The sequence below is a fragment of the Mercenaria mercenaria genome, chromosome 2 (genome assembly GCF_021730395.1).
Source record: "Mercenaria mercenaria strain notata chromosome 2, MADL_Memer_1, whole genome shotgun sequence".
Taxonomy (NCBI): Eukaryota; Metazoa; Mollusca; class Bivalvia; order Venerida; family Veneridae; genus Mercenaria; species Mercenaria mercenaria.
Window position 1 is genome coordinate 29558308 of NC_069362.1, and position 144179 is coordinate 29702486.

The 144179-nt window shown below is 33.3% G+C and overlaps 1 protein-coding gene across 1 annotated transcript; it reads right to left on the reverse strand.

Moving 5' to 3' along the window:
- Window positions 1-39745: 39745 nt before the first annotated feature.
- LOC123563609 (RYamide receptor-like) lies at window positions 39746-103602 on the reverse strand. The gene is made up of 3 exons (XM_045356492.2): window positions 102133-103602; window positions 43697-43909; window positions 39746-41621 (listed from the first exon to the last, which is right to left on the reverse strand). Exons 1-3 carry the CDS (start codon window positions 102931-102933, stop codon window positions 41235-41237), a joined length of 1401 nt encoding a protein of 466 aa, XP_045212427.2. The 5' UTR covers window positions 102934-103602; the 3' UTR covers window positions 39746-41234.
- Window positions 103603-144179: the final 40577 nt, after the last annotated feature.

Here is a 144179-nt window from a genome sequence, read left to right on the forward strand (position 1 = left end):
AATTAACACAAATACAGAAACTGAAAAGGCTAATAATTCAAAATATAAAACCAAAGTCCCAATTAAAACTTCCCAGACAGATCCTTTAACTGGCACGAAATATATAAGAATGTGTTTGTTATCTGTCAAGATAACATTCTACAAAATTTTCATTACAACTTTTTGCACAGAAATATTGCAACAAACAAGTTTCTTTTTAACTGCAGGTTAAATGAGTCCAGCCTCTGCGACTTTTGTGATATGGAAATTGAGAATCAAGAACATATGTTTTGGAGTTGCCAAAAAAAAACACAAACTTTTTGAAACGAATTGTTTCAATGGCTTATTGAAGTTGGTATAGATGTTACTCAAGATAAACTTATATCATTTTTTTCATTCAAGAAATAAAATATATTTTCTTTGTTTCCAATACTATCTGTTCCCAAACAACATATATAATTGCATAACGAAGAAAACCATACCAAACATATTTATCTTTAAACAAAAACTGTCCAACAGATTAAAAATCGAAAAGTATAGGGCTTTTCAAAACTCTTCTCTTGATAGTTTCAACAATGATTGGAGAAATTTAATACCAGTGTTGAATATGTAATATGTACAAACGATGTTTACTACCAAAGCCGGTACCTTTTTTCTTTACATGTTTCCTTTTTATACTCTTCTTGTTATTGCCCCCCTTTTTTCTAGCTATTATAGTGCATTCAAAATTATAATATTGTATAAATATCTGTATATGATGTATTGATGTATTTACGAAATAAACGGGCCTTAAACGTGGTTAAAAAAAACAAAACAAAACAAAAAAAAAAAAAAAAAAAAAAAAAAAACAACAATAAAACAATTAAACTATTATTATAGTAATACCAGCATGCAAGATGCCATTCATTATCTATGCTTATGTATCACGTTACTTTTAAATCAAATATACAAATTATTCTGACAGGGAATCTGGGGAGTTTGTTCACTTTGTTTTAAAAATGTTAACAATAACGCTGTTATACTGTATCGATTTTAGTCAGTATTTACATGTTTTCATTAAAATGTGATGCTTAAACATATTTTCAGCAACTTTGACTTCACTTCCGTTCTACGTATAAACAAAACTTTTTAAACTTGTTTGTAAGAAGTAAAGAGTTAATTTTGGGTTTAGCGCTGTTTTTTAAACAGAATATCAGATATGTAACGGTGGGCATTTACAATAACTAGCGTTCCTGGATTCTGTACTAGTTTTTCAGATCTCCACATGAATTAGATGTGAAGGACAAATGAATTCAGACACAGCGTATTTCATAAAACAAGCATCGACCGAAACTTATTTCGTAAGATAGGCTTCTACTTCCCAGATTTTATTTAGGCCTATACTTGTGTATTCTATGATGAAATATGAAACTCATGAACCTTGAATTTCAACACTATGAAAATTTACAGCTCTTAACGACTGGCAATCTTTCAAATCAAAACTATTGAAACGCGAGGATATTTACATTTATTAAATATCTGCATATGTTAAATAGTTTCATGCTAAGAGCAGAAAATACCCCTTGTCCGCTTTAGAAATAGTCTGTTTGATCAAACGTAAGCCACTAATTACCAGGTCATGGAAATCAGAAAATGTGAGATATTTCGGTATCTAGGTCGTTATGTCAGAGTTGGTCTGTCTAGAAAACCGGTGTTTTCTGTATACTCTTCAAAGTTCCTTTTATAATATACTCGTCACGTTTTGAGCATCTGATATTTCACTAGCCTTGAACTCATGTGCAAATCATGTTATGTAGAAGGCTGTCTACAATTGAAATTGAAACATAACTACATTCAATTTAAAACAAAGCCAACAGAATATCAACAACACCCTTTTTAGAATGTAAGGGCAAAACAATATGGATTTCCTTTTGGAAACGTGTTCATGACTTCAATATAATTTTGTTATATTTTAAGTTGTGTGCTCTTTTATCTACATCCGTACTGGCGTCTGAAGCCCTGTAGAGTGTTTGGTTCTTAGATAATGCAGATTTGTCTTATCTACGTTTGTTTATTGGTGTAACTTACAAATAAAAGTACCCATTCATATGCAATTTATTTTATCTGAATGTTAAATTCGGGTCGTACTTGCAAAACGTATCATTCTATTTGTAGGTTTAGTGCTCTGAATGGAGTTCATTCTATGCGTCTGTTGCATAGAAATATTGTAAAACTTTAAAAGTAAACTGAAATTGGTATCTATCAATATGTTAAGTTCCTCTCAAAATATTTAGACAATTTACCGTCTTTTTTTTCCTTCCAAATGAAGCGTGAAATACCGGAGGCAAAATCGCAGACGTAACAGGTTTTAAATGAAGTCACGACAATTATAAAAGTCATTTTTATATCGTTTAAATTTTTCATTCTCGTTCAAAATATTAATGTGTATATTGTACCAAAAAAAAACAATGATATTGCACAAAACTGACACACACAAGAATGATAAATTGAATCTCTACGTTGACAGAAGGACGTGAGAAACACCAACACGCGATAATTTTTAAAAAAAATCTTTTAACGCCTGCTCCCAGTCTCACGACTAGAAATGTCTACACCTTTACTTAACACATTATACATAATGATTAGATTTACATTTCACGTTTGGATCTTTAAGCAGACAAAATAACCTGAATCGATAGGGGCAAGACTTTATATTACTTCTGTAACCAATCAGCAATGTTCTTTTTCTGGGATTGTTTATTAAGCAACATCTTCTGTATTGTATATTGATGTATAGGTACTTTAAAATGGGAACGATTTTTCGCTCTATAAAAGGTCATACAGTCTTAAAATTATTGATGACATGCAGTAGACATACCATGCAAGTCGATATGCTACAGTCGGCTATCAAAGCAGAGGTATGTTGGTATGAATGTTTTGAACGTACTATAAATGAATAGTGAATCCACTATTTTGACTGGTCAGAAATATTTTTACAACTTCCCATGTACAACTACAGCAAACATACTTACTAAGTAGCAAGTACAACAACATGCTGATTAAGGCTACAGTCAGGACTTATTTGACTGAAATTGCAATCAAATAATACTTTTATCGTTAACTAAAAACTGCTGTTTTTCAATCAAACTGCAAAACTTAAAATAAAACAAAACTTTTCTTCACTTAGAGTAAAGCATCAATGTCATTTCCAAAGAAACCAGAAGAAGAAAGTAAAGACTACATTGTGAGAAGAAATACTTTTTAACTTAAGGCTAAGAAATATTCAGAGATCGTAAACTGATAACAATTCAGTAACCTCCGGTTGCAAACGGTTAAAGTCGCTAACTTCAAATGCTTTGCCTCTCGCCTTGCCTGGAATGTATAATTCGTCACACGTCAGAAATTCTACCCAGGTATCCACCATTGCCTAAATTATGACTCCGAGGGACACTTGGATCTTCCTCTATCATCAAAATCTGGACACGTCTGATATGTATCTAACCTTAACAAATACAAAGAATTATTAAGATGGTCACATTTGAAAAGCATCGCAACGGTATGTTTTTGACATTGAAGTAGAAACAAATATGAAAATTTCTAGGCCACATATCTTCACAATTATTATAATTTGAGCCGTGTCATGGGAAAACCAATATAGTGGGTTTGCGACCAGCATGGATCCAGACCAGCCTGCGCATCCGCGCAGTCTGGCCAGGATCCATGCTGTTCACTTTCAAAGCCTATTGGAATTGAAGAAACTGTTAGCGAACAGCATGGATCCTGACCAGACTGTGCGGATGCGCAGGCTGGTTTGGATCCATGCTGGTCGCAAACCCACTATGTTGGTGTCCTCATGGCGCGGCTCATTTTACTTATGGAGTATATTTTGTAAGCATTGAAATCTGGGTCCTTACAGGAAATGCAGTTACAATTACAAAGGACCATAATTATGACTTTGATGAATATGATCTATTTTTCGGCGACGCCGTCTTAATTGGTTTTCGTTACCTATGCCACGTGACTTCAGTTTGCAAATCAAACTACTTGATAACGCATTATAGATAATTTATCAAAATGGAAGATTTATGCAACACTCTGCCTGATAGGACGAGAGTGTCAATTTCTTTCACTCTGTTGATTGTGCTACGCTGAGTGAAATGTAGACAAAGCGTTTATCCTAAACGACGCTGTTCACAGTTTTAAAGCTAACTTTGGCTCAGTTTATTTAGCAAGAATATTGATATATCTCAAAATGATAAGTAAGTTTAATAAATATGATAAAAACCTGTTCAAATACCAACATATATCAAATTAAAGGAAGAGCTGAATACGGTCTGCGTATCACATGAATAAGGGTGTGATAAGAGTCTTTTATGTAGAGAAGTGCTTTTTAAAAGATTTTCCTTGTTACAATTGTCGTCTGTATATGAAAAGGTTTCTTACTTTGTGACTAATTCAGATTGCATATTAAAATGAGTACTTGTTTGCTTTGATATATTTGTTATAAATAATTTAACTGATTTATTATATATGAATATTTTTCTTTAGTATGGTATGCAAATATTGAACTCAGTTGAAATCTGTTTTATTATATATATGCTATATAATGAATCTCATTACTCTGAAATGAAGGTACGCTGCATACAGTTTATCTATGTGATATGACTACGGTTAAACTTTGCTTATGAAACAGAAATATTGAAATAATTACAATTGTATGCTTTGCTTGACCTTGTGTGACGTCATTGTCCAAAGATTCATGAATAGCGAATATGCAGATCAGTTGGCCTGTTTTAGAAATAAATAAAAATAATAAATAAAAAAATCCTTTAATTGATTTTTTCTCATGTATTCTAATCAAACTTGATTTGTAGCATCTTTATTAGGCCCGCAGCCAACTTTGTTCAGCTGGGACATTTAACCCCTTTTAGGGGCTGCTAGAGCTAAAACTAGAAATGCCTTTATACGGCGTCTCATGAACAGCTTGGTGGATCTTTGTCATACTTGGTCTGGAGCATCATTATAAGGTCCTCTTCCAAATGTATTTATTTAGGAACTTGGGCCCTATTAGGGACCACTATAGCTAAAATTAGATATGCCTTTCTTCGCATTAACCACTAAAATGTAATGGATTTTTATCAAACTCGATGTGTAACAATATCGTAAGGTCTCCTGCTATTTTGTTACAAATGGGGATAGGGACCAATTTAGCTAAAAATATAAACACGTTTAATGACCTCTTCTCATGAACCGCTTCATGAATCTTCATCAAACTACTGCTGTAATTATTCGTCTAAGGATAAACGAAACAAAAATGCAACCCTACGAAACCTTTGCGAAAAATTAAAAGAGAACCATTTAAATTGTTAAAGTGCGGTGTTTAGTTTTGCAATTTGAAAAATGTTAGATGAAAGACGAATGTTAGATGAAAAATTCATAAACTTCTTTCCTTATCGCCGACCATCACCTTATACTACAATTTGGAAACAAATATAGAAACTACAAGCTATTTGATGGTAAAAGAAACATTATTTTCATCCACTCACTTACGTTACGAGCATACTACTCCTTTTAAGTATCGCTCATGTTTCACGTATTCTCAGATAACGACGCTTATGCATGGTTTGATTTCTAAGGAATACGGTAATATAAATCATAGATTTGTGTAATGAATTAAGAACCTGTGTCTGCAATGCACAATCGTCTCGAATATTGTGTTATTGATATATGTATTTTCCATGTATAGAAATGATTAGTATGTGCTATCGAAATATTCTCTAAACATAACTGAAAAATAATGTTAAAATGCCGTCATATGTCTAACAAAGAGAACAAAACGAACAAACTTTATGTCTAGTTGAAAATTATTTTACAAGAAGATAACCAAATCTAAAACATAGCGTGCTGTCTAATTACACAAAGTTCTTAACTTAGGTAGCATGATTAAACGCCCAGTAAAATAAACGGTATACTGTTGATGGTTAATCTACTAAATTCTGTCTTCTTTGTATCTAGAAAACAAAAAACAGCAGTATATATGCAATGAAATATTTATTTGATTTTGTGATAATTGGATACTGCCATTTCGCACTTAAGTGATATATATGTCAACGACCCTGAGTTGAATTTTCAAGGTAAAATTTGTGTGTTTGGTCGTTTTTGCGTTAAATATTATTCACTGAAATGTGTTTAAAACGCAACTGTAGCTAGATTTTCAATAAAGCATTTAATTCATCAGAAGCAACAAGTTCATTAAAGGACTATTGAAATTAGGGTATACAGAAAACATGCGAAAAAATCCATGACAATATAAATACAACAACAATGTCAAATTTAGCCCTGTCGGACATGACACCAACTCCTATAAATCAAAAAGACGCACTATAATATCTCGTATATTCTACATCAGCGGCAAGGAAAAGCTTTTGACCTCAGAATACTGATAAGGGTTGGATTTTGTACCTTGGTCGATTACTCTTGCAGCGCTCTTGTGAGATTCTATACCGTGACTGGAGGCGCATCATCAGTCCATTACATCGATGTTGTTCTGACTGGTGGTGCATGGCAAATTGGCCAAACATTGTCCTGTTTAAAAGCGGCTCCACTTCAAAGATGGTGTCTAAAAAAAGGCACGACCATAAGATGCAGCACATCATCAACGTGTTAATGTAAATCATTTCAGTCTCGAAATGAACACTTTCGACGCTCATTTAGTAACTCATTGGTGAATTGAACCAATCCCGTCTCAGTGACGGGCATGCGGCTACTGGAGTAGTACCTGGCTGTGATGTTTCCAACGCAACTGGCAAGCTGTTCCAGGGGTTTGACGTTATATAAGGCGTTTTGGAGTTGTGGCGTTACCCTTGCTTTCACTAGTCGTGGACGATAACGAATCTCACCAGCTGCTAGCTAGCATTGACGAAGTATTACTTGAAAAGCCCTTTGTACGGCGCAATATGACAATCTAGCTACCAGCGATGACGCGACGCTCATTTTCAGAGACACATGTCATTAACAGAAGATATCTTGCATCTTATATGTACTGTGCTTATTATCATTCAATGATCAATTTAATGTCTATTTAATGAAAAAGGTTATAAAAAAATCCCCGGAATTGTGTGCACGGGGAAATCATGCAATTTCATTTAAAGCCCGAAATGACACTAATGTTCGATACTGATTTCGGTATGTATTTAGTGAAACAACGAAAGTAAGTGAATGTTTTAATTAAAAGTTATAACCTTTAGCCTGCTGGTGGCAAGTGGTTTTGCCTTTGCATGATCATGGTCTGCACTGTTTGCTATTCAGTCAGTAAATTTTCAGTGAACACCCCTTTGAATAAAAAGCGGTACTGCCCAAATTGAATGATGGACCAGTCCATTTTAGAAAATTAGCAGGGTAATGGTTAAATAAGTTTCTAAGAGATGGTTTATTAAAATATGATAATGATGCGTTTTTCTGAAGCGGCTAAAATGAGTTTGCATGCCTTCATAATGCTGAAGCCTGGATCTATATCTTTCCGGAGGACATGAAAAATAAATTAAAATAAATTAAAGTAAATATATCAAAATACTAATATGCATGGTACTGTCTCATATATTTCATTGCTAATGCCATACGAGGACGTATAGATATAAACATAGGGTAGGTCTGACGGTACATGCTATGAAACAGTAACTTGAGGGTTGAAAAAAATGCAACATAAAACTGTTCATCCATAAAATTGCAGAAACTGCAACACGTTTGGTTCAAATAAAGTTTCCTATAACTAACATATTGTAATATTTAATTATTAACACATCCGAGTATTCTAATATTATCACAGCAGACTTTGACTGGCATGTTCTTTTTCTTACAATTTAAAACGCATTTTTAAAACGGTATTGAAAAGCATCTAACAGAAAAGTGTAAGGTATGATGCCTAACTTCTGCTAGACTGTCTTTGCAAATTTTGGACCTTCAACTTTTTAAAGTGGAAGCCATAGTAAATGCAAGACATTTAAGAATTTTAAACTTAATGAAATGCCAGCCCCATCTTTGTAACTGATGTATGAGTATTAAATATACTTTTTATTTATTTTGTATCAAGAGTGTGAAAATATTATGTAAATTACAGTTGCTAATATAATTGACTTATCTATACTGCTTCGCAGCTTTAAAACATATGGAAAATTAATTTCTGAGTTGAGATATCTTTAAAAATATAGTTTTGTTTTGTATGTGAAAACAATTAAACGTGAATTGTGTAATTAAGACTTCTTTGGCTCTATCCTATCAGACTAATTTTAATATTTGTTTCAAAATATGTTCTGTAGGTAATATTGTAAACAGATGTTAAATAGTTCATTGTTTCGCTAGTGTAAAAGAAAGACACATTTGCTTTTTAAAGTTCCAATAGCAATTTCAGAAAAATAATCGTTTATTCTATAATCAATAAATTTCCAAGTATCGTCATTTATCGTCAAATTTGTTGGTATTAAAAGTAGAGTGAAAACAAATGCACAGTTTAGACTTATTGTGTATTAAACTGTTAATGCGGTTTAACAATTTGGAACGGTCTTATATTATTACTTCTCTGCAATACAAAACAGTATGTAGAACATCTTGCTGGCGTTAAATTAAGAATAACTGTGAACATCTAGGCTGCATCTTTGTAGTATTGCTTCTTTGTATTGTATGCTTCCAAAAGGTCTCTACAGATTCTATTAACTTTCTTTAAAAGAGTCGTGTGACGGCTGTAAAATGTCTCCCTGTACTTGGATTTACTGTTGTTATATTTTCTGTTGTTACACTCAATTCTACTGTAATATAATTCCGCTTAAGCCGGTGCCAGGGGGCGTGAGGGATGTTGCACCTTCCATTACCTCTCATGAACAGACTCAATTAAACCGGGTCTGCTATTATTTTGTTTGTTGCAAATTGTATGCTTCAAAACGTTCTCTATAGATTTTATTAACTTTCGCAACAGCAATAATTAAAAGTCCCATATGGCGGCTGTAAAAAGTCTCCCCGAACTTGGATTTACTGTTGTTGTATTTTCTGGTCCTTTTGGATCATGGAATACACCCATTCTTACTTTACTGTAAAAGAATATCACTTAAGCCGGTGCTAGCGGGCGTGAAACGTGTTGCACTTTCCATAACTTCTCATGAACAGACCCAATCAAACCAAGTCTGCTCTTATTTCACTTGCTTGCCTTCTATGGTTCCAAAGGATCTCTACAGATTTTAGTGTGAGTATATATAAGATCATGAGCATTGAAAATTGATTATCAGTTTTGATTTATTGAAATTACATATACTTAACTACAAAATGGACTCCTGCTGTCACATACTGACAAAGTAAATACAAAAGGGTATATTTAAAGCTGGATATGTGAATAGCTTTGATAATTATATCTTGAAGAGAGTCTGAAATGGAATCTGTAATAAAGAAAATCTGTGATGTGATTAAATAAAGTGTACAAAACAAGATCCTCTTGGAGCATTGAATGCAACAGAGCAGAATGATCCGTTCATGAAAGGAAATGGAAAGTGCAACATTCCCTCACATGCCCCATAGCAACGGCTTATGCGGACCTCTTTTGCACGTACTGAATGAACTCCATGATGCAAAAGGACCAGAAAATATAACAACACTAAATCAAGGTAATATTCAACATCTTCAACGTCTTATTTCAATGTAGAGGAGGTATTTTACGGACGCTGTAACATCCAATAGGGAATGCAGGTACAAAGATGACATATTGTGATCCCATTGAACTGTAGACATCGTGAGTTACAAGGAAAATAATTGTAATTTATGAGGTTTTAACAGTCATTTAAAACAGCATTAGGAATGCCCTTAAATAAACAAAATGTATTGAAGAGTTATTATTATTATTATACCAGATTTATATAGCGCCCTTTTCATGATCAATTTCACGTTCAAAGGCGCTTGACATAGTTCAAATGCAGCCACACAGGGTGCATAATTCATCCTCTACTAGTACAGACCATAGGAACAGAGTGAGACAAAGCCACGAAAGAGAGATCAGAAATCAGATACAGGCTTGTCCGGCTAACTTAGTCTAGCTCGTTGCGAATAGACAGCCTGGTTCTTTAACGTGCCCAGTGTATAGCACTGATACACGCAAGGATTGCCTGGGTTCCTGACCAGTACACCTCTAGTTGGGTGGAAACACTGAAATGCGTTTCTGAAAATTCCCAAGTAGCTGCCGGGGATCGAACCCCCGACCTCAGGATTGGAAGGCCAGTGTGCAAACCACACTGAGTTATGTTTCTGTGGTGGTTTAACAGGTTGCAACTGTTTGTCATTTTTTCTCAAAATACTACATTGCATGCTCAATATATGTCATTCTTACTTATGTATCATAAATACAGTAAATACGGTGCATTTCAATAAGAACCTCTGCTTTGGTCACATTTTAACAAACGTTTTACTGTAAGTTTTGACTCGTCTTGTGTATTTGTACAGCCAAAAAATGTGAAAACACCACAGGCTGCCCAACACGACAAAATTGAAAATGTTGCATGCTCTTTTGAACTCTTTTCTCTGTTCTTCTATTTATAAAGGTAATAATTGATTAAGTTTTACAAATTTATCAGATTCTTCTTTAATAAACACGAATTCCACTCATTATATAGAGAAGACAGTTAAATTAGGATTTCATTTTAGAAATCAATTGCATCTTTCGTCAGAAACAGCTCGATGAGCAGATTAAAGTCGTGTCTCTTGTATAACTGAATCGATATTGCGTAGGCAGAAAAAAGCTTTTTATAGGTAATTTAAACGAACTGTAGACCACCTTTAAGGACCACCGATATTTCCTTTAAACAATTTTATAACCATTATAATTATGTTGTATTTCTACCTGGCATATATTGTAGCTGACTTTAAGTGTCTATGGTAACCACTCTATGTTCATGCTGCGCATGACAAAGCTGATTCTTTTACAATGAATGATATATGGCAGATATGTTTGTTTTCAAGTTAAATAGTATAGGACTATACGCTAAAAGCATTCGAAATAATTTCAAAATAAGGCAATATGCAAAATATATTAATGTAATAAACCATATATGCCATTCGTGTTTTTCATTTTATACTGTTCATGAAAATTCAGACTCTTTCAAATGGTGACAATAAGAACAATACGCTCATTTTTCGCAGAGCCGAATTCTTTTCGAAACGAATGGAAAACATTACCATTACATCATGAACCACTAGCGCCATGGGTGGCATGAAACTCCCAGTTTCCGATTTCCGATTGTTTTGATATATTGCCATCGCTATATATTCTGGCGCCTAAATCGTATGTGAAACAATATATCGGTATTGTCTATTCGTGAATGCAACGGTTGAATGTAACAAACTTGTATTTATACCAAATAGAATGTACACAAGTCGAACTGTTGTCATAGTTATTTTACATTTTGACTTTATCATCATAGGGCAATAGTTTACTCTTCAAATAAACTCTTCAAATGATACCAAAGTCACTGACAAACGCCAACAAGCATTTCAATAACTGACATATGAAAAATAAATGTAATAAAAATATGCATAATATTTCATAAGAATATGTATAATATATCTTTGTGATCCTTTTTGAAATAAGTTATATTGTCATAAAAATGTCAGAAATTTGCACCTAGACTGAATGGATATTTTATGAACACGGAGAACCTTAGAAGCATAGGCTTAAGTACATGAACACTATGACCCGCAAGGACAATAAAAAGGACTCTGAATATCATGCAAGTATAGGGAGAATTTTAACGGCCGCCGCATTGTCCTTAGAGACTGCAGTTGTCGTATGTATAAGACAGCTCAAATAAACTAAATAAGCACGTGCATGGAGAATGAATAATAATTTTAATCATATTATTTAAAATATTTAAGATGTTAAAATAGCCAGAGGTAAGAATAAACTTGCGCCAGATAAATATACAAAAAGCGCAATATTGTGGTGTATCTGAACTATTCGTTTATCGGGCACTATCCATATTTATGCCCTCTTTCGAAGAAGGGATGGGGTGGGGGTGGGGTTGTTGTATATTGTTTTGCTGATGTCGATATGTCAGTCTGTCTGCCGGTCTGTCTGTCGGTTGGTGGTCCGTAGACCAATCGGTTTCCAGACAATAACTTAAAAACCAGCAGATGGCCTCTTTTGGTAATATTTATATTGAGATTAGTAGGTCAAAGGTCAAGATCTCAATGACCCGAAACAGTTAAATCGTTTCCGGACGATAACTTAAAAACGCTTAGGCATAGGATCACTAAAATCAGTAAAGAAATTGTCCATGGCCAGCAGATGACCCCTATTTATTTTGAAATCAGTAAATTCAAGGTCAGGGTCAAAGTGATCCGGATCAGTTAAACCGTTTCCAGACGATAACTTGAGAACGTTTAAGATCATGAAAACTGACAGGAGGGTTACCTATAACCAGCAAATGACCCCTATTGATTTTGAGATCAATAGGTCAAAGGTCAAGCTCACAGTGACCCGGAACAGTTAAGCCAATTCCGGAGAACGCTTACGCCAAGGATCATGAAAGTTAATTGGGAGGTTGGTCATGATCAGCAGATGACCCCTATCAATTCTGAGATCAGTACGTCAAAGGTCAGGGTAACAGTCATCCGAAACAGATAAACTGTTTATGGGTGATAACTTGAGAACGCTTGGGCCTAGGATCAGGAAACTAAATGGGGAGGTTGATCATGACCAGCAGATGACCCCTATTGATCTTGAGATCAGTAGGTCAAAGGCAAGGTCACATTGACCTAGAACATTAGAACTTTTTTGTCAAGTAACTAGCAAATGCTTTTGTCTAAGATCATTTTTGATACGAAGGTCACCTATTACCGGTAAATGACCCATTATTATTGATTTGAGGTCAGCACGTCAAACACAATGTATCAAGGGGGTATTTCCTTCTTCATATAAAGCTGATAAATAATGTATATATATTTTCGTTTTCTTTTTATTGCTTGAAAATAAACAACGTTCGGTTTAAAATTATGTAGAAAGTTAAAAAAAACGTTGCGATTGAAATATTTCTAATCCTAAACCAATAAACAAACTGATAAAGTTTCAAACAATTAACAACAGAAATGAAGCGGAGAAACTTTCTATCCACAATCATGGTTTTGTAATTGTTTATTCAATTAATATGTTTGTTTATTTATTTAGGGAATAAACAGTTCTTCTGAATAGCAGTGTGTGAGAAACAATAACACGCAATTAATCTTAATATTTATCTTTTTACCACTGCCAGGCAATCTTTAACTTTTGAATCGTGTCTGTTCTTGTTTTAAAAGATAGTCAAGAAGGTAAGTGTTTTATGTGATATTAAGTGTGCTTTCATTTTAGCACATAATTCATATGTAAAAACAGAAAGTTAAAAAATGACATCTTATTTGAAAAAGCGGTTACGTAGTTATGTATGATGTTATTATACCTCGCAGTAATATTTTTCAAGTGCGAACGCTAGAAACGGAATAGACAATTGCAGTTATGATACTGCTATAGCAAAAGCGTATCATTATGTCATGTTTCCCTTCCCTTTTATCCCTCTGTACATTGAACTTAAAGATAGGAAATAAGCACACTCTACGATGTGATAATTACTTGTACCAAGTAGATGTGAGATGTCCGAAAAAATGCAATATTCAAATACTTTTATGATATTGACCCTGAATAACGCTTGACGAAGTCTATGCACAGCTTAGCACAATGCTGTGATGCTTATACCAAATTTAAATATTTACTGCAACTTAACTGTAGTTCGTTATTGTTCCATATGTTCTGCAAACGGTTGATCAGCTGCAACAAAAGACAGTTTAATGTTTAAAATTTGCCATTGACGGATGGTTTATGTCTACCATAAACCTTTCTTAACAGTAAATACTTTAATAAGTTAAAAATAGAAATAGTTATGAAATAACAAATGATACGCTTCGAAGATAATTTTGACAAAATTGTTTAAGCTGCTTCATATTTTATTCATAGCAAGAAGCAGATGGCGATGTAAATATTTCCTGATAGTTTATTCGACATCTAAAGTAAGCATATGTTTTAGAGTTAAGAAGATACGCTTTCAATCAAACCGAGTCTGCTGTTATTCTGCTTAGTTGCATTTTTTGCTTCTAAAGGATCTTTTTACAGATTTCATGAGATTAATATGCAATCTCACACATCACGTCAAATGTTGCATTAAGTGAAACGTCATAATATTAGCAAGATTATTGTTTTGTAAATTATATCTGAAGAAACAACAATGATAGAAGGGTGGATATAACTGCAATTTAGTCCAGTTAATTTCTGGAATATGTCAGATATGATTCCGAGTCGATACAGATATAATGTTTCTCGCCGCTCTTGCAAGTTATATGATTTAAATGCAAGAAAGAGACCAATACGCAATAACTACATTGGTTTCCTTTAATCCGTATGTATACATTCATCCTTACAAACGATAATTTCAGATTTATTCTAACAATTAACTTATGTCATTTGTATTTCTGAATAACGAACGAGAATAAAAGAGAGCATAGGCAAACGTGTGTGCATATATGTGGCATTTCCATAACCTTTCAACATTTCATTGTACCATTCCCGACTACATCTTTTCTCTGCCACTACCTCTTTTAATATTTTGCATATAACTAAAATGTTTTTGTTGTTGGATGTTGGAATCAATCCGTAAGCTATGTTTTCCCCAAAAAAATTCTATTTGTTGCGGGCCCACTTTCCGGCAGTGTTAATCATGCTCTGCGTCTCTGGGAAATCTACCCTTACCATTACAGTTTGACGAAACAGATCCATATCATATCGCGAAATGAAGAAATTTGTTTAGGGAAACATTTTTGAATGTTTTAATACTTCTCTAAAGAAATTTAATAAAGACATTTACTTTAGCTTTGCTACTGTATTAAACATTGAACTAGAAATTTCAGAAAAGATCATTTTGTCCTATATTTAGACAACATGTATAGTTATGTTTTTGGGCCTCCTTGGCCGAGTGGGTAAGGCCGCTGACTTTTAAATCACTAACTCCTAACCTGTGTGGATACGAAACATCATTTGTGATGTAGAATTCTTCGTGTGAGAAAACCATCCAGCTGGCTTACGTAAAGTCGTAAAGGTACCAGCCTATGCCTGAAATATTGTCTTGAGAGACCCCTTGTGGTGTTCCACCACCAGCTAAAGCTTGCAAAGTCGCCGTTTAACCTGAAATGTGTAGGTGTGACTTTTAACCGAACAAAGAACAAAAAGAAATATATATTAATTTGAATTTTTCGGCTGGCAAATTACCTCAACATTTTAAACACAGATCCGGTCCTTGTAGTATTCAGATGGTAAGGTTTAATGAGTATCTGTTTAAAATAAGTTAAAACTAATCAAAACTTAAAAACGCATGCGTAATCCTGATGTCAGATACCTTGGTTTATCGGTTACATTGTTTTCATTAGAAATATTCTAAACACAAACCAAACCTTCATGTAAATTCACTTAATCATATCTGAGTATTTTGTTTGATCACTGTGTTTAGTGGTCAGTCAGGCGTGTGTACCGAGTTGTATTATAATAATAGGCATTCAACGGTCCGAACAGGTAAAGGCAACACGAAAACTTTTAATTAAAAGTTTCTCATTGATCTGGTACATTGTCATTAAGAACAACATTAACATGTATTTCTCTTTGCAGTATGGTGATTTTTGTTACCATGGATTTCAATTTTCTAGTAGCACGCACGATTGTATGGGTATGCAAGAGGGAGACATGGACAAATTGCCATAAACTTTAATCTGCAGTGTGCTAGAGAATAGTGGTTCTGGACTATTTCATTTGATTAGATTTCTCTCACGTCTGCCTTCTTTTGCTTTATGTTAATGACAGAACAGCCATGACATACAAATGTGGCTTTTTTGTGAACCATTAGTCATGTGTGATTTAGTTGTGATCAAGTTTTGTTTGATACATTGAATAGTTGGTTCAAAAACAAATATCTGTTAATGGTGTTTCTTGTTGCTAAGCAGAGTAAGATATTAAATATTTTATGTTTGGCCATAATGAAATGAAAGAGAAAACATAAAGAACAGTATATAAACATGCAAACAGATAAAAGAAAATACGAAAACTCAAAAATATTGCCCGACTTGATAACACACTTATTTCTAGACACTCGGGTGATTTGTTGTATAAATCTATTTATTAAAAACATACCAAAACATTTCTCAGATATGTAGGTTGCTCTACGTGTCATGTCACAGTACTGTTCTTCTTCCGAACATGTAACCTGAAGTAAGATGTAATAGTAGTTGCATTAGGTAATATGAAGAGAAAGGAAATAAATCAAATAAAAACGAAAACTAAAAGGGAAAGTATTAATGTCAATTTACACTTACAAGTGCCAATGGCAAGAACGTGAGATACGTTTCAGTAATTTTATTCAGCTCCTACAAAATCTGCAATTTCTTTAAGTTATCTGATAACAGCCAACCTTTTCAAAAATTCAATATCAAATTCTGTGTCTTTCTGAAAACTTACTATATCTAATCTGTTGAGTATTTCTTGGAAGTGCTAGCGTTAAGGGCAATTAACTGCACTCCTTTATAGCACGTTAGTGCAACAGTCGATCATCCTGTCGTTCTTCAATCCTCGAGTGGTGCAACGTGCTCTGAAACAATGTAAAATTAGATTATATGCCTTAACTATCATTAGTTACCGCAGTTCTCATCAGTTTTTTTGTACAGCGGATACCAAAGTTAGGTTAATTAACCAGACTTTTAGAAACAGATAATGATTCTATATATAGATTCTACGTTTTTACTTTAAATGTTTACAGTGCTTCTAATCTCTTTAATTTAAATAAACATTTTTTTTAACGTAAGAAAGACTGTTTTACTGCATTTCAGAACATCAGCCGTAATGATATTCCACATTTTGAACTTATCAAGATTATTATGCATTTTCATTAAGAGTGACATATATATATATAGGGCAAACACGCAGACCTCTTACAACGGAAAATAAAATTGCAAATGGTACTTTGAAAATCCACTGACATAATTAATTAATGTTCTCTACTATTTTGTAGTGGATATGGTAATGGACGTAAAAATGATAGTGTTCAACGTTTACTTCTTACTTGTCAGTATTCAATACATAGAATACTCTGACTACTATTTTTAAGATAGACTTGGGTTTTTAGCTCACCAGAGCCAAAGGCTCAGGGTAAGCTATTAGGATGGGTCACCGTCCGCGTCCGTTGTCCCGTCCTGTCCGTAAACTTTTACTTCAAAACGACATCTCCTCATAAACTGCTAGGCAAATTTCATCCAAACTTCACAGGAATGTTCCTTGGTAAAGCTCTACAAAAATTTTCAAAGAATGAATTCCATGCAGAACTCTGGTTGCCATGGCAACCGAAAGGAAAAACTTTAAAAATCTTCTTTTCAAAAACCAGAAGCCCTAGAGCTTAGATATTTGGTGTTAAGCATTGCCTGGTGGACCTCTACCAATTTTATACAAATCATGACCCCGGGGTCAAAATTAACCCCGCCCCAGGGGTCACTTGATTTTACATAAGAAAATCTTAAAAAATCATCTTCTCAAAAACCAGAAGCCCTAGAGCTTAGATATTTGACAAGTAGCATTGCATAGTGAACCTCTACTAAAGTTGTTCAAATCATGACCCCGGAGTCAAAATTGACCCCGCCCCAGGGGTCACTTGATTTTACATAAGAAAATCTTCAAAAATTTCTTCTCAAAAAACCAGAAGGCCTAGAGCTTAGATATTTGCACAGTAGCATTGCTAGTGAACCTCTACAAAATTGTTCAAATCATGACCCCGGAGTCAAAATTGACCCCGCCCCAGGGGTCACTTGATTTTACATAGAAAATCTTCAAATTTTTCTAAAAATAAACCAGAAGGCCTAGATCTTAGATATTTACGTGTAGCATTGCCTAGTGGACTCTACAAAATTTATTCAAATCATGACCCTCGGGGTCAATTGACCCCGCCCAGGGGTACTTGATTTAATAGAAAAATTTTAAAAAATTTTCTATAAAAAAACCAGAAGGCCTAGAGCTAAGATATTTGACATGTAGCATTGCCTGGGGACCCTACAAAATTTGTTCAAATCATGATCCCGGGATCAAAATTGACCCCGCTCCATGGGGTCACTTGATTTTACATGGAAAAATCTTTAAAAATGTTCTAAAAATAAACCAGAAGGCCTAGATCTTAGATATTTGACCTGTAGCATTGCCTAGTAGATTTCTAAAAATTTGTTCAAATCATGACCTCCAGGGCCAGATTAACCCCGCCCCATGGGGTTACTTGATTGTACATAGAAAAATCTTCAAAATTTTCTAAAAATAAACCAGAAGGCCTAGAGCTTAGATATTTGACATGTAGCATTGCCTAGTAGACCTCTACAAAAGTTGTTCAAATCTTGACCCCCAGGGTCAAATTGACCTGGCCCCAGGGTTTACTTGATTGTACATAGGGAAATCTTCATAAATTTTCTAAAGATAAACCAGAAGGTCTAGATCTTAGATATTTGATATGTAATATTTCCTAGTAGACTTCTACAAACTTTGTTCAAATCATGACCCCCGGGGTAAAATTGGCCCTGCCCAAGGGGTTACTTGATTGTACATCAGAAAATCTTCCAAAAAATTTCTAAAAATCATCAGTTTGACATTTGAAACATGTAGCTCATATTATTCTGGTGAGCGATCCAGGGTCATCATGACCCTCTTGTTCGATTAAACCGTCTGTTTCCTTTCTTGTATTTTTGACCTAACTGAATATCACAGCAGTCGTGGTATTTGAGAGCCCTTTTGAACATGCTTACAAGCTGAAACTTAACAATTTATTGTTAACCTGCTTTTTTTCTGCGTGATAGATTATAAATTGGTGGATTTTCAAGGCGGATAAAATAGAGAAAACTATTGTCCACTATTATACTCAATGATAATGAATGTTTTGAATTCACCACAGCAGTAAACAATGAAAATGTTTGTATGGTGCACTCAATTGCAAAATAAACAATGATTCCATTTACTGAAAAGTTCTGTGCAGATAATTCTAATATTTTTGAAAGAGATCAAATAAACAAATGGTGCATCAGGTGCTTCTGGCTCTTAGCAACGTGTACCGAAACACATTCTTCATTTTATGTTTAATTTAAAGATGTGTGAAATATTTCTACTCTGGTAAAAGTTTATGGAAAATAGCGAAGTATTATCCGATATTTTAACTATAACATAAATATTTATAGCTGTTATAGTATGGTTACATTTGCTTGTCATAATGGGTCGAGTTGTGTCGAAATCTTCCAGGCTTAAACGTAGTTAAAACAGTGTTTTTGTAGTGTGAGGACTACGCGAGCATCGTATATTACCTTTATAGATACCCAAAGGCTACCATAGGTACCAGATAGTGACCAATACCTATACATTTACTTCCATTTATGGTAATTGATAAACAATAATTTATTTAACTCGAAACGTTACGTATCTTAATATTTCACTTTAATAAGTCAAATACTGAGAAATTATTCTGAAATTTGAGTCAGTATGTCAAACTTTCAAGTTAACATACAAAGCGCATGATGTACTATTACTCATCTAATGTAAAACCAACATTTACTAATATACATTCGAAAGAAAGAAATGCACTTGGACGTAACAAATGTAATTAATAACTGCTTACCGTTAACTGTGCATGAAATTGAGGCTAATCAATTCGCAATGTTTAGGCTATATATTATTTCTGGAATGTAGCTGTATTGTCATATAAAGCTTAGCATATGACATTGAAATTTGAACAGTCGGATCCTGGACGCTCTTGCTGTAATATTATGTCATATATTATCCTTGAAACAAACAAATCCGTATGATTTACCTTAAAGACTGTGGTTTTAGAAATACCTAATTGCATTCGAAGGTTGCAACATATTGCTACGTCGATTGCTTTTTACATCGACGCAATATTGATAACTGATCTAAAGGTTAAACAAACAGATACTTGAACAGTAAATTATTTTCTAACAGACTTATCTAAATTAAAACTTGATTGCCCCTTTACTTATAATAGCGTTTTCTTAGATATGGTACTTTGATGAAATAGATGCTGTACTTGAAGATGCAAATTTCAAATTATTTCACAAGGAAACGGTTATTTTGATACCTTTATCTATGAGGAGAATTTCTCCATAATACTTCAATTACTATTAATCAAAACAGTAATAAGATCGCAGGAAAAGAAATATAGGCGGCGATAATGCGTTTTACGGACCCGGGTTGCCAATTCGTTTAACATTTTATATTGTGTACTTTAAAAAAAAGTAAATAGGACCGCAGATAAGGAAAAGATAATGGAGCAGTATAAGTAAATCAGGCGTATAATTGTAAAAGGCAATGGGTAACCGGAGAGTCTATACATTATTGCGTCAGCGTCATATTGCAACTACAATATGGCCGGTGAGATGGTGTTGAAACTATAATGCGGTATATTTCACATTAGATTTTCATGGCATTATTGATGAAAATAGCAATTAAATTGATTCGTTCCTTTCTAAGCAGAAGTCGGTACGAATTGGAAGACAAACCAAGACGATAATGAATTATAAGGATATAATGAAAAGGCCTTAAACGAAAACCAAGATTTTATTTATACATACATTACCTGAAACGGAGGAGCATTATGTTTATTACTAACATGTATAGTAAGAATATCTCCGTGAACTGTCAGAACACTTCTCCTGAAGCTGAAGGTGCATCGACCTTATTGTGCTGAGATAAATAGACAAACCTTTTGTGGCAATTAAAGTTGTTTACACGTCAACATTACAGTCACAAATATGTAGAAACGACTTCCACTTTGAGAGAATTAAAAACAAGATTATTATGTACAGAAGCATTGTCAAAAATTGTATAAGCAACAATAAACTCACTGCATGTTTATACATGAAAATTGTATTTTGAATTCTTTATTGTCTTGATGTAATTTATTGAACACTGAAGTATGTCTTACTTAATGCTCTTGGTGTATGTCGTACACTGTATTTGTATCTTTTCTGTAGTTACTTCGGCTTGGGTTTACTGTTATCGTACACTGATTCAACTTTCCTATACATTATTCAGTTATTATCTGCAGATTGCCGGAATAATTAGATTATATCTGCTAATGTGCCATGTACATGCGATGGCATCGGAATCTCAATCGACATTGGTGCATACGCAATATCATTCTTCCATATATAAACTACTATGTATTTTGCTATCGCCTTAATATCGTGTTTACTGCAGTTGTATTAACCTTTCAAACTATGAACGACTCTACATATATATATTTTCTGCTTTTACAATTTGCTAGAACATTTGGCTGTTATTTTATTACCTCTTAGACTTACCATCGCAGTAAAACAATTAAGATATTCAGGCGCATACATAATCTGATAATTGTATCGAAATGCTTATTGCATCACCGTGTACGCTATCTACAACATTAAATGAAGTAATTATGTATGACTCTTATAAAAACGCCCACTAATCATGTTAATTTGTTCATATTTCATCTGGAACACTGAGCAGCCTTATACAATACTCACAATTTAATGAGACCAAACGTATATGATAATACAATTATGCATATGCAAGGGATATCAAACATTTTGATTTAAATGAACTATAGCGACAATATTGACTGTTGGACTGAGGTGAGAACATTTTAATCATCACTTTTCAAATATGGAATAAAATCTAAAGCTTAGACACGAAAGCTATCAAAAATAGTTATTTTTTCAATAAAGGTAATTCGCCTATATTACACATGTATGGAGGGGGCGCATATAATACGATCAGTGACTTTTTTTTACATTATTACAGTGGAAAAAGAAATTCAAATAAAGTGCACCTTTATTGAGACGCTATGTTAAACTGTAAGTGGCTTGTTTGTTATTTAGTTTCCGTTGTGGCTAATATTGCACTGCTGTAGTATAATAACTATACCTTGAATTGCATGTTTTGTCAACTATATTAGAAATCATCACAATTTACCCGAAAATCTCGTGAAGTCAATAATGTACCAGTATATTAATTAAAGCTCATATCCGCCGACTCAAATAACTTGAGTCGTTGTTAACGGACACTGGCATAATAGTTCACTTCTCGATATAATGACAGGGCTTTTAAAAATTGACAAAATATCTTATAAATGCAGTTGCCTCAAAACATTAGTAATAAGAGAACATATATAAAACTATTCAGAAATTTAAGAAATAAAAGTTTTAGTATGCAATGAATTTAATACGACCGATTTATAACAATCAAAATAACAAAATAGATAAATTTATACTTTTTATGCCAAACATTCGTCTAAACTGTTTAGAAGAAGAATAGTTAAATTTGTTGCAGAAATGGTGAGAGTAACGTAAATATTGATACACAAATTCATAAAACAGGTGAAGTGCAGTGCGAACTGAAATCTATATCAACAATTTGTTAATATAGCATATACCTTGTTTCCAATAGCCAATCTGTTTTTTGTTACGTACACTGCAGTGACTGTAAAATTCTTTCTTTATCCCCGTGATAGTGCTGTGGAGTCCACTACACTTCGAGGAATTAACTTTCCGTATGCTACTTCGAAAAATATACAAGGGTCATTCTATAAGCAATGCACTGCTCAGCTAGTCTAAGCAATCATATTTCATTCAATGTTGTAGGTCATACAGATCAACTGTAAAGCAAAATGGCGTTAATACACAAAAGCGTCGGACGCCATTTCCTTACCATGAAAAACATAATGTATCTGATATTCACGCGTTGAAGGATATTCCAATATTGTTTGAAACATACAAATGGTCTCTATATAATATTTATTATCAAAGTTCAAGGAAAGAAGAAACGTGTCAAGGCAATGGCTGTAATCAATGCAATTTATAGTCACGAGATCTGAGAAGGTTTTAATTTTGTCGCAAGGGACGCATGTGGTTAGGTTATTTGACTATTGTTAGATTAATACGGCAGACAAAATTAAAATCATGGAAAGGACTATTTTAGGAAGACTGAAACTTGTTAAATACTTTGTTTCCGTTGAAGTTATTATAACAATTGCTTCTCAACGCTGAAACGTATATGCTCAAACAAATCTAGTAACATCAGCAAACTAGTATGAACATGACGACCTTGACTTTTCAGATTACAATAGAACAATATTGTGGTACGTCATCTTTGCACCTCAAGTCTTATAAATCTGCAAATTATACATGTATCGGGTTTTACATTGCTTATAGCTTTTCAGTAATGAAAAAAGCTATTTGAATATCATCACAGGACCTATCACATACATTACAGACAATACTAGGTCCGTCCCGATGTGTTTAAAGACATATTGGACAGTTTTCTATATGTATATAGGCATAAATTTCCTACGGACAGAATTTCTTCAAACTTTGTGTATTGACTGAGAATCAAGTTTAAAATGGAAATATTATTAAAAATCATAGGTACCCGGGCTTGATCTTGAATTATCTGCCCTTGAAAATAGATTTTTCAGTATTTTCCGACTTTCAAGGGCAGATAATTCTTGACCAAGGCTGGGCACCTATGATTTGTTTTATTTCATATTAATTTTCTGTTTTTGATTTGATTTTCTGTCAGAAAACACAGTTTAAAAAAGAAATTCTGTCCGTAGGAATATTTTCCCCATGTCAATATAGACACTGTAGCAAATGTCCTTAACTATGAACATGACAAAATAATACCGCAAAGTCATGGACTTTCCAATGGACTAAATTTCTTTAAACTTTGAATACTGACTGCAAATTAAATAAGTCTGAAACAGAAATATAAATTAAAATGCACACTTTCTTTGCCTTGATACGGAATTATCTGCCCTTGTAAGTTGGTTATTTTAGTAATCAAGCCCGGGTACCTATGATTTTACATGTATCAGTTTTGACGTCAGATGCAACATAATGCATTTATTTTCTTTTATCATATTCGTTGCCTAGTAACACTAGTAATAAAAGACCGAAACATAAAACTGATCAGAAGTTTAAGGAATAAAATATTTTGTGTGCAATGAATCCAGTTTACTTTATCTGCATTCATCTAAATTATAGTAACAATAACGGAGTATTGATAAAGGAAATACATACAAGAGCAAACACGATTCTACATGAGACAAAAAATACAATAGATTTGGTAGGTCAAGAAGAGAGAGTTAATTCATCTAAAAATTGCAATATGTGAAATATTCCTCAAGCGTTGGTATAAATACATTTTTATTAGAGCAATACGGTCCTCAATGACTGGTATGGTGTTTATGAATGCACAGTCAATTATTTGCAAAAGAATGACAACTTTATACGCACATATTAGTATGCATTCTGTCATATATATACAAATGAATGCTGAGAAATTTAGTTTTATAATATTACCAATATCATTTACATTCTAGCGAAGTTATTTGATATTTTCTGGGAAGCAATAGTGTTTTGTATGCATTCCTGTTCGTATGAATATTGAAATTCATAAAACACGGTATTCAATCTATAATCAGATCCTCAGAATTGTTTTCTATTTCATTTCTCAACTATTCCTTTGTAATCCATTCTCAAAAAAAAAAAAAAAAAAAAAAAAAATGAAATCACTCTTGAAAATAATGCAACTCTCTGTTTACGCCTTTATCCTTACCTCAAGTAATACTTCGATGCTTTCGACTATATGGAGCACTGAGATAAAAATAAAACAGTAACGATTTCATTTCATATTCATTATGATTTATCTACGGTACATTGATATATATATTCCTATTCACAATGAACGAAACATTTAATCGCAATACATTGTAAATGTATATGACATTCTTTGGTATAAAACAAACTGTCATTTGTTTTGAGCTAGACACCCGTTCGGTTGAAATATACACACTGTCGCTGCCAACCAAATTATTTGTCATATTTTTAACACTGTCAGGTTTAACAAATAAGGATATATCAAATATCAAATCCTATGAATGTTTTAATCTCGGCTAAGATTCGAATAAAATCTTCGCCGGATAGCCATGGACACGGTATTCACGACAACACTCTTCTCAGTCCTTCAACTATTGCATAATTATACAAATCTACTAAACCCCAAGAGTACCACGAGTCTAGTTCAACTAGATGCAAATCAGGCAAACTAGGTGACCGCTGCTTGAAGAAGGATATTGAATGAGAAATAATAACAATATCAGACTGTGTATGTAATTTTATACTTCTTTTGGGAAATTGGTATAATGTAAGCTAAATTTATTTAAATGGAAAAAAACAAACAAATACAATTCTATTTATTCAATGCATATTGGGTTAAACATACGATGCTTGATGTTTATAACCAAAGAATAGTAATGTATAGAATAGATATAGTAATTAAAAAAAGAAAACTACATAGACACTCTCTTTTTCCAATTATTTTAATATTTGTGGTAATATTACTATAGCTATGTGCATGTATGTTGGGACTTTTCTTTATGTTGATAATGAACATTAGTCTCTAATACATGCATGAAAAGAGTAAGTTTCTTATTTACCCCACTAGTTTCGATAAAGCGGCAAATTAAGTTATTTTACTTTCTGAAGCAAACCACAAGTGAAACTCACAATACTATTCACAGTATTCAACATCCGAAGTTATTTTTTTTCCAGAGCGGGAAACAAACACTAAACCCTCGCGCATGCGCCAGATTTCCGATAGCGTCCGTCAGGTTTTATTATGTTTGTACCGTCTGCTGTTTTATTGAATCGGGGATCTTCGGTAATGTTCGATATATCACGGATATCAACAAAGGTTTCCGAGTTAATTCATCCTTATGTTTGTCTGTGCAGTCTTTATAAAACACATTCATGTATGTTCAATCGTCTTGTTTGTCTTACGTATATGAATGAGAGATAGAATGAGAGAGAGAGAAATACATTGGTCTGTTCTTTTTAAACTCATTTTTACCGTCGATTTCCTTCGGCCATCAGAATGGTCTTTGTACTCTTGCGAGTAAGTGAGAGAAAGTAGAGAAAAACAATTCAAATCATTTTGAATTATTTATTTACTTGACAATGAATTAATTCACCAGACGCAGTGGTAAGGAAAATTTGAAATATTGTTAATATTGTATCACAACGGGTAAATTATTATTTGTGAAATTTTGGTATTGTTTTATCTTATCATGATTGCTAATATCATTATCTTTATTTTATCATGACTGCTAATATCAATGTTTTTATGTTTTAGGCTTTTTAAATTACAGAAAAATAAAGAGTAACGAACTTACGATGGGATTGCTAATTTGTTAGCCCTATGACAGACGTATTGGACCAATATAACATCACATACCGATTTTATAACAAACAAATACCGCTGCCAGCTATAACTTCAAAAATGTAGTAGTTAGAAATGATGATGTAGCTTTGTAACCAGTGTGTACAGCTATGATGATTACGCTTGATGTACTCGGTGACTCTTGGGAATCTATTGTTTCTTTGTACTCTGGTATAAATGGTACCTCGGGATTTTAATAAATCATTTGTATATTCTAAAATAATATGACAGATTAATGAATCACTACGCTTAAATGTGAAAGTGTACACAGATACATTCAAAGACGTGAGTGAAATTATGTTTCTGCATCCTCTTTCTTCTATATTTATATCTTCATATAGAAAAAATAGAAAACGTATATGGAAGATTTGAAGTTGTGTCGTCGCAATATTTTAAAACCTAGAATCCTACTATTTCGTTTTACCGCACAGTAAAAAATTTCATCCTCAACCATAAGGTATAAATCCAATTAACTCGTCATACTGGCTTATCACTATTCACAGTTGTCAAATAGTGAACCAAACCGAGCAATCGAATTTCATTGTCCTAGCATTGTAAAGGTAAGCACACATCTGTCCAACCTAGCCTAATCATGTATATATACATATAAATTCATAAAAAAGTCAACGGTACGGGTGGAAATATTAAAACACGTTTTAGCCAAATCCTTTTGAATTTGTATATTTGATTTATTCCTCAACCGGTTTCAAAAATTATCATCAGGAAAAAGAGTTATCACAAACTTAAAATATTTTATTTTAAAATATTTCGGAACATTAAAGGTTTAAATCCTGCTACACAACGTCACATTATTTTATATTGATTGTTCCGCCTCATACGGTAAAGCACCCTTAGGTCACGCCATTCCGAGGCTATAATTGATTTCGGTATATAGGTCATAATGCCACACTGAATTCTCTCTTATTAGCCCGTATTCTCCCTTTTTACATTATATTGCAGCATCGTTTAGTTAATTCATCAGTGTCCATCCCGTTATCAGAATCAGACATGTTTCTGACTTCGGCTTAAATAATATTATGCTGAAAACTACTTACAATAAATTTTATACTTGTAGGTTTAAGAGCAATATCAAATTTAAATTAAAACCAAGCAAAGTGCATGTCAAAACAGCCTTAAAGTATTTCATTTAAAGACTTTATTTCTTATACATTTTATTAGCTGTCTGTGGACTAAAAGCCTCCTGAAGTTGGAAGTTTTGTAGATCGAATTATGGTTTCTAACCCATTGGTTCTTCTAACATTATGCGGGATTTATTGCTCATTTACATTTCTCCCGTTTGTAAGTAAGAAATTACAATTTGGCATAACAAGTAATAAAAATACCTTATATGTATGCAACATTTCTGTTTGATTTGATTAAAGATTAGCTTGGGAACGATATCCTAATGCAGCTTGTTTGAATATTTAATTAAGGAGAATGAACGATAATTGTATCAGCGGCATGGAAAACAACTGAGACTTTGCGACACATGGATCCAGACAGCTGCATCCGGCGTCGGATCCAGCTGTGTCGCTAACGTATTCTTTAATTGCAATAGGCTTTGAAAGCGAACAACATGGATCCTGACCAGACTGCGCGGATGCGCAGGCTGGTCTGGATCCATGCTGGTCGCAAACGCACTACGTTGGTTTTCTCATGGCACGGCTCATATATTGAATTCGTTCTCATAAATTGTACCTTTCGTTGCAAATACGAATATGAACGTGCATTGTTGTAAGGTTTAGAATTTAAAGGGCACATATTCAAAATTATATAAAGAAATCTTAAACACATTAACAGCAAAAAGATGAAACTTAATCTAAACATTGACTTTATTTCTCATCCCTTTCCGAATTTGTAATAATGACTTTATCAGCAAATGTAAAAATATTTCACAAAACTGCCACGCACATACTGGATAAAATAAATCTCTATGTTTGAAATAGAACGTTCGAAAAACTAGCATGTGATTATACCAACTTTCATCAGTATAGAACTTCAAGTTAATAATTTCTAGATGCTTCGACTACCATCTGGCCTTTTAGACCAAGAAAATGGGATATACTCGAAAACAACCTGCTACAGGTTTGGCGGATGAAACTGTAGTGTTTCCAGAAGAGATTAGGGTGCACGATATAATTTCATTTCCTTCTTGATTTAATACAAACGATTACATACACAGACACTAATTTCAATTCTTTAGTGTATTACAGTGGTTAGAACATATATATAGCCAGGTAGTATAACATGTCTATGACCAATTTTCTGAAAATATTGAGACACTAGTTATACACTCCGGCTGTTATACATCTTTCGCTGCGCCCTCGTGAAATTATTACATCCGAAGTATAACCTCTTATAATGTATAAATAGTGTTAAAACACGATTTTGCTGTAAGTTATTTCTAAAATAATTTCTAAAATGTAATGTTATTCCAATATACGAAAGAAAGATATTGTTGAACTAACCATTTTGCCTCAAATATATATACATGTAAACCGAAGAAGCATACTGTGGGCTGTGGAATTAACAGTACATTAAATGTTTCTTTATGTAACTAATATTTATTACAGATGTTTGATATCACGCACGTTCCTAGCTTATAAATCTGTTTTAAAACAAGATGCATGCACTTCATGGTTGATTAAACCAATTCCAATATGAAATGGCTAATAGGGCGTAAATCACTTTTAAAGTAATAAGAAAATAAACGATGCAAATAATTTGTTTGATTTTCAGCGTTTTGTTGAAAATTCTCCTGAGTGCATGCAAAAAAGTGAGACAAACAACGATTTAAAATCTGACTTTAAACCAAAACTCAATCGAAGTATAACTAATGGATGCTTTATGTGGTGTACATTTGCAATTATTACTTCAAAGTGTCAGACAATACTGACGTGTAATTATTCCGTTTGTATTGTTTTGCTGTTTCTTTGGTGAGTGTTTATTATAATGTCAGTGTAAACGTACGTAACACAATGTAATAAAATTACGGTAAGGTAACGAAGATCATAAAAACCACATAAAATTCGTGGAATGCAAATCTAATGGAATTAAGGGAAAACAGTAAGGCTTTGCGAATATGATGACTGGAATGTTTCTTCCAGCTAAATTCTTTTGGCGTATTTTCATTTCATTGCAAATTTTTAAGCTTCCGTCAAAAGTTATAACACAGAACTAGCATTTAGCATCAATGTTATGTATTTACAGGAACGGTATTATGCTGTTCTGTTTTCTGCAGTATATGCGTCAATAACATGAACGTGTACTCTTGATTAATATTTGTGATTAAGGCCACAAGTCAGTCTGAAACAAAGGACCATTAAACAGTAGATTAAATCATGTACATGTATGTAAATGTACTTATACCCGTTATCTTATTACAGAGCACAGTTTTGTAAAACGTCAGCAAATAAACATAAACATAATATGGTTAATGTCTTCCATAATTTACCGATAAAAAAAATTGTAGGTCGAGCCGAAATTTTTATAAAGAAACCAGCTCTTCTTCATTCAGAATGAAGTAACTATTATGATCGCGACTGAACAAAGAAGTAGATACTACGTCAAGAGATAAAATTATAAAATAATTAGAAACGCAAATCAGAAAAATCTCGCATAGTCCTGCTCACTGTTATGGGCCAATTTGGTGTAATTGGTATTGCTGCTTTGTGATACAAAACAGTATATGAAACATCTGGCTGACATTAAATTAAGAGATAACGTGAAAAATTTCAAGCTACGTATCCTCATAATCCAATGATGATTGAGTTTATTTCTATAAGCATTGCAAATTGGTTCCTTATGTGGTATTTAGTTTTTGTAACTGACCAATATACGTCTTCAAGAAATAAAAGGACAGCTCTAAGGAAATCTTTGGAAGCATGGGATACAGCCAAGCAAAACTAGCTTTGACTTGTTAGAAACGAAATAATATATCCAAAACGGTGATTTTTCATTGAATAAAATCATTGTTTGGAGTTTAGATGGGAAGGAATTATATCACGAAGGCGCAGTCCGAGTAATATAATAATACGCATCTAAACGACAAACAATGATTTCATTCATGAGCAGATAACTGTTTGCGATATATTATTTCGTTTCTAATACGTTATCAAGGATTAACATGTACCTCCTTGACGATATCCATCAAATATCTGCCTGATTTCCGTTGATTTCTTTTCCAATGCGTCACTATGCCGTTATGACGTAATAATTGTGACGTCAGAAAAATGAATTATTGAATATTCTTACATGACTCGATTTGATTTCCAGTTAAACAAAGAAGGAAGTCAAGCTCTGTATATTCTGCGATAAACAACAGTTGACGCGCGGACCGGTAAGAGAGCATTATGGCGTCAGCATGTAAGAATGAAAACAATCAAGTCCTTCTTGTGATTTATCGTCTAATCTACCCCGGTTTATCGTTTAGATGCTTCAGTACTTAACCACTCGGGCTAATGCCCTCGTGGTTCTATTCCTACGCATCTGAACTCTGAACCGTGGTTAATTATACGATAAACCACTCGAAGGCCTTGATTATTTGTTAAATAACACCAGTTATCAGCCTTCTTTTTTTTAATAGGAAAACAAGTCGGTCGTGTTAGGATAGGTCTTTTAAAGTGGATTGTCTTAGATTTTATTTTCTTGTTCATTCTAAATACATCTCGGAAACGTACATAAAATACAAACTTGATACAACTGGGAAGATGGAAGAATAATTGTGTAAATGTAAGAGTATTTATAAGTAAGCATATACAAAATGAAAATGTTGTCGGTTACGACCTTTAATGTATAAAGGTATTAAGTCAAGTATACCTCTGGCTATTCATTTTTAATGTCAGTCTCACAGACATTTTATTGATTTCATTTGTCACCGTAAAATACAAAAAAAAGTCATGCAAATGTTAGAGTTGGTTTATTCAAAACAATGTTTTACTATAGAGGAAATTATCACCGTAAAGCAATTGAAAGGCTGCAAAATTGAAAACCTGCAAACAATAATTGCTCTATAAACACACACGAAAAAAAACCCTAGCATCTGCATTAGATATTGCAAGAAGATAAATAACCATGACAATGGCGTGCAGTCTTATTATGGAAAGCTCTTTCTTTACTCTGTAAGCATGATTAAATACCAAGTAGAAAGTCATTGAACGTATTGTTTAAACCCTGAAAATAAGACACCACTACATTTCGTCGTCAGCGTATGTAAAAAAAATGTATTTTCTTTCAAAAATATGCAAATAATAGAATATTTACATTTCACATTTAGGTAATAACTTGAATGTAAGTGTTTAGGTTACAATGAATATGGGTCACAGGTATGATAGTTGTTGATGTCTATATGTTTAGTTTTTCCATTTCACCAATGAGAAAGGGCATAGGGCATGAATATCGTGTAGTTAATGCATATATGTTTAAACGCATATTATGCATCAATAAAATGTCCAGTTTTTTTCCAATTCCGTCGCTAAATAAAGCAATTATGCATTCATTGGTAATAAAAACACTATTGATTTCATCAAAAAGTGTAACCCTATGCTTTTTGAAACGCCGTTCTTATAGTACAAAGTAGGTGATAATCGTGATTTCTGCCCGCCTCGACGGGACGATATTACGATAGGAATTTTATATGAAAATCTACGAAAACGTACGAAAATCTCGCTTGTGGAGAAAAGAAACTTGATTAGAAGTTTCCTGCCAATGATTTCTCTTTAAAAAACAAAACATTTACATCTTTATTTTTCGTATATAAGTAAAAGGAATCGAAGTGGTCTACATTTTTCTCATTAAAGGGTTTGAAAAAAAGTCTAACGTTTCGTTAATATGGACATTTATTATCTGTTGCTAGTCAATCCTTCACACCGACTTCTGAATAAAAGTGTTATTTAAGAAAAATAGCTAGTGGTGACTTACGGAGTCTTTTCATCTCATATATATTTGTTTTAGCAGTGCGAACAGATACTCGCATACTTGTTTTCAAAAAGGTCTTTTGATTAATAAAAGGCATGTGATATGACCAAAATCTTTGCAATTTTCCTGAAAAGTTGTTTGTTATTCAATCAGGTTAACTGCATTAACGTATCGATATGATTTCTCCTGGCAGCACCAATAATTGTACTTTAATTTAGCATCGCCTACTGCGGAATAAATAAACCCGCCCGCTAAGCTTAACTGGGAGAGCGCAGACCTACGGATCGCGGTGTCGTGAATTCGATCTCCTCTGATTCATGTGGAGAAGTTGGCAGGTACTTACGGAGAACAGGTTTGTACTGTTACAGAATCCAGGAATACTGGTAAGGTTAATTGCCTGCCGTTATATAACTGAATACTATTGAAAGACGGCGTTAAACTCAAAACAAACAAGCAAACAAACAACATAACATTACATATTAACATATACATGTTTTTGGAATAACAATCGTGCAGACCAATTTTTTAAAAGAAATAATACAATATAAATATATATATTTTTTATTGGGCGTGGGGGAGTAAATTTACAGTCGGGTACTCTAGTGTTTATTATATGTATGTGTACGTTAAACATTTAACACATTATCGTATAGTTTAAAGAGCAACATTAATTAAGTCCCAGAACTAAACAAAGAAGACAGTAATATTAAATTTTGTAAATGAATTGGTATATTTACCCAAAACGTATTACCAAGTATTTGCAATATATTCGCCATACCAAAATATCAACAGAAACTGAATGTGATTCTGAATCACGATAAAGGTGTACTGGCAAATATCTTATACTAGAACGTAAACAATGGACGGTCTTGGTTGCAAAACATTATTTCAAATAAGGAATTCAAATAATAATTATTATAGAATAACATGTAGGTTCGGTATTTCACAGTAATATTTTCCAAGTGTTTGTAAACGGAATGTATAAAAAACGTATATGTAAAAGGTCTCTCAGACTGTACATTTATTTAAAGCTTTTTCGTTTTATTTTCACAGTATACTGATGGCTTTTTTTTGTGCCAAAACAAATAAAACAAAGATTTATTTTCCGTTATGAAAATCAAATATGAAATGTCTTTCCTCTTAAGTTTCAAATCCCACAGGAGAGAAGATATATCATAACACAGAAATCAAATAATCAGACTACACTTCGTATTTTGATTGAATGCCTTTATCTTCTATACCACACTATTAACTTATAGCATAGACAGAAACAATATTTGTTATTTATCTCTTTGCTCTGATCTTATTCAAGTAACAATGTAAGAAGCATAATGTCTATGCCAACAAATTAGGTTCCTGGTGGATTTATGTATATTGCTTTAATACCTTATTAATAAAATTCACATTAAAAGATATTGGGAAATAAATCTACTGTGCAAAAATGAATGTGAAATTCATCCTTCGGCATAATAACTAAAACAAATGAAGGACGAGATTTGACAATACTTTCATAATCAGGTTACAGGTTTTTCGTTTAAAGCAGAAGATAAAGCCATGGAGGCCATATTTAAGCCATAGACAGCGAAGTAAAGCAATTGAGACCATAGTAAAACAAAAGAAAACAAAGTAAAGCGACGGAAGAAATTGTAGATAAGATCGTTAAATGATGTTTGACAAAGTAACAATTATCTTGAAAACTTTTCGACATTATTCGTGTTGAAACAGATGAACATGATAGTGTAAAATCTGTAAAAAAAGATCCTTCGGAAGCAATAAATGCAACCAAGAAGAATAAAAGCAGACTGATTGAGTCTGTTCTTGAGAGGCAATAAAATGAACAAATGTGTAATAGAGTTCCGCTTAGGCTGGTGCGTGCAAGGGGGCGTAAGAGATTGGACTCCATGATCCCAAAGACTAGAAATTGTAACAACACTGAATCATTGTTAATATAGCCCTTGCTTTAGCAAAATTGTTATTAAAAATAACCTTTTGCTTAATGCATGATACCTCGTTGCTATTATCTTTCTAAATACAAGGATTAAATGAAAATTAACACGAATATAAACTGGTCTTTTCTCTGTTACAGACCACTTTGCACTTACAATCCCAGTTTCACTAATGTTAAGATTTTATTTAGTGAAAATATAATTTTGCGGATGACCTTTAATTTTATGTAAACCAGTCTGATATAAAAGTAAGATATTTGTATCTTTCTAAAATCACGAGAAATTCCTTGTTGTTTTACTCACTTTTTGCACGCATTACCTTTCAACCGTTTTTCAAGGATGATGGTTTTAGGACACCATCGTATCTATTAGACGCACCTAGATGGATGTGGATGTGGATGTGGATGTTGGAATATGGTCAAGAATTTTCGCATTCCATGACGCAGCTGAAAACAAACCCAACAAATATACTCATTTGGATTAAAATCGGGAGAATACGCGGGCCAAGGCAAAAATGAAAGTTTTGTCCTGCAACTGGCAGTTACATGGGGCCTGATGTTATCTTGCATAAGAAGTCCATGGTGCCGTTGCAGAAATTGGGTTGCCATAGGACGCAATACTTCATTCGCTGAACAGTCAAATTCGCCATTGATGAGAACAATGTTAGCTTTTTTCTCTCTCATAATTTCATCCCCAGACAATGATACTCCCACAACAAAAACGTTAACGTTCAATAAAAACAAGATTAACTGCCGTACTTGACACCGTTTCAAAACGTTTACGTAAATGCGTAAGGGTTATGTAACAATCTTTTTTAGCCGTTGTTACCCTCAGCCTACCTGTAAAAAATGTCTCCAGTGTGTCGAATTCGAGCATTGAAACGTATTACCATATTACGTTGACAATTTATCTGTCATGCAACGTCATGAACGGAAGCTCTAGACTCCTGCAATACTAGCGCAGGCATACTGTCTCTGCTGTTTGAAAAGGCGTGGCATCGCTGTTCGTGATAAACTTTGAAATAATTTCTGTTTTCTTGTTAAAACGAACATCCTAGATTCTCATACGATATAGAAAAGAATAAAAAATGCTGTTCACTTTTAAAGTTTTGTAAATCTGCAAAACAATGGAAATATTGAAAATACCTCGACTGAGTGTAACTGAATGGTGAAAGTGTACTTACTTTGTACTGAAAATTACAAACATTGACATTTGTTTTCTCTTTTACATGATTCTTTCTCGTGCAATATCACTGAAAATCAAATATACCTCTTTTAGTATGAAAAGCAATTAAATAAAAAGATATATGATGTTGAGATTGATTGTATGATACCTGTGCGTATACCCTTTGCTTGAAAAAACAATGCAATTGCAAATGAAGCTTGAGCACAGTTTCATGATCTTTCGTGGAAAGTTTACTCGAATATGAGTTGAATAGGAAATGAATGGTGCTCACTTTGCATTGACATCTATTTGAGCACCTGTAATCACAAATGCACCAAAAAGAGACTATTGATTAACTCTATATTTAGAATTAGACTTTAATTTAAGAATTATTGTTCTTTAGATATTGATATTTTTCCAACTACTGACATGATATATACACTTGCTATTTACACTTGCTATTTGAGATGACGTTTGAATTGTTTCACAAGATAATAAATGATACATGGGATTAATCGTAGACAGTTTATCAATGGAACAAATAGCAATATGTAACTACGTTTGAAGGCCTGTTAACCTTTAGCCTGCTGGCGGCAAATTATTCTGTATTTGCGACCAAAATCAGCCTGCACGGACTGTTCTCTATTCAATCAGTATATTTTCATTGAACACCCCTTCGAATAATAAATAGTATTGCCCAAATTGAATGATGGCTCATTCAATTTTAGAAACTTAGCAGGCTAAAGGTTAAAGAAAAAGAGGGAAATGACAGAGAAGAATCCAAGACAGCGCTTCATACAAATGAAATAGCTACCTGTGCTTTATGATTCATTTCTCTAAGTAATTAAGATATTTGACGATGTTCTGTAATGCGAAACACATAAAACACGAATTAAACATAAATCAAAATGTACGACAGTTCTACGCAAAAAGGCCATATATTGCCGAAAACAACTTATATTTAAAACATAAATGAAAAAGAGTATTTCATGTTCATATTCCACAATAGGCAGTTGATTGTTTCTTGTCAACAGAAGTGTTCAAAATGTATAGTGTGCTTTTGAGCGCAATTAATCAAAACATAGCCTTCGACATGGTATACATTAAGGCAAATCTTCTTTAACTAGCAATAAGTGGTATCATTGTTTAGATGTATTATTCATCCTTTTTGCTGTTGCTGGTTATGGTTTGTCATTATGTATGTTTTATGTTGCGGATGAAGATTTTGCTCTGATGTATTTCGACAAAATTGAACTGGCAATGGAAACTCGAGAATCAACGCTTTGGGTAGTCTCAAGTTTTCTTCGAAGAAACACATCAATATTCTGTATAGTTTTGCATGAAAAAGTTTCTAAAATACAAATCAGTTGATGTGGACATTGGAGGTCTGAGGGTAGCATTGAAAATTTGTCTGGTTGTTGGGAATCCAATGCCTTGTGTTAATTTGACATGAGAAATTTCCATTAAGATCCTCCTAGTTTTGCAGTCACGAGAGAACTACTCTTCGCAATTTACACAAAACATTTGACGAATGCAGATATCATGTTTATGTGAATGACCATTTAAGCTGATTCCTCGCGGTAAAACATATCACTGCGGCTAGACGCATCAGAATAACTGAAATATACGTTTACTGTATCGGTGCTTTCTTTACCTTTGTTGCTTTTGATATCAATTCCCAGTTCAAACGGAAACATACATCTAAATAAGCAAACTTGTCGTTTCGATTTTTACTATGTAATTTTTACAGTCATTGCCAAACAATATGAAGTTCTTAAACATTTTCTGCACAATGAGATGGTAGATTTGGACGAGTACCCATGCGAAATAAAACATATCTGATGTGCTGTTTTTGGATGGACACGCATCAAAGTATATCTCGTATTGTACAGGACATTGCTAACTTGTCTTTTTTATTTTATGCTTATTTCCTCAGTAAAAAGATCACAATCAGATGGACAAGATTCAATACGGAAACATCACGCCAAACGTTTATTGATGTCGACAAATGCAAATCACTGACTGAAAGAGAAAAAAAAATATGAAACAATTATTTGTAAACTTTTCATCCTCCGATTTTAATGTTTCTTTGGCGAATAATTGTAAGCGTATTATCAAGGTATCGGTACGCCACCCAGAGAACCAGTATAACAGGAAACGTATGTACGGTAAAATTAGTGGCATGCCAGTCTGAAATTAAAGAAGAAAATAATACGATGACTAAAGTTGTTACAGCTGTAAACTTCCAACATCGTTTCAATTATTATAGATAATTTGTTTATCAAACTGAAGCTACAAAAATTGCACATTTAAAGCGTTTTAAACAGAACGCTGAATAATCTTAAATACTGAAACAGTGTAAATTGTTGCGGAACATTTAACTGTAAACGGGCCATGTATAAGTAATAATTAAGAGTTCATGCAACATTTAGAAAATGTATTTTATTCCTTTCTTTCACTTAATGTACATATCAAGTATCAATAGTTCAGTACTTATACCGATGTAGGGTGAATTTCATTTATGTGTCACCTACAAACAGCTCATGTAATGAAATTGTAATTACTAATGTTTACGATTATTAATTATGCCATTATTAATTATCGACGAGGTTAACATTACAAACGAACTACAACGTACACAAACTGTTACCTTGAAATTCGAAGGTAAAATAGTTAACTTTTCTTGAATACAGGTGTTCGCTTATAGTCACAGTACCATTCTTTAATTAATGATAAATATCGATTGTTTCTTAACTTTGAGTTTTGAAATACGAATATTTCTTTTTACCTGGAAGAGCTAGCTAGCTATATTTCCGACCCACTTCGACACGGAGGCAGCGCACTGAGCAAGAAGTCGAACAATTATTCCTCTTAATGGTCTTTGCGACAACCTGCATATTTGTGCTGGTATGGTTCACACCAGGATTTGTAAGGAACGTCGCAAAAACCTCGAACGTGATGCATTGTGTTTGCATATGGGTACACATTAATAATATTTATTTTAAATTACCCAAGCCAAGAAACACTGATAGATCAGGGATTTACAGTTTGCCTCAGGAATTGTCCCTGATTTTAAAATAATCGTAAATGGATAATTTAGCATCAGAGTTACTTTCTATTCTGCATTAAATAACAAAACCAAAATAACAATACACACATTGCAGAAATTATGTAATTTATTTAGGCACACACGTCTTCCGATAATACAATATTTCTCTTGCTGTTTAGTTCTTGAATGTCTAAATGATGCATCTGCTAGTAAACTGTGTTTTATAGCCGGATTTTGAAAATACAAACCTGCAATGAACCTTAATTACCCGTAAATTGAACTCAGTGGAATATTGCACACTCAAAAACGTATAGTATATATTTCACATCTCAAAATGTAAAATTCACGTTGAAACATGATAGTGATAAAAACACAATCATCTTCACTGTATATATGTATTCTGGCATAAAAACTTTTTTCACTGGATCCACCCATGAATTAACGGGAGAAAACTCGTGTATTTAACAAGGCAATTCACATACTGTAAATACATCATTTTAATTTTTGAAATGCTGTGTCAAGGACATTTATTAATGCGTCGCTGTTTACACACTCTTAGCCGTAAATGTATTGAATGACTGATGTTTTAATTAATATCTCACATATTTCATATGGATCTTTGAATCATGTCAACACGTTGAGAACGGCTCGTACTTAAAAAACTCGAACATAAAGTTATTATTCTTGAAATTGTGTTCCCGTTACCGAACATTGCTGATTATGGGTGATGTCTTGTTTGTTATAACGAGAAATGAAAACATCGTTAATAAACCTTGAAAAGATGCTTTTTTGGTAGTGATCTTGATTTATGCGCCCCGGTTATTGATATTTGAAACATGTTAACCGTTTCCAAGAACAACAGAACGGTAACGAAAAATTGTTCCGGAATCATAAAGTCATCGCATAAGAAAACGATACATTTAGTCAAACTGTTTAAGGTAGTTTATCAAACTTTAAATGATTTTACGACTTGTTGTACGGTATTCGCACGTTCCATAAAAATTTAACTTTTAGGTGGGATGCCGTCGTAAAACAAAGAAAATTGTATCACTGCATGATCCGATTTACTTAGCAATTTGATATGTAATTTGTTATTTATTATATTCAAACCCCGTGTTCTATATGAGTGGCACAATTCATCATTTTATTTCTAGAAAACATCGACCAAAATCCAAATAATGTGTTAGATTAGGCGATTCCTTAAGTGCATTTACACGGACAGCTATGCAAAACACGATGCTTTCAGAACAAACCGAATGAACGTTATATCCTTTCGCTTATCAAGAGATGACACTAACAGTTATGAAACAAAAACAAATAACAGTATAATATTGATCAAGCACTGTATTTTGTATCAGTCGTCAGCATTTTAAAAATTTATATAATAATACTTTCACATTTGTTTACCAATAGCCATAAATACAATAAAAGCAATATTTATTCTTCGTTTGATATGTACACCATAATAAAATTCCTTCGTTATAAGACAAGGTATTTATATCATAACGGTCATTCAATAAATAATGCAAGTACTTTCATGGTAAATGCTTTTAAGGCTTCAAATGGATACATTTCACATAGAAAGGTTATTTGATGTTAATACACAAAACAATGGACGCCATTTCTACGAAGGGAAATTCATTATATTTATCAGTTTAATTAGAGACGAAACATCTGATAACCTACAATACATATGTTCAATGCGCTACTTAAAAGGGATACAGAAGCATGCTTTATAAAATCTTTAGAGGCCATGGATCTTTTATTGTGTGATGTGACAGATTGACTTTCAAGAACGTGTGGGAATGATTGTCATAAAATATTACACAGATAATACAAATAATGACTGAAGTAATTTGAAATGAGACATTCGTGCTGGCTGCATAATAATAAAACAATAAAAACAGACTGTGACTTTGTTTACCATTGAGATTAGATTCGTGAGAGTATGTGGGAGGAATATATTCGAACACTAATAAAACTATGTTGCGGACCTTCTTTTTGCACGTAGAAGGACATGCTTTAATTGTTTAATCGTTACATATACTTATTATAAGCATGTCACTGCAACAAATTTGAAAATAAAGTATGTAAAATATGGCGCAAGTGTTTGTGAGTTTATAGAAATGTCTGCGCCATTTATTGAATGACCAGAGCATAATGGAAGTTACTGCTTGTCTCATCGAGTTTGTAACAGGGTTGTTCTAAAACCTCCCAATAAAAAATTCAAAAAATAAAAAATATATATATCATAAAGTATCATCATTTCAAAGGTTTTCTGTGGCGGTAGTAGCATGTTTATTCTATGACAAAATCCAGTATTACTTTATGCTCACTAAGATACTTAAGTAGAATCAAGAATAGTCGGAAGAAACTACTATTTCCACTCTTGGGTTATTTTAAGTTAATTAAACTGTGAATACTGCCGTCAAGTTGAATGAAACTTTTGCAGAGGAGGCTGTCGAAATGCAGCATTTTATATAAATGCATACACCATATTAAATTTTTCCTAAATGCACATGCATTCCAAAATATAAAATCTTTGTTATTTCAAATGTTATCGTTTGAAGCATGAAAAGTAGTGCTAATCCATAACTAAAGTACTTGACCTGTACTTATAGTACACATTACATTGTCATTAAGTTAGATTCAGAGAAATTCAGACAAGCATTTGATAAAGAATGTTGAGCAGATAACAAATTTTCAAGTCATTCCAAAATGCGAATTCCGATATAATGTTATGTTTTTAATCCACAGTTATTCCGCCGAACCCGATCCGACTTTTGATAAATAAGAAGAAACGTTTACCGTATAATTTTCAGCTGTCATCAGACCTTTGTTCTGACATTAATGCAATACTTGAAGACCTGTTAACAGGTTCTAATTTTATGTAATCTCTATCCATTGCAATAATCACTTTTTGTCCGCATCCATTTGTAAGCTTTCTGTTTTTATCTTTGTCAATTTCACCTAAATTTTCATAGTCCAGTCTACTTCTGTTACCATTGAGGTAGGGTTTATTCACCCTTTGTGAATGAATAGTTCTTGTGTGGTACGTTCCATTAATTTTAACACCTTGTTTGTAAAGACTTTGGCGACGAAAAACCACTGTTTCGTAGGTAGAGCCACTTGAATGACGCGGTAACATCCGGGTAAGGCAAACGCAGCAGGGAAACCACATGTAGAAAAGAGTGACTAGGTCCGCCTGAAAAAAAAAAGAATGCGATAGATTACTTTCTTCTGAAGGTTATATTCATAAGTTTAATGAATTTTCAACAAGAGGTTCATGAGACGGATTTGTTCAAACATCTGTCTGTTTTTAGCTTTGGGATCCTTAAAAGGGACAAAATGCCCAATTTGTAAAATATTGGGAGGTGACTTTGTAATGATACTACGGACCAAGTTAGATGAAGATCCATCTATCAAATCTTAAGAAGTCGCTTTAAGGTCTTTTTCTTCTATTGTAGCTCTAGTGGTCCCTGAAAGGGACCAGGTACCTCAATTTAAACAAAATTTTGAGATGTTCATTTTTCTCAAATATAAATATAGTACTGTTCACTTGTTTTCCAACAATTAGGTAAGTACGTATACGTAGGACGAGAGCCATAACCCAAGCATGCATTTTGTAAAAAAAAGGCCTTTTTGTTAGATTATTTTTGGCTGAAATTTTTGTTGAGGTTTACCTTTCTTGAATATATAACTTTAATACTATGCACACATGTTACAATTATAAGTGAGTACGTAGGCCAAGAACTCGCATGCATTTTGTCGAAGCAATGTCCCGAAATCTACATCGAAATTTGAAATTTCTTGGATAGAATCGCTGCTTAGTTCCACTTTACTTAAATACTGTAAGAACTTTAGCTTGACAACTTTGTACTGTTAGGCAGGTCAGTAGTCAACAATATTGTGAGAATGTTGATATCTGTATTATATATATACAATATGTTATAGCACAACACTTGGATTAAAATTTGCATATACAAAAATCTACAGTTGTTGATTGTTTCATAACATCTATAAATATAAAAAAGTACTACATTTCAATTTAATTTTGATAACATTTCATTTTGAAACTGGTGGGGAAATAGCAGAAAAATGTATGAAATCATCATATTAAAAGGAAGTAATTCAGAATAAAATACAGACATCAGAAAAAGATCATTGTTGACTTTTAACTTTCAGGTGCGACCTTGACCTTTGCACTATGGGTCTTGGTATCGCACATGACGCATTATCTCATTATGAGGAATATTTGAGTCTAGTGATATTATGGCCCAGAACGGAAAGAAAAAGCCTATTGACCTTTGACATCTAATAGTGACCTTGACCTTTGAGTAATAGGTTGCATAAGACATGTTGTCTTATTATGGAAAACATTTGTGCCAAGTAATATTAAAATCCCTTCGTGGATGACAGAGTAATTGATCATACAGGGAAAAATTATCAACCTCCATTTGTGACCTTGACCTTTACTTAGAGGGCGGGGTCTTGAGCATGACACATTGTCTTATCATTGGGTACATTTGTGCCAAGTAATATTAAAATCCCTTGAAGGACTGTTGAGTTACAGACTGGACAGGAAAAGAAGCACTGTTGGCCTTTGTCTTCCAAGTGTGACCTTGACCTTTAAGCATGACACGTCGTCTGATTATGGGGACATTTATGCTTAGTAACATTTTTATCCCTTGATGGATGTTAAGAGTTCTGAACCGGATATGAGACAGACCCTGTTCATGCCATGTAAACATTTGATTGCTAAGTGTGACCTTGACTTTTGAGCTACGGGTTCTGAAAATTGTGCTTGATACATTATTTTATTATGGGGTACATTTGTGCCAAGTAATATATAATTCCCTGCAAATTCGTTATCAACTTCTTTCAATTCATTAAGTTCGCACAAATGATGTTTGCTGTATGCTGAACATTCTAGAATGAATCAATCCTAAATGTTGATAATACTAGGGAAAAAATGAATTCCACTTCTCTATTTGCCTGATTTGTTCCTTCAAAAGTGTAATTAGTTTCATTAAAAGTATTAAAATTAAGAAAACATATGCGTATATCAGAAGTTTGCAAAGATACAAGTCATCTCTAGATTTCTATGAAGAAGCATCAATTGCATACTTAAGGGACATTACGTGAATCTCATTCAGATATTTCATCACCAACCTTCTAAAAGATGCAAGAAAGTATTATTAGGCGTTGTGAAGATTCAAACACACAACATCGAAACTATATCGGCCATATCTTAGAAATAAAACTAAGAAAAAAACTTACCCTAAAACTTTCATTTGTAAAACCGTAGATGATCGGATTGGCAAAACTGTTTGACATAGCCAACCAATGAAAAGTAATAAATAATGTTGTAAGTGTTTCCATGGATACCGATGTGAGTATTTCTGGATGGAAGTCTAGAAGAAGCATGAACAGGTGAAGAGGAAACCAACAAACCCCAAACATCGCAACTACGATTATCAACATCTTCACCACCTGAAAAGAAAAAAAAGAAACATAAATGATATTTAAATCTCCGGCTGCAGATATGCCTTATATTATCATCGTTATTGTATGACACCCCCTGTAGACAAACGTAACAGAAATGATAATTATACGACAACTAATCTCTATTTAAGTTTTTTTTCCTTTACTTTAATTATTGCCTCTTGTTAAATGAACGAAATAGATGAACAAGTTAGCATGGGGCGATTTCAGCAAAAATATGTGTAATAATCCTTAGGGTCATTTAAAAGTGTATGCATGTTTGTTTTGTTGTGTTTAATGTCATTACAAGGTAATTATAGGTCATATGGCGACATCCCAGCTTTAATTGGTGAAGGAAGACCATAGCCCCTGAATGCGTTATTCTATCACTGGCGATAACACCTGCCCGAATGACTTCAACACATGAAACTATACGGCACCACAAGCGAATGTTGGAACCCACAGCGACAATCTTTATTGAAAACAGTACGTAAACTGCCAGCATTCTGAATCTTACTTAGTTTGCAAATACAAATGTAGCATCCGATGAAAATTACATTGTAATTATCTTCTCGTAGAAATGTTTACTTTAGAACGCAATTACAATAGCAAAATTAACTTGTTCTTCTTTTACGAAAACTTTCATAACGATAGCTCTCTTAAACGGGACTAGAGCTAATATGTATTTTTACGTTCATTGAAATCTTTATTAACTGATAAGTATTTATCCCATTAGATGTTGCAAATTTATGGTTTTAGGTGGTGGCGGCCTCTGAACGTTGGATTTCATATTTGTATTAAAGATATTCAATTGCTATCTTTTTCTTTAGATATATACTTCAATTGTTCAAATCCCCATTAAATGTATTCAACTATACAACATATACAAATTAAGTTTGAACTATATTCCTAATTAAATGTCATGCAATAGCTGCTGATTGTTAAAAAACAGCCAGTAATTTTCGTGTTGTGTTATCTATATATGCATACAGTTTATACTACTTTAAACCTAATGGATAGTACTGTTATTACACATACACTTGTTAGTTTTATGTTTATATAAACTACATGAAAAATATTGTTCATATTTTTAAATATGAAATTTGGATCTAATATACCTTTAAGATTTTTTTTTTTGTTGGATTTAACGTCGCACCGACACATGATAGGTCATATGGCGACTTTCCAGCTTTTTAATGGTGGAGGAAGACCCCAGGTGCCCCTCCGTGCATTACTTCATCACGAGCGGGCACTTGGTAGAACCACCGACCTACCTTTAAGATTAGTTTACTAACTAATTACTAACATGTCAATAATTATAAACGGTTTTATCCCACACGTGTATCAGAAACATGTACATGAATATCATAGCAAATACAAAATGCCAATTAAAAAGGATACCAAACATTCGCAACAGATTTGTTGACTAAAACTGTATAATTCAATACGTATGTAAAAGTCTTTTATCAACTTCTTTTGTATGTGATTTTTTACTTTCTAGAGAAAGGGATTTCGTCCGCTTGACGTAAATTTACTATCAGACTGATAGACTAGTATAAATGGACATGATATAAGAAATTACACGTCTTTATACAAACTTTCTAAAGAAACTTGTTTATCTTCGTTTTGATTGGTGAAAATGTTACGCATGGGTAGCAAATTTATCACGTTTTGGTGGCATATCCAGTATGTCCTAATTAGTCAATTCGAAGAATAACAATATTAAAGCATAAAACATTTTGCACAAATAATAGACCTTATCAAAATTCATATATGAGCCGCGCCTTGAGAAAATCAACATAATGGCTTTGCGACCAGCATGGATCCAGACCAGCCTGCGCATCCGCGCAGTCTGGTCAGGATCCATGCTGTTCGCTTTTAAAGCCTATTGGAATTGGAGAAACTGTCAGCGAACAGCATGGATCCTGACCAGACTGCGCGAATGCGCAGGCTGGTCTGGATCCATGCTGGTCGCAAAGCCATTATGTTGGCTTTCTCATGGCACGACTCATATATGTTTTTTTTTTTCATTAAAACTTCTATACATTAAACTATTATTATTGAACACAATCATTTTCACAAAGAGTGCAATACTGCCTTATCCATCATTCCGTTGAAAAGTTTGGAACCGACTAGACCTATAATCAATTATTATCACAAAAGCCTAAATGTGATTATATAAGGCGTCATATGAGATATATGTTCTTCAATCTTACTGACTTAGAAAATAGACAAAATGGGAAAAAAATCTTAGAAGGACAGACGATACATTAATTAGGCTCTTCAATATGTATTGAAACTTATATCCCTTCAGACCGTCCATTGAATCTTATAAGAGCACTTAAATCACTCGGGAAATTCATCTGTATTAGGCTGGTCTAAAATATTCTATTGTGGGAGTATTTCAAAGGCAAAATAATAGACGAATTCCAAAAAGGATGTATTTCCAATAAATTATTCACGACAAGAAAGAGAACATATATTATACAGTTTCCCGGTTTTGCAAAATAAACCCGGATCTGTATGACTGCCAAATGTGATTAACCGATAAAATTGCTAAAAAGCGCTCATTTCTTGTCTGCCAAATTGGTCGCTCCTTTAGAATTTCTCCAGTACTCACGTAGCCGATGATGTTAAACATGAAATCGAATGTATGCAATATGTCCACGCATGAATATTCTAAGACATTAAAAGAGAGTTTTCAATTATCCTGTTACACTGTCTTATTTTATACCAAATTCTATGTACAGGGTGTTTAAGAAAACGATATTGAAAAGTGAAAATTTGCACATTATGTGTTGGTTATCTTTTAAACAGTACTTCTAGTAGTTTATGTTTCACCTACAGATCAGAAATTGTGCTAATCCATTTTCTGTTTTCTTTTTACACATTTCATTGTTACTTTCAATGTACATAATATGTACTTGATATAACAGACATTATGTTCCTCAAATGTTAATAATTAACAATATGGCTTTATATCAACATTCTGCATTACAATATAATCTATAATCACTACAGGATAAAATCCTGTTAAAGATTTTGTGGTGGAATCTATTCTGCTTCAGGTAAAGGCTGTCCGAAATGAGGAACATAAGTAATCAGTAGAAAGATCTACCATCTTAATATTCAAGTCATGTGAATTATATATCTCGTAGACAATTATCCGTCAGAACATGTGAAGCAAATTGTTCAGGACACTGAGGGACCGAATGTACGTAAGAGGGTGTGGTGTTTTTAAAGTTGCCTTTAATAACGTATACTTAACTTGACTTATTTTGCGATTTTTGTATTTTGGAAAGAGGCAATATAATTTTCACAGACAGGACGAAAGAACATTAAAAAATAACGCTAACAAGAATTGACAAATTCAAATTTGTCTTAGCTCCCCTTTACCTATTTTGGTTGCGCAACAAAGACAGACTGACTAAAACGTAATAATTTTGAAGTTAAAAATCTGCATTTGCGAATTATTCCAACATGTATTTATCTCTATGTAACAACAATACTGTTTAGTTAATACATGTTTAACACTAGAAAATTTACACGTTTAAAAAGCGAAACTATTTTGCCACCTTAGTATTGTTGTGCAACAATTTTATTTACAGAATCCTGCAGAGACCTTCACGCACATTTGTGCGAATAAAAGCTTTTGTCAATGAATCTATCCAAATTGGATATAGTAGATACTATATGTTAGTATATGTCTTATGTCCTTGTTTTAACAAATTATTTATTGTTTTGTAACGTGATATTTCATCAGAAAATGGTAATTAAGCTAATAGGGTCACCTTGATAACACTGCACGAAACTTATCAACTTGAACATTTATTCAAACATGTTCTAAAATGAATGTTGAGATATCCACTGCTTCTGCTCATTAGTGTCTTGCATATTTTTCATTTTCAATTCAGTGTTACATTCTAATTTAAACTCGACTATTTGTAGAATAAATGGAGCTATAGTTACATTCAGCCATGTGCTGGCGCCGGCGTCTAAGTCGGTATCATGATGTGGTTAAGTTGTGTTTGTAAAACTTGTATCTCTGTATGTGCTCGAGAGAATGGACTGAATGAAACTTCACATTAAATGTCATGAAAGGGGAACGCTCTTCGCTTCGACACAGAAGTGGTTTATCTTTTGTATTTTCTGTACTTGTTTATGTCTATGTTTTCTTTATTTTAGATTTTTCTTAATGATAAAGCCTTTGAATAATCAGTAATCAAGCTTGCTGTCCTCAGACAGCTCTTGTTTATATCGCAATCGCTTTCTAAGACGTATATTGTTATTATTTGTTTTATACATTCTAATAACTCAAATATAATGTGCGAAATTAATTTTTATCGTTATATACAAAAAGAAACTTAGAGCGTGAGCGTAGGTGTGATATGAGGTGTTTTACATTGCGCTGCTCATGAACAGACTCAATCGAACGAGTTGTTGTTATTTTGGTTGGTTACATCCAATCTCATCAATTTTATCAAACAAGTTTTGACAAAGCTGTTCGTTACATGGAAAAGAGGGCAGGTGCGCGGCTTTAAACTTTGGTTTCCATTTAGTAACTTGATTAAAGAGCGACTGATCGTAATGAAATTTGGTATATAGTTAGACTGTATAGACTGAGGTAGATTTTGGGAATGCATGATGTCACAAGGGACAAGATCAAGGTCATTTATTAAATAAAATCAGGAAAAACACAGTAACTTTATTTTTAACTGATGTATTGAAATTAAAATTAGCCTACAGATAAATATTATATGAGAGTCATAGAGTTCAAGTTCAAGGTCAGCATAAGACTCTTAGAAAATTCCACCGTGACGCAAAAGGCTAAAACATTGGTCTATTGTATATTTTGTAAAGCTGAAAGAAGCGTCGAGCTTACCTCTGTTGTATTAAAAAGAGCCATTTAGATGTCATATAGGGTAAAAGTCAAGTTCATAGTTAATAAAATCCGGAAAGTAGATCACTCGGAAGCACCGAGAACAAAGCAAACAGCGAAAATTGCAGACTCGGTTCTATTGAGTCTGTTCATGAGCAGTAATGGAATATGCACCCATAAATGAAAAATATCACTGTGATCATTAAAAATGTGGTTTACGGTTAATTAGGTTAGACTTAAAGTCACAAAACTTGGTGTATTTGTATTTCGGTTACTTGTGTCAAGGTCACTGTTAGTGAATAGAAAAAAAATGAAAGACAGTTTCCGCAAACGTTGACAACCTGGTTTAGTGGTGATGCCGCATTTCTTGTTAAGTCTTTGAAGTGCCATGCGGTGTCTGTAAAATGCCTCCACGCTTCGTGGGTTCAGTAATGTTTTATTTTCTGGCTCTTTGTGTATGATAGAATTTCACTTTAGCCAGTGCTAGGGGCGCGAGAGGTGTGCACATTTTCATATTAACCGCAATAGTTCCTTGGTTGCGTACTATGTTTTCAAAGAATTTACTCACTGTGTTTTTAAAGTGTGAATTGGGCTTATAACACCTGAAGCTTTGTACATACAGGGTGTATTAAAAAAGTCATATAAATTCCAGAGGAAGTTACTTACGCTTAACACTCAGTTATATATATGATTAAATACATGTAGATAATACAACATATAAGTACATTGATAAATGTTTGTCAGAGGTCAGATGTTTTTTTTTATAACTGAAATTATGTAAAACAGGGCTAGAGGTAATGGATGGTAGCTTGAATTTTCACTACCGTCCATGAACAGGCTTTACCAAACCGAGCCTGCAGCATTTTCATTTTTATGTCGTGTTGGGCGACCTGTGGTTTTCCACTTTTTTTCCATTTTCTAAAATAATAAAACTTTGAGTATTTAGTTGCAGACAGAAGTTCGAAATTCAATTTGTATTGTCTACAAAATACATTAGATTATTTCAGACTGTGCCATCCAAACGTCTGATAACGCATGTATGGCTTACTCACTGAACGACATTCATGGTAAAATCACTTAGTTCTTTAGAGATACTTTATTGTCGGACAAATTCTAGTTATCTGCTGAAGAAGAATGAATTTATCCAGTTACGTATGTATTTTAACTAGAAAATTAAATGTCTACATCATTCTATACATTTCATTCAGCTGGTGTCTTTATACAACGCAATATAAAAATAGACAGAATATATTCTATAACGAAGTTTCTATGATAGCTTGTTGGCAAATTACAAATTGTAGAATATATTGTTTTATACATGTGCATGTTACCACTGGATTTTGAAACAACTGAGATTGAGATTTAGGTCAGAGTAAAATTTATATTTACTATTGGCGAATAACCATAAGTTAAAGAGAATAATTACTTCGCAAAACAGTTTCAGTCATTGTATTTACAAACGTATTATACTTTCTCTCTTAATTTTATGATTTTAGCATATCAAGAATGTTACCGTGTATTTATAACCGTACAGACGTTTCCTGTTATATTCATTCTTTGGGTGGCGCACCGATACATCGGTAACACGCTAACAACTGTTCGCCAAAGAAACATCAAAAAGGGAGCATGAAATGCTTTCAAGTGAATATTGTCTGACTTTGACTGTAATAATTATATAACATAAAAGTCACGTTGGCATCTGTGCTCATTTACAGGTCCGCTTGTACTGGTAATTGGTAGTAAGATGTATTGTGTTTCTCGTCCTTCGCTGTAGAGAACAGATGCTATTAAAAATAGCATCGGTACTGAAACTGAGCGATTCATTAAAATGTGAAAGGAAAGCACGTATATGCGCATACAAAAACGCACGCTCTGTAACTGAAATTTAATAAACAATATGAAAATTAATGAAAGTTCAGTATTATTTCAGTTGTGATGTTTGTAGAATGATTTAACAACATTATTCTTCAAGTACTCTGGTCCGTTCATTTGTGTTTCGCATTACAAGCTTCATAAAACATCTCAATTATTATAGAGAAATGAATTATGATGCACAGACAGTTACTGTGTTTCTACGAAATATTCACTGCCATTCTTCACAGTCAAGTTCTTCGATCTCTTTAACAAACGTTGAAGAGAGACTTTTTACAAGGGTAATGCAGCAATCCATTCAAATAGCTCTATACGCACCATTTATCACTTGTTTTAGATTAACTTGTGTTTAATTAGTTTATTGTTTTGGTTTTGAAACTAGTTGTTTTTCATCATCCATCAACTAAAATTTACGTTTAGACAAATGCAAAGTCTGCAATTATCATTAAAAAGGGTGAACATATTATACTTTCAAATAGCAAGTAACGTAGTATATTAAAAAGGAGCAGAAAATCAAAACCACACGAGAATAGAGACACAACAGAAATATAGCATAGGCTCCGCGGAACGAAGCTATACAGCAGTCTATAATTATACGGATATGTTTTTAAGTTTAACTATTGGTTTGTTCTAATTATAGAAATTATCAACATGAATATCATCATTTAATTTAGTCAATATTATATTCACTGAGGGTACTTTCTAGAGATTATAAGATCATTGTGCCCTGTTAAAAGTTTTGTCATCAACCATATTGCGAAGGCCTGTTGTCATTAGTAATGACAATTCTGCATTTATAACATTTATAACTTTAGAAGAAAAAACAAAACAAAATTTAACCGGAATGATTCTATTGTAACTTACGAAACGTCCCCCTGTACATAGTCTGTTAGTATAAAGTAAGCATAAAGAACTGCCAGAGCCACACATCGCAAAGCAGACCTCCTATAGCTTAGAACTGTAGTTGAAAGACAAATTAGGCAGGATGCATCAAGTGCCTGTTAACAAGATATATTGTATAGACAAAATGATGGAGGTTGTGCTAGGTATGTGAAATGTGCAGGTGTTAAGAGAGAGGGCGTTAAAAGAGTTTAACACAATGAATGAATGTGTGAAGTTTCAATGCATTCCCGCAAGTGAGATACCAACTTACATACAAAAACTTAACCCAATCGGGACGTCAACGCCGACGCACGGTGTGGCACGATTCATTAACTCATAAACAGCTCAATAAAACCAAGTGTACTAGGCTTGCGTAGTTGCGCTCTATATTATACATTCATATGCTCATTAGCCAACAATAAGTATGATTTGAATTAGTTTCTTCTGTTATGAAATTAAAATAACTATATCGTCTTTTTAATTGCATGTGTTCGCCTGTTGCAAGACTGCTTTCAAAATGGTGAGTAACAAATCTAACGTAAACAAGAGCTGTGTGTCAAACACGTATATGTCTGTCATAAGTACACTGATTAAAACAGTGCATTCCTTCTAGGTGCTAGCTGAAGTGGACTGATATGACATCGTCTTTACAAGAAGTTGCATCGCAGAAGCAAGAAGGTAAATTTAAAGCTTGACAGGACGCGGCTTGTTCGCTTAAGGAGATAGTATACCTTGTTACCAGGGTAAATTCATTTTGGTTGAACCGTAGCAATTCCTTGTAGTTCGTGTAATTTAATGTTTAGCTGCTACAATATAAAGTTCGTTTATCTCTGACCCTTCGAGTACAATTTTTATCGAGGCTTGAAATACATGACCCTCCAGAAGTACTTTTATTGAAAGAAGAAGGAAAAGCCTCCAGAAGTACTTTTATTGAAAGAAGAAGGAAAACACTTTTCGGTGTATTTCGGTGTTTTCAGATTTTATTCACTGTAATCCGTAGAAATTTACGTACTAGTTAATAATATTTATTAGTATGCGCGTGTGCTTTCTAATACAAGCTTAAAATGTACATGTCGCGGGGCTCGAGTTTCCGTGGTAACGCATATTCTCTCATTTTTAAACAAATATGTATTATAACGGGTTTTTGGAGCTTCGGTGCCATTCTGTTAATGAACAACACGGAATATTATGGTAATATTATTAGCAGAATACTAACACTTCACATGGTACCCTATTTATCTTAACGTTTAAAATAAAAATGGCAACAAAGATGTTAAAAATATCTTGTATCTTGCTTTTTATCGTAATTTCTTAGAAAGATATTAAATAAAATTACCTTTCTTGTTTAAATTAGTTTCAAAACAATCTATTTCTAAAGTAAGTAATTATGTTTGTGTTTCTTTGCATTATTCAAACAAATTTCAAAGCTTGAAATACTTACAACAGTATTCATCGTCTGTCATTTTTATGGAAAATTATTGTGCTTGCAATTATTATTCTCATGTGTTCAAATACAGATGAAAAGCTGAAGCTGAGTTCCTTAAATACACCAGTGTCAACGCCTTTGAATATTTCATTTATACATATAGGCTACGGGATTCGTTTCAATGGTAACATTAATTAATTTAAATTCATTAACTAGTTATTTTCTACAGAAATTTTAATACATTTAGAGCATAGTTTCAGTATACAACTATCAAATTATCAATGGAAACGGAAAGATAGGCATTAAAAAATCAAACGGCCCAATTTTTATTTGAAAATGGCCGTAGTAAGTAACCTTTCACCAAGCTATATTCCCAGTAACATCAGTTACCATCATTCCTTTTGTTACATTCCGCATAACATTTCAATATAACTACATAAAAGCCACACAATATTAACCATTATTCGGAGCGGAAGACTTTTATTTCGGCAAACAATGGCTGTTTTTAAAAATAGTTCAAATAAAGAAATGCTCAGAATTATGTACTTTCATAATAAAAACTATCAATTTTGCGTGGTAACTGAAACGTAACGTCATGACGCCGATGAGGTCATTTTAATGCAACAGTGTTTTGAAACGGTTCTGTGGTAGTTGACTCATTATTTCAGCATTATGCAAACCATTAAGCATCAGATCAGAGACAGGTTAATGATTTTTTGTTTTTTAGAAGAATAAATTTATAAACACATTTAGTTTGTCGTAAACGTTGGCGTAAAGCCTTACCGTTAGCTTCCGGCTGGACATCCGCACATACAAATGTTAAAGTATACTACCTCCTTAAATGCTATGGAAGCGTGCGGCAAATTACTGCTAATGCGAACACTTCCTTAAACAATTATTACTCCTCAAATACGCTCCCTATAATACTTCGGATAATAACACTCTCCCGGGCTTCCAAAAGACAAATTAAACTGCTTGACTGTAACTAAAAGCTGAATGGTTGTTAGGTTCTGAAAGATCTCAATTTTTGTAATTGTAAAATTGTTTTCAAGCTAAGCAAATATGAATTTTACGTTTTTTTGCCACTCCTAAACATTATACGCGGATGAAATTGAGACATTAGTAATTGTGTTTTTCACAGCGTGTTGTTAAACACTATATGCATTATTTCTATTATCTTGTCTCTGTGGTAATGAATGACACATGTTATAGCTTACTTGTCTTTTAAGATGTTGCCTCACCTTGTTTTGAATAAAGTAAGGCGATAGTGAAGGTGAAATTGTATTTGCAATGTTTAACGTTACGGGACAATTGATACTGGTATATACATAGAATACAATGCTTATGGAAATAATTACATGGAAGAAATAATCGTTTAATAATCACATAATGTTCAAACAAAGAATCAATCATAACGACAAAGAAAACAAAAGTAAATCTAATGCATGGTCGATTTGCTTTACCTAATATCCGCAAGAGCAACAGCAAGAGGGTATTTCTCGTAATTTTAAAAAATTAAAACCTCGAAAGATGATGAATACACATCAATTGCTTTACTTGAGTACGGGTATATCAGTTAAATTAATGGTCGCATCTAAATTATTAAATTCCAAACGTTAAACATAGAATGACAATTGTCTAAAGTATATGTTATAAAAATAAATAGTATTAATGTAATTGCGTCAAAAGCATCGCTTTACTTTTATCCTGATTTTCTTCTTTCCTTTTTAACAAAGAAATGAAGTATTACCAAGTAATTTTTCAAATAATCGTCGAGCACTCTTACGTATTGCAATGTTGTTAGTTTGGTCCTCTCATGGAAAATATTTAGAAGGAAAATTCACATTTATCTTACAATACAGTGAATCTTTTTCCAAATATCTTTAAATCTTATTTTTATTGATATGTTATCAAAGCAATATACAACATTCACCAGAAATATAATGTATTGGCAAAGACACCGTACTCGATTATTTTTATCAGAAAAAGATCGAAATAGGAATATAAATATGAAATATTACAACTGTAAATCCTACATATTGTATTGATGTTAAACGACCCTGAAGGTCTTGCTACATGATATTTTACAAACTGCAGCAGTTACCTTTTCTAAATTCCTATAAAGCATACACTTCTAACCCTTTTATTTCTTCAACTATAATTTGTAAAACGCACAGATTCTGAAGCTACGATTTTTACAACATTCACCCCTGCTGTGTGAGATTTCATAATAATCTAAAACATATTACCAATATGTCTTCTGAATCCTTAAACATATTGTTATAATAAATGCACAATAATTGTCAAAAAAAAATTATGTCGTCATCTTTTTCCTTCAGAAACTATTTTTTTCACAAGCTAATGGTACTAAATTGGTGTTCCATAAGGCATATTATTTATTATAGATTGTTAATTTCTAAATCTGTACGTGCACTAATTTTTGACAATGAAGAAAAGAGAATTACCTTCCAATTTATGGAATACTACAATTATTAGTCATCCACATACATTTGTGAATTATTTACAACATTTAGGCTTAAACAATTCTGAAGGGAGATGTATACATACATCTTTGCAAGACAACTCGCATTTATTAGAAAATGATTTGAACTGCAGGATTAGGACAAATGATCAATTTTGTCCAAACCGTTGGTTGTTTGTTTGTTTAGCAGCTTTGGTTCAATATAGTACATGCAGGCTAAATCCAGAAGAAAGTTAGAAAGTTGTTTATTATCGACTCATTTACATGCAGCTAATGGCGCCGGATCTAATTTACAGAAAGAAATTACATCTTTAATGTACAGGGAAACTGAATACATCAATAGAGTGTAAAACAAACAATCTGTCGGAAAGGTTGCAAAGGTTACGATGATACAACACTTTCTCGTTAGCATCTCAAATTAAATTGTTTTGAACATTTCAAGTGAGCACTATTCATCTATTCTGGAAAGAATAAATATTGCCTCCAGTTATTGTTTTTGAAATATTTCATATACAACTTGGAAGTTAAATGAACATGAAATTTTATCTATAGCGCTTGAACTTTTATATTTTGTATCGCACAACAGTTTATGCTGAGCACACGAAATCTTAATTTGACTGCAATACATTTTATCTCGACATCTCAACACTCTAGTTTTTTTTTCAAGACAAAGGTCCATGATTCTCTATGCTTAATTACTCAGGATAGCATGTTCAAATATTTCGGATCAAAAAAATATAACATGAAACTTTCTTTGACCATAGTAAAACTGAAGTACATTTAAGAAGAAAAGTGAAAAATGACATTTTTCTTTGCAATTTTCACGTGTTTTTTTCCAACCACGTAAATGTAAGTCAGGTTAATAAAATAATGAAAAATGAGCTCTTATTCTAATTAAGCATGTCAGTAAAGTATGAATACATCCACTCCACAATAATTAAAAACGTTTTTATTTTTATTCACTATTCCGCCTGTGCATTTCTTGAATCACACTAAAGTCAAGAAATACTTAAATTCTAATTTTCCCGTGTAAAGCAATCAAACTGCAATAATATAAATAATTGTTTGCAAGCTGGTCATAGAGTTGTTTCAAAAGGAAGCTCTGTTAATCACACATTTCCTGAAAAAAGAAGAAATGGATGTTAATTTGTAGAATATTGTAGAATCCTGCCATCAGCTTTTCGCAATGTTAGAATAACTTATTGTTATACAAATGAAAGACTTCAATTAATATCTTTATAAACTATCATCAAATAATCTTACTGAAATGCACCACGCCTACGATAAGACTTCAATGAAAATACATTTCTTTATTATAATATGATCACAGCGAAGTGCACAAATGTAAGATGTAGTATTAAGCTGGAACTAAAACATTTGTACTATCTACATCATACGTTTGGATCATTGGCACGGTGCAAATAAAATATTTACTGCAGATGTTTTTATTACCGATTTGTTTAATTGCTTCACGCAGAAGCTTCTCAGCTATAAAAAATCGTTCAATTATTTTTTTTTTCTACCACATTTGCGTTTCACTAAATCTTGATGAGCAATCCGATCATTAAAGGATTATACAGATAGTGCGGCTCCGTAATTTTCACATTTGTTCTTAATTTAATATCAGCCAGATGTTCTACATACCGATTTGCATAGCTGCAATGAATATAGAATGAATCTCGATAATTAGTAAAACCTTAATAAAATCAACAGAAAATGGATTTTTAGGTTGTTCACGGAAAACACTACATTTGGTGAAATATCCTGTGTGTTAAAATATAATGTATAGGCAAACTTTATAACGGATTGATTACAATCCTTTATTTAGTAAACATGTGTCTCAGTGACTGTTGTACAGAATATTTTCAAACTATTCTTGTGCCTTCGGCAACATGAATTACATACAATAACTTGAGCCATATTCTATATCTTTAGAGTGGATAGAATTTTGTCCATTCTTCAACTTGTATTATTTTCAACAGTTTTTCTATGTAGGCATTTAGAAAGTGGAATTACTTCAAATAATCGAGCACGGTGTCATTAAAAAGTACTTGTTTCTCGTCTAATGCAGGGGCGTCGGAAGTTGTTTGATATTGGGGCCCGGAGGGGGGGGGGGTAGGTACGGGAGGGGGCATCCCCCTCCCGTAATGTGGGTAAGGGGGACCTCCCCGTGAATTTTTTTTAAAACGGGATCATAAATGGCGCGTTCTGGTGCATTTAAGGGTACCGAATCGCATCTAAAGTCTCCAGTATTTTCTTACTATTTACATGACTATAAGCAAAATAAAGTTTAATAAACTCTTATCAGAATTAATAATGTATAACGCAATACAAAGAATGCATGTATGATTTTTTGTATTTAATGTATTGAACAATAATCATTCATGTTACATTCATTTCTTATTTTTGTTTGAAATATCATTTTTTGAGTAAAAACAATTGTAATTTATTCCTTACATCTTAGCGGTGTGATAAATCTTTACACTTACCTCTTTCATTAAATAAAAACATGATAATTATTTTTCTGAGTTTTATAAGTTACCGGTAATACCTTAGATCTTTGCGGCTGGGTATAGCTTAAACGTTCCATTGACTAAAGACATGCCAATTAAAAACATGCTGATTTGTTCATGCGTAATTAAGTCCAATCACGGACACGTGTGTACGACTCCAATTAACACCCCCGATCGTGTCACCGTCACCACGGTAACACACTAATCTGGACAGCGTGTATTGTTTAACGCGAAGCAAAATTTAATATACTATACAAAATATTGGGTCCGCGGACCTGCGACTCCAACTTATGAATTTACAAAAAATCGTTTTTGAGCAAATTATTGGGGCCGCGGTCGCGGCCCCTGCGGCCCCACTCCCGACGCCCCTGTAATGACATAATTAAGTAGATAAACCATCATCAATATATGTCCTATATAAGACTGTGAACAATCCGTCTAATGTCTTCTTACTGGACTTTTAATTTTGCTAACTAGCTAGATTAAGAGCTTTCCTAAATAGGAATGATTGCGTGTTTCAAGTATATCTTCCCACACAATTTAATTTCTTCTTTCCTATTTTTTATATAGTTTTGTGTCATTATAAGCAGCATTTCAATTGTATTATGGTGATTATTTAGAAAATAAAGTGTTGCTTTGTGACAGCTGGTCTATTTTCAAAAGCATGAAAGATACATAAAACTACAAAAAAAAAAAAAGAAAAAAAAAAGAATAAAAAAAGGAACGACTGTAATAATGTCGTTAAGTAAGATACGTATATTTTGTCATGAAATAAACAATCATATATATGTCTAATATACATGAAATTAATAACCAGACACCTCTATGTACATTACAGAAAAGACTGAATATCACTAACATATATTTAATGCTTATTGTGTTTCGCTAATAAAGCTATATTATTTGATCAAGCTGGGATTTTGATATAAATGAACTCTAAATAAACACATACAATTTCATTTCAGAGAGAAATATCCATATCTTATATTGGAGTTTATATTTCAGGTTTACATCAGACAAAATTCAAACCAAAAATATTCTAAAACATCATGAAGCTATTTATGTGTCTATCCAGCTTTTCGAAATACTAATTAATCTATTAGTATGCGCGTTGGCTTTCTAATATGAGCTTAAAATGTATAAGTAGCGTGGCTCGCGTTTTCATTGTGACGCATTTTATCTCATTTTTAAACAATTATGGACGAAAACGGGTTTGTCTACGTCTTTAGTGTCATTCTTTTACAACCAAAATGGAATATTGTGGTAATATTATTAGCAGAATAGCGGGAATAATATTTCCCGTCAGGAGTATGAGCGACGTTTGGTGCTTGTGTTGCGAGCACGAGAAGACAAAATGTAGGAAGGTGAGCTTCTGTTTTTGCTTATAATGACACAATTACAGATGTCATCGAAATAAAACTGAACGACGAGGAGTGTCACTGCAATACGAAATATTGAGGCAATGTGAAGACAAATTTACACTTGTTTAATATCGTTCTTCGCGTTGTAGATTTAAATGGGTCAGTATATTTACCCGTTCGTGACCAGGATTCTTTTATTATATCTTAGGGGTAGGATAGAACATGTACAATGGCATTTTCGTTTTGATCTTGTGCCAGTGATTTTGACTCGTTCTTTTCTTTGAGTTGATTGCGCGAGAACACCAATCATGTTTCATTCCTGTACATGTATTCATAACGTGTACAATAGATAAGCATTAATTGAAAGAGGTTTAAAAGAAGATGAAACACAGAATAACAAGGGAGAACACAGTCTGGCATAAAGACCATGATACCGAAATCTTACAATCTCGGAATTTCGTGAGCTGGTAATTATTAGTAGCTTACATTTTAGCGGGAAGCCTATTTAATGAAGCATATTTATGAATTTATTGATCTGGCTTTTTGTCCACAGTTGTATTCGCTTCATGTCAAAGAGGCAAAAGGATTTGAAAAAAATGCATAGACTCCCTTTTTGTAAGTTCAGCTTTTGCATTTTAAATCATATATAACGGTATAGCACTTGTCTATTATAATAATAAAGATAGTAATGAATTTACATGTATGCTTGGTGTACGTCAAGGTGAATGTTTGTCGCATTTTCTTTTTTCTGTGTTTTTGAATGATATTGAAGAATATCCCATTTTGAACAATTTCGAGGGTGTAGATACATATATGACAAAATTATTTCTTTTGCTATATGCCGACGACATTGTCATCTTCTCTGAAACAACAGACGGACTACAAAAAGGATTAGATTTACTTCAAGAATATTGTTACAGATGGAAACTGAAAATCAATGTAAAGAAAATCGGGAATGTTACCGAGGAACTTGAATTTTGTTTTTGATAATGAACAGATTGAAATAGTGAAGTCTTTCTCGTATCTTGGTATAGTATTAATATAAGGTGGATCATTTAGCGAAACCCAAATTACGTTGGCTAGTAAAGCACAAAAAGGCGATTTTCAAATTAAATAGATACTTACTGAATTTTTCAAATGTTTCTGTTAATCACAGACTAGATTTGTTTGATAAACTCGTTTTGCCAATTCTTAACTACTCTTGTGAAATTTGGGGATTTCATAATGCTGTTAACATAGAAAGTTATGCGCACAACACAGAACGATTTTGTATATGGTATTTTAGGAAGATTTAGTCTTATTAATCGTAGATACATTAGAATTATTAGATATTGGTTTAAACTTATATGTAGCAGTGATAATAAGTATAATAAAATTGTATATAACATGTTAGTGGCTGATGTAGATATACATCCAAATAAGACTTCCTGGGTTACTTTAGTCCGAGACTTACTGTCTTCAATGGTATTCCATGATGTATGCCTTGCACAAAGGGAGTTGGTAATTTCGATGTTTTCCTACATATTTTCAAGCAACGCCTCCATGACAATAGTCTTCAGTTATGGCACGATCGTTTAGAAAATTCAACTCGAGCAATTTTTTTTTCAGGGAGATTATTGATTTTGATTTTCAATTTTTTCTAAATGTTTAAACGTACAGAAATTTAGGATAGCGTTCAGCAGGTTAGTTGTTTCCTCTCACAACCTTAAGATTGAGTCTGGCAGGTGGCATAGAACAAAAAGTATTCCATTAGCAGATAGAAAATGCGCAGTTTGTGATAAACTTGAAGATGAGTTTCACTTCATTTTAGAATGTTCATCCTTTTACGAATTACGTAAACAATACATCAACAGGTACTTTTGGATTAGATCAAGTATGTTTAAATTGAAACAATTGTTTCAGTGTAAAAATGAAAATGTAATTAAGCGTTTAAGTATATACATATTTAAATCGTTTGAAATTAGAAACACTATAAATGGCACATAATATATTTTGTTATTATACCTTGTCTCTACATATGTTGAGTACGATATATGTGTAAGATAGCGGTGTAGTATTGTATATTCATATGTTGTACAAATATGTAAATTTGTGTTGATATAATCTCATATTCAGCTAGTCAAAACAAAATAAGAAATGACACCTTCTCCGCATACAGTAAATTACTTTTCGATCAGTTGAACCCTTAATCTTTCTTACTTTTGCTAGTTAAGAATATCCCGTTGCTATTTATTTTGAGCAGAACGTTGTGTTTATACATGCACTTTTCAAAGCTGGTTTATATCAACACAATTTTTGTCACGTGACTTGCTATTGTTTTGTAATTGTAATTCATGTTTATGTTCACATGGGCCTATGGCCAATTGAATCTGAAATAAAATCTTCTTCTTCTTGTCTGACTTCGTAGCATGAAATTACAATTCAAACTAAAAGGTGGACACGTTTTTTTTAAATCCGTAAGACGGATAAATTGCTTCTGGTATTCTACCCAGATGAAAAATGAAAACAGCGACATGTAACTATACTAAATGTCAGGACGTAAAATGTATATCATTTAATGTACATCGTTATTCTTACGTCACAACTTTTAACGGACGTAACTAGTCTACTTGTGCTTGTACCAAAATCGAATATTGTATTTCAATTTACCAGTTTTCCAGAACTTTATATTTTCGCTGTTTTCGCCTGTATATATATTTGTGTTGATACGTCAGTCACTGTTTATTATAGCAAGGCGACGTGATAGATGCTTGATTAGGACGCGAAGTTTACGTTTATATATCTTCATATATGCCTGTTACTGAAAAGCTGCAGAGTTATGATACAAATGTAAACAAATGTTAAGTACTGGTACTTAAATGTTTGCAAAAATCCATGTTAGCTTCCCAGCAACTTAAAGTTCCATTAGGCCGAATTTTAGGTAGAAAAAGATGAAACAGCTACCAAAATATATGTTGTGCATAATTATATTGGTAGAAAGGCGCTAATTGTAATGCTGCACATGAACGTTTAGAATTAGATCCATAAATGGAGGTAATAAAAAACAATAGAGTCCCTTAAACTTCTTATGTGTTCATCAGTATTCATACCTTTGACAAATATTCGAGAAAAACAATGATCGGAAATAAGATTTTACAAGAAATTAATATATTTTATATTCATCATGGAAAATGTGGCAGGCACATTTTAAGCAAAGGCATTATGAGCCTTTAACTTCTAATTGAGCCGTGCCATTGGAAAACCAACATAGTGGGTTTAAGACCAGCATGGATCCAGACCAGCCTGCGCATCCGCGCAGTCTGGTCAGGATCCATGCTGTTCGCTGTCAAAGCCTTTAGCAATTAGAGAAACCGTTAGCGAACAGCATGGATCCTGACCAGACTGCGCGGATGCGCAGGCTGGTCTGGATCCATGCTGGTCGCAAACCCACTATGTTGATTTTCTCATGTGTCGCTTGACAATACATCCTCTACTTGTTTTCTTTAATGTTAAAAGGAAATTGATATTCTAAATACATTTGATATATTAATTGCATCAGTTCAAATCCTTTTATACACTTTTACTTTTTTTTTGTCTCCGAACTAACAAGTTCCACTTGTTTGCACTGTGCAAAGATGCAGATAAACGTAAATTTATATACTTTCTTGAATGGCTAGGAACACATGAACTTCACATTGAAGCGTAAAATATTTATAAGAATGTCGATTCTTTTTTAGTTTATATACACGATGTATGAAACCCTTGAGAAAACTTGAATACCAGACAAATACAGAGTGAAAAATAGCAGTAAATACACAGGAAACACAGACTACATCAAACTCAATCAGAGCTACACGCCGTTAACAAAGCCTAATTCATCATTTCTAATTACTGGTTTTCGCAAATAGAATTTGTTTATTATGGAGTTGGCATGTGAAGTCATGTCGACCGAATTCATCAGAGAGCTGGGATGTTTAATAAAATGAAAAGTGATGTTTATTACTTCTATAGAGTACACATGTGTATCGTTTATGTTCTGTCATAGTAGCGGGTATAACAACCTAAAATAAACTCATTACCAACAAAGTTGATTTCTCTACCTATGTAATAGTGTATACAAACGTTTCTCAATCCCATGCACGTGCGTCTAACGCAAAACTGTTTATCAAGTACAACACAACTCTGTTTAAAATTGATTCCAAATGTTTAACTATAGTTGTAAAAAACAGTGCGTTTATGCGTTTATATTTCAGTCTGTTATATACGGTAATTAATGTGTAAAGATTGCATTGCACGTGCATCACATATTGCAATATTATGCTTACCCACTGTATAGGTTGTACTTAAGCAAGCAGAAAAATCACCTACTTTCAAATTGTAGACAGTGTATTTTAATTTTACACAGAAAATTTGAACCAGTTTGATAGCAGACTTGACTTTAAAATCATTCAGGAATCAAACGATTGAGCACATTCAAAACAGCAAATCAAAATTAATTCTTCCATACAGAGTCGACATAGTTTATTTTGTATTCGGTGACCTTAATCTAATTATGTTATTATGATATTGTTCCTCAGTCAATAAATTGTGACAAGCGAAAGTCATCTCATCCGGCTGATTTGCATCTTGTTGATCTAGAGTCGTGATACCCTTGGGTTTGTACGTATATTCCTTTATTGTATATAGTTCACATTGATTAATATCATTTCCTCTAATGTTCAAGTTTGAATACATAAAAGCAGAGATGAGGAAACATGACAATATATAATTGGCGTTATAAATAGACCGAAAGCAAGTGCATTTAAAAGAAAAAGTAGCAATATTGTGATTTTATTTCTGTAACATAGGTGTAATACATTTTTTCTTTGGTTTCTTTCATGGAATTGGTAGTTTCTTGCATCCTTGCAGGTACTGTATTTTCAAAGCTCAGGTATTATGAAGAACGTTGGATTTTGGAATGACATTTCAAAACAAGCTTTTTCGTCCAGGAATAAGATCAGTGACTTTGTCAAAATATGTTCTTGTTGTTGTGGAAAAAGTTCCGCACCAAACCATGGTGCATAATTTTAGAAACTACACATATGACTAGCAACATCTAGATTATACTGGCAGAATTTAATTCACTAAACCTTCAAAGAATAGATCCAAGAATCAGTAAGTTACGCCCTATGTATTGAAATTATTTTTAGGACCTCCTCATATTTGATCGTTCAGTAACGTATCACCTATTTCTTTTGTTTTATTTGAATTTAGATACACAGTGACAGAACTCCGGTTATATTGCGAATATTCCAGTCTCTGATAGTTGGGAATACCCTAGGTGCCCCTTCCAGCACTGTTTAATTCACAGGCGGGCACCTGTGTAGAGAATCCACTGGCTTGTTGGCTTTCTCACATGAAGAATTCTAAGCACCTGGCGAGGTTTCGAACTCACACCGGTGAGAGATATGTGATTCAAAGCTGGAGACCTTAACCACTTGGTCACGGAGGACCCTGTCTATTATTTTAACACCCTGGCAGGTGTCGAGTAACTCCTCAAACAATACCTGATTGTAACTGCTTTCAAAGATATACATGTAGATTATTGCATAGTACTTTGTTGAGTTCCCGTTCTTTTTGTAAATATGCTGGAATAAAAACAGCCTCTAGATCGATTAATTTATAAAATTATAAAATATATAAACATTTATTTTCCTTTTACAAATGGAAATCAATATTTTACAAATGTCTAAAACAACAAATATACTGTGAACAAAACAAATGAAAAATAAGTCTTAGTGAATCACTTTAATTTGTTGATATATGTTCATTGTAACAACATCGAATGAAACAAAGTTATTTAAAGCATAGCTACATAATCTGAAAGAACATTCCTTCCATTTAATACAAATAATTCTAATAAATAGAAACGTGTATATATACGTGTTTAGCAATAATTTTTACAATCGGTGTTTATGATCTGTAAAAAAGGTTAAGTGATATATTGCTTTCGTTCACTTTAAATGCAGACATTTAACCAGCAATCAATTATCCTTCCAGTGCCACCAAGGACACGATCTCAACCTTTTAAAATTATTTAATGTTTTATAGATCGTCCCGGAAGACAATCTACTTTGTACACCTTTCACGCACTTTGGACTACCTTTTCTTTGATTTTAATCGACATTGCCAGTATCACTGGGAACACCAGGCAGTTTGAATATTTACATTCATTTCTCCTTGGAACTACAATAACAAATACTTATTGGACAGACCGAAGTAGGTTTTATTTTTATTTTACCATTTGGTATAATATCTTCCGGAGGATATGTCATCCTGCAATTTCTGGAAATGCACACGAACATACTCATCTGTAGTTAATACACTAACAGCGCATCAAATATTTACCAGAGTTCTTATTGCTCGTAGCAAAATGTATCGAAAACATTCTACATTTATCGTTCGTTTGACGGACAAGTAACTTTATTTTTATCACGAAAACAGGCAAGTATAGTAAATTAGTACATGATTCATACGCTATTTCATATACGATTTCATACGAGTGACCGATTGCCTAAAATCACTTGTCCCTCATCGATGCGGGGTCACAATCTCACTTGATATGTATAATTCTTCATGAGCGGAAGCAATTTCAGCTCGTTAACGGAAGGTTGTTGGTTCTACCCAGGTACTCGTCAACGCATGAAGAATTATTTTTTAATAGTTTGTACTTAAATCATATCTATATTTCATCCGCTCTTTGAATACTATGTAAATGTCAGACATTGCCCCATGAGAATCGATGCTTCTCAAGATTTTTTAAATTCTCACGTTATTAAATCATTCAGTGTGAGAGCATTTGGAAGAATGTAGAGTCAAAGAAATGTTGAGATGTGTTATAGTGTCGCAAATGGCGTTACATTATTATCAAACAAGTGATATGTTTAGGTAAATACCGCGTAGTCAGATTGTGACATTCATGGAAAGTGTGGTGCCTTAGTTGTAGTGAGCTAGACTCATACACCTTGGTAGTTGATGCTAGTCAATCGTTTGACATAATTAGTAATGGAGTTTAAAGAAAGACGGAAGCAAATACTATGTTCATTAAAACATTCACCTGTACTAAAACGACGAGGAATTCTAAGAAATAAGGAACATAGTTTGCCTGTTGTAGAAATAAAAAGCATAAATAGTCCTTATACTTAATAACACTGTTCTGATTCATGATAAAAAGTATAAATGTTACTTATACTTAATACCAATGGTTTGCTCCATGGTAAAAAAGATCATCGTCATTTTAAGAATGATGTGATAAGTGTATAATATTATTTGCACATTTTTCACGTCAAGTAAGATTATTATGCAATTTCATGTTTGTCTGGTCATTTGCTTACCTGTCTGAGCATAGAAAAACTCGTTTGTTCAAATTAATCAGAGACTTCGGTGTATTTGCTTGAACATTTCTGCCGTTTACATATCGTGACGTTTGTTAACATTACGTGATCTTGGAAATGGTTGGGGTAACATTTATTTGATCTGCCCTATAAGTGTATTAAGAGTGAGGTTTTCGCCAGGTTAACCAATATGCAGTTCCAAGGCGATGTCACACTGTGTTATGTATTTGTTTTACTTAGTGCTTGTTATTAAATTGCATGTACGTCTCTACATAGACCTTTTTTAGGAATATGCTGAGATTCAAATTTCAACCTATCATTTTATCTAACTCATAATAACAACATTTGTACAAGTACGAAAGTTGCTGGTAGATGCAACAGAAGGAAACTCCGCGAGAAACAAAGCAGTATACGTAGTACTGATAGAACAGGAGATGAATTTACCCATATGACCCATATACGAAAATGACCTCTAAATTTCGGTATATGGAATGAAATATATAGTATACACAAGGCTATTCTTAAATTCAGATTTATGTAGTTGTTACTCCGAAACGAGTTTCAAACTTAGCTCAGATGTTATCAAAACCATCAACTCTGATAAATGTCTAATCAGGTATGAGGGCTCTATATGATACTTTCAAGTTAAATGATGAGGAAGGACTAAGAGGTACAATGAAAGAAACACAACAGACATCATTTTATCCCGCCTAGGGACGTGAAACTCTCAGTTTAAAAAGAAAATACAAAGATATAGTATGTTAATTACCAAAGACGTAAATAACAGCATCAATATGTGGATCACCTTTTCATTATTTAATGACATTTACACGTAAAACAGATCGGCTCGGAAAATTCACACCTTGAAGCATGTCTGGTTTTTGCCATTTTCATCCTTAAACAATTTTGTATAAAAGGCCCTCTTATGAAATTTTTAGAAATGAAATCGGTATGTCTTAAGCGCAGACTGATTTACCAAACGTGATTTAACAAATGTGAGTAAGGTTGCCCGATTTGCCAATCGTTGTTGGTTGTTTACGCTGAGCGATTTACAAAGCGCGCAGAAAGGTTATTTGCGCGTAACCTTTGCGCAGCTACTGCCAATGTTATATACGCAAGCGGTAATGATTGCAACACACTGAACAAAATATTTGGATATGCTTATATAAAATAATATTGGTTAGTCATCAATTTGTGCTTGAGAAATGCACGTTTTAGAGTTTATGGAAAAACAACGGTCATCAATAATATTTCTTTTTGGCGCATTCATCCAACTGAAAACAAAAGAAATTTTCCACGTGATGTCCGACAAAAACTACTTTTTTCTGCTCTTTGATTTCTTTCCTGCTTCTTTTCTTCTAAATCCTATTTTTCTCGATTGTGTTTTAAAGCTAATGCCAATATATTGGGCCATGTCAGACAATTTAAAATAAAAATTTTAAATTTTGAAAATCGGAATGAAAAAATCGTCATTTACGACTTACATTGCACTCACAAAAAGCCAAATATCCCAAAACCAAGCACACGAACCTATACATTTTATTTCAACATATTACAGGTCATATGTTTATTTACGACTGTGAGAAGTTTCATTAAAATCTACATTGTTTAAAAAAATATATATTTTCGAAAATTGTGATTTTTCCCGTAGACACGATTATGAAAACTTGCGTGATGTCCAAATTTTTCAAATCAGTCAAGCAAACAAGAAGACCATGAAGGCCCTGTATCGCTCACCTGACCTATTGACCTAAAGATCATCAAGATTTACATTTTGACCAATTTTCATTAAGATATGGTCATAAATATGGCCTCTGAAGTGTTAACTAGCTTTTCCTTTGATTTGACTTGGTGACCTAGTTTTTGACCCACATGACCCAGATTTTGAACTTGACCTAAAGATTATCAAGATTAACATTCTGACTAAGTTTCATGAAGATACAGTCATAAATGTTCCCGCTAGAGTGTTAACAAGCTTTTCATTTGATTTGACCTAGTTAACTAGTTTTCGATCCCACCTAACCCAGTTTTGAATTTGACTATAAATCATCAAGATTAACATTTTAACCAAGTTTCATTAAGATACGGTTATAAATGTGGCCTCTACAGTGTTAACTAGCTTTTCCTTTAATTTGACCTGGTGACCTTGTTTTCAATCCTACATGACCCAGATTCAAACTGGACCTTGAGATCATCAAGATTAACATTCTGACTAAGTTTCATGAAGATACAGTCATAAATGTGGCCTCTACTGTGTTAACAAGCTTTTCCTTTCATTTGCCCGTGTGACCTAGTTTTTGATCCGAGATGACCCAATTTCAAACTCGTCCAAGATATTATTAAGGGTAACATTCTTACTAAACGTCATTAAAGTTGCACTAAAATTGTTACCTCTAGAGTGTTAACAAGCTTTTCCTTTGATGTGATCTGGTGACCTAGTTTTTGAACCCAGATGACCTAATTTCAAACTCATCTAAAACTCATCCAAGATTTTATTGAGGGTAACATTCTGACTAAGTTTCATTAAGACTGGGCCAAAACTGGGACCTCTAGAGTGTTAACAAGCTTTTCCTTTGATTTGACCTGATGACCTAGTTTTTGACTCCAGATGATCCAATGTTAAACTCGTCCAAGATTTTATTAAGGGTAACATTCTGACTAAGTCACATTAAGATTAGGCCAAAATTGTGACCTCTAGAATGTTAACAAGCTTTTCCTCTGATTTGACCTGGTGACCTAGTTTTTAACCCCGGATGACCCAATATCAAAATTATTCAAGATTTTATTAAGGGTAACATTCTGACTAAGTTTCCTTAAGACTGGGCAAAAATTGTGACCTCTAGAGTGTTAACAGTCAAATTGTTGACGATGGACGACTGACACAGGGCGATCACAAAAGCTCACCTTTGAGCACTTCGTGCTCAGGTGAGCTAAAAATCAAGCACATGACCCTATCTTTTTTATTTGCTGAATTTTCTAAGTATATTCTGAAGTTTTGAAAAATCAGGGTTTAATCAAATTCTACATTGTAGAAAAAAAAAGATCCAAACGTACAGAACTACCTTAAAATAATTATTTCGATTTCTAATTCCAAAAGCTTTATGTACATACATCGCTAAGTTCTTGTTAGTATTAACATTGTCGGACGTAATTAATTCAATAAATCTTTGTTTATTTTGCCTTGACTAGTAATCTTTCTTTATATTCTTTTTTCTCTAATAATTAAAATGGGAGGATTCTAATACAAAATGAAATTCATTTTCTAAGGTATTACAATGGTGATATTTTCCTTTAGTGTAAGGAATTGGGACAGGTCTTTCCAGAACACAAACACCACAAAAAGGAAAGTTGCACAAAATGACATAAAACTTGTTAAAATAAGAACTTTTTTCTTATATGCTGATCAAATTGGTAAAACAATATCACAACAATGGCTGGGTATTATCCATGCTTGTCTAAAATTTTAAAAGATCTGAACAAGCCTACATTAATCTTGCCCACATGTTTCAATTAAAACATAACTATCCATAGAAATAAAATGATCACATCAAACTCAACACTGACAGGAAATTATAATTTAATCGCTTAATTACCTACTTCTTTCTTCTTTGTTCTTGCATGAATTATATAAACATTTCAAAAGGACGGTAACAGGTGTTAAGTTTTGTTATTAAAACATTTTACTACAAAGGATTTGCATTGCCTTTTCGCTGAACATCAAACAATATTACGTTTTTGAAGTTGTGCATACATATCCGGTACATACACATACATAAACTGCTCTTGCAGTTTTAGGTGCATGCGTTATTAGGGAATAGTTAGTCCTACTGGATAGATTTTCGATTGTTCGTGGGTACATGAGACATTTAATGTTTGTGAATCATAAATTATGAAAGCAATATCGATTGTATAACAAATCATATTTTTCACGGTTGGCTTCGTTCCATATACAAATTCATCTTGTTCTTTAGTTTCGGACAACTTCCTCACATGAATCAGGGTATAGAGGCGATGTTGTCAAATGAAACTGAAACTGTTTTCTTTCAGTTGGTAGAAACATGAGTTTTACCTTGCAAATGGACTAAAACATGTGGACTAAATGATGTACAATCGAACCTCGGTATCTCGAACACGCTTATCTTAAACTTCCGGCTATCTCAAAAACGGGTCCAGAAAACACATGCTCAAAGTATCATTTTAAGTCGAATTTCGGTTATCTCAAAGTAAAACACTCGATCCTTTGGAGTTGCAGATACTGAGTTTCAACTGTATGTACCTGGTTCATGTGTTGTTCTTTATTTAGTATGAACAGACTTAGTTGAATTTATTAATATTCCTCTTCAACAATTTGGTTTCTTTACAAATACTTGTAGCGGATAATTTTATCTTTAAAATTGAAAGTTAGTATTTAATAATAAATGTAACAATATTAAAATGTGAAAATTGTGTAACATTTTTGTCCATATCTATGTAACGTGTAACGAGATGCATGATGTGGTATTAAGGACCTTTGTTTTTGATGTATAGAAAGACACTGTTCGCGACATCTTTCACGGCAAAACAATATTCAATGCATGTCGGTAATATCTAATTTCTGGAGCAAAACTTTCTTTAAACCCATACGTAACGACATTGTGTCTGAAATTATTAGTCCTCCACCTCTGACCCATGTGGGGAAGTTGGCAGTTACTTGCGGAGAACAGGTTTGTACTGGTACAGAATCCAGGCACATTGGTTAGGTTAACTGCCCGCCGTTACATGACTGAACTACAGTTGAAAACGGCGTTAAACCCAAGACAAACAAACAAACAAACAAATGTAATTCAATGAAGCTGATTGGAAAATAAACTAAAGTTTAAGAGATATGACGTTTTTATTGTTGTGAACTTTACACTCTTTCATTTTTATGTCCGTCTTTTATGAAGATTATGACATGCATACAAACTAAATGCATCAAACAATAATTAACGCACATTGATGATAAAGTTATTTTCCTAAACAGTTTTATTTCCGTTTTAAAAGCATTTAGACTGATGTTTAATACGTAACTGCTTCAAGCTTAGCATAGAATATGTATGCTAAATTTCAGACGTCTCCGACAACTGCTAATGAATCATTTGCAAAACAAGGGACTTGTGCATAGCAGTGTAAAACAGTAGTATAATAAAGATGAAATTTTAGATACTGAATTGCTCCTTAAAGAATGGAAAAATAAGATAATGGATTCTATTGTTAAAACGAAAGTTCATTTAATGCTAAAAGAGTGCCAGAACAAAAACGAAATGCAATTTAAATGAATTACTCGTCACTTGTGGCACGATTGCGAAACTACTCCCAGTCTACTAATTAGCCGTAAAACACATTCGCGCGATGTTAAGAAGTCAACCGATATATGATTTCCTAGAACCGCTAGATTGCGTAGTTGTCTCTGTTACTTTGTTTTTTATGATAAACCATTGCAATAAACGGCTAAGACATCAAAGCAAAATGTTTAGTTTTTGTCTCTATTAGCATGACCAGCAGTACATTGTCTTATCTGGTGGTGCAGACATTAAGGTGGTTCGTGGGGTTCCTACGAAAATTTCGGAGTTTGAGATATAAGACTGATATTAGGTCTGTATGTACTAACATCTCCTGTCTTCCATTTGGAGAAAAAAGAAAATCGTTCCGAGTCCATTTTTCCTTTGAAGAGCGCCACCTGGCGGCATATGTATTTTTCAAGGGAAATCGCCGTTTTACTGCAATAATCTCATTAAAATTAATGTTATTACATTTTTTTAAACTCAGGAATATAGCTAAATTCAATGTTTTTGTTTACATGTTGCGTTTTGTAAATTATTTCATTTAGAAAATGCTTAGATAAAGAGATATCCGTAGTAGGGGTGGGGAAAAATAGCGAAAATATTCAATGTATTTCATGGCCGTTTAGCTGAAATAAAATAAAACGGAACGGTCAAAGTTCTTGATTTTCAAATATATTCTTCTTTAATCATTTCTGAACAAGAAAATAAAATAAAAATAGGGGGTCTTCACGGCAGATTTTTTGCAAATTTACTTTTTATTTGTTTTGGTAATGTAAATTTTGTGACGTTGATACACAATGACGGCGTTAACGTCGCACTAACGCTGATTTCATTATGTCTTTCATTGATATAAACAGGACCTTTAGAGTTCACAAAAATCTTTAGAATCTTTTTTATTTGAATATATTCACATGTTGTACATTGTTGCGTATTTTGCAGTCAATATTTATCTATTATCTAATGATATATATCAGTTAAAGCTACTTGCCCACAGTTTCGGTGAAATTTTTCAACATGTTCATGTTCACCAAGTTTGGCACAAAATGTGAATATGACTCGCGCTAAAACATGTACTATAACTACTGAAAATGGTATAAGTGGGTGATCTTTTTATGAAAATGTTAAATCTTACATAACTCGCGTATCCGCGTATATGTAAGGGTTAGTAAAGTGTTGGGGGACGGGGGTGGGAGTGTAGAAAAAATCTTATCAGTTTCACCGCTATGAATTAAAACGGAGCTGTCAAAATTCTTTATTTTCAAACATAGGTTTCTTTAATTATTCCCCGACAAGAAAATAGAAAAAAAGAGTGATTTGCAAATTTACATTGAGCCGCGCCATGTAAAAATCAACATAGTGGCTTTGCGAGCAGCATGGATCCAGACGAGACTGCGCATCCGCTTTCAAAGCCTATTGCAATTAGAGAAACTGTTAGCGAAAAGCATGGAATCCTGACTGCGCGGATGCAAAACCATTATGTTGGTTTTCTCATGGCGCGGCTCATTTTACCTTTTGTATGAAATGTTTAAGTGCGAAACTGAACGACATTCCTTATTGTTTTTCAATATTTCAACGAAGATACAAGATACGAAATGTGGTGAAACTGTTTTCCAGACAAAAATGAAATACATTTTTAACGAAAAGGAACATTTTGAAGGGTGGCTAAAACATCAATATGTTTCTTTTTTTGTTATGATATGTAACTTTATTTAGAGGTTTTGATTTTCATTATAATTCTAATTGTGTATTATATTTATTGCCTTTTAAACCTATATTGAATATTTTCAATAAATAAAATCGTGGAATCTTAAGCAGATGATGGATAAATGAGATAATGCCTCTTACGGTAAAAATGTACTTCAGTCTGTGAACTTGAAACCGTTACTTGAATAAAGCTCATTTTGGTGCCGCTTAGTGCATTAAATTTATAACGTCAACGTGAATGCACAATGCAAACCGTGTTGAGGGAAAACTTGCTTCGAAATGACAGAACAAAAATAAAACTCTAACTCGTTTCGCTTCAAAACATTCAAAAAATAATATAAAACAGATATAGTCGACGCAGACGATATTTTAGGATGGAAAGATGGAAGAAGGGTGGTTTAACTGAGGCTGCTCTTGCGAAAGGTTTAGAGGCATGCGTTCATTGTTCAGACCCGCTGTTTCTGTCAGATGTTTTCAAGGAAACGCACTTTCGGCATGGTTCACTGTTGTACATACAAAAAGTTTCGATTATAGTTTTGGCGGCAAATTGGGATCATTCTTATTTGATGAAGGTTTTATTCCAAAATCGAAGCATGGTATTCCAGTGCTGAATGTAATATCAAAAAAGTAACCACTATGATTTCATCTCGTGCATTTCTTTAGGTGTTTCAAAAATTAAAAAGACGGATAAAACTAAGAAATAAATAAAACCAACATTTACATGTACTTTGAAATGTTTTCGCCAGAATTCTGAAAACAAAATATTTGACTGGTATTTAGTGTAAAAGTGCATTTTGACGCAGATGCGAATAAATTCGGACATTTCAAGACTGGAACTCACTGCAGACCTGGAACGCCTGTATAAATTACAGACCTCGGAATATACCGGATTCAAGCAATTTGAATGAAAATATCTTTAATGTAAATATTTTGTGACCATTGTAATTCTAACCCTAACCTTTTGTCAGTATATTATACATATTATACATTAAATGCATGCTGTCGTACAATAATTTGCGTATTTTTGTCGTGCGCTCCGATAGACAATCACTTCAGGACATGCGCAGAAGACCGCTCCAGCTATGACAGACTGCAATGAGCAACATCGCATAAAGAATGTCCGTGACATTGAGCGCAAAGTAAACAGAAGCTACGAAATGCAAGCATCAAAATAAAGTTATTCGCGTTTCAAAATTACTTTTCTTGGTAGTTTATCTCAGTACTAGTTTGGTCTGAAGTTTATGCTAGTATATTTTGGCGCTCTTTGTCACGTGAATTTCGTGAAATATTTTGGCGTATATAAGTGTGAACTGATATTGTTCCCACCACTCGAGGCTTATGATTGGCAGCAAACAGTCTGTACCCGCCCTCCCTCCGACGATGTATGTTGTGCTTGTATTTTAGTTATAGTTTGCTTCAACAAAACAAACTGGCATGAAAATCGCTTGTCTAGAATATTAGTTTATTTCATTATAAAATAAATGTTGTTTTTGGTTTATGTTTACTATTCTACGCAGGTTATATTCCTTAATGAATTACTGTGTTCATTGCGTTGGAAATCCAAGGCTTAAAAATGTACCTTGAATTGATTACAGTGAAGTTTTAATGCATTAAGTTAGCTCTAAAATTGTTTCAAAAATGGATAAAACACTTTAGCAGATGCGTACTGGTTGCACGCAATGCTAATTACGACGCCAGTATTCAGAAGTATATTTCTAGATGATATACTTAGATTGTAAATTACTTAACACTGTAAATAATGTGAATCTATTTAGTAAAAATATTTCATTTCTGTGTACTTTCATCATCCTGTATATACAAAAATGTATCTTTAAAGGACATAATGAACAAAACGTTTTTGTGACGTTAACACCATAAATGACGTATTAACGTCACAATATTTACATTACCAAAACAAATTAAAAGTAAATTTACAAAAAATCTGCCGTGAAGACCCCCTAGTTTTATTTTATTTTCTTGTTCAGAAATGATTAAAGAAGAATATATTTGAAAATCAAGAACTTTGACCGTTTTGTTTATTTTATTTCGGCTAAACGGCCATGGAACACATTGAATATTTTCGCTATTTTTCCCCACCCCTACTACGGATATCTCTTTATTTAAGCATTTTCTAAATGAAATAATTTACAAAATGCAACATGTAAACAAAAACATTGAATTTAGCTATATTCCTGAGTTTAAAAAAAATGTAATAACATTAATTTTAATGCGATTATTACAGAAAAACGGCGTTTTCCCTTGAAAAATACATGTGCCGCTAGGTGGCGCTCTTCAAAGGAAATATGGACTCGGAACGATTTTCTTTTTTCTCCAAATGAAAGACAGGATATGTTAGTACATACATACTTAATATCAGTCTTATATCTCATACTTCGAAATTTTCGTAGGAACACCGCGAACCACCTTAATCTTGCTGTGTTTTACAACTTAAAGTTTTTTGAAATATAAATTTTATCGTAATTGCGACGTACGATTTAACTTGCTATAGTGCAATGTACATATCAAATAATTCAAACGCACAATCATAATGAAACAATGCCCTTTGCTGAAGAAATCTGCCAGGTGGAACAAAATGTTGGGTTTCACAATACAATGGTTGATAATCCAAACAAACATTCCTTGTTAATTCTTAGGGTCTTGGAAAGAACGTAAGAAATCTTGATTCATGATGCAAATCGTTGCTTTTCTTAAAACAAATTTTGTTATTGATTTCTTTGTTAAATTGATAGTAACATAAAAATCACTGTCTGTATGCTAAAACAAGTTACAATTTAGTTTCAGCTATAGCGAAACTCAGCAAATGCCTGTCTAAGGATCCTTTGGAAGCAGCAAGTTGTTTTATTGTAGGGATAACGCAACGCGTAAAAGCTGATAAAAGAATACAATGTCACTCAACGTCATTAAATTTCCACGAAATGCGCGGAAATGTCTGAGTTGTTTTTACGTTGACGTCATTTCGTTTTGAATTATCCGTTTTGGGGCCGAATGACATTTACGCTTTGCCACGGAAAGCGCATATAAAAAAAGGTGTTTACAGCACGCGAGCGCGAGAATCCCTCTGTTAACACACGTTTTCTCTCCTGTTAAAACATCCCCGAAACGTGACAAGAACAGCAGTTTTATGCTAGAATGAATATTTTCATATAAGGACTGTCTTCAATTTATTGGAGCTATAAATCGGTTAATATAGTCTGCAGGCAATTTCTTGGCGTAGCATGTTCCTAAATGTGTGTCGATTGTGGTTAGAAACTGTTTCCCATGTGTTTGCGGTCAGGTATGTTTCGAATCAGAAATAAGGTATTCCATTTAATGTATTCTCGGCAAATATACATCAATAACTATAGCTGTAAATACGCACTAAAATGTTTTGGTATGTAAGTCAAGTGGATTAACCTAGAACACATAGAGAGTTAAAAGTAAGTCCATAAATGTCGGACCCCTCGATTAAGTCTTTGATACTAGGCAATATGTTTTTTTCCACTGCTTCTCTGCTATTCAAACAAAATGTTGAACATATGACAGGCACTAAATTTCGAAAACTGCGAACACGTTTAAGCCGTAATAATTATGACATGCTCTGACGATCGAACGATGATCTCAAAATTGGGATTTTTATTTCTGTAAATTATGGAAAAGTTGCATCGCTGTAAGAACTACAACACAAACCCATTTGGCCTATTTTTTTATCATGAATAAAATCGATTAACCTGTATGAACATGTTTGAATAAGCATTGGTCTACATCAAGTCCATTGTCTACAAACAACTTGTTAAATGGAAATGTTTGCAAACAATACACTAGGAAATTTCTTTACTAGAAAATACGGTTTTAACTGCTTTATTAGTTTCATAAGAAGACTAAATAGGCATCCATAGTGACAAGTAGTTAAAAGGAATACACCTATTCCCTTACAAAAGCAAACGGACAAAGGCTAGTTTTTCTATTTATTTAAGTCGCGTCGCAGATAAAAAAGATTCTCTTTTGTACACAATACAGTATACAATTTCGCACCGGCAATCCTCGTTTCCTATCATAGGCTTTCTGTTCGTAAATGAGTATTTATCATTAAATGTAATTTTTCATAAAGTCACCTTGTTCCGAGCAACTTACCTGTCATAGTCTGAATGCATTTATCTTAAAGATGAACACTATTAAATCAGTATGTCGTATACATTTTCTTTTGTAAAAGAAGATGAGAAATACATATTTCGACAAATTAAAACTTTACATACACATGTACGTTATCAAAGGACAACTACTGAAAGACACAATTGCAAAGACATCACATTGATTTTAGCAAAGTTTCGTTTTTTAAAGGCATATATTTGCAGTTAAATATAATTATAAAATATAACGAACCTTGTTCTTTCTTTAGCGTTAAACACCAGCAAAGTTATTGCACCATTTACAGGTTTTGCTGCAAGCAGACGGATAACAAACAGATTTTTCGAAAGCACTTTACAAGAATTATTGCTTGCTTGATTTTTTTGTGCATTAATTGCATAATGAAGTAGTTGGCACTGCACACGCAAAATCAAAGATATGAGTTTATTTTCTTATAAGTTTTATCATATTTTATTGTATAGCTTCATTATACAAATATTATACACTAATATGTAATACAAAAGTTTGAAATAGTAAGTAAGTTTGACTTTAATTATGAAGAACCCTACTCACTGCCTATCTTTATTTGTAGTTTTAACTAATGGCGTTTATAAATTTTTTAAAGCTTACCATGTACGAATAAATAAGCAACATGATCTTTTTATTTCCCTAGTCACAGGTATGAAATAAATGAGGAAAATATCATCAAATATAATCAAAAGTAAGAGTGTCCATTGGAAGTACAGCTAAAAAAAATCAATTAAGATGGGACAACTTGCAGGAGAATGGTCGCTTAAAAGACTTATATCCGTTATGGATGAAACAATCGCATTTCATTCACTGTTTATAAACTGTGGAGCTCATGTGAAGATGTGCAAAAGACACCGTGTGCCGACTTCGATAATTACTTGTCAAATTAATTTAACAAAAATACAGTCATAATCTTAAGAGTATTAGACACAACATACGGCTCTATAATTTACAAAAGTCATTGGTACCGGAAAACTCATACGTGTGAAAATATGTAACCTAACAATTTGTTTGGCATATTCGAACACAGCTTGTACATAGAAGCATCTTTCAAATAAGACATCAACCACTGAACAAATATACACTTTAACCTTCCAAAGACAAATCAGTCACGCAAAATCATGTCAGTTTGTTACTTAACTTTACTCGAAATTTGCAAAATGTTTGTTTTAGGAAAATACATGTCAACGCAAATTCTGCGTCGAGGAAACTTTACTTAACCTTAAACCAAGATTGGTCCTTTACATATAGTTTATAGACAATATTGGAATAACTAAAAACTGACTGAAGCAGCTATTCAGAATATCTAGCTAAATGCTGAAATGCTGTCTGTTTTTTGGTTGGTTACAGGTCATGGAATATGATTCTTCGAAGAGCGGTTTACTTTTTCGCTTACGTGTGTGTGTGTTGAGCGTTTTTACCTCGCCACTGGTTACGAACCATATAGGCGAACATTTGTTTTTGCTTTACACGTTCATAGAGGTTATAAGCACACTTCACTTCATCAATATTCAAGATAAGTGACTAATACATTTCAATTTTCGATTTTAATATACAGTACAGCGTAAATTACATGAAACCAGTATACAAGTTGCAGCTTTTTTATAATTCAAATCTATAAGTTAATTTGGAAGTGCTTGGTATTTTGCTAATAATATTACCCAAATATTCCATGTTGGTCATTAACAGAATGGCCGCTGAAGCCGTCGAAATTCCTCTTTTTCATACATAGTTGTTTAAAAATGAGAGAAAATGCGTATCCACGGAAACACGAGCCCCGCGACATATACATTTTAAACTTATATTAGAAAGCTAACGCGCATACTAGTAAAATTATCAATTATGCAGACTTCTATGGATATCAATGAAACTAAAATACACTAAAAGTGTTAAATATCCGTATTTTCCTTCTTCTTTCAATATGAAAACATTTGGAGGGTCATGTTCTTCAAACCTGGATAAAAACTGAACTTGAAGGGACAGGGACAAACGAAATTGAGATTGTAACAGTTAAAACTTCATATTACACGAAATACAAACATTTGCTGCGGTTCAACTAATTTGAATTTACCCCGGTAACAAGGTTATCTACCTCCTTAATAGCAGACAAAGTGCAACACCAATCACGCTTAAACGAAACCCAATTATACAGTAATTTTTAAATGGTTCCATGATCCCAAAGGACCATACATAACAAGTCTAAGTACGAGGAAATATTTTCCGACTGCCACTTTAAAAGAATGATGATCAAAAGATTAAAGAATCATTGAAAGAATAGAAATTCAGTATACTATGTTTTATTGAGTCTGTTCATGAGAGGTGTCGTAGTGTGCAGCATTCCTCACAGCCCTAGCATCAGCATAAGCGAAACTCAAGTTTTGATTACACATTAACCAGATTGTATTTTTTTTAAAATTTACTTGAATTCAAAATTTGGATTTTCCGAACAAAACTTACGAATCTCTAATGTTCTGTTTACTAAAAGATACCGAAATCACACATTGTAAATTAATATCATTGATAAGACGCACCTCTAACACAAAGTTGTTTTAGTAATAAACCTATGAAGGTATCACAGTATTCTGTCAGGAATTCAAATTTCTGTAGGTATATCACTTCAATTAATGGAAAGGAGTCAAATTCAATGGTAAAAGATCCCACGCGCATCTCATATTGTAGCAAGACGCGTAAACTACGCAAATCAGTAACTGATGCCTTCTCTCTAGTAATACGAATCAGCTTTGTTTTCGCGTGCAGGTGTATAATTCTCAGGTAAATGATTTTTTGATAGGTTGAAAGTGTAGCATCAATCACCGGGAGTTCATTTTACTAATTACTTTCTTCGTTTAAAATGATTAGTATATATCGTATTGCATGTTTGTATAATACCAAATGGCGCATTTCTGAATAAAAATGATGTAAACACTTGGAAAAACGTCAGTTATATGTTAAAACCAATCCGTTTAATGTAAACTGGCTCTCCAGCGTTGCAGAACAAACATCCTAACATGGCTCGATTTGATTTCCAGTTAAACAAAGAAGAAAATCAAGCTCTGTATATTCTGTGATAAACAACGGTTGACGCGCGGACCGGTAAGAGAGCATTTTGACATCAATTATTACGTCCGATATATAACTCCTCGTGTAAATGAAGTCCAGCATAACACTTATTAAAATATATCAATGAGCTTGTGAGAATGAAAACAATCAAGGCCTACTTGTGATTTATCGTCTAATTTACCACAGTTCATCGTTCAGCTGCTTCAGTATTTAACCACTCGGGCTAACGCCCTCGTGGTTCAATTCCTACACATCTGAACTCTGAACCGGGTAAATCAGACGTTATACTACTCGAAGACCTTTAAGAGTTTTGTTAGCACTTTGATATTTACTTAATATGTATCTTAAATAACAGGCTTAATTAACCATGCAATCCATTATACACAAATAACGTGATAACTATCTAGTCTGAATAAAATTACATGCTCGTAATGTAGAATTACTTCGTTCTCACAGGGAAATAGCAGAAATAAAAAAATAAATATTATGTCGTAATATCTAACACAGAAGTTCTTTGAAGTGTGATTTACCTAATCACATATAAAATAACAACGACTTACTATGCATATGTTCATAACGTTAAACTTGTTTTTCAGATTCCCAGCATTCATGAGCAGTAATAGAAAATGGCATACTGCCCACGCCCCCTAGCACAGGCTTCAGCAGTATTCAATCTTCAAACCTAAATGTGTTGAAAGCAATGATCCCGAAGGACCAGAAAACAAACAACACTGAGATGAAGTCGGGGCGACCCTTTACTTACAATGGAAGAGTTTACTTTAAAGAGGACGCTTGTGTACAACGCTACAATTATACGAAAACTATGCTTATTACGCTCAGGTCTTGCAAACATCGTTGATTGTGGCGATGCCGATTCTCATTTGATACGTTTGCGATGACTTTAGATCCAATATTATTGGATCAACTTGCTCGAAAAAAGAACATGTACCGGAACATCCAAGACTCAAGTGATTTTTCAAAGAAGAATGGATAAATCAAACGGCAATTTGACTTAGTGTCGGTGCTAACTAAGACATCTTGCAAATTTCGCATTGTTTTATATATTTTGTGTACTGTATATTTAAAAGAAATAATAAAAATATTGCTGTTTTAAGTCATATCAATAGTTTTCAATTTATTTCGAAAGAGGCGAACTCATTTTGTTAAAACTAAATATGTTTAGCAATCACCGAGACTGTTCTGTCTTTGTTTGTTCCTTTTTACTATTTCTGTGCTTGTGTATATTTGTCTTTGTGCAGTATACGTAAATATTATGTCCCATCATTCCAGTTTAGACAAAAATTTCAAATAATGAAGGCTAAATAACATTCCTACAATTTTATGATCAAAGAAAACATGTCAAGAAAATTATTCTACATATAACAAGTTATCGGGAATTTTGACGATACAAATTACACAGCTTCCTAAACACAAACGTTTCAATGAATTACATTTTAAGCTTATCATTAAGAACAATAACCGCTCCAATAATCGAGTTTAAAAATGGAAATTGATTACTGCTTTCACTAAAATTTCTTCCCAATTAAGCATTCCAATGCATAATTTATAATGCCCGAAATAGCAAAACTGACAATATATATTTAGTAAGATAAATGTATTCTAATCTAAATACGGAGTTAAAGGAGTATGTTTTTAGTGTGGACTGTGTTGCCAACGCAAATAATGAGATCCCAATAACAGACTTAAAGTTGTAGATGTACTTCAATTTTCTGACACACCTTCTACTCGACAGTGAATGTATGGCAATACAAAAGGCTGTTTTAGATTTACGAAGGAAATTATGCCTCTATGTATTAAGAGCAAATTATTTTAAATAAAAAAATAAAGAAATTATGCCTCTATGTATTAAGAGCAAATTATTTTAAATAAACTTTTGAAAAAAAAAGTATTTTTTTTCATTAGAAGTGTTACTTTAAGCTATGAATGAACTGCTATGGCAATGTTATTTCTCTAGTGTTAAATTTTGTTATAACTTCTGCCTATTAGTTTGATGTTTCTGTGCCGAAAGACTGCAAACACTAGATAAATGTAAATATATCTTTGCTGTACCCTTCTAATAAAGATGAAAGCAGAGAACACTTTGGTCATAAATGTGCCGCAGCAGACTTGGTAAAATATTAGATTAAAAGAGGTGGTCCTTTATAATCATGATGTGTTGTATAATAGAGTTCCAGTAACTGGAAGGCGGGAGGGGCGTTGCATATTTTATTACTTCACATGAAACAGCCTCAGTCGTAGCGAGTGTGCTATTGTTTTGCTCTGCTGTGATGTATGCTTTCAGTTTTTTGTTTAGATTTTACTCGCTGCTTTTACTATTTCTGACCCGCCGGAATTATGGCGTCCATTCAATGTTTCTTTATAAACAAGTTGCGCTTAAGCAGGGTTGCTAGGGCGCGAGGGATGTTGCATATTATATAACCTCTCATCAACTTACTGTATTCAATATTTCTGCAAGGTAATCATTCTTTACTGTCAAAAGGAAAGAGACTGTGTAAATTAAAGAGTTATTGCTAGGAATTATTGTTCAATCTTGCAAGAAAAATGGAAATATATTTCATTTAATTTGCACTTACTACTCATTAGTATTTTTTAAAATGTGTTTTTTTTTTTAATATTCGTAAACACGAAAGAAGAGACAGAACCTATCAGAATAACGCCAGTAACAAACTGCGAGTAAACTTAAATATATACTGTAAAAGTATTCAAGACATTGATAGTTCTTGCAAGAAATAAAACAAAATGCACAAATAGCTGGAAGTGTTGATAGCATGTACCTTAATCCAAAAGTTTCAATTCCAGTCTGAAATGAAAGTAAGAGGGAGAATAGTAGATGATGCATGTTATATGTTTTTATTGATGTCTCCGCCTTGTGTACAATCCAAGAGATGTGGACCTAAACTGATATCAGTCGAAGATGAAACTTCAAATGCTATTTTCATCTTACATAGAAACAAATTGATCGTATTGTATTCAGGTGTACATAACCCTCAACATACTAAAAATACTCGTATAGTAAAGCTATTTCATAAGTGTATTATCGGCAAATGTATATCAATAAATGCAGTCATATATAACTCATAAAATGGTTTGGTATGTTTTTGAAGTGTAATTTTCTAAGAGAGAAGGGAAGTTAAAAGGACGTTCAATATGGAATTTTTCCGTCTAAGTAAATAATTCTGATAAAAACATTTGGCAACATTATATGAGCCGTGCCATGGAAAAATCAACATAGTGGTTTTGCGACCAGCATGGATCCAGACCAGCCTGCGCATCCGCGCAGTCTGGTCAGGATCCATGCTGTTCGCTAACAGTTCCTCTAATGGCAATAGACTTTGAAAGCGAACAACATGGATCCTGACCAGACTGCGCGGATGCGCAGGCTGGTCTGGATCCATGCTGGTCGCATACCCACTATGTTGGTTTTCCCATGGCGCGGCTCATATATCACTTCTACCCTGCTATTAAAACAACGACTGAACACCTGGCAAGCTTTAAATTTTTAACAAATGGTAACACATCTAAGCTCTAATATCTTTATAATCCTATGTAGATCAAATATAATTGTTAAGCAGTGAGATCTGCCATAAATTGGTGGATCCGGCACAGTATAATATATACAAAAAAAAAAACTTAGCACTTTGATATTCACTTAATATGTATCTTAAATAACAGGCTTAATTAACCATGCAATCCATTATACACAAATAACGTGATAACTGTCTAGTCTGAATAAAATTACATGCTCTTAATGTAGTACTTCGTTCTCATAGGATAATAGCAGAAATAAAAAAATAAATATTATGTCGTAATATCTAACACAGAAGTTCTTTAAAATGTGATTTACCTAATCACATATAAAATAACAACTAATTACTATGCATATGTTTATAACGTTAAAATTGTTTTTCAGATTCCCAGCATTTATCATCTCGTAGAATAGAACTGTTACATTATCAAAATCTGAAAAATAGATCCCTCGGAAGCACCGAGAACAAGGCAAACAGTGAAAATTGCAGACTCGGTTTGATTGAGTCTGTTCATAAGCAGTAATGGAAAATGCCACACTGCCCACGCCCCCTAGCACCGGCTTCGGCAGTATTCAATCTTCAAATCTAAATGTGTTGAAATCAATGATCCCGAAGGACAAGAAAACGTAACAACACTGAGATGAAGTCGGGGCGACCCTTTACTTACAATGAAAGAGTTTACTTTAAAGAGGACGCTTATGTACAACGCTACAATTATACGAAAACTATGCTTATTACGCTCAGGTCTTGCAAACGTTGATTGTGGCGATGCCGATTCTCATTTGATACGTTTGCGATGATTGTAGATCCAATATTATTGGATCAACTTGCTCGAGAAAAAGAACATGTACCGGAACATCCAATTCTAGAGACGAAAGACTCAAGTGATTTCCTGATTATCAAAGAAGAATGGATAAATCGGCAAGGAAAATATTTATTAACTGAAACATTCTTTTTAACCAGCATTGAGTCACCTGAATGCGCTTAAGCTGTACTACCTTAAACCGGTGAATAAAAATAGTGTATCCAGAGACATTTTTTAGAAACACTTTAGCAACCTATCGCAGTTTCAACGCATTCACCTAACAGAAATAGAAATAAAACAATATCACCCAGCACATTTAGAGCCATTGTGAAAAGTTTCTGTAATCTTCAGTAAAGTTCACACATGACCGTCTTTACCCGATCTGGTTTACTGCATTTTCAACAAGCTTCATCCCACAATCAAATGCTTTCGAATCTACGAACCGTTTCATTATACAACTTTCAATACCCATTATACTCGTGTAAGTTCTGTAAAAATCTCCTTCATAGAACTACCGAGCTTACTGTGAACCATTAAGTAAGACCGAATTCCTTCAGAATTGACTATCCGTTTTCCAACCATTTTTGCAACAGCGGTCTACGACCACCTTAATTGAACTGACAAAACATATATATACCGTTTAGTAGATATTGGACAGACGTATTAAAATAAATAAATATCGAATTTAAATTCTTATTGGAAATAGCGTAGTATCGCAATACGCCATACATTTCGAACATCCCTTGCGTTACAGCGGACTAAGGGAATGTCATTGTAAATTAATTAAACTGAGATTACCGGTTGACTGAGAAAACTGAAACGTGTCTGCAGTGCAATTTGCATACATATTCTTTTATTAGGAATCAGAGATGTTCCTAAGGGAAATAATCATTTAAACAACTAACGTTCTGACAATACCCTAAAGATGGATAAAAGACAAGTGACTAACTGCTTCTCCGTTTGAAAATATGAAATGGGCACAATAAAGAAATGTTATTATAAAGTAAGTAATGAACAAATTTAATCTCTTAAATTGACACTTTGGGCAATAAGGGAAGACAGACTGGTATACTGAAAATCAATAAAATAAGCCGAAATGTGGCTGATATTGTGGCTGATTTAGGACATCTAGTCATGTCGCGTTGCGTTGATATGCGCACGGTTTATGTAGCACACAAAACATTCCAAATTTCTTTAGGGCGCGTTAGCGTGCGTGCAAGGACAACACAACAAAATATGCTACGCGACATAACGATATGTCGTAAATCAGCCATCCTAGTATATATTAGATTATCAAATTCATAGACCGTTCTTTGATAGCGGCGTCTTAGGTATGTACATTTAATACGAAATCACTTGAGAGTATTAATATTCTAATGATGGTATTATAAGTATAACGGTGGTGTATCAGATTCCTGTGACTTTACGTATGTTACTTCAATTACGGAGAAAGAATAGTAAAATTGAAAGAAAATAGCAAGAAGACTCCTGCTATAGCACGATGTGAAACCTGCGTCAGAGGCTGATCTGTCAGCAGGTCTCCTCCGAGTAGTTCAAATCAGCCTAATGTGCACGTGCAAAAAAAGTAATATCATCAGAAAAGTCCAATATATTTGGTATACACTGTAATACGTAATTTAGATTGACTTCTTTGGGAATTCTATATATATTTTTGATAAGATGTAGGTAGTTTGAATTGATATTCTGATAAAACTTTCCAGATCAGTCTCCTTACATACTTTAAAATGTAATATTCGTTTTTATCATTGCGTTCTATGTTTTGGCAAAATGTTTTGAACGGAAATGAAATAAATGCCTAAAATGTCAAAATGTCAGGAATGCATTACGAAATCACATTGCATGCATGCCGAATCTTCTGACATGGAGGTTGGCAGTAAGCCGCATTACATAATGACACAAAGCGATTAACAAGGCTTACATTATATTTTCATTTTTATGTATAAATATTAACAATTTGACACTTATGTTGAAATGTTTTTTATAAATCACCGCGCTATATAACTACGCTACTTATTAAAAATTACGTAACGTATAGTACTCTGGGTATGAAGCTATAAGTAATAGAAGAATTTTGCTTCATGTAATATTGTTTGTTTTTAAATTGAACGGCATATTCATTTTATAATACAGATAGAATTATTTTAAAGCGAACCATATCACTAGAAAGCAGCAACTTAAATAAAGCCCTGGAATGCAAGTGATAGTTACAGAGGAATCTGAACCTCTACGCTGGTCAAATTGATTCTATAATATTATAATAAACAACATAGAATTGTTTTCGATATATGTAGACACAGTCATATTTATTAGAGACTACCCTCTCGGCATTTTACATTGAGCCGCGCCATGAGAAAACCAACGTTGTGCGTTTGCGACCAGCATGGATCCAGACCAGCCTGCGCATCCGCGCAGTCTGGTCAGGATCCATGCTGTTCGCAAACAGTTTTTCTAATTCCAATAGGCTTTGAAAGCGAACAGCATGCATCCTGACCAGACTGCGCGGATGCGCAGGCTGGTCTTGATCCATGTTGGTCGCAAACCCACTATGTTGGTTTTCTCATGGCGCGGCTCATTTCATTCACACCAGAAATTCACAAAAGCTATTTCTTTCTATATTGTAATCTGCTTTATATGTATAGCTTTTACTTACAAACATTTATTTGCATATTTCAGCTTACAAATACAAATATCATGTCTTGAAAACTTAATTTATCTCCTGAATAATCCATTCATTTATAAACAGCACGGAAACGCAGCGTATTAAAATATCAACTGCATAGAGCAAACTATTGCGTCAAACGATCAATATAAACACTTATGTCCTACTATCTTATTTAGTTTATTTGTAATGGTAGCTGTTTGTTTTACTGGTTTAAAGTAGTCTTATTGCAAGAAACTAAGTATAGAGTGGTCATAATGTGAAAATATTGTAAATACAACTTACTGCTGAAAAACGTATGAGGTATGAAGATAACCGTCTATATATAAGAAAACAATGTTTGTATGGCACATTAGCTGTCACTTATATGTGTAATTAAGCATAATGTCTACAGATAATATCGTATTGACTTGAACTAATACATAATGTAGATATATTTGCTAGTGATTATTGCAAGCTAATGGGTAATAGTATAGACATTAGTGGAAGGAAGGTGATCGGGAAATTGGCCATTGTTACAGGGGAACGCCTCCAAAGTTATGTCAAAATGCTTGACATTTAAAAGTACTTGAATTCTTACTAATTATAAATGAGAGAAAAACAATAAATAGTCGAGAAAGTTCCATGCAGTACGTATGTAAATAAACTTTGATATAGCATATGATGCAGTTAGAATTACTCATTATAAAGTTTCAATTTCGATAATAATAACATTTATTTATTATTTCTAATAGTTCGTCGTTTCAACGTTATTTTCTTTTCGTTTTTGGTTATTCTATACTTTTGAATCTTCATATAGACACGCACACGTTCGAAGGACGCTAAATGTAACCTTAACATGCCTAGACAACAATCTTGCAAGTTTTGTTTTGCTTTATACTGTATATTGAAAAGAAGCACAAATACATTGTTTTGGAATAACAGTTACGAAATTCGACATTCTTTTTATGTGAATTGGAAGTGTCATTCTCGTACTGAGCAAACGAAACCTTATTTTCACTGCCCAAAACTGAACTACACTAAGTTCGTGCGAGATACACTCAGAACTTTCTGCACTATCCTGTCTTTGGTCCGCTATGAATATACTCGACCATTTAATTTTATTCGTGAAACAGTCTGTTTTGAGTAGAGAACCTGCGAAGTAATCGATCACGGTGAAATCTGATTGGTTGATAATGACGCATGCGAGTTTACTTACCTCTGTGCAATAAAATGTTTGAAAGGCTATGTACAGGTTAACGACTTTATATATGTCCCTTTAAATATTAAGGTTTTTTTTCTTAAAATTTAGACTGCAATTTTAAGTTTGGCAACATCGATTGGAAACAATTTTCCCAATAAACATTGTGACGGACTGGACAGAGATTTGTCTTATGACGTAGATCAATTCTAACTGAATTAGTGTAGTCCTGTCTAAAGACTGTATTGTAATACATTTGTAGTATGTGTCAATATTGCACCCAAGAGAATAAAGCAGTTTGGACGAAAGTTTCTGGCTAAAACAATTACCACTTCGACAATATAATGATCAAAGAAATTTATTTCATTATGATTATAAAGTAGAACAGTAACTGCCTTTGCACGTTGTTGTTAAAAAGCCTGTTTAAGTTTCCTTTAATTCGCAGAGTAATTTAATATATGGAAGACGAAATACCACAAGTCTCTATCTTACTCGAGTACAATATGCTTTTCTCTGTTATAACACTCTTACGCTTGAATGACGTCACGTTAACGTGCGGTGACGTCAATGTTTTTGTTGGGACCAAGAAAAAGCGCTAAGTACTATATTTTATCTACTGTTTAAGATTAAGGGCATATTAGAATCGAAATAATATATAGCAAAAGAGTGTTTTAACACTATTTGTGCACGATGGACGGTTTTACGTCGGGCTCAATAATTTCACTCTGGTGCAGCCTCATGTATTTCGTTGGTAATACAGAGGGCAAGGGACAAACGTCATTGGTTGATTTAGTGAGGGTATTATTGAAACGATTGTGTTGACAATGCAAATAATGGAATTAAATTTTAATGTATGAAAACTACACAAGTTTATTTGTCTAACAGCACTTTGTCATTTTACTTACTTCCTATGCAACACAGACGTCATCTAAATAAAGAAAGGCTACTCGACATTGACATTATTGCCGTTTACATTAGAAAATGCAGCTACAAATCTAGGTAAACTAAATTTTCTTTTTCAACTTTGGACTGACTGTAAACGTTTTTGTGCCCGAGTGCTCTGAAGTATGGCAAAATAATGACTACACCGGTGTAAAATTGAATCTGTAACTAGGATATCCATGCTTTATATATATGTGACAGATTTAATTAGATTATAATTATATAAATATATTAAAAGCAAATTATTTACAATCATGAGTGTCATAAATGTTTGGAGCATTCGGCCTATTTGGCCCATTTTTTAAAAATGAATATACTTTATCTTGGATTGGCAATAAATACAAATATTTGAATTACGGTTAATATCCTTACTGTACGCAGTAAGGTTCACTGTAAATGGAGAGAATACCGGACGCGTTCATCTGTATTCAATTTTGGAACACTACGTATTATACTCTGAACACCGATGTTTAGTACAAGTGTTCTGTGTACGATTGGAACGCTTGATTTGAACGCCAGCATTCAATATTCGATCTCCTTCCAAGAAAAGTCTAGACATATTTTACTGTTTTGAGTTTTAATGAACTAGGGGTAAGTTATTTTACCGATACATTGTTAATTGAAGTTTCAGTGAATGCATAAAAATGAAATTACTATATAAAAACATTGACAGGACATTTTATATGAACAGGGGCATTCATTGCATGTTCTATCTTAGAACGCCGGTGTTATGTCTAAAAATAGAATTTTTCAAGAAAGCGTCTGTCAGTACCGTGAATACGTCATCAACAAGCGTCTCATGTTTGGCGGAAACAGGAAACTGGAAGGATAATCCGGAATAATGTGTTATGAAGTAATTTTTCTGCTATTTGCATATCTTCTTTGCTTGTATACTTTGTTCATAATTTATGTTTAAGTTCCACCCGCCAGATCTATAGTGTTTACTAAATAGATATTCCATGTAAATTCAAACAGGTAGCACTTATGTTGTTGTTGTTGTCGCTGTATTGCAAATGCTGAACTAAAGAACATGAAATACTTTAACTTTTATTTTAGGTCACATCTTGAGCAGGTGCAATTGGCTGCTTATTCAAACAATGAAACTGTCTGATAGCTCTACATAAAGCGTATAACGAACAAAAGTTGAAACAAAGTTTGATCGGAATAAGAAGGACATATGTCATTTCCAGACTCCTAAAGTGATCACTGAGGTTTGTTTGTTAAAGTTAGATGATATTTCTGTTCTGTTAAACAATCTAGTACGCTAGAATGATTGAACAATACTCTCATTAAGTGCTAGTATGATTTTCTGAACCTTTAGCTGGGACTTGAACTTGCTATTATAAAACAGTGCGTGGCCTTTGGAAGTTTGAGTTGAATTACTGATTTTCATGAATAAGGTGTATAATATTTTACATCAGCATATATACCTAATTTTAATATAAAGCATTATTTCGCATTTAATAGGTTTATACAACATTCAAATATCCATCTCTGTACCTATTTTAAAACAGCAATTAGTTTTATTAATGCTCCAATATTGAGAAATTTAAATGCTGTTTATATAATGAAATCCATTTTTCTTTTGCCAGGTTGTTAAAGAACAGGACTTTGAGGTCATATTGGAGGTAAAAGAAAACACTCCTCCAAAATTAGTGATATTTACCAGAAATGACAAAGCAGAGACAGCCTATTTAGTAGGAAATTGTACTGCCATTAGGTGCAATAGGGAGAGTACAGTGTTATTTGCAGTTCAGTTATTTGCAACATTTTGTGTTTTTTTTTTCGACAATGAATATCATTCTTAAGCAATGTCTTTAGGATTCTTGCAGCAATTTGTATTTGAAGAACAGTATACAAATGAAAGTTAAGAAAATCATTTTTTTCTGTGAGAAGTATAGAACAGTATTTAAATAAATGAGTTACATGGTTAAGGTGTTGGGAGGATAATGAAATTAGCAGTCACTCCTTCTGAAATATCATTCTGGTTTGTATTTTGCTGAAATCAAATGCAGCAGTTCAAGATAGAGAATAGTTTTCAGTATTAAATGCTAATACCACTGGTCTCTTCTGAGCTGCAGCAGATAGATTGACATTTTTCAAATAATATTACTGGGTTTTTCAAAATAATGTTTTTGGTACTGAGCAGGGACATATTTTACAAAATGGACAAGTTTATTGTTACCGAACAAGTTGATTGACATTCTCAAAATGTTACTATTAGTTCTGAGCAGACATGCTGGTATTTTCTAAATGCAATTGGGACTGAGCAGGTTTTTAACATTTTACAAATGAAATTGTATATATATAATATTGCATATTACAGTAATTCATAAATAAATGTGTACTTTCTTATGTTCTGAGCTGTATGCAAGAATAAAATAATAGTATATCTTTCTATATTATTGTATAAATCTGTCAAGGTTATGTCTGGTTGAAATGCTGGTTTTGTGCCACTGATGAAATAATTTTGTAACTAGTATTTCCAACCTTACCTGATTTATTTGCTTTGGGAAAAAGTCATAGTCATGTGCCAGTGTCTTTTTGTTAAAAAAAATATCCTGAATTTTTCTTAAGTACCATTTTATCTTTGAAACTTGGATTTTGACCATCGTCTATTTGCAAGAGTACAAAATTCTGTCAATATTTTTTTCATTATGGTAATTTTTTACACAGTTTCGAAAAATTTTGGGACAGGGAACACTTTTACAGGAAATTATGTTCAAAGCATAATATCTTCTTTTATGTTTTTATGACAGTTTTTTTTTCAGGTATGTTTAAAATACAACGAAAGAACAATATACATGTACATAAAAAGCTTGTAAAATTGTCAGGTTAAGTAGTTGCACATGATGTTGGTAGTTTTTCTTCAAAATGTTTTTTTGAAATAAAGTTTTATTTTTCAGCAGTAAATGTTATTATGTATAACAAATATCCCTTAGAAAAACATGTCTCTTATCCAGTGTTCAAAACTGAATGCAGTATGTTCAACTAATGCTCATATTCTTAACGTCCATGTCTTTGAACATGTTCTAGGCGTTCAATATCTGTTGCATTGGAATTGAACACGTCCGGAGTTAAACAAAAGAACACCTGGGTGTTCACAGACTGTTCATTTGCGGAACTGTAGGTGTTACCAATCTGAACACTAACATTAAAAAATAGAACATGTCTGGTGTTAAAAAAGAACACCTGGCTGTTCATAAGGTGTTCCACAACAGAACAGCTGGCTGTTCACCGGGCGTTCTTTCTTTGAGCAGCTAGTGTTAAAAATTTGAACACTAGTATTAGGATTTTGAACGCAAAGACGCGTTCAATATCTGTTGCAAATTGGCGTTCAAAGCGTGTTCAGTTCCTTAACACTTACATTTACAGTGTTGAAAAAAGCATTTGTTCTAAATTTCATACAAAGCGTTGCTGTTAATAAAATGCGATGGCAGCTTTACTTCTGTACTGAAAAATTATCGCTTTTCACGTGCGCCAGACAGTTCTATTTTATAATAATTCCTCTCTGGCGTTTCTCTGTTTCTCTGGCGAACAATTTTATAGCTAGTTGTTTAAATAAAAACTAATGCATCTCAGACAAGAGGGCCCTAATGGCCCTATATCGCTCACCCGAGTTGCTTGCCTGAACAGTTAAAATTTTCTACTTAATAAATACAGACAGGTACTATGTAATAAGTATGCGTTTTTGTTTGTTTTTTGTTTGTTTTTATTTTCTTTGGGGTGGGGGTGGCGTTGATGTGGGATTAGTCATTGAGGGAAATGATATGATATGACAAAACCAAACATGAAGACTTTTAAGTTTCCACTATAAAAATAAGGGGTGAAGTGACCACGCCCCCTGGCGGCCATGATCTTTGACGAAGCGGAATAACTTGAACAATCTTGGTAGAGGATCACACAAGGACCATTTGTGTGAAATTATTTTAAAATCTGGCAAGCAGTTTCCTACAAGAAATTGTTTAAAGTTCTCACTAAAAACATTTAGGGAAAAGAGATCACGCGCCCTGGTGGTCATGTTTTTTTATGTGAAATTATTTTGAAATAAGAGGAGATATTGTTAGAAGATGTTTCTATTTTTAGCTCTGGCGGTCCCTATGTGCAACCAAGCGGAACTGTTTGAACATTTTTGAAAGAAGACAACCCAAGAAATACCCAGACCAAGCTTTATCAACTTCCATCCAATGGTTTTAGAGGAGATGTTGTTTGAAGGAAAGTGTGGACGGACGACGGATTGACGTACGATGAGCGATCACAATAGCTCACCCTAAGCACAAAAGCTCGAGCTTAAAATATCACAGAAGAATTAGCTTGGTTAAAAATATGCTTTTACATTCTTGGTATATAATAAAATTATAACACTGTTAGTACGGTTTTAGTACTACTTTCCAGATTTTATTTATACCTGTGATTAGTAATCATTTCAATGTTCTGTATAATATAACTCTGCTAAATTAAAATCCGGTGCTGCAGAGCCTTATAGATGTTGCACCAAACCAGTAACAATTTGTTTACCTTAGCAAGATGACGTGTAAAAATCATGAATACGATGCCGAATGGCAAAGTCCCGCGTAGAAGTCAAAGGCCAAATCCCTTAAATTCGTATCTACTCCATATCTTCTGAGCTACTTGAAAATTTTCATGAAATTGGACATCATCACTTCATCTAACTTTCCTTTTATCAAATCGATGCATAGGGGTATTAATCGTCTTCGGTGACAGTTGTGCTTTTGCTTTGTAGTGACTATGCTTTCATATAGATTTTATAAATTTTTACAGCTGCAGATTTTAAGTACATTATGGCCGCTAAATACATTTCATTATCTCTCATGATCACACCTGTTCAACGTAAAATAACACTGTATTATTATTATTATTATTATCATTATTATTATCATTATTTACCAGATTTTATAGCGCTCTTTTCAGGCTTTGTATAAACTACAGTTTTATCATAACTTCACTCGTAGAAAAGGTTTTTCTATATCTTGATATAAAAATATCTGTAAATCAGCCAGAATACTACGGTGCCCCTAAAGTGACATGTTACACACATTTTTTCCAATTAGGTAATGTGAGACTTTTTTTTATTTCGTTTAAACGAAATCATTTCGTTTAAACGAAATAACTTATTTCGTTTAAACGAAATAAAAAAAGTCTCACATTACCTAACTGGAAAAAAAGTGTGTAACATGTCACTTTAGGGGCACCGTAGAATACAATATATTAACTGAAAAACTTGACTCATCTTAGTCAGACTGAGCTGCATCAAACTAATTGAGTGCATGCATCATTACAATCCCCATCTAAACACATTTAACTGCCAATAAACCAAACAACAACCAAATATTTTAAAATCGCTGAAATGCCTTTGCCAGACAGAGATTCAAGTAATAATGATAAAATGCAGTGCTTGGCATATCAACTACAAACAATCAAAGGCGTAAGTTTTAGCAACACTCTTAGGGTAAAAACATAAATGAAAGTATGGTTTTAATTCGTTCGTAATGGCCGACTTGGAAAGAAGTATGTTCCTCAGGTACGTGCCCACTACATTTAGATTCTTTTGTTGTATAATGAAAATGTAAAATCACAACCTCCGAGATAAATCATGGTCTAAGTTTGGCAAATATAGGCAGTTCACAACCAGAAGCAGTACCCCGGTTTATGTTTCAACCGACAACTTTGTTTCTAAATGTTGAAACAAATTTTCTGTGAGTGTACTGCGTTTACAAAATGCAAAATGACATTGTAAAAAGAAAAAAAAAAAGAAAAACATGGTAAGCTTGTCTGGCAGAGAAAACGTTTTACTTAATTTTAAATTCAGTTTGGCATTGAACTTTTGAATAATGAGAATAGTTGGCAATTGATTAAACTTTCCAAGATTTCCTGGCTTAATTGACTAAACAGATTAGAAATGTTCAAAAATTATTTGATTCGCGATTCGTATGTCTACATAGATAAAAGAGTAACTAAATATTTTGTTTACTTTCTGAAAAGTAAAAAAATGAGTAGGATATCAAAAGATCCAATTTTACCACTAATACGAATAAAGATGACATGTTAGCATTGGCAATATATGACACTAGCTCTATTCGAGATTCTTAATAACATCTGATCTTGTAGTGTTAAATATTCTTATAACAGTATTAAAGTATAATGTGGTAACTCAGATTCCTGTGAATTTACTTGCATCTACAAATGTATATATTAATTAAATTAGCGAGATATGATATCATACACTCCACGTAAAAATCAAAGTGTCTCCTATTGTCACATGATATGAAACATTCGTCAGAAGCAGATATTTGAGCAGGTCTCCTCTTCACTAATTCAAACAAGAGGGCCATGATGGACCTATATCGCTCACCAGAGTTTTTCTGGCCTACTGACCTAGTTTTTGACCCCAAATGACCCAATTTCAAATTTAATCTAAAGATAATCAAGACAAACATTCTGACCAAGTTTTATATAGATTGAGTTACAACTGTTGCCTTTAGAGTGTTCACAACTTTTCCTTTGATTTGACCATGTGACCTAGTTTTTGATCCCAAATGACCCAGAACTGGACCTAGAGATCATCAAGATAAACATTCTGACCAAGTTTCATAAAGATTGAATCACTGTGGCCTCTATAGTGTTCACAAACTTTTCCTTTGATCTGGCCTACTGACCTAGTTTTTAACCCCACATAACCCAGTTTCAAATGTGACCTAGAAATCATCAAGACAAACATTCTGACGAAGTTTCATAAATATTGGGTCACAACTGTGGCCTCTAGAGTGTTCACAAGCTTTTCCTTTGATCTGGCCTACTGACCTAGGTTTTGACCCCACATAACCCGGATTCAAAATTAATCTAGAAATCATCAAGACAAAAATTCTGACAAAATTTCATAAAGATAAAGTCACAACTTTGGCCTATACAGTGTTCACAAGTTTTTCCTTTGATCTGGCCTACTGACCTAGTTTTCGATCCCACATGACCCAGATTCAAACTTGACCTAGAAATCATCAAGACACACATTCTGACCTAATTTCATAAAGACTGTTCCTTTAGAGTTTTCACAAACTTTTCCTTTGATTTGATTATGTGACCTAGTTTTTGATCCCAAATAACCCAGATCAGAAGTGAACCTAGAAATCATCAAGACAATCATGCTGACCAAGTTTCATAAATATTGGATCATAACTGTGGCCTCTAGAGTGTTCACAAGCTTTTCCATTGATCTGGCCTACTGGCCTAGTTTTTGACCCCAAATAACCCACTTTCAAACTTGACTTAGAGATCATCAAGGCAAACATTCTGACGAAGTTTCATAAAGATTGAGTCAAAATTTTGGCCTCTAAAGTGTTCACAAGCTTTTCCTTTGATATGACCGGGTGACCTAGTTTTTGACCCCACATGACCCAGATTCGAACTTGACCTAGAATTTATCAAGACAATTATTCTGACCAAGTTTAATAAACATTGGATACAACTGTGGCCTCTAGAGTGTTCACAAGCTTTCCTTTGATCTGACCTACTGACCTAGTTTTTGACCCCAAATGACCCAGTTTCAAACTTGACCTAAAGATCATCAAGACAAACATTCTGACCAAGTTTCATAAAGATTGGGTTTTACAAATGTGGCCTCTAGAGTGTTCACAAGGCAAATGTTGACGGACGACGCACGACGCATGACAGACGACGGACGCCGGACAATGACCGGTTAAAATAGCTCACCTTGAGCACTTTGTGCTCTGGTGAGCTAAAAAGGAGTTTTGTATTAAGGTAAACATAAAATATGTCAAGTGATAGAATCTATATGTAATTTAGACTGAGTTCCTACGAATTAAAATATGTCATATGACAAGTTAGGAATTGCACCTGCGCATTAGCCGATGGAAGTAGTCGAGAAAGATATTTTGAACTAATATTCTGCTATTTACCCTCTAAGAGGTAAAACAGTGTCTGTTTTATTCATATATTTTCCCTTTTATTTTGCCTTTTTAGTCAGGAGTTCATAATGACATCACGCTTCTCGCAAATTGACGCTTTTGACTTGGTGGTTGGCAGTTAATTGCGTTACATAATAATAAGTAAAATGGTTCATCGAGGCCAGAAATTTGTACAAACCGGACAGAAGTTGCGAAATTGTCATTTGTGCAGGAAAGAAGCGTTTACCATTATGTCCAGTACTGGACAGGTATAGTGACCATGCACGGACACAGCCAATTTTCTCAGAGGGGGTCCGATCCCCTGTTCCACCCCACCCTGGAAATTTTGAAATTTAGCACTTCATTTTTTTGCATTCTGGGACAGTTTTATGGACTAACCTGTTAGATTTGGGAAAATGATAAAATCAAGCTTTCTTGAAGGTAAAATTCTTAGTTTCTTTTAGATAAATAATATGAATTATGTCGGGGTCGTATGTAGCAGCAGCCGCATATACTTTACATGCAGTCCTAATGTTGCCTTTTTCGAAAAACATTTTCTTTCCTTCTTGTCTTCTTTCCTTTTTTAAAGATTTTCCAGAGGGGGTCCGGACCCCCCCCCCCCCACACCCTTCTGGATGCGCGCATTTTGACATATGCTTTCTGTTTTATGCAGGTAAACTCTTGTTTGGTTAAAATTCAACAGAGCACAATTAGCACAATTGTCTGAACAGTGTACAAACTCATTACTGCTTTTTTCAGGCAAGGGTGGAAAAAAAGTGGTAGACAATGAAAGCAGTAACATTTTCATCAAAAAAAAAAAAAAACAATGAGACAAACATTTCCAACATCTTTGGACGGTTCAAAAATCCCATGTTAAACATACGATAAAGCCCGAAACGCGTGAAAATGTTCCGAATGTAAATCGGGTGAAGTAGGCGCTCTATGTAAAGAGTTAGATTATGCGTCTAGATTGATTAAACTGGGCGAGTCTACTTACTTATTACTTGAGGATGAAAAAAAAAAAACGTGTTTTTTAAATGTTGCTCTTAAACAAGGGTGGCGGTTGAACTACTAAAAGTACAACAACAGTTAATTCACAACAAATCGTACGGTATGTTTTATAATCAGTAGAAGCTAGTCGTATTTACGCTTATGAGACCTGTTTCACCCATAAGTAAAGAATTCACAGGTCCGTCATGAAATATTTTCCCCAGCGCGCATATACTTTACCTATTCAATATGATCGCGGCCTCGGCGGCCTCGGCTGGTCGCGATCAACAAACACTATTCACATCTTATCTTTATTTTTGTAGGCATTGATGTTAACAAAAGTACTTTTAAACAAATCACGAACAGTTACACTGATCATTCACCTTGCCAAATGGTAACGTATCTGTATAGAATATTAGACGTAACTAAGCATTACGTTTTCAGACTTACAACCAACTGTTTGTAATATATCTGGTAATTCCAGTAATTATCTCAGTAATAAGTTAAAGACACCTATTTCGTTGCAAGAAAGAACCTGGATTTCTACGTTGATGACAATGGAAATAAAAAGCAAATTCGTCAATATAGACCGAACTGTTTGCAACATTATAATTGTTTGTTGTGGACATCCTCGCTAATGCGCAGTTAATATTTCGTTGATACCACAAATTCGCAAAAGCTACTGCTACAAAAGTCTTGAGATGATATGTATGGTTTTTGTTTTACTGACGGACACAAAATCTCTGAGTATTGATTTAATAGTATTAAAGACCTGCTTCAGTCCTACCTTTTGACCTTAAATTGTCACTGAAAAAGCATGAAAATCCTGAATATGAACAGTGAAGCCTGTAAAAATAGAGTCTATTTTATATCAAATTCTCTACAAAATACGTGTGGTTTTGCGTGCTAGTGTAGCGCGTGGCCGATAACTGTTACCTATTGTAATCATGGGTTACATACACACAATAGAATTTGAATAGCCGCGGAGCAGGGCTTTAATAGTATATTTTGATTTTCCTTATGTTTATCATTATGGAAAGAGAAATTGCGGCTAAAGAAGTCATGTTTCATAGTTTACATAATACTAGTGCATGGCATGAAAAGAAATATTTTTAAAATCAGCATTGTCCTTACATTTTAGTAGTTTGTTCTCGTTGTTGTGTTTGTTGCCAGTTTATTTACACGTTTGGAATCATTTGTTTCCAAGAAACTAAGTAAAATGACGACTTTGTTTTGATCATGGAAATTCACTTAGCACATTTGGAATGCACTTCGAAAGCTATAAATAATGTCACTATCTAAATTACTATGTAAGGACTTCATGCAGACTATATATGACTTAACGAGAGACTTTTTGTTGAAAAGATTCATCGAAGACGAATGTTTATTTAAATGTTTAGCTATACATAAAGTATCAGAAAGAAGCCGCATAAATATAACAAAGCCTGGATTTGAAATCCCATCTAAATAAACTAAACATCAGTTTTATTTATTGTCTGTAAACGATACACGCTATGTAAGACATTAGCAAGAAAACAGACCAATTTAACAGTAACTTCAACACGCAACTTGTGAAACCCTAGCCTTACCAATGATAATCTCTGATTAGAAATGGCTCTATCAGGACACAGCTAGATTTATGAGATGTCCGAACGGGTCCAAAAGTGTCTGATTCTATTACTGTGCTTATGTCTTGTCGTAGACTTAGACTTTGGACGGATGATGTATATATAATAAGTAAAGTACCTTAAAAGGACTGACCTTCAGATTAACATCTGAATATCGTAATTTTTAATAACTAGAGTGTATGAATCGTAAATCAATATCATTTATGGCGATAGTCTAGGAGTATGATGCGAAATACAGCAACATTCTTGCAACATTCTTGCTATACAACAATTTTGTTTTGTGTAACTTACGCTTTTAAGGGCTATTTGTCATCAAGTAAAATACTACGAGTGCGTATTTATGAATAACAACGACCCAGAACATGTTAAATTAACTTTATTTCGGGCCATCCCGACAGGTCGGTATAACAATAGGATTTTTCTTTAAAAAATGAAAACAACCAAAGCTGTCGAATCCGATGGAGCTGGTTCAACCTTGCTTTCTGTACGAGCAGTTGCAAATGCACGGGCAAGCTGAGAACCAGCTGTTGCAATGCATAACCCAAAGAGACTCTTTCTAAATGAAAAATGTTTCCATTTCCCTGATTGGTCGAAGGTATATCAGTTTATGTGCTTAGCAAGTTATGTTGAACATTAGCATATAAAACGAGTCGCTAATTAGCTTTACACAAAGCTAACCTTGTGTACGTTTTAGGTACATTTACTTTGAGAAAAAATTACAAAGTATTAAGAGAAAAACTGCATTTAGAGACATTATTTTTATTCATTTTCTTTGTCTGGTTAAAGAAAACAAATAATGTTATATTAAGAGACCATTTATGTTAAGAAACCACTTTACCCTTACGTGGTATCTTAATGCAAGATGTACTGTTGTGTTACAAAAATCTGTTTTAATAATACTCCCAGTATTTCACGTAGCGTGTTAGTTTGGAAGTAAATGCAACATAAGGGTTGTTTTATATAAAATGTTTCTAAATCTTCAATTATTTTAAAGCACACACATTTTTCTTTTTATATAACATACGGTTTATTACCGATTGTTTGATTCATCTTTCCGTAGTAAAATAAAATAAATTAAAATAAAGTGAAATTTGTTTTCTTAGACTTAAACGTTAAACAAAACAATACAATTATACATAAATTGCAGAGATCTATGAATTGTAAAAATATCAATGGTATTGTTAGATTTTACTAAATCATTAAAGGCATAGGGTATTTTCCATGTTATAATTCGGCAAAACAAATTAGAAAGTAATTTTGGTTTATTTATCAATGGACTGGATATTTTAGTAAACTTAAAAGCAACCTTTCCTTGTAAGCGTAAACAGAAATTATGAAAAACCCTATAACCGGTTAGTTGGATCAAGTAGAAGAACTAAATCAGAACTAGATTTAATGTGGAATCTATTATCATGATTATACATCAAATTCCTACATTTTTTATCTCTAGGCATGCTACTACATGCAAATTGCAAACTCAGAACATCTCTGTCAGTTCTTTGTGACAGTGCATACTAAATGTCCTTATGGGTTCATCAGATGACTTACCTTACGTTTCGATCGAAGCTGATGCATATCTCGAGCATGGTCCCGGTTTCCAGGGGATATCCGTTTCCACAGCAATATTCCAACAATTGAATAAGTAATGGAGAGTATAAGCAATGGAATTAAATAGGTTATCACAAAAATGAATACTGTATATATTTTCCTATCATTCATATTGTCCCATTGTTCCTGGCAAGCAATTATGCCACCACCATAGTCATTGGCTCGAGCAACTTTGAATTGCACAGAAGATAGAGCAGTACTACAGACCCATATTATAATTATCACATATTTGGCTCTCTTTTTGGTCAGACGGGATCGCAAGGGAAACATGACAGCCATGAATCTGTCAATTCCAATTGCCATATTTGTGAACACACTACCTGAGACAGACAACAACTGAACGAATAAGACAATGGGACACATCGGTTTTGAAAATATCCATGTATCCATCATAGTGTAAATAAATGTAAAAGGCATACAAAACATTGCCATGATCAAATCACAAATAGCCAGATTAATTAAAAAAGGCCGTAGATCCGTTCTCGAGCGTCGCCCACGAGCAAAAACGAGAATAACAAACCCATTGCCAATAATGGAAAATAATGTCGTTAATGTAAAAAGGATAATTAATCCTATTTCAGAATCATCCGACAATGGTCCGTAGTTCTCTTTCAATGTGCCATTCACATCATCTGACACTGGTGTTAAATTTGTACTTACTGGTGTTATATTCCAAGAACCAAAATTCCTAAATGATATGTTAACATGCTCAAAACAATTTCCTCCTTCTTTTGAGCACATTATTTATTTAATGCTTAAAATCTTAAGAGGACGTTTTCAACATTTTCATAACAGCGAAACAATTACTCGTTGCATTTATATATCCACAAAGGTCAGTAAAACCTTTCTATTTTCTCTACTGATTTCTCGTTTTTAAAACATCATTTGTTCATTCTATCGTATAGATTAATTCCATCGAAGTAATGTATCTTTGGCGTTTGAAGCTAACGTATAAACTTATCAATATATCAATGTATTTGCTAAATCTATTCGCATTAAAATATTAAGGAATCCGTTATTGCCAATATAAAGTCCCACCATAAAGCTAATTATATTATTTATTCTTGTAAATTTTCTTACAAAGTAATTGCTACATGCAACTGAAATAATTTCTTTATTTCATCCAATATTAACCTTGACCAAATCGTTCAATGAAATATTGTATTACTAAGATATCTAAAACAGCATTTAGCTTAGTTTATCGCGGTATCAAAAAACTTAATTTCCAAAACAAAACTCCATGTCTTTGTTGCACATGAACTGTATTCATTGAGCAAGTACTAGCATTAAGATAACACGTAGTAGCATCAATGGAAATTCCACATTTTACATTGCAATGCAGGAGTATGATCGGCTTACTGTATTGGAGGCGTCTCCTTGCTGAGATCTCACTCGTTATATGTAACCAATGCCTTCTTTCCATCTCTCCACAGTCAGTAGCTTCATTCATTAAATACAGAAGAATTGATTAAAGATGTACAGGTTACGTTTACTGTACGTGAATTTTCTTGTTTATGTTTATTTACTTTAGTCGTTTAAATTATGGAACAAGTCAAGGAGTCGACATTCTTTTTCTTTAATATCGAGAAATAATGTTCCGTAATTAAGTTTAATTATATTAACATCGATTGATTGCAAACGCTGTATAATCAGTTAAGAGAAGTTCCATGTATATCTTATATATGACCATTTACTTAATTGATAATTATCATGAAGATTGCGGAGTGTTGTTTTGCTAGCTTCATGTGTCATTCCTTTCTTTTTTATTCTTTCATGTATTAACATGTCAAAATATGTCCATTGTCTGTGAGGTTTGGCCTACAACTCAAAATATCAGACGATAACAATACATTACTGGTATAAAATAGATAATATAAACAGTACGAATTAAATTTAATACTCGGCGACATATGGGACTGCTCAGTTTAATTTCTTTCAGTATTCGTATTGACCTGAACAGGTTTCAGTTGATGCTGTACTACAGAATAAATATTTATATCGTTAACGTCAGTGTAAGCGGTACAATAAAACAGTGCATAAAAGTTAAACAATTATCATATATAAAAAAGTGCCACACAAGAACCACAAAACCACTTAACCGCTGCACGCAGAGAGCTTAATTTGTATAACTTTTCCGGCTCCATTAAGTAGCGAATGGTTTGGCTAGCACTGTGTAAATATTTTCTATTGTTTTTGTATGATCATAGTGTCTTGTTAATAGGTTAACGGTGTGTGCTTCCAGTTAATGACTACTAAAAGAGAATAATGTATACATATTCCGATCACTGTTCGCCGCATCAAAGCAGTTTGGAAGTCTCAGATGGAATATAAACCAGCCTTAAACTAAAAATACACATACGTTCAGCAAACAGATGCCTCTGTTATTTAAGCGGAAGACTAGTATTAAATGTCGATTTTACATCTGATTCTACATCTTGAATTCAGCATGAGTTTTATGAATAAAATAAAAATACGGGATTTAAACAGCGCAGCTTAAGTATTGCGTGTAAGTTAGATGACTTTATTTTGATACTCTATTAACAATCATGGATTTTATTTGCCCAATAAATATCAATTGTTAGATACTTAATGTCGATTTAAGCAACGGTATGCTGATATCATTATTTGTGAAGTGTTATTCTATAGCTCTGAACGTTATAGTGCATGGTGGGATTCCGAAATACATAAAGTAGGTGTCTAACATGAAAATAAACGCATTTTTAAAAGAGTATTGTTAACACACACTGTAATACACAATAGAACCCCGCTAATAAGACCATCAATGATTTCGTGAATGTTTGCGGAACACTTACAATTATTGTCCTATTGCGATGTTCATTCAGCCATTTTTTGTCTCTGACAACAAGTCAAAGATAGTTCCATCTACCCCTTGAATAAAGTTTTAGCTATTCTCAAAATGATTAAATAACTGTATAATGTCAGACTTTTCGTACTGTTTCACATCCGAAGATGGCATACTGTTCGAAAGAAATCTTTTTCGTAATAATTATGAAAAGAATATATCATGTTTTGAATTAACTCCTAATCAATATCACATCAACGATTCCGTTATTTATTTGTTTATCAGTTCATTGAGGATTATCCTCGTCACTGGATTTACTTTTAGAAATATTTCATGTTAAGTGCATTAAATGAAGTGGAGTCTGAAATAAATATGTGTACTAAACGACTCTAGCTATTTAAGAAGCGAGACAAAAGTTCTTTTTACGATTACGTATCCGGAAAAATCATATACACATACTAGAGTATGCCTCTATTGTTGTCTAGAGTTATAAAAAATTTAATCTTACATTAATGTGATAACAGTTCCACAGAAAGGTTCAAAATTTCTGTCATTTGTAAAAACATTTCCTTTTAAAAAGTCCAGGAACTGTCTATCGCCATAAAAGAAAACAAAGACAAAGGTTATAGAGGATGGGCCACTTTTCAAGTATGCGGTAAAACTTTAAGCCAGTGTGTTTTGTGAGTGCGTTTGTGTGCGTGTGTGTTAGTGAGTGCGTGATTGATATGCGCGCTTCCATATGCATGTGTATGTGGCAGATATGGTAGCCACTTATTGTCCAAATGTGATTATAAGAACAACTGTATACTTGGTTTTAGATTTATAAAGAAGGTTGGTTCATAACGAACAACACGAGCAACTGTATACAAATATTTGGTCAACCAGAAAGCATCTGGTTCAGTGAGTAAAATTAATAGCGTTGAATGCTTGTTCAACGACGGCGATTCTAAGAGTTGTTCTCTCTGGTGATTATGTTAGATTTAATGCCGGAATAAATAATTGCAAATACTTGTGTATATTGTTGTTATACCTGATAGGAGTTTCTGAAGTGGGTTTGTATTGGGCTATCGTAAAATTCAAGTGACATGTAGTATCTAAGCTATCGTTTGTTATTTAGATTCCTTAACGATTACAATTAACAACAGGGAGGATGAACGTTTCGAACGTATCTTTACATCTAAGCTGAAATCTCTTTATAGATACTTCTGTCATGATTATATAGGCTTCCAGTCGTAAGGAAGGTTAACTATTATTACAATCAGTTACATATGTAAAAACATATTACAATCAAAATTATCTGCGTGTCGGTAAAAATGTCGTGTGCCAGATGTACTTATCATGTGGCAACATATCAAGGCATAACGTTTTATCTAATTACGAATACAAAATGTTTTCAACAGTACATAATATAATATTAGTACATTTCAGCTTTATATACAGGTTCCTATCCGTGAAAAAACAAAATGTAGCAGCAAGTTCTTACATTTCATAATTACAATAATGACGAATCGGACTGATCAAAAGCAAGATTATAAGAATCTTTCACTGCTCGAAGGTATGGATTGAAATATCTGGCTCTCGGATAACTGTTTTGCAAATTCAGTAATAATATATTCTTTATTTTAGCATAATTTCTTCATTTAGCATCACAAAATTGGGACCCGCCCGCTTAGCTCAGTAGGTAGAGCGTCGGTCTACGGATCGCGGGGTCGTGAGTTCGATCCTCGGGCTGGGCGTATGTTCTCCGTGACTATTTGATAAACGACACTGTGTCTGAAATCATTAGTCCTCCACCTCTGATTCATGTGGGGAAGTTGGCAGTTACTTGCGGAGAACAGGTTTGTACTGGTACAGAATCCAGGAACACTGGTTAGGTTAACTGCCCGCCGTTACATGACTGAAATACTGTTGAAAAACGGCGTTAAACCCAAAACAAAAACAAACAAACAAAATTGGGTTCTTTGCACTATATTACTTTCAAGAAAATAAAAAATCACATATAACAAAGCATAATTCAACGTAAAGAATTTCCGGTTTGTTCATCATATATCTGGCATCTACAGCTATCATGCCGACCGATAAACATCGAGTATGCACAAGTCATACAATAAATTGCGACTTTAATTACGCATGCATAACGTGCAATATTTACGTTTGCCAAACGGGACGGAAGTAATTTATCAGTTTTAGCTTAAATCTATATTTGTGTGAACTTCTGATATTTACAAATGCATACTATGGCAATATCAAAATTCGAAGACAGTTTTCGTATCTATTCTATGGTCTATGGAGGACTACCTACTGAAGCATTCTATCCTGAAAATCAAACTATTCGATACATTTATGTTAATTTTGAATTAATTCAAATTCTGCTAAGGATATAACACAAAAGGAAGATGGCAAATCAGAAATAGAAGGTATATAAAATATTTACAAATACAATAAATATCAATAAATTAAGTTTTTAATTTATCTTAAATATATAACAGATTTGGTCGTGAAGTTGTAAGATATGCAGTTCCTATTTATCATTTAATGCCTTAGAACAAATGCATGTAAATCTTAATACAACTGCATATCATTAGTAGATTACAAATGTAAGTTATTAGTACGGGGGCCAATGAGGTCTACCATGCACCATGCCCCTAGATTTTTTTTCATAGGTACCAAATTGTTCGGCAGAACCAACTCTTTCAAAATAAAAAATGTTCCCATGAAAAAAACTCTTTTGAACTATATATGATTTCACTGTTTCCATGGCAACCATTCAATTTTGAAAAGGACGACCATATAGATGATACTCAGTCATATTGTTACGCGCCTGCCCTTGTGTGACGCTCTAGTGATTGAATACTGTTATACAGCCTATATGCTAGGGCAGTGGTCAGTAGCTGCCTAGCACGTACGCCGATAAAGGCTGACAGTATGTAGCCCTTGGTGTAATCTAGGACTGGACTGGACTGTATTGTGGGTCGGGTACCAAGTATGTGTATATTGATGGTGTTGGCACTATCAATTAATTGGCCGCAAGATTTATTGAAGTACAGTAGAGGCGAATGGACACTCAACAGCTTGCTCAAGGTAGACTTAAACTAAATAGAATGGTCAGAGTGACTGGCACTCTATAGGTTGCCAACTATGACTGGAACTATATAGACTGAAACTCTTTGAACTGGAACAATTGTAGTCTGCTGTAGGCTGCTAACCGTGACTGGGACTCTTAAGGCTGCTCGCCGTGACTGGAACGCTATAGACTGCTCGCCTTGACTGTAACTCTGTAGGCTGCTCGTCGTGACTGGAACACTATAGACTGCTCGCCATGACTGTAACTTTGTAGACTGCTCGCCGTGACTTAAACTCTGTAAGCTGCTCACTGTGACTGGAACCCTGTTAGACTGCTTAACCGTGACTGCAACTTTGTAGGCTTTTCACTGTAAGCTGCTTAGCGTGGCTGAAACTTTGTAGTCTGCTTGGCTTGTCGACGTGACTGGAACTGACTGGCCGCCGTGACGGGATACTGATCTCTGTTTGGAACTCCAACAAAGTTTCTAAAATTACCCTTGGGAAATGCTTATCATTTAAAACACTACAAACGAGAACTTAAGTTTCTAATCTAGTTTATTTACTAAAATCTTAACAGTTTCTGATGTAAATAAAAGAAAAACGTTTCATAAAATATTCCGAACATTTTTGTACAGATGAACAGTCATGAAGCAACTGAAATTTAAAAGTTTTCCAAGTCAAAGTATTGTTACTGCGCAAAATTATTATTAATTCTAAAATAAAACCTTTAAATTGCCAAAGTACAACAAATAAAAATGCTGCACACCTTTAGAATTTAGATATAAAGCCAAAATTTCGTAAAATTATAATAACAGCCAAAACGGTGTGCAAGTGTGAATTTTGAAGTTGGAGACCACGACTGAATGTGTGGAAGCCTATTTATACCCCCCCCCCCACGCCACAGAATCAGCCCACAACCCCACAGCGTGGAGCTGTGGAAAACGAACGTGCCACAGAAAAATTGTGGTGACCACCAATTTTTCGTGGGATCGTCCACAACGCCAAAGTGTGGAACGCCTCGCAGAAAAATTGTGGGGACCACAGATTTTTCGTGAGAACGGCCAAAATCCCTTAAAAATACATAAAATAACAACTGCATAATCATAAAGAGACGTATTACAAACTTTCCTCGAAATATTATGGCAAAACATCACGAATAAAGCAATTTAAAACAATTCGAAAGCCGCTCCATAAGCTTCACTGTTGCGTAACGATTGCTCACCGTGAAAATAAAAATGACATACATGTACGACATGTGCACTGTGATAAAACATCAAAATAACAATGTTTTACTTAAAATCTCGAGGAATTACTCAGCAGAAATACATAATAAATGTTGCTGCATCATATGAAATCAGGATTTAACACTAGGAAAGTAAAATGAAGGATTACGGAATTGCTGACATAAATCGCAGAAACTGAATACATTCACAAACTGTGGCAAAGTTCTGACATGGAAAACAGCTTCAAAAGTGACGGATGGATCGAAAAGCTGGCACAATACGTAATGTTGGGTTGATGTCTTGTGAATTTAACCTAAGACAGCAACCAAATTCATGCGTTGTCGCCAGTAAAGGCTGCAAAAATGAAAGTAAACAACCCGAGTGAAAGAAAGAAGAATGAGTGAAAGGTGAAATTTCTAAAACACTTCAATATCTTGGTCAGTGTTAGTGATAAAACAATAAAAATGGTGTCAAAATGGAGCTAAGACATTGGCTTTTGAAAAGCAGCATGTTTATGTTAATTAACCAATTTGCATATTCATGAATATTAATGAGAATGTTAAAAAATAAAAACATTTTGTTAAAAAAATAACATTTTCTAAGTTTCAAATCAATTTTAATGTACTAATCAGCTTTGTTCTGGTCTTAAAGTCTCTCAGTGTTTTGTAATATATATATGAACCAGTGTCACAAACAACAAATAAAATTCTGAAACCCCTAAAACTGAATAAAATGATATAATTAATTGTTATCAATGAAAAAACAATTTTTATGTGGTCTATAATGTTTGTAGACATAGAATTAACATTTTATTAAAGGAAGAATAAAAATGTATTAACATACATTACACATGTTACGTTACCATTTCAACAATGTTGTTGTATTGCTTCAATTATTCAGAAAATATTCCATAAACATGATTAATATTACTTATTTTGTACAATAATAATACAATATACTTATTTACTTGTCAGAGAGTGTGATATTTTTTCCGTAACACACTTTAAAATACGTTACCACTACCATTGCTTTTAAAAAGATATTTAAAATGAAGTTGAAGCCCAAATTGTCGCATACTGATTTATTTAAACTGTTAGCTGTTAGTTTTGAAAAGGTTTTCTTCTGTTATTTTAGAAATAGCCTAAAATATATTGCACCATCCATGTAACTCTAATGTTAGATGGAATTTCAATAAAACAGGCAGTAATATCCATCTGCGCATTCATAATATTATGATCATACAGCTGATATTTTCAGTCTTCCTGTTAGTAAAGGTCAAGTTTTATAAAAAGTACTTTTTGAATTTTAGAAAAAGTAGCATTAAAAGAACATATACAAAACCAACCCTAGCTTTATAGGATGAATGATAGGGTCCTGAGTCAGATACCTGGATGAGGCCTTGTTCTCCGTGACAATTAAATAAAGACATCGTGTCTAAAGTCAGGTTAGTAGAAGTAGACTTACATCTACCTGTACAATACGGAGAACTTAGCACTTGCCTGCGGAGAACTGAGTAGTTCCAGTACAGAATCCATGGACACTTGTTAGATTAACTGCTCAACATTTCATGACTGAATTTCTTTTGCAAAGTGGTGCTTAACCAAAACTAATAAACAAAAGAAAATATGCTGGTATTTAAAGTAAAAATTTTAGACTTAAAACTAAAACCAGCTGGACAAAATTGTTTTAGTGATACCAAATCAAGCTATAAGAAATATATGAAATTTTATACATACGAAATAACGAAGACTATTGTAGTCATTTTGAAACATTTACAAGAATGACAGAATGTACAAAATATGTTTTTGGTATTCTGAATTGTACAGACAAGGACTAAATCATATTATGTGTTGGAATATTCCTTGATATACCATAACATTAAGAGAAACACTACTAAGAATAACTATGCATCAATCATAACAAAACAGTTTGATTATCAAGTTATTAAGTTACATACCAAAGGTTATGACAAAGGCATTACCGTTCTTTGTCAAAAGTTCAAACTTAGCAAGACACTCAAGAGTATGATACAAATTGCTTCAGAATCAAAGTGTAATCAAATTTCATTCATAGAAATAAAGTGATTTTGAGAGCCTATGATCTTCTTCTGTCATTTGCTTTCTAATGTATGAATGATATGCTATAAAGCAACATACTATTCATAACAGATAACCAACAAGGGAGCAAATATGCTATATTAGGTAACATTAAAGTGAAAACATCGTAAGTAACATCTTAATCAAGACGTGCAGAATTTGATTCTTGTAACACTACTGCCTCATAATTTGTGCATTTCATATTTTTCAAACATTTCATCTGAATTTAAGTTCAAATTTTAAGTAATCCATACAATTTCACAATAACAGAACACTGTTTAAGCTTGTGCTAGGGTTATGATGACAGTTTCACATTTCACTACATCTAACGCACAGACATAATCAAATCAAGTCAGCTATTATTTTGCTCGATTGTGTTGTTATGCTTCAAAAGGATGAGCTTAAAAAACAATTTGCTATCCCTTAAATACTCTTTAAGTGCCATATGATGGTTGTAAAAAGTCACCTCGTACTCATTTTCAGTGTTGTTTGATTTTCTAGTCCTTTCGGACCATACTTACTAAAATAAAACTCCTCTTAAGCTAGGGGGCGTAAGGTGCTTTTCACACTTCATTACCTCTCAAAAACAGCCATGATCCATCTGAGTTTGCTATTTATTTGCTTGGTTGCGGTCTTTGCTTCAAAAGGATCTTCTTAAAGTCTATTGCAAAATGTTTTCAGTAACTCTGAAGTGTCGTTCATACAGCACTTAGTATCTTTCTATCAGTTTTAAATAGCATTGTGTGATTGTTTCCCTAACAATTTGGTTTTTATAGACTTAATATCATTCACAGTCTTGACTGCTTTTTCCAATTTTATAAGTTTAAATCTAAAGATTACTTGAAGTACCTGAAATTTCATTTTGTGGTTTAGTTTTTGTTCAGTGCAGCTTTTCAACAGTGAATGTTTCATCAATAAGCCCATGAATATCTCAATACAATTCATATGTTTCTGAAACTAAAAAACAAAATGTTTTATTTCTCACGTAAATAACTGCATTGATGCACTTCACAATAACACAAAACGAGATAAATATTCCACTAAACAATTTCCATGAAAGGAAGCCCCAAATTGTAACCCTATTATCAGTGTATGAATGTTAGCAGGGATGTATACATTATTAATATATACAGAATATATACATAAAAATATGTAATCAATGTAAGTATTGACAACAATATTGAAACCATCAAATAAAAGAACAACATATTTAAGAAACAGATATTAGTATAATTAAACTGATAAATGCATTAATTCAAAATGAAAAAAAGAACATTGAATGTATAATGAATGTTTCAGATGATTTCTTTGTTGACAGAAGTAAAGAAAGAATGTTAGAATTAATACTTTAAAGTTTTAACAAATCCATGATATCATAATATTGAAATCAATGGTTCAGATTTCGTCATATATATGTTTAAATACAGCAAAGTACAGTGGTTACGTACTTTAAAGCGCCGTTATGGAAAAAATCTCATTGCTTGGAAAGTATGGAGCTGTACTATTTTGTAGAAGTATTTAACAACTTGATAACTAAATATTCCTCTACCATTTTCTGGGAAAACAACGATACAATAAAACAAGATTACTGGAATGGTAACGTAACATGAGTTAAGTATGTTACAAACAGATTCCTCCTTCGAATAAGTATTTACATTATATTTTCATGTGCTTCAGCTCAAATAACACAAGTTTATGGATCACAGTTTAGTTCATCATGTTGTTCAGTTTTAGTTATATCTTGTTTTCAGAGATGTCTGTTTCAGCATAGATTAATTTAAGCAATTTGCTAAAATACCTAATGTAGAAAATTATTTACCTTCACAGTACTAGTAATAAAATACTATTCTAGAAAACACTGAGAGACATTAAGACCAGATCAAAGCTGTCTGATCTATATTTTCTAAATAATTGATGTAACAAAACAAGGTTATTGAAATGGTAACGTAGCATGTGTAAAGTATGTTACATACTGATTCCTTCTTCAAAAAGGTGTTCAAACTTCATTTCCAAATAAAATAGCTCACATATGATAACATTTAATTATATCATTTTATTAAATTTTAGTGGTATCATGTTTCCCGAGATGTTGGTGTGGTTATGGTTAATATTATGCAAATTAGCTAAACATACCTATATTGGAGTAAAAAAGTTACCATCAGTGTTACAAAATACTATTTAAGAAAACACTGAGAGACTTTCAGAACAGATCAAAACTGTTTGGTACATTTAAACTGATTTAAAACTTAAACTTTTCTAATAAAATTTTGTCATTTTGTAACATTCTCATCAATATTCATGAATATGCAAATTAGTTAATTAATATACAAATGCTGCTTTTCAAAGGCCAATGTCTTAGCTCCATTTTGACACCATTTTTATTGTTTTATCTCCAAAACTGACCAAGATATGACTGATTATTCCCTATATGGTCGTATTTTCCAAAAATGAATGGTTGCCATGGAAACAGTGTAATCTTATATAGTTCAAAAGAGTTTTTTTCATGGGAACATTTTTTATTTTGAAAGGGTTGGTCCTGCCGAACAATTTGGTAACTAAAAAAAAGTCTGGGGGGGCGGTGCATGGTAGACCCTATTGGCCCCCTACCTTAAATATGTCTTTCATTAAAGATATTTATTGGCCATGTTTCATATAAAAATAAATATCACCTTTAAATATTTACTTCAAATCAAATACACTCCACTTTTCTAAATATATAAATCTTTTATGTTGTAGACATACAATCATAATTAATAGGCATACAACAACAGTCGTTGGTTTAACTAACCAACATATCGTCAAATATGACAAAATGAAAATGCTACAGGTTCCGTTACAAATTATACGGGACCAGGAATTGAACTAACGGCAAAAGAGTCCAAAACGGCACACGTTACCTCTCGGCCGACGAGGAATTAGTATTTGTATCAGAAAAGACTGTGATGGACATAATCTTAAAATAGAGAAAGAGGAAACTCCACAGGTTACTCAGCACGACAAAAACAAAACTGTTGCCGGTCCGGCTTGATTGAGCCTGTACATGGACGGTAGTGAAAATGCCTGCTAGATCTACTTTCCACGCCTAGGTTAAAGTAGAGGTCGCCATTTACACATAATACACTTACAACAAATTAGAGAAAACCGTATATATGTTCATTTGGCGATATACATGCCACTTATAATCATTTTAAATGACTATCAAAGGAATACTGTAGTACTAATATTTCATTTTACCTGGCTTAGTCTGCTTATTTCTTTTCTTGGAGACAGAGAAAAACGCGTTTTATTATACTTTGATTCAATACATGCGTTAGACACAGGTTTTTACAACGGTTTATGAGAAATAATCCCTTAACTATTTTGTCGATGCTTTGCATTCTCAATTCCCCCTAGATTGATCATTTGAACGTTCTTAAAACTATATCTCAAAACATCTAAAAGCAATTATAGTATTTATGCTCATCTCAAATTTAAATGTTGGAAATATTACACCACACAATTGGATTCATTTCTAACATTTTGTATTAACGTTTAAATATGAAGACAAAGACATGCCAGCAATTGTTGAATGACACTAAATATATTGTTTGTTGGAATGGAATCATACGTGTTATGGCTTATCCCTTTTGGCTACTTTGGTAACTGTCAAATATATTAAAATTATTTTCGTACTCTGTAACTGTTCACGTTTGGAGGACATTGTCAGGAAGTTGCACTTCATAGCATGACAAATGCTCTTATTTTTAGAAATTCCTTGTGATAAAACTGGAAATATTCCTTTGATAAAGCACGTCTTTTTATTGAACATTTTCTGATTAAGACCAGAAGGTATTGTAATTAGACAGTTTATTCTTTCTTCACAATATTTGTGCATGTTGAAATGTCTTTTGGGAGTATCCAATTGTTAAGTCATTCGTCAGTGTTTGAAAATTCTCTTTGTTTGCTTGGAAAAAAGAGAATTATTTTGCAGAACTCCAAAAGATGTACTGTTTGACCTCGTAAATGGTGTATGTTTGTCAAAAGAAATCTCCGATACCATGCTTATATTGTAAAATGAAGCGTGTATATTTTGTAGTATCAATGTTATTCAATCTGAATTCATTTGAAATTCAAAAAAAGGCTTAGAATATATAAAAAGCTTATTCACACATGTTCCCTTTAAAAACTTGCCAAACGCTTTGTCTTTCCTTAAGAAATAATCATTTTAGCATGTACATTAGTATTCAAAACTGGCTATTCAAATTTACCCGCCCGTCGAAAAGGCTTATTACGGGACGGTCTAAGAATTTATAGTAATAGAGCAAGAAATGAAGAAGGCACCCTTTAACTGTTATAAGACGACTTAGTTGCTGCTATATAGTTTGCCTGCCAATCTGCACATTTGATAATTACAACCGTTAGTAACTCCTTTGACATTTCTGCCAGTGCAAATCATTATGATGCAGTCATTTTATTTCAACCACAGAGCACATATAAACTATTGCATTCCAGACTAAATTGAGCATTATTATTAATAAGAAGTAAATTATATCTCGTAATTCACACATAAATATATTTCACCCAGGAAACCCGATACCGCAAACATCAAAACATAGTTCATTAATTATAATGCTTGTTATCGTTACAAAAAGTAAGAAAATGTATTGTATTATCGGAATGTGCAGTCATTCCGTCCAAAATCCTCTGGAGTACGCGTAGGTATAACAAGACAATTATGATTTAAATTACGCCTGTCGGGTGTGAGTGGTTGAACTTACTGACCCTATTTACAACATTCTTATATTAAATACACCGTTACTAGAATATTTGTCAAACAAACGAGTAGGAGGATTTAGGTCTCATTTGGTAGAACTATTTAAAAGCAGAGGTACCGGCGCCGCGAAGCGTCGCATTACGGTTAGACGTGCGAAAATAAGAATGAATATCGTGTATATTATACACTATCGATTTGAAAATTCGTAGTACTTTTTGGAATCGGTGTTGTTCGGGTTTCTTCCAGTACACTATGCACATAGTAATTATTGGAGTCAGTAGACGCTTGCTGTTTACGGATGACAAAAGCGTTTGATAATAAGAAATTAGAACTAAATATATTTTCTAGGTAGAAAAAAAAATATTTTCAATGTGAAACGATTTTCGTCACGCTGCCGTAACTGAAATTTATTATATATGCATATGTTTGTAAAGTATATCGTCATAGTTCCACTGTGGCCTATTGGTTACCGTGTTCGCTTTGCAATCCAGAGGTCAGGGGTTCGATCCTCACCAGAACCAGACATTTTTTTTAATTTCTTTTTTTTCTATTTCACTAGATCGTTATTGTATTTATCATGAATTTTGAAAATATTGTTACAGTAACAAAAACCATTCATGTGAAAATTTAGCAAGCTTTAGTTTTGATATCAGGTTCCAATGTACTGCCTGTACAGTAGATATAACTTTTTAAAAAAGTTTTTGGGGTCAAAATTAACAGGCATTGAACTCTGAAAAGCACATATTGCTCTTCTCCCCTTTCACATATATTTCATCCACTATCTTAAAAGTCACTGACCAGAGTTTAACACTAGGAAAAAATAAACTATTGGCTATACAAAATGATGAGAATTATCAATAAACGTCAAAAAAGGTTCCTACTACCATCCCTGCTCTATTAGATTATATAGATTAACCTTAAAAAGCCATAGACTGTTAACTTAGCAGTTCAGTAAATTAAACAGGGGTTTTCGAGAATTTCAGCAAACAGTACTTTTCTCTGAGTAAAATTCTGATAATTAACTTTTAAAAATGGCTTGTCTTTTGAACTTAAAACAAGCTTTAAACATGTAAATGATTGTTTGTCATTCTCCAATACCAGACGTCTATCATAGCAGTATTTTTGCCTGAAAGTTTGACTCATTCTTTCTTCCAAAAAAGAACCGTAATTTGACAATAATTACACTAAAATGAATCACAACAGTCATTGTCTGCGATCCCAGTAATACGTAAATTCTGATCTCTATAAACTTTGGAATTGGAACATGAACTATTTACATAAGTCCTCATTTCCAAACATTTACACGAAAAGAGACGCAATTGCTGAGGCTATAGGCCTAATGAGATTCTGTTAGGTTTAAAAATATCACAGTCCAAGCTTTTCAATTCGAAGCAGGTATCATTTGTGACTGGTTTCTATGATAATAATTTATGTAAAAATGTTGATGCAGTACATTTTAATATGAATCATAGAAATTATCCAAATACTTTTTTTTTTATTATTATTATTGTTGTCTTGTTTCAGATGTATATCTATACCGAACTTTTTGTTTAGAATATTTGACGAGTTTTCACATGTCGGGATTTAAACTTAATGCAGTCTAAGACATAACAAACTTATATTGCATTCAGAAATCATGAATTATTATTAATACAAATAATTGTAATAGATCTAATAGAACATAAACTTCATAAAACGGATCCATAATTCAAAATATTTGCAGTCACTGCAATAACACACTCCTTTATTTTTTTTATGGGGCACTGGTGATTTTTTAAGGCAGCTCTGCATTTTAGGTAGCACCTAATTTCACATTAAATTGGCATTATTATAAGGAATCGATCAAATTGATTTTCTTCGCGGTTTAGCTGCGGATGTTTGGGAAGAAGACGTTTTTTTTTTTGTTTCAATAAGCGTCTATGCTGCTTGTCGAACCACAACATTTCGCACATTGTAAACGAAGTAATGACCGATGAGTTGTTTTTATGCTATATTAAATTAAAAAAAACCCCTAGCTTTTAACCTTAATTTTGCATCTGTTACGGCTGAATAGTGTTGGAAAGTAAACCGCACCAGGTGACTGAAAACAAACATATAAATTGGTAAACACTAGAGAGGATCATGTACATAGCAAAGCCAAGGTATTTAGTGGCAGTGCAGGTACACTTATACACAGACAATCTGCGAGGATCGATTGTGACATCTAATCTATAACAATTTAGACCTTGCAGAAGCGTTGGAATAAAAATATGCAGGATGAAACTTCTTGACATTTCAGTAAGATTATAAAGATGTAAATTCCAAACTAACGGGATTTACCCCATCAAGCGTTTGAAAAAAGTAGTATGTAAGTAATTAAGAATGAGGAGTACTCAGTGCTCTTTTAGTTCTGGCAGTATAATGGCATGTCGCCCATCAGAAGGGGAAAATCACGCCGTTAGGGGAAAATTGCGTCATATTTTATAAATGTGTTTCGCACTTTCTAGAGGAAAATGGCTTAAAAAGACATACATGATCAATTTTAATTCGGTAGATTAAAGGCAGATCGATTCCCGACTTAGGAAGTGTCTTATTTCAAATAATAATAATAATAATAATAATAATAATCATTATTGTAGTAACTAGTATTATTATTATTATTATTATTATTATTATTAGTAGTAGTAGTAGTAGTAGTAGTAGTAGTAGTAGTAGCAGTAGTAGTAGTATATAAACTAGACAATTGCAAAAGAAGAAGAAAAGGAAATTTTATTAATGAATGCAATTTATCCAGAACTGAATGCGGAATAAGATCCTAAGAAATGCACATTGACGTACCTTGAAAAAAACCCCAAAAAACAGTGCACTGAAGTACGTTCCCTTACCACAACAAATGAAAATGTTAAATAAATGGAATCTGATTTCGTAATTTTTCAGCTACTGAATATCCTTATCGCATAGTGCGGCAATTTTCCTTTGATCTTTGCAGCATGTTATACATAGTAACACACATTATTACTACAAAACTGTGCTGATATCTTACAAAACTGTTGCGATATATATCAACACGGAAATCTCTATGGAGTTTCATAAGAAAAAAAGTGTTCCGATATATATCAGCACAGTAAAACTGTTCTGATATATATCGGAACACTTTTTCTCTATTGAGGTCCTATCAAGGGAGTATAATTTTTTCCTTTCAAAGAAAAGATGATTTTAGCTCCAATTTACAGTTCACAGAGAAAGAATTGTCACAAACACAGTCTACATTTATAAAGTAAAAGAATAAATAAACTAGAATATTTCAAAAACTTGATAGTTATTGCCAAATTCAGAAATACATGAAATATATGAAATTCTGAGATTTATCAAATGTTTCTTTTTCTTTGATTTTTTTTACAAACAAAACAACAAGTTTTACAATATGTCTGGCCAATGAAATGCAAAGATTTAAAACCAATGCAGAAATTTGTTGGGTACTTTTATCTGGGGAACACATTTTCTAAAACAGAAGTTTTAGTGTTTCAGTCAGCGAGGCGCAGAAAGGGAATCAAAATAGTAAAAATAATAATAAACAAATTTAAATGAAAATAATATATAAATTTTAATGATAAACTATGCGATAAAACAGTTATAATATGTAGTGCTCGTGTGTTACCAGGATATATCAGAGCTAGGGGTACATCTCGGTATTTTTCTCTGCACATATCTGTCTCGGCCTACCGGCCTCGACGATATGTGCAGAGAAAAATACCCTCGATGTACCCCTAGCTCTGATATATCCTGGTAACACACTCTCACACATACTATAACTATTACATATTATCAATCAAAGCATTTTAGATACTTTTGGAGAAATAAACTTAAGAAGTATTCGAGATCAGTTTTAGATTTATTTATTCTGTAAATTAAGGTCAACATGCAAGATGGATATTCGACATTTAAGTGACGTTATTGGCGTAAATGTTACGTGTGACGTAAACGTCCAATACGTCATTTATCACAAAGCAGTCAAGCAACTATATGGATTTCCGTTATAACCAAAGGAAATGTATGTTTCCTCTTTTCATTTTAATTTATCTATTCACAGAATAAATAGATACATAGCTTATCTGACTCCTCAAGTCTATTTCTACCCTTATCTATCAACTTTTATGATTAATTCACATCTTGGGTATATCTTTTTGAGGGCGAGTTTTATATGTCGTTCAACGAGTGAACACCGGAAGCAATTTGTTGCGTAGCCGTGTGAAGAGATGTTATATCTGTTTTTTTTTGTGCGGCACATTTTTCGTTTTACTAGCAAACAATGATCTTTTTAACTGGTATTTTTTAATACCTTAATAACTTTCACTAGATTGTATTGGCTTACTCTTATCATATTTAGAGGTTTACTCTTATCATATTTAGACAGGCATCATGAATTACTTATTTGTTTAGGGTTAAAATCACATCCATATGGTGACTTTTCAAGTTTTTGATGGCTGGATGGAGGAAGACACCAGATGCTCTTTAAGCATTATTTCAGGCATGGGCGTGTAGCTAGATAGAAATACCTACTTTCAGAAATAAAAAAAATCTCTAAAGATAAAAGTTATTTTCTTCAAATCTAGCGACACTACTACATATAAAACGAAAGTTTATTTTACCATGTGCCATTTTACGAGGAGTATTTATTCTACGGTCAGTTTATAACGTTGCGGTCCTGTGTGATACAATTGCAATGACATTCAAGGTAGGAAAGCAAATTTACGCCAGGTAGGAACATTTGACACAAGACCCAAATTTCGCATATTCAGTTCCCACAAAAGCGGTCTTTACTCTCCATTATCAAGAAACAAACGCAGGTAATAAAGTGAATTGAGAACAAGGAACCTAAAATACCGCCTATGTCAGTTTATTCATTATAATAGCGTGCAAAATATACTTGACAATAAAGTGATTTCTGAATTCTAGCAAAACTAGCAAGAAGAATATTCACAACCGTTTAACAAGGCAACGCGGTATAATATGCAAATAAATCATAAAGTGGCGGATAGAGCAATTCAGATGCTATGATATACATCATTTGTATAATGTTTGGTACACATCTGAACGTTGTATATTTTGAAAAGGTAATCAACTCATAGAACGTCAAAAGAAAGCGCACAAAAAGAGGAGTCCTTGTTTTCATACAAATTTTTGTTTAGTATGCGGTTATGATTTTTGTCGTGGGGTCGATTCCTTGCCGCGTTATAAATACCAAAGACGTAAACAATGTACTTGTAGCTGCCTTGCCTGGCGCTTAGTGCTAGCACTGGTTAGCCCGCTGTCTGTATAATGTGACTGAGTGATATTCCAGTGAGGCAGCACTATAAAGTTGAGCAATGTGCTCACTGCTACAAGAAGACACCGTCGTTTTTTATGACTGAAAAAAAGTTGAGGAAGACGTTAACCGCCCCCACCCCCTCCTACCACACACACAAAGTCATAACCGCATTAACAGAAGTTTGTATGAAAACAAGAACTCGTCTTTTTTTGCGCGCTTTTTTTTAAAGTTCTATTACATTAACTACTCGCTTGCTATTTGCTACCTTTGTTTTTCGACAGATATGACAGTGACATAACGTTATGTTATCATGCCTTACAGGATTTGCATATGTTCTGAATGAAAATCAGTCCTAAGCTTGTAACATAGCACAGACCTGTGTAATAAATATTTAGCTACCTTTGTACTTTTTAAATATCGTTGAATATAGATTATTGAATATTTATTGAAACTTATATAATATAAATATCCTGTACTGACATTTTCAATTTGAAGATCTTTAACCAATTTAAAATATTTTGCTTTTTATCGTAATTTCCAAGAAAAAGTATTAAGCAGATTTTTTTCTAATTTAATTTAGCTTCAAAACATTTTATTTCTGCGTGAGTAATATGTTCGTGTTATTTGCATTCATTTAAAGGCGTACGCTAGAATTCCCTGTATATGAGATGGGCGAAAATTTTCCCAATAACAGAATTTCTTTAAACTTTGGATATTGAAGGACAATCATCTAAGAAACAAAAAAAAATGCAATAAAAATCATAGGTCACCGGATTCGAAAAAGAGTTATCTGCCCTTGAAAACGGCATTTTTGGGGGAAATGCCGTTTTCAAGGGCAGATAACTCTTTTTCGATGCCGGTGACCTATGATTTTTATTGCATTTTTTTGTTTCTTAGATGATTGTCCTTCAATATCCAAAGTTTGAAGAAATTCTGTTATTGGGAAAATTTTTGCACCAAATTCTAGCATACGTCCTTAAACCAATTCATAAGCTTAAAATACTTACAGCAGTGCCCCTCGTCTTACATGTCTATGGAAAACCATTGTGCTTGCAATTATTATTCTCATGGATAGTATTGAAATACAGATAAAATGCTGAAGATGTGTTCCTTAAAAAGCAAGTGTCAACGCCTTTAACTTTTCAATAGTAACATTAATTTAATTAAAAAAATCACTATTTTCTACAGAAATTTGAACTATTTTAGAGCATATTTATAGTATATAAGTATCAAATTATCAATGGAAACGGACGAATAGGTATTACAAATCGAACTGCCCATTTTTTTTTTCAAAATGGCCATAATAAGTTACCCTTCTCGCAGCTATATTCCGAAGATCATCAGTTACCATCATCCATTACCTGACATTCCACATAACATTTCAATATATACATTGTACATAAAAATCGCAAAATATTGATCATTATTCAGAGCGATATACTCATAAAATATTTCGGCAAATAATGGCTGTATAAAAATAGTCCAAAGAAAAAAGCTCAAAATTACGTACTTTCAAGATATCAAAGGCTATTAATTTTGCGCAGGAACTGACACGTAACGTCATGACGTCGATGACGTCATTTCAAGGCAACAAAAAATCAGCCACTTTGAAGTTGTTGATTTTGATCCGTTATTATCTTATGTACACTGTACTTTAGAGCTATGCATTAATGTTGAGTTTTTTTATATTAATGAGGTTGATGAAAACGTAGAGATCAATAGCGGTGATATAGAGTCTATTAAATATACCTGGGATTGAAGTATGAAAAATGGTTTTGTTGGTAATTTTGACAAAGAAGATATCAATGATGTATTGTCTGTTATGGAGAATCTCAGTGATAGTAAGGTTTATAGTAATGACACCATTAATAGTATTACTGAGGATGTTACAAACATTATTATTAATGCTGCTAAGAAATGTAATTTCATTCAAAAAAAGGTGTATCTGAACACTAATTCCTCTAAACCACATAAGTCTTGGTTTGATGGTAATTGTAAACATCTTAGACAGAATTATTATTAAAGTAGAAATACTTATCGGCGTAATAAGACTGCTGCTAGTAGAGAGGCTATGGTTATTAATAGTAAAAAATACAAAAAAGGAATTACTGGTAGAAAATTTAGAGATTTTAATGATAAGGTTATACAGAAAGCTAGAAACCTTAGGAACACTGATCCTAAATCCTATTGGAATCTTCTAAACAAGTATTCTGGTGAAAACAATCTACAATTCAAAAAATCTCTAGTGAAGTGTTTTACGAACATTTTAGCAATTTGAATGCAGAGTTTGAAAACCCAGGTGATATTCCTGATAATACTGAATTTGAATTTAATGCTGGTTCTAATGAAATGTTTAACAAACCTTTTTCAGTACCTTAAATTGAAAAGGCAATTAATGCATTAAGCAATAACAAGGCGTCTTTGATGTTTGACAATATTCTGAACGAGTACCTTAAAAATGTTCACCCTAGTATGTTATCAGTATTTTGTAGTTTGTTCAATATCATTTTGGACTCAGGTACTTTTCCCGATATCTGGGGTAAAGGTGTTATTTTACCTTTGTATAAGAATAAGGGTAGTATTAATGACCCTGACAATTACAGGGGCATAACTATATTGAGCTGTTTTGGAAAGTTGTTCACATCTTTATTAAACACTAGGTTAAACACTTTTTTAGATGTCAATAACATATTGTGTGAAGAACAGGCTGGATTTAGAAAACATTATAGCACTGTTGATCATATATTTTCCTTAAAAATGTTAATAGATATGTATTTTGTCAATAATAAAAAACTGTACTGTGCTTTTTTGGATATCCGAAAAGCCTTCGACTCAGTCAATCGTATTGCTCTATGGCGAAAATTTTTAAGTTACAATATTGATGGTAAATGTTTTAAAATTATTCTCAACATGTATGATAAAGCAAAGTCTTTGTGTAAAGTCAACCAATACTCTATCTGATTTTTTTGTGAGTCATACAGGAGTTAGCCTGGGTGAAAATCTCTCTCCTGTTCTATTTTCTTTACTTTATTCTTGAATGATTTAAATAGCTTTATGTCTAGTAAATTGCATGGTCTTCAGCTATTATCTGATAATGTTAGTCATATGTTAAGTGATAATGATGCTGAAGTTTTCTTCAAAAAAACAAAAAACAAAACAAAGACAAATATCAAACAGGGAATGCCACGTACCAAAAACGCCGCCTCCCTAAAACGAAACCCACAGCACGCAGACGTGCACACCACAAACACACACACATACAAATACACGCGCACGCATACAAAGCCAACACATTAGGACAAAACGAACAAACAAAGGGACACAGCGGGGCACCGCCTTGGAACGGTCAGTGGCCAAAACACCACTGGGGAGCATAAACCGGTTTATGGTGCGCACCCAACCTCACTCTTACCCCCACTATGTTCCAAAGACACGGGACAGTGTAAATAAAAGTAATCCCCTGCAGGTGAATCTCTAACACACGTAATGGAAACAAAAAGGCATGACATGTAAACACATAAATGCCCGTGTATAAATATATAAAAAGTAAACCTTTAGAACCCAAAACATATGTACTAAATGCCTTTTCAGAAGACAGAGCAACAAGAGAAACACCCTTAAGGGCCCGACGAAACAGGCCAGAAGACAGATATCAAAACAGTTCAGTCCTAGTAGGATTTAAAAACTGCTTATCATAGAGTCCTCCCCCTCTTCCGTCAGACACAATCAAAGAGGGAAGCGTAGTGTCCAACTGTGAACGGGTTGAACACTAAACATGCGGTATGTCTCAAAACAGTTGGGTCGTTACCGCTTTTAATAAAACGTTTTATAATTTTACCAAATACATTTGGAAAATTACCATGACCCAAGATCTTACGAAGTTTGTAAACCATATCCACATAAAAACGGGTTTAGAAATAGCTTCTCGCAGAAGTAATGAATTTTAAAACTAAATCAGAATTACGATAGTAAAATTTAGCAAAATATTTACGCAATTTGTAATAACGGTAGCCTTCCTGAAGAAGTTTACTTGTAATATATTGATTACGTTCATTGAAATGCTTGACATGACTACACGCTCTGGCAAACCGAATTAATTGAGAAATATATACCCCATAAGATGTAGCCTGAGGTACATCCCCATCCAAATGGGGGGAAATTTACAATACTAAAATTATAATCATCCCTCTTGTCATAAATTTTGGTATGTATGATATTGTCATAAATAGAGAGATGTAAATCTAAATATGAAGCATCAGTATCCGAATTGTTAGTTTTAATTAACTGAAGCTCCCTGGGATAAATAGTACCCACCAATTGACCAAAAACGGATTATCCATATTAAGAATACCATACAGATAGCGTGATGTATTATTAAATGCAGTTATAACATCTGCCTGCGTATCTGGAGAAAGGCTAAACATAAAATCTCTTTCATAACAATATAAAAACAAATCTGCGACAAGTTGTGCACAATTTGTTCCCATGGGAATACCAACTACTTGTCTAAAACCTGCATTCCCAAACCTGATGTAAATGTTGTTCAATAAAAAGGAAAGGGCTTTACAAACTTCGTCACAGGTCCACTTTGTATAATGTTTAATAATATTGCTAGTAAAAAGCTTTATCAAAATTGCAAGCGAGAAATGTAGCATTATCTCTGGCAAATGTCTTTTGAATTAGGGTTGTTAGTTTGTCATTTATTAAGTTATGTGGTAAAGTGGTATACAAAGTAGAAAAATCGTATGTACTGACTGTAGATACCTTTTAATTATTAATTTTAAACTTATCCAAGATTTCGCCAGAATTTTTAATCGACCAAAATAAGTGTTTACCGGCGTTTTCGTATACTTTATCGCAGTATCTTTCCACGTGGGCTTTCACAGCAGTTAGACATGATGTTAATAATATTGAAATATTTGTAGTTGTACAAGAGCGAGCTTGAATTAGCGATGAAGCGAGCTTTATATGGTTGTTTATGCAATTTAGGAATCCAGTACATGGTTGGTAGTTTAATTTGTTGATCGTCCATACGAACTTTTAAATTAGAAACTTCAGTGATGTGATAAGAGACCAAATTATTTTCAACAGAAGGACTCAATGTATAAGTTTTAGTGGTGCTATTTAGTTCGTTTTGTAAAACATTAATATAATGTAGGCGTCAAATGATGATAATATTGTTGGCCGCCTTGTCTGCTGGAACTAAGACATTTCAAGTTATATTTGCTATTATATGCTGATGACACAGTCATCTTAGCAGAAACCCCTAATGACCTCCAGTCAGCTCTTAATGCTATGTCAGAGTATTGCATCTCAGGGGGGCTGAAGGTTAACATCGCAAAGACTAAGGTGGTCATATTTTGGAAAAATAAGAGAGGTATGCGTAAAGCTCCAGTATTTCAATTTGAGGGTAATATTTTAGAAATTGTTGACCACTTCTCATATCTAGGTATTCAATTTTCATTCAATGGCAAGTTCGGTAGAACTAAGGCTCATTTAGTTGATCAAGCACACAAAGCTATGTTTGCTGTTATTAGTAAATCCAGGAAGTTGTTTTTACCTATTGATTTGCAGTTGCACCTTTTCGATACCATGGTTACTCCTATTGTCTTGTACGGCTCAGAGGTATTGGGGTCGAAAATTTAGATATTGTCGATAAATTTCAGTTGAAATATTTAAAACTTATTTTAAATTTGAAGCAGAGTACCCCTAATAACATGATGTATGGTGATCTTGGTATTTTACTACTTTCAAGTCGTATAAAATGTAGAGTGTTAACTTTTTGGAGTAAGGTAATAAGCTCCAAGCAAGATAAAATTTGTAATATTTTGTACAGAACTTGTCCCTCACTGTCTGAGAGGCAAAACAAGAAATTTAACTGGTTATGTTATGTTAAAGATAGTTTGGATTCTCTTGGTACATCTAATTATTGGTTAGATCAGAAGATTCACTCTTTAAACTCCTTCAAAAATGTTGTTAACACTAGAATTAAAGATCAGTTTATACATAACTGGAACTATTCAGTTAATAACTCAAGCAAATTTTTAGATTATAGAATGTATAAACACGAATTTGCATTTGAAAAATATTTCAAGCTTTAACCTTTTGACCTTAGCATTTCACTATATTCAGATGCATGAATCATTTGTTGCCAATAGAAAAAGGTAGATTTGAAAACATTGCAAGAGAACAAAGAACTTGTCATTTGTGTAACAGGAACATTTCAGGAGATGAATTTCACTATCTTTTTGATTGCAAATATTTCAATGTCGATAGAAAAAATATATATAGATCATGAATATTATTTTAAATATCCAAATACTCTCAAATTGTCTGACCTTATGAACAATGACAATAAGAATACTTTGTTAAAACTGGCTGTTTTCTGTAAGAAAATTATGTATGCTTTTAGATAAATAGTTAGTTCTCATCCGCCACATTATCAGTTACTTCTGCAACGATATGTCATGTTTTACATGCCGTTCTGATTTTGTTACTATGACTTGTTATTGTTATAATTATTGTCAGATGCCCTTATGGGCCTTGACTTGATTAATAAACTGTAAACTATTTTGTAGCGTTTCGGCGGTAATTTATTCATTATTTCAGCATTATTAAACCATTAAGCATCAGATCAGAGACAGGTTAATTCCTTTTTTTTTTCAGAAGAAAAAATATATACAAACATATTTAGTTCGCCGTTAACGTTGTCGTAAATTCTCATGTTAGCTTTCGGTTGGGCATGCGCATAAAAATGTTAAGGTATCAACAAATGTTAAGGTTTCCTACCTTTTTAAAGAACTTGTTTCGAATCGCAACATAAAATTAGATCAAAACTGATATTTCAAAATCACCATTGAATATAAATAAAATAAACAAAGAGAAATCAAAATTAATGTTAAAGAAAGAAGATTATACGAAATAATCGCAAATTTTGTGCAATATTATTTTGCCAGTGAACTAATGCATTTCTATGCAGACTTCGTTTACATGCTAATGCATTAATCAAATACACATACATTTAAACTGTTAGTACTTAGTCTAGTAGAAAATTATATGCAAGTTCTTCGGAAAGTAATACACTTTGCCACTGATGTATTTTCTGGCTCTCTACTGACGGACAGTGCTAAATTACTAACCCGAGATGTTGAAATTTGGTCAAAAAGGGAACGAACCTCTGCCGATCTGTATTAAGCTAAATAATATTGTGAAAATGTGAACAGTTATGAGAGACGTCTCTCACTAACATCGCTTACAGCTAGCCATATGCTTTTATACATATGGGCATGTTGAAATTTATTCAGAAAGGCAACGACCCTCTGCCGATCTGTATTAAGCTAAATAATATTGTGAAAATGTAAACAGTTATGAGACACGTCTCTCACTACCATCGCTTACAGCTAGCCATATGCTTTTATACATGTGGGCATTTATCATGTGAAGCTTTTAGTAAATGGGCAATTTATGTCATTCCTGTCCTTGAAACAGGTTTTGCAGTTTGTAAACGGACGCAGTCGGCAAAAGTTCTGCGTATGTGTAAAACAGTAGCCTTTTTCTTCTCTGCATTTTTTTCAAAACTCGTTTTCCTCGCAGTGATGTCAATGCAGATTTGTAGACTATTTCGGTGTCTTACGCTAATAATACACACTATAGATAAAGTAATATCGGATCATATAACAGATGCTGTAAATTTCCCGTTTATGGAAGGAAGCCAGTATGTCTTATAAGAACTTGTATCCACATATAAAATAACGAATTCGTGTTCTTTTAGATAATTCTATTTATGCCAAATCCATATCGTAAGTCGTAATATACACCATTCACCATGTTCTCAAGGGTAGTCTTCATTACTCCGTAGCTTATAAATATGTCTGCAATATCACGCAGTGTCCGACAATTTCACATTGTACGCGACAAAAAAATATTTTTTTTTGCAATTTCACATATGTCACTGACATGTATTGTAAACAGTTACGATATTTTGGCACAGATAAAGACATATGTGCACAAATTGTTAAATATCATTATGTTACCAACCCAATATAGAGATGGATTATTTCATTTCAAACAATGAATTAAAGAAAAATAATGTGTGAACGACGCTGTACATGATAACTTTACTCAAATAACAGTGTTGTTCATAACAGGGCCTAAAGAAAGGAATGGATTCAGCGTATGAATTTTTAAATTGTATTTCGATTTTCTTACTGTTGACAGCTTGTTATGAGGACACTTCAGTGTTATACGGAGTTTGTTTTCATGTTGAAATGCAATATTGACTGAAAAGTTGGTCCTTCCTGGAAAAGAGAAACCAGTGCAAGAATATGCCTATTTAGTTACTGGAATAATTTATAATAAATCAAAAGTTCGAAAATATATTCTATATGTTAATATACAAGCAGAACAGCCTAAATGTCATTTCTCCTTTTCAAATAAAAACATTGCAAAACGAGATAACGTATTTATTACATCTAATAATTTTTAGGGCTGGTATAACCTTAATGAAAAATGTATCATTTCTAAGAAAATAATATAAGATATATGAGAAAAAATCATCACAGCGAAATAAAAGTACACGTTCTCTCTGATGGGCACACCAAACCGTGCCAAAAGAAGTTGGACTCGCACCTTTTGTGTTTTATTTAAATATCGAACAAGGAGATCAGAATTTCAATCTAACCCAGAAAAAAATTCTTACGGAAACTTCTGTAAATGCAGTGCAAAACTTCATTAGTACAAACAAAATGTTTGCGCTAATTAGAAATATTTGCCGTTAACTCTGTTTGATGAATCCACCGAAAATAACGAAGCCGGTGGACACATGCCTATGTTTTCGCATTTACCACAGGACGATATGTGACTTGAGCCTCGAACTGCATTTGAATTGTTGTTTTTGTTCAGGTGCAGCCTTAGGTTCAACGTCTTTGTGTGAAGTTTCATCGATACACACCATCATTATATTTGAATTAGATGCACTGTTTACAGATATCAGTATATTATCTTTTTGTAACATAGCCGGACCCAATGTCGTTCAGGTATGGAAGACATGCTATGTCTCCCATAAAAAATGAATTACTCGTGCTGTAGCTAACGGGAAGCTTTTTTTTAAGGGCATATATTTTATTCCACACATCACATAAATATAACAACATACAAGCTCTATGTCTTTGCAAAAACTACATTAACAATGTTTGATATGGAACTACTTAAACTTGATAAAATATCATAACTCTGCATACTACCTCTTATTATTTTTTTTTATAAAAACAGCTAAATTTCTTTAATGAACCTGACCATTCTCCAATCTTGGGCAGGGTACCATATAAACTATTCTAAGGGGTGTTTACCGAAAAGGTACTGGCTGAATAGAGATCAATGCAAACACCCATCAGACTGCACCATGCTGGACGCTGTTGGCCCCGCTCCCGCAACCAGTGCAGATCACAATCAGCCTGCACATTCATGCAGTCCGACAATGCTCCACATAGCTCGCAAAGGCAAAACCAACCGCGCCCAGCTAGGCAAGGGTTAAGATGTAAACAACCAAAAGTATGTACACCCTATTTCAAGCAACCAATAAGGGAGATACTAAATTATAATATAAGTTTTTTACTATTAGACATTAATTTGTTATAGAAGATGAAAGGAGAATGATACAACTGTATTACATTGAAGTTGCTTTTATCTAAGAGATAATAGTAAAGCATTTCAAAGTAGGCCGATTTCCATGTTACTATTGACAGATCTTACATGTTAACTTTTTATGAATAAATGCCTACCCATTTTTTTCACAAAAAAGAACGGACAACAAACACACACACACACAAACAACAAACAAACAAACACGGTACACTACAACAGTAAAAGGATACCACTACTTCTGTCAATTTATGATATAAGAAAACATAGAAGGACAAAAAAGAACAACATAAAAAACATGTAAAAAAGGAGACAAGATCAGTGAGAATCTGTTGCAAGACTCATTTACAAAGTAAAATGGAGCCTTGAACAAAGTGGCAACAAATGGTAGACTATAAATACTGAAGGAGAAAAAAGGGGGGAAAATTAGATTAACAGAAAAAAGCTTACGGTTTAGATTTCATTAAAGTGTATGTTAATTTTAAACATTAACGTAAAAGCAGTAGCAGTATGCTGGGTAAATAACCGGTGTAAATAGGTCAAAATAGCCACATGCACCTATTTTTCTAAAGTGGCAGTAAACATTTACCTTTTATCCAGTCTGCTTATGTCTCATTGAACCTTGCGGGTGTCCCTACACTTCTATCAATTAATCCAAAACCGCTATTCGTAGCAACATCTGACCTCTAGTTTCCGCTTCTTCAAGCACTTACTGTGTTAGCTGGTTATATGTACTTTATGTGTGTCTGGTTGCATTATTTTGGATTAAGACTTTCATTGATTTTCCATTCTCTTTTGAAGATGACGAATGCTGCTCGTGCAAATAACATCTATGTGAACTGTAGTGGCACGAGAAATCAGTAACCAGTACCGTAGTGGAGTTAATAATAATAGTAATAATAATTATAATAATAATAATAATTATAATAATAATAACTTTATTTAAAGAGGATAACATATTTGGCTATATAGCCAGTTTAACATATGGTCCTCTAACATAATAGTAATATTGATGTAAGTGGTATCTTTAGTTTGCAGTCATTGCATTATTAGCAATACTTTTTGGCCATATTAACGCGTTGTTAAAAACAGTTTGTATGTTCAGGTAAACCGTACGTAATCGTGTAACGTCATTTATCTGGATAATTTAGTATAAAGCCTTAATTAGGCGTACGGAAATTAAAATCGTTATGAACTAGAGCTGCTTTTGAGAAAAGCGCATGTCTCCCACAACTGCCTATTCATCTAAATAGTAAGTCAGTCTTTATATACTGGTTATTCACTACAAATATACCTTTGAAGAGTAAAACGGCTAATTTTGGAAAAATCAAGGGTCATAAGTGCCTCGGGCGATTTAGCTAGTAATCGAATGTGGCCGAGGACTTATTGGCAAGCATATTTCTTCAAAGTTTGGTAAATCGGATGAGAAATGTTTGACGTAGAGCGCGGACAAGCGTAAAAATGCCAATTTTCGGTAATTCAAGGGCCATAATTCCGAAGTGCCTGTGCCGATTTGGCTAGTAATTTAACTTGGTCGAGAACTTATGGTCAAACACATTTTGTTCAAGTTTGGTGAAGATCGGATGAGAAATGTTTGACTTAGAGCGCGGACAAGATTTGTGACAGACAGACAGGCACACAGACAGTAGTAAATCAATATGTCTCCCACACCACTGTGTGGTGGGAGACATAATTAAAGGCAATCCATGAGTAATTCTATTTACAACAGAGGCGTATCTATCTTTCTGAAGATGAAATAGGATATTAAAACATCTGACGCTTTAAATAATTCGAAATAATGTCTTTAAATCGGATATCTTTAAACATTTGCAAATATGTATTTCAGTAACAAGCCAACCGACCTATACATTTTACTTCACCATATTACAAGCCGTTTATTAATTTATGACTTAGGGAGGTTTGATTAAAATCTTTTTCGCAGATAATATTTATTTGCGAAAATGTGAATTTTCTATAGACTTGTAGTTATGAAAACTTGTGTGAGGTCCAAATTTTTCAAATTAGTCTAGGAAAAACTTGAGCTCACGAACCTATCTTTTTTACTTGTCAAATTTTCAAAGTAAATTCTGAGGTTGTTTAATCAAATTCTACATTAACAAAAGCAAAAAATTACCCGAACCTGCAGAACTACCATTATCATTTCTATAAATAGGTTGTTTCGCAGCGTACTAACGGATGAAACCAAAGAACTGTATCATCTGCTTTTGTGTATGCAAGAAGATCTTTTGCTGTCGCCAACTGATGCTGTGAAATGATTGAATGACTTCTTATGCTTACAGAATGGAAACTTTGCTGATGTAGTTATGTTTATAAAGATCTTACATGTGTGGCTATATGAGACAGGGTTGTCCATACCTCGAGGAGAAACCAAGGTACGTTAGCGAGATTTCTTGCTGTACCGAGCAGTCAATCGCAGGCAGACATGTAAGATAATTTGTCTTGTCTAACACGTTACAAAAATAAACATATTTTGTTTTTCCCGACAACATGTATATAATTCATGATGACATAGCATGGTTAATACTATAGTGGAATCACGTAGGTGAACGCTATTTAAGACAAGGACTTTCTCTAGGATAAAACTTGAATAATCCCTGGCACGTGACGAGACAATTGTATACTCTCCCGCTACGTAAGTACAAATAATGGAGCATTCATTATTGAGGTACCATAGCTCTTCTTCAGGCACTTCAAAAAAAAAGATATTGAATTCACTGAAGATGAATCTTAATTGGTATTACTGATATAATCGACGGTCGGCTTAGATATTCAGGAATCATGGAAATTCTCAAGGAGAAATTATTATATCTTACCGCTTTGTAGCCAATAATACAGCTCAGATATTAATGTCGTCATTCCATTTTAATAAAACACGTTATTATCCACAAGACATTGCTCTAAGGAATAATTATATTAAAACAAGTTCATCAACATGCAGTTTTAGATTAAATAACCAACATCGTTGTTTTAAGTAAACGGACGAAACAAATATTACCACACACCATGCATTGTTGGGAATATATTTTTTATATCTTTTACCGTATCACAAATTGTCTGAGGTAGAACGGTCGTGTCTTGCATATTTACAGCTCCTTCTGTCTTTGTTTGACAAACATAATTTTTGCATTAAGATAGTTGTCTAATATTACCACCAGAGATTGCGAGCTCCTTCAGTATCTGTTTGTGCTATTAATATGTATAAAAGAATCCTTTCTTCATTACTTCTATCAAACAATTTGACTTTTCATAAAACTGTGCAAGGACCGTAAGAGATATCTCTCATGAGCACACTCAATTATACCGCGGTTGCTATTATTCTAGCTGATGCATTCTATGTTACAAAAAAGTACTAAAGGACCTTCCTTATAGATTTGATTTATCACAGTAAATAACGTACAGACTTCGGCTGCATTCAAAAGAAATTATTTTAATTTTTTTTTCTATGCCTGAAAAATAGCATTATCTGCCAACATTTGTTATATCTTTATCATATGGGTAAAATACATTATCTGCTTTTATCAGCTATTAATTAATATTGCAAGACGAAGTAAATTGCATCACAAGACTGTATGTAAAGTGGCTTCAAAGTATCCTGAAATTATTCGAAAAATATTGATTACTGGTTTACATGTTGCCATAGAAATAATAGTTAATTACACAAAAATATGCAAATATAAGGTAAACATTTGTTGGGACATCTAACTGTGTTTATAAGTAGAGATTGGGAAGACGAATTCCAAATAAATTATCGCTAAGTTAATCCTGGAGTAGGGCTATTAACCGAAGATAATATATTTTAGATATTCATATTTCTATCAGTTCTTATTTCGTATCGCATGATTTGCCCATAAAGATAATGAAATGGACTGATAATCTCATATTGAGATTTGGCGGTTTGTTGGTTAAATTCGTATAATGTTTTAGAGTTATTCTTATACCAGCTCGATATAATTATAGTGTCACATTTCTTTACACCGATTGTATTACCTATCACATCAGCAGTCTTTAAGTGTCGTATGGCATCTTTAGAAAGTCACCCTTAGTATTTTCTGGTACTTGGGATCATGGAGTACATTTATATTTACCGTGATAAAATTCCGGCTATATCGGTGCTTGGGGACAAATAGCACATTTCTGTCTTCATTCTGATAGAACCTGATCAATTAAGTATTCAGTTGTGTCATGAAATATTCTTATATTTCAAACAGCCAAGAGTCTGTGAAAGCTCTTTGGTGAAAAAATGGCTTAAAGACTTTATTATTGTTCTATAACGTATGTAACTAACTTCTGAGATAAAAATACATCTGGGGAATTATTATAGACATATGATACATGAAATGAATTTAGGTAATACTGCATCAGCTCATTTATCGGATTTACACACTTAAATTTGAAGCTTATATGTGGTACGGATTATTCTGCTTTAGTGAAATATCTAAGGTATCATAAAGCTTTAGTGAAATATTAAAGGGATCATGAAACGAAATAAGTCAGCGAGTGTTCTTTGGGTTTATGTTGATAGTAGATAAGACAAACACGATTGTAACATTGTATATTTAAGACGATAAAATCATTGTCGTGGATGTAATTGTTTTTATAAATACGATGACATTTTACGAAATGTAGTTTTGACAGTGAAATGTTGGATTGAAAACTGAGGCATGAAATGAGCTTGAACTATAAATGTGAACAGCTAAGCAAACGACAACGTAAAAAAAAAAACAAGTATGCCCAGCACAAGATAGTTACCGTAGGATATGTTCATGTCTAGAAGACGTTGTCATCTAGGTTTACATAATATTATATGTATCGCGTAAAATCAATATTCGTCGTCTGCAAATTACTACAAAAAAAACGATAGATATACACGCATATGATTATTCATAATATTTTGTTATTTCGTGAAAACTTTCTTTTATCATAAATGTATTTTTGGAGACGACGCTGTTCAAGAACGGTTGAAAACCAGAGTTTTATAATTAAAACAATTGATACCCTCAACATACCATAGACACTATAAAGCTGTGATTTTTGAAGTCAAATATTTTGGGAACTGCTGACATTTAATTATTGTAAGTCTCAGTAAGCTCAATAAGTGATACCCGTTAAGATTAGCTGCATTTAAAACTGCCAGAAATGTCTTTACAACTGAAACGATTGCCTGAAATTTCTTATCTTTGAAAAGAGTTTTTACTTTGGGTTAATGTATCGAAAATATTATCGTGCTTTTTCGGTTGCATAATGTTCTGGAATTCCAGTCAAACACGGTAGATAAATACAATATGTTGATACCGTAATCAAAAGAAAATATAAAATTGTCTTGAGTTCAACAATTGTAGTTCTATATTATGTTAATAATCTCACTTACTGTCTTGTCGTAATGCTTATATGGACTTTGTGTATAGAATTGGAAAGGCTTTTATGCAGTTCTTTAAACTTATGCTTCTGTTTCCAACAAACTGGAATAATGCAAAACAAAAAAAAAGAAGAAAAAAAGACCGCATTGTTATGACAGGCAAACGAATAACATTATATTACATCAAATTTCAGCTATGTCAGCATGGATACTTTGTCTTCATATAAAACAGAGTCATTGACGAAACTATTGAAAAGTCTATCTTAGTCCATTTCCTGCTTAGAGAGCAACGTGTAATTAATGATAATAGTTACTAAATACTAATTATATGGACTATTGCGAGCAAAGAATAAAAACACGCTTAACGCTAAAATCACATTTAATACTTTTGATAGATAATTGGAATTATATAGCAATCTGACTAAAGTATTTGATCTTCTGAACGAAGATCTGAGAACGACCCATTCACATTCGTCTTCTGTATATTTTGGATTTCCAGTATTGCTATTTTTATTTTATCCAATCGGACGACTTGTTCGAATGTCAAAGAGTAAGAAAAATGTGCAGTCATTCTAGGGCTCGAACCCGGGACCCCTCGCTTACAAAGCAAGTGGCCTACCGACTGAGCTAGCCGGCTATCTGATACTTTACGACATAAGAATTGTAACTATCAAAAGTCAAGGCTACAGGTAGATTTGCAAGATGTTGTAAGTTAGGCTCTGATTGGCTTGCTAAAGGGTCGTCAGAACGAGGCTATGAATAGGTCGTTCTCAGATCCTATGCGTAGCGTAATAGGAGATATACTTCAGTCAGATTGAATTATATGGGTAACTAATTATCATAATAAGGATCGGCAAAAATTGAAAAGTTTAGAGCTCCCGGCATTTTCTCCGACTTTTATTCATTTGTGTTACAGGGAATTCCATTACACGACAATACAGACCAACAAATATTGATCACATTGGGTAAAGTTCGTTGTACGTATAGAACGAGAATACAAAATTTGACAGCGTTTGATATATTAAAGACAACATGCCTGGAATAGCATAAATACTGATATTGAAAAAGTTCACGCGAGGGGCAGCCTTTTCTAACTGACATTTAACATGCACTTTGCCCATCTACACAATGTAGAATCCGAAAGTATGTGCACTACTTTTTCACATAGTACTTAACTAGAAAACACGAGGATTGTAAATCAGCACAACAATAATATTTTGGAAACGAACAGATTATGTTCTGCATTATTCTGGCTACTATGAACAGTTCTACTTCATACGTCTTTTTGGTTAAATACCTCTAAAACCCGAGAATGTATATTCTGATTGTATGCTAGCACTGCAGCTTCATACTAATAGGTATAAATATAAAGGAAGCAGTCTCAATCCTATAGATACGTTGAACTTCTGCCACCAGGTACCGTATAGCGGGTTATTTCTGCGGTCAAAATATTCTGCGTTTTGGCCCAAAAAATTGTGAAACAAATATCTGCGTGTTTAATTTCTGCGTTTTCACATAAAAGAAAGGGATTTTTTTTTGCGTTTTCGATGCCAAGGAGGAGGTTATTCTGCGCACGATTAGGCATCGTGAGAATGATAGCTTATGAAAACAATAAACTAAATTACCGGTACCTGTTGTAAAATAACCTTGCATTTAATGAATACATTGTAGGATATAATAACATGCGAATTGAAATTAACAAGTCCAACAACAATTGCACAAACAAAAAATGCAAAAAATGCAAACTAGGGTATATCTGCATAACGGTTACACTTATTTAAAGGTTACTAAAGTATAGGTCGGAAGATCGCCACAAGGGATTAACAAGAACAACACAAGTGAATTTCATTCACAAAAGAAAAACGTTTTCTGAGGGATTAACAGTTAGGACTTTGATTGACCATCACACCTAATTATACCATTAGCGGTAATTGTCAGATGGCGACGGTAATTTCAAATAATAAGACCATGCCATTGTGAACTTCAGATTCCCTAGGGTAACATAGCGTGAAAAAAGCAGATTTTTTTTTGCGTTTTAAATTTTTGCTGGATGAATATTCTGGAGGAAATATTTTTGCGATTCTACCGAGAGACCGCAGAAACGCAGAAATATTCCCCCCGTAGAAATAACCCGCTATACGGTATCAATGCACATTGAACTTCATGAAGTTGAATACATAGTGTTCAAAGTAGTGCCGTACCAGTCAAAATGTATTTGGTATTTTCTTTCTTTAGTAACAGTGAAAATATTAATTTCGTGTTACTGATACATTCCAGTATTTCCTTGAAATAAATTGAAAATATAACTGACTGAAAGAGAATTATTTTCTTTGCCGTTATACTCGCTTCAATTCATATCTAGAAACATGAGAAAATCAAACAAAATTCAAAGTGACAAACGTTTGTAACACGACTGTGTCATACTCTGCTCTCAGGTGCCATTTCTACGAGATTTACATTCTACAGGGGTTGTTTCTTTGAGTAAGTAATGTTTAAGGTAAAAGACTATAAATTTCACTTATAAATATATGATTGATATTCCTTTTGTTATCTTGTATGTACTAATATATTTCTCATGATATTGTTCGGCTTATGAGAGAAGATGGTTCATAGTTCATTAGCGATTTTGTAAGTCGTTAATGGAGACACGAAATGTTACGTATAATTTTTGTCAATTTGAAATTAGTTCAGCAGAGAGAAAGTTGATACGTAAAAGTAACATACTAATTGATTAGTAATATACCTAGCTCTCTACAGAAACAAAGACGTGTAAATAGTGTCTTGCAGTTATGTGAGCAGATAGTTCTGACTTTTGTAGGGATTTTTTTTTCTGTTCGCAGTTATTGAAAAACAGACGAGAATGGCTTGAAAATGCTGAAGACCTTCCAATGATATGTGAATAACTAACTGAATAAAAAAGTACGTCTAACTTTGTTATTGTCTATTATAAGTATAAAGCCAACTCTGTTGAATAATTTTAATAAAGTGATACTGGGACTCGATTTGTACAGGTTAATTTTCGGATTTCATCGACATAGCAAGTAGATAGGAGGATTCTTGCTGAAGATGTTATATTATTTTCTGCACGTACAATGTGTAGTAGACTCGAGATCGTGGCTGATTTTGTGCTTAAAGCAAAGACAGACAAACCCCCTCTTCTGTAAGACTTGATTTTTAGATTGCCATCACACCGAATCAATTATAGGTATTACAGCGGCTCCCCAGCTTTCATGATTGAGAAAATCTTCAGGCGCCCATCCGAGAATATTTTCATGTATGGGCAGGCATCTGGGTCGAATAACCTATCTTCAACAAGCAACCCAAATAGTTTTTTATGGTCTGACATGAAGTGCACAGACGCCATATTTCTACTTTTCATTTTTACAAAATTATACCCATTTTTGACTTAGCAAGTTGTGGTTAAAATTTGTATGTATGCTGGTATCTCAGTACCCGCTAGTCGGAATGGATTCTTGTCCACTGTGGCGAGCTAACATGCATTATACATATTCCATAACTTTATCTTGCATATTTATAAAAATGTACCTTTTCTCCGATTTTCATGTTCATTCAGTTGACAAGGCTGTTTAACAGACGAGCATTGTTATATTGGCATTAAAGATATCTATGCAACCTAGTTCAATTATACGGTTTATACCCCTTCAAATTTAAAATGCCTTTCTTACGATTTTAGTGAATTTGCTGACTTACGTAATGTTAATGCAATGCACAAGGTTGAGACCTGGCATGACAGTTTTCTCTTAAAGGCACTGACCTTCACAATTTGGCTAAAATGATATTTGTTTAAAATTGAAGTTTGGTCATGCTATACTTCTGTTTCTAAACTATCGTAAACATGCCATATCAAGAACAAAACATGCCTGAGTCGGGAATCGAACCCGGGTCGCCTCGGCAAAAAACATCTTCCTGCGGTCTAACCATTCCTAAATATAAAGCTTTCTAATCTGGCAGTTTATCTCCTGTACCCCGTTGTATAAGCTTTTCAACTTTGAATGGAAAAGAATAGCTAATGCAACTACTTATGTGTTTCCATAACTTATAATCTGCCAGTAACTAAGGTTCAATACCGTCTTAAGAAATATAGCAATAATTTCCTCATATCCAAAAACTATAATAAAAAAAAATAAATAAGAATCATTTTTGTCCTACGATCTGGTGGTATGTGCCTTTTTTTGTGGGCCTACTATGTAAATGCGTGGCTCTGGGGCTGTGTTTTTGGTGCTTTGTGCTTCCGAGAAATCTACCCTTACCTATAATTTTTTTGCTATCAATTTAACCTCGAATTAATATGCATTGAACACAATCTAAATTATAATAATATTTTATTGCTTCGAGTTTGCATTTATCGCTTAAAATTCAATTTAAACGTCATTCCAATATTGATTTACAAAATATCCCATGCATTTATATCAATGAATTACTTTAACAATGCAAAACATTTCACATTTATGTTTATATCGCATGAAAATTCTTAATACAAAGCTCCTTGCATTTACCATGTTCTTTACCAAAAATGAAACGATCTTTACTGACGTCATTCTACTGTTATTCCGTTCATTCTTGTTCACGAGGGCAAAGTTGATTTAGAATCCACAATTGATTTACAAAGCTGTTTATTATGAAATGTCATATACGCTGCACTCGTGGATACAAGTCACGACTAATCGTTGAATCACAATACTGTGTAGAGGTGTTACCGACAACTATTACCAATTATTTATTATGAATTAATCTATAAAGTACTAGTTTATAGATACAACTCGATAGCTCAGCCTTATTCAGTAGTGGCACATCAGTAAGCGGTAATGGAACATTCTACAATTGTCACTGTTTCAAACTTCATAAAATGACGTAAGTAAACTTACTCTCAAAAATTTAATATCTTTACATCTCAGAGCCGATATGTTGTATATAAAGGCGATGCCATATAATATATAATGCATCACATACTCGTACAATCAATGTAAATAAGTATGTCACAATCTAAAAAATCGAATTCCGTCTTGGACATATCTGCATGATATAAAGAATAAAACACTCGTATATCACTGAACAATGTAAAACAAGCTTAAGTGACATATAAAGCAAAAAATGAGGAAAAAACTGTAAATAGGTACATCGAATGCATGTGTGTATTAAATACAGGTGCAACATGTAACATCACTTTTACGCATGAAACCCGATTACGTTGTGACCGAGCTACATGTTATGAATCAACAGTTTTCAATTGTCAGATTCGACAGACTGTTTTCATGAAATAAATGCGCTTCACCTACACACGCTATTAATCAACAAATATAAACGTTTTCTATGTAATTGTTACTGTATTAAAGTGGTAGCCAAACTTTGATATAGTGAACTGTCATCATTCTCTGCAGGTAGATATAAATCGTTTAATAAACCAATATTATCTAAAACGATGCATGTAAATTTGATACTTAGAGGATTATGTAAGAAAGGCTTCTCATCCTGTCTGATGTCCTTTGAGAACAGCTGCTCTAGGAGTTTTGAAAAGAAACAGTTTTATCTTTGTAGGTCTGAAGCTAGGTAAACTACATCAATATGAACACATTATAACAATCACAACAGTTTTGTTACTTTCATTTCAAAACGTTCAAGTGTAGAATGGATTTTGTTACAATATTTGGAAGATTTATACTTAGTTTGTACGTCGTATATCTCTGCAGCAGTTGAAAGTTGGAATGAAATAATATACACTTACTAAACAGCATTGACTTGCCTTTAGTGGATAATAGTATGACAAACTATACTTACCAATATAGTCAAGGTAGTGCTAGCAACTATGCAATACACTTCATTGCCATTTAATGAATTATTTATTAAAATACAAGCCAAAAATCGGGTACTAAATCTTCGGATGAATATCACTTGCTGCCAGTAACAAGTATCAGGTTTTTCTGTATAAATGGACATTAGGATGTAGTCAATTATTATGAAACCCAATAATAGCATTATTTGATACCCCTTATTATTAGGCCAAAACCAAATTATAAATCTATTAACCCCCTTTTAACTATCGAGAATGCTAGAATTCTGTGGTAGGTAAAACAAAGATAATTATATGTGTCATAAATTCCATACGTTTGTCATCTATAGACATGCCTGGCAGTGTCTAGATAATGTCCACAGGGGACTTATGTGTGTTTTCTATCACCAGTTAAGCTGTAGATACTTTACACGACACAACAAGCAAACGAGAATAGAATTACTGTTGGCAATCGTTATTCACGGAAGAAAAAAAAACTGAAATAATGTTTCCCAAGAGAAACAATATAGAAATTACAGCGACAAGGGAATGATCGTCTCAGGGAAAATCCGATTTATGTTTTAGCTATTTCCTGTAGTGAATGATTACTGAGCCACCCATGACAATATCATAAATGACAGCTGAAATTTAAATAATTAAGATAAACTACCTAACTATCAGTTATATTTGAATGTATGTTTTTGTTATTTGTAGAAACAGAGAATGAAAAATGTAATTGTTAACACTCTAGGCACAAAATAAAACACTAAACATATATAGAGTACAATGTAATTGACATTTACAACTGAAGTTAGAGGACTCGTGCAACAAAAGTCAGTTTCAATAGTAGCTGATAGTTTTATATATTGAAATGGATGATTTTATATCCAATGAAATCTGTAACAAGGTCCCCTATAAGCAGTGAACGCAACACTGAGTCCAAGTACGGGCAGATTTTTTAATGTATCACAATCACTTGTTTTTATATTATACACAAAAATCACATCGTTATAAACAAATATTAAAAGGCTTTACTAGGCTTTTTTGGTATGTAAGAGTGTACAGAAATATTCATTCAGTAATTGCAAAGTCGGCTCAATAGCGGATGGACAAAACAAATATATTTAGACTAAAGATATGACGATAAAACAGATCATTCAAAACAAGTTCCAAACACACACGCACGCGCATGCGCGTGCAGACAGAAATCCTATTTTCCTCAACTGCGTAAAACATTATAAAATATTTCGTCTTCCAATCAGTATTACTTAGTACTCAATGTTGACGTGTTTTCTGATAGAAGCTTAATAATACACAAAATCATATAAGCAAAAAATATGGTAAAATCTACAGTTTTCGAGCCTGTCGCGTTTTCGAAAGTAAACAATGTCAGTTTTCATATTAGACATAGAGACTTGCGATTATAACATGATATTTAGTTTAAGGGCTGCAATTAACGTTATAGAGTTTCAGAATGTAGCGTGCTATAGCTAATACATTAGGGAGTAAGAACCACTATTGTTTAATAACAAATGAGAGTACTATAGGCCAGCGTGAAAAGAAGAAAATATGTTTCTTTGTTCGTTTTTTGGTAGATCAAAGACTCATTCGTGAATATTTTAAGGCAAAATATCGCCTTTTGTATACTTGTTCCATTGTCATTTATTGTTATGAATATTGAGATTACCGAACTAACTTTCTGTAGGTAGATATAAATCGTTTAAAGAAACCGTTATTATATAAAAAATTCTAATATGCTTGTCTCTAATAAAACACCCTTACGCTAGAATGACGTCACGTTAACGTACGGTGACGTCATATTTTTTGTTGCGACCAAGAAAGAGCGCTTCTATATTTCATCTAGTGTTTAAGGGCTTATTAGAATCGAAAAAATTTATAGCACATGCGTGCTTTAAAACTATTTATGCACGATGGGTGGTTATACGTCGGTCGTAATA

Bases quoted from the DNA above. Each gene is read 5' to 3' on its own strand.
- LOC123563609 (XM_045356492.2), bottom strand. From the start codon at position 102,933: ATGTGCTCAAAAGAAGGAGGAAATTGTTTTGAGCATGTTAACATATCA. The intron at 43,910-102,132 runs GTAAGTCATCTG...TTTTCTTTTCAG, and splicing joins AGCTTCGATCGAAACGTAAG to GTGGTGAAGATGTTGATAAT. The intron at 41,622-43,696 runs GTAAGTTTTTTT...TTTTTTTTTCAG, and splicing joins TTACAAATGAAAGTTTTAGG to GCGGACCTAGTCACTCTTTT.